Here is a 144,179-nt window from a genome sequence, read left to right as displayed (position 1 = left end):
ATACTTTGTTAATTGTTTATTAAGTTAAATAATTTTCTGACGATAGTTTGTATTTAAAAATATTTGTGTATATAAACTATTCATGTTGATGTAAACTTGATAAATGTAAGAAACAACGTAAGAAATAGGTGTTGCGTAAAAGCCAGTGTGCTTTTGTTTGAAACGAAAGTGGCTCTGGGGACTGGGGGAGTGGAAAAGGTGGCAAACGCGAATTGGCGCGCTACCTAGAGCAAGTGCAGGAAGTCAGTCACACAGTGTGTAGGCAGCAGTAATTGAGGCAGCACCCTTGTGGACCAAGAGAAGCTTTGCCTGCAAATTTACACAAAATTGCTTCAGATGAAGACTGTAAGCGGCTTACGGCATACCTGCGAGTTGTTGGGCTACTGTATGTAAAATTGAATGAAGCCAAGAAGAGAAATTGTGCCCACACACCAAGGTAATTGCAGGCTGTAGTGTAGGTAGTGTAGCCATCATAACTGTTCGCCACACCCAAGTCTACAGCCACCAGATAAGATTTTTTTGTATTTTACTTTTGTACAGCGCGAACCATTAATTGAAACTGTGTATATAGGGTTCCTTCCTGGTGTTTGATTAATCCGAGTATCCTGTTTTAAATCCTTATGAAATGCTAAGTTAATATGAAAAGGAACAATGAGAAAATTTTCTTAACTACTGCAAAGTGTTATAATAAAAGCCAAGTTACTAGAATCTGTTAAATGACTACACAGGGCTAGTTCAAAGAGTAAAAGCTTTTGTAAGTGAATTCCAGTAAGAAAGAGGTTTTCTCGAAGTGAAAAGCTTAGTATAAAAAGTGTGTACTTAAGTATCTAAGTATTTTAGTGTTTAAGTTTGTTGATGATGGAAAGTGCTTTTCTGAATGTCCCCATGGTCAAATTCTTTTTTTAGCTTCCTTGAAGTTATCTACTGGGCTTTTTCTCTTTTAAAAACGTAATATATAAGGGTATAGTGCAACATTGTTAACGTGGAGTAATATTTATTTGAAGAAGCAACTCAAAGAGTAGCAAAAAAATAGGCAAAATTCATACTTCTGTTTTTCTAATACTTCACTGTTTCATTGCCTGGATAGGCTGGAGACCGTTAGTACATATTTTAATCCAATAAATGAACTTGGAATTGAGTTGTCCTAGCTTAAATATAATGCTATTCATACTGAATTTCTTTCTAACCACTGGGTAAAATCTCAGGAAAAGAATTGAATAGTCTGATTTACTTATCCATTAGACAGAACACATGGTCAAATCCTGTACTAAGGGTAACTCTGTTGATTAGCTTTTCCTATTAACAAGACTATCCTCGCATAGTGTACTTTACTTGGAAACAACATAGAGACATGGTTTTCTGTTATTTAGGTAAAAGTATGCTAAATTACAATAGTAGTGGTAGGATTGTACACTCTTCTCTGATGAGACTCGAATCAGTCTTCACCCTGACAATAGTGATATTCGTCTGTGGAGGCAACAAGGACAACGTTTACAGCCAGAATGTGTCGTTGACTGCCACCCTTATCAAGGTAGTCATGTCATGTTTTGGGTGGAATCATGTGTGTTCGCAGGACACCGATTACGGCGAAATGTGGTAAGATGACCGGTGTGTGGTATAGGGTTTACATCCTTGCACGGGTCATGGCTCCATTTAGTGAATACATTGAAGTGAGATTCGTGCTGATGAATGAAAGTGCACGCCTCCACGGCCACAATCTTGTGTACACCTTCCTAATGGAGCACAGAATGAATTGGATGGTGTGGCATCCACATTCTCCAGACCTCAACTGCATTGAGCTGTTTGCAATTACCCTGTCACAGTGAGACCTCACAGGACATCATAGAGACCACTGTGGAAGAATGTGAGAATATTAAAAGGCTTAGCTGTACAATTTGATAAGGAGTATGCAAACCACATTTAAGAGTGTCAGCAATTATGAGGGTCGCCAATTGGTTCAAAAAAATGTCTTATGCAAAACGGCAGTGAAATGAAACTTTGCAGTGGAACGTTTTGTAAGGTTTTGTTTTTATTACTTGTTTTTTTTTGTTTGTGTGCATCAAGTGTAAATGTGTTTATTTGTGTATTATTATGACTGTGCCTGACAGAACAAAATCAGTTTTGTATCCTATTACTTCCAATATTGGCAATAAAACAGTATCCAACAAATATTTTCCCACTGTATGTGTTATGACGTTACTATCGCATGTCGCTAAGCGATATTGATTCATTTTTGTCACAATTTCGTGGTTAATTTTACTTAGTGTACTGGGCACATTCGCTAGGAGGAAAACTATGAATTTTTCTTACTGGGAGGGTATTTTCCTGGTGTGGTCTCTTTGCCCTTTTCGTTGGCAGGAGACAGTCAGTGAATCTCCTGAATTTAACAATTAATGATTTTTTGCCACCTTATTAGGTCTTCCTGTAACAACCTTTACTTTCATCCCTATTACTGGCGTTCAGCAAAATCTTTTCCATTCATAATTTTGTCTCTAAGTTTTTCAGTTGTTCCTGGAATTGAGTTTCTCATATCGCTTAAACATTTCCCCTCCCACCCACCAGTTTTAACTGTAACGTATCGACGACTTAGCTCATTACCTTCTTCTTTTTGTTCAGCGCCTTCATGTAACAAATCATTTTTGATTTCCTTGAATTTCATTTCTTTTGTCTTTGTCTCATTTTAACAAATTAATACACATGCCAGACCTTCATTACTTGTACCATCCTTTAACATATGTTGGTTAAAAACAATTAGTTACCCATTTTTGTTTAGTCCATTTCTAATTTTTTCCCGTCGGTTTACACATAATGCTGTACTGATTCTTCCAAGTTTTTTTCAGAATTTTTCCCTAACATCATTCCCATAGTAAATCTACAATACTCTTTAAACTCTTTCTCCTATGGCTTCTAAGCCTATATGGGCACTGCTCATAGTGTAGTCTACAGATAAAGAAACACTAAATACTGGGTAATACAAAGGGCGTTCAAAAAGTTTTGCATAGCCATCTCTAATTTTTTTTTACTTTTTGCAGGAGGAGAATGAAATTTTTGCGAACACACTTGCAACATTTAGCTATAAGTCTGTATAAAAACGTATTTTATTTACAGGTGAGCCATAATAGATGTCAGGTTGCGACAACGGTCGGTGATGGAGTTCAAGACCGGCGATGACTCTGCCACATCGATTCACAGTAATCATGGGGAGGACACAGTGGATCGCAGCAGTATCCAGCGGTGCTTGCAGAGGTTTAAAGAAGGTGATTTCTTGCTGCTGCACAATCCACGATGCAGTAGATCATCGACGGCAGTGAGTGATGTAAATAAGGAGACCATTGATCAAATCATTCAAAAGACAGATGTGTGACGACACGACAGCTTGCTGAAATGACTCGTTTGTCATTGGCTAGTGTAGTATCACTGGTACAGTCACTAGGGTGCAGAAAAATATGTGTACGTTGGGTGCCTAGATTATTGACTAGAGAAATGGAAACGATGAGGAAGAACGTGTGCAAGGTTCTCGTGAAGACCTTTACTGAAGAGTGGAAACAGTGTTTTGACGCAGGATGAAACATGGTTGTTTTTGTCCGATCTTGAGAGCAAACCCAATCCATGGAGTGGCGTCATTTGGGTTCCCCTCGGAAGAAGAAACAGACTTTCATGAACGGCAGGCCTACAGCTGATAGCTGCCTTCTTATGTTATCTGTGTGATGTCATTTTCATTGACTTTTTGGAACCTGGTTCCACAATTAATTGAAACCGTTACAGTTTGTCACTGGACGAGCTGCGACGTGCCATCAAGACCCACAGACCACAGCTTCAGGGTCAGCTCATCACACTACATCATGACAATGCCAAACCCCTTACAGCCTTTATGATGCAGGAGAAAATCAGGAAAATGGGTTGGAAAATTGTTCCTCATCCTTTCTACTGTCTGGACTTGGCTCATCTGATTTTTACCTCTTTGGTCGTCTGAAGGCCCACCTGTGTGATACAACATTTGATAGTGAGAAAGACCTTATTTCCTGTGTCAAGTGATGGTGTAAACTTCAATCCCCAGAATTTTACCCAAGTTCAGTTACATCATGGAAAGAACGTTGGGCCAGATGTGTCATAGCTGATGGAGGCTACACTGAGTAGGCTCTATGTATAGCTAAATGTTCCACGTATATTCACAAAAAATTTCATTCTCCTTCTACAAAGAATAAAAAAAAATTAGATAACTGTGCAAAACTTTTTGAATGCCCTTTGTAATTGTTTATTTTCTTGATTGCTTGAAAATACCCATTTAATCAACAGAAAACTGTCAAACATTAGAATAAAGGATAAATGGGGAAACACAACTCACTATTTCTAGCTCATGCTTCCCTTATCTACATATACAGCCACTTCTCTCAAATCTGCATAGTTCTTATTTCCATATCCTTTATTAATTAGTGGTTGGTCAACACTGGTACATAATAACTGATTTTCAGGTATGATTTCGTCAATAATCCTCATTTCCCTAACTTCATCACTACAATAATCAATAGTTAACTTAATTAATTCGTCTTCGTTTATCTCAACAAAAGCTTAATTATAAACATCAGGTTCCTTGTTACCTTTATTTCGTTCCTCCCTTTATACCTGATGTTCAGGATCATGTATTTCATTATTTACAACCGCTAAATTGAATCTTATTTCATCAAACAGTTCCCCCATTTCCGGAGCAACATATTATTTATTTTCATTTTTGTTATTTTATACTTCACTCTCATCCCAGTTACAAAAATTTGGAATAGCATCAATACCCAAATCAGGATTTCTACACTCTTTTGTCATTATTTTTTAATGTATCAGTAGCCATCATTGTATTACGAAACATTTCACCACAATTCAACCTTTTCATATGGTGTTTTGTACCTGATTCCTATGCTTTTAACTCCTTTGTATATTCTAAGAAAAGGCATTGGCCCTTTCATTATTTAATTTATGTGCCCCAGATGTGTGAATCCTCAGTGGAGCTCACTGAAGTTTCCCAACTGGTTTCCCCTATTAGCCTGTCTTTCATTTATTGTCATCCTATTTTCTCATTCCATCCTCTATATCTATTATTATTAGCTCTTTCTAATTTCTTTCTCTTCCATTTCCATTAAAATGTATTCTTATTTCACCATTCTGATAATCATTTCCACGATTTCCATATTATCTTCTCCCAGAATTACCTTATTAAAACCCAAATTCCATTTCTAATGCTGAAAACTTCCCCCATTGAAATTTTCACTATTTGCTCTTCCAAAACCCTGTGTAGTATAACATACTTCAAAAACTGATCTGTGGAATCATTCAAAAAACATTTCTCAGAGTGATCAAATGCTACCAATTGGCCAAAGTTTAGGTTTGTCTGTGGCAGTGCTACTACTTCAAGAAACTTTTCAACAAAATTGTTAACTTTGTTGGGTATGATAGAAAATTTATCTTTACAATGTTGCAAAAAATCAACAGGATGGAAGTTATAACAGGGAAAACTTTTAACTGTTAACTTGGACCACATAATACTACTGTTCGCACATGAATTTCTAGACACAATGTTTTCTTGAATTAGTTAAATTTTTTATCTAACACATTATCATTGGCTACAGTCCTTTCTTCTTCCTTCAGTTTTATATTTAATTAAATAACTTTTCCCTCTGTTTCAGTACTTGTGTTAGACAATTTTTCTTCTGCACTTTTTGTACAGTCGGGTATTTATCAAAAATTTTTCCTTGCTTACAACTTTCTGTAATAAATTCGTTCTGAAAGACAATAACTCTGTCTGAAATCCATACCGTTTAAGCCAGTCTAAAACAGAATTTTTATTTCTGAAGGGTGTCTGTTGAATTGCTGACTGATTTCATGTTTAAAAATTTTTGGTGGATTACTGTTAACTGTCAATTTAGTTTCTACAAGTCCACTATTCTTTTTTATTTGATTCCAGCTCAGAGTTCAAGACATCATTACTAGCTTTCAGCTGTTTACCTGTTTGAATAAAGTCTTCTCCAATGAACTTGCCCAGTTTGGACTCTTCACCTTGTCTTGTATAAATATAATCTGCTTCACTAAATGAATCTTCACTTTTCGTCATTTTTACTGATGTAATTACCCAATTGCTGCAAAATAAGGCGATTTTATAGTTATTGTCCCTGTCTCTGTTTTCATAGCAGACTTGAGCTTGGAGTTGTTTTTTTTCACTTTCATTTACCAGCAGGATTCCTCAGACAATTTAATCCACAAAGTATCTTCTCCTCCAGAGTTATATCCAGTACCTTATTTTCTTCCATGATCTTCAAAAATATTATTTTTAGAGGATAATTTACTTCTGACAAACATAGTCACCATAAGTATTCCAATCTATTGTTTCTTATTTCCCAGCTAGAAATCACACTTAGAATATACCCCTTGTATTTACTATTAAGGTTTCAATCGTGAATTTCTAGTGAACATCTCCATTTTTATAAAATAAAATTATAAACAGTCGACCAGTTGGGGCCCATAGGACAGCAATCAATCACTCTGACCACTCAGCTATCGGGGCGGACATGGTATCAGAAACTGTTGATGACATAGGAATCCTATCATCTTGGTTTGTTACAGAACATAATGAACTATCATCAACCAAATAATCTCTTAGACTGGAACCAAGTTCTCTCTGTAAATAATTGTAAGTAAAATGCCCTACCTGTTACTAGAAGAATGCCACAAGTTTCTGTCCTGGGCCTTTTCTTTTCCTTATATAAATGAATGATCTGCCTGGTTCTTTGCCCTAAAAACAGTAATATATGCTGATGTTACAATCATCATAAAGTCTGACCCTAATATCAAAAAGTCAGTATAAATTTGAATACTTGATAAACCACGAAATAATGTAGATAGAGAGGTAAACATTGATACACATGCTTGGAATGACATGGGATTTTATTAGAACCACCCCATATTGCTAGAAGCGTGAAAGATCTCTTGCGCACGTCATTTGGTGATGATCATGTGCACAGCGGCCACTTTCGTCATGCTTGGCCTCCCAGGTCCCCAGACCTCAGTGCGTGCAATTATTGGCTTTGGGATTACGTGAAGTCGCAAGTGTATCATGATCAAGCGACATCTCTAGGGATGCTGAAAGGCAACATCAGACGCCAATGCCTCACAATAACTCCTGACATGCTTTACAGTGTAGTCCTTGACTACAGCTATTGTTGAGGTATGATGGTGGACATATTGAGCATTTCCTGTAAAGAACTTCATCTTTGCTTTGTCTTACTTTGTTCTGCTAATTATTGCTATTCTGATCAGATGAAATGCCATCTGCCAGACATTATTTGAACTTTTGTATTTTTTTGGTTCAAATAAAATCCCATGTCATACCAAGCATGTGTGTGAATTTGTACCTCTCTATATACATTATTCCGTGATTTATTCAGTTTTCAAATTTATACTGACTTTTTAATCACCTGGTAGATGATGTAAAAAGGAAAACCCTGGCAATGGTTGACGTCTACACATGGCTACCAAAAATGAAATAATATTAAATGAAAACAAAATTGAAAAATATACTTGAATCTCCACAAACTGAGTGAAAAAGTAAGACAGTGTGAATCTGACAGACTACTAGGAATTCATTTGAAATGGGATACACACACAGGCCAATTGTGATTTACTTACCATGAATATGAAAATCCTGTGTTGGTAAGGAACAGCTTCAGTCTTCATATTACACTTTCTTCCTATCTCACTTGATTTATGCGAGTATCCTATGGGACAGGTCTTCTGGGGTGAAGTCAGTGTGTAGGTGGTTAAAAAAACAGTGGAAAGAGTTCCAGGCACTCCAAGCAGAGAGTTGTGACGGGCAAATTTCAAATAATTAAAAAAATTAACCGTACCTTCCATCTGTATTAAAGCCACTCCTCCCCCTCCCCCCTCCCCAAAAAAGGCAGAGACTTCAGCTTAACAGAAGTTCTACTTGGTACAAGGAACAAAAATAATACAGACTAACTGTATTAGATTAAGTAATACCTAAAATATTTTCAAACTTCTGGCAGAGAGCTGTATAATAAACTACCCCACCAGTAAGAGACCTACTTCACATTTCCTTTGAGTCATGTGTAGAGAACTTCCTAATCGACAGATGTGTTAATGAAGTAGAATTATTGTATAATAGCAAGGTATACTAAGCCAAACTTATATTTTAATGGAAACAAACAAACACACACACACGCACACACACACACACACACAATTATAGAAGGTGTTTATAAATGAATATCGAGTTTTTAACACTTTACAATATTTATTACATTAAACTTACAGTTATAAATGATATGTCAAATGAAAGAGCAACTGAAACAGATTTACCAAGCACCTTATAAATGTTCAATGTGACTGCTTTTTGTGCCGTATCCCGGCGGAAAGTTTATGGGCCTTTCTTTTTTGGTGAACCTTCTGTAACTGGCACTTCTTAGCTTGATACACTAGAGCAATGGCTCTTCCCTCAGTTGGAAGAAGATGAGCCAGAGAACTTCATTTTCCAGCCAGATGGTGCACCACCTCACTGGCATAGCGAAGTACGCGATTGGTTGAACTTCACTGTACCCAAGCGCTGGATAGGCCGCAAGGGGCCCAATGACAGGGCTTGCTTTGCACTGCCTCCACGTTCACCCAAACTAACGTCATACGGTTTTTTTCCTTTGGAGCTTCATCAAGGATCGTGTGTATGTGCCTGCGCTACCACCAGACCTCCCTAAATTGAGAAATCGGATTGAAGGAGCTGTTGCTACAATCACTGAAGACACACTTATCTACATTTAGGAAGAACTTTGCTATAGACTTGATGTGTGCCATGTCACAAATGGTGCTTACATTGAACATTTATAAGGTTCTTGGTAAAACTGTTTGAGTTGCTCTTTCATTTGACATATTTATAACTATAAGTTTAATATAATAAATATTATAAAGCGTTAAACCCCGGTTCATTTATAAACGCCCTCTATAATGTTGTTGTTGTGGTCTTCAGTCCAGAGACTGGTTTGATGCTGCTCACCATGCCTCTTCATCTCTGAATAACTATTGCAACCTACATCCTTCTGAATCTGCTTAGTACATTCATCTCTTGGTCTCCCTCTACAATTTCTATTCCCTATGCTTCCCTCCAATACTATATTAGTGATCCCTTGATGCCTCACCATGTGTCCTACCAACTGATCCCTTCTTGTAGTCAAGTAGTACCACAAATTCCTCTTCTTTTCAGTTCTGTTCAGTACCCCCTTATTAGTCATGTCATCGACCCATCTAATCCCTAGCATTCTTCTGTAGCATCACACTTCAAAAGCATCTGTTTTTCTTCGTGTCTAAACTGTTTATCGTCCATGTTTCACTTCCATATAAGGCTACACTCCACTTTCAGAAAGGATTTCCTGACACTTGAATTTATACTCGATGATGACAAATTTTTCTTCATCAGAAGTGCATTCCTCGCCATAGCCACAACCAACATCAGTCATTTTGCTACCCAAATAGCAGAACTCATCTACTACTCTGAGTATCTTATTTTCTAATCTAATTCCCTCAGCATCACCTGATTTAATTCGACTACATTGCATTATCCTCGTTTCGGTTTTGTTGATGTTCATCTCATATCCTCCTTTTAACAGACAGTCCACACCGTTTAGCTGTTCTTCAAGGTCCTTTGCTGTCTCTGACAGAACTACAATGTCATCAACAAATCGCAGTTTTTTATTTCTTCCCCATGGATTTTAATTTCTGCCCCAAATTTTTCTATTGTTTCCCTTACTGCTTGCTCAATATACAGATATAATAACATCCGGGATACACTACAACCCTGTCTCGCTCCTTTCCCAACCACTGCTTCCCTTTCATGCCCCTCGACTCTTATAACTGCCGTCGTTTTCTGTCCAAATTGTAAATAGCCTTTCGCTCCCCTATTTTACCCCTACCACCTTCAGAATTTGAAAGAGAGTCTTCCAGTCAACATTGTCAAAAACTTTCTCTAAGTAATGGTAGAAACGTAGGTTTGCCTTTCCTTAATTTATCTTCTACGATACGTCTTAGGGTCAGTATTGCCTCACGTGTTCCAGCATTTCTATGGAATCTAAACTGATCTTCCTCGGGGTCGGCTTCTACCAGTTTTTCCATTTGTCTGTAAAAAATTCTTGTCAGTATTTTGCAGCTGTGGTTTATTAAACTGATAGTTCGGTAATTTTTGCACCTGTCAACACCCGCTTTCTTTGGAATTGGAATTATTATATCATTCTTGAAGTCTGAGGGTATTTCGCCTGTCTCGTACGTAATGCTCACTAGATGTAAGAGTTCTTTCAGGGCTGGATGTTGCAAGGCTATCAGTAGTTCTGATGCAATATTGTCTACTCTCGGGGCCTTGCTTCGACTTAGGTCTTTCAGTGCTCTGTCAAAAGCTTCAGACAGTGTTGTATCTCCCATCTCTACGTCCTCTTCAATTTCCATAATATTGCCCTGAAGTACATCGCCCTTGTATAGACACTCTATATACTTCTTTCACCTTCCTGCTTTTCCTTCTTTGCTTAGGACTGCTTTTCCATCTGAGCTCTTGACATACATACCTTTTCTCTAAAGGTTTCATTAATTTCCTGTAGGCAGTATCTATATTTCCCCCAGGGATAAATGCTTCTACATCCTTACATTTCTCCTCTAGCCATCCGTGCTTAGCCATTTTGCACATCCTGTTTTTTATTTTCTCCTCTCATCAATTAAATTCAATATCTCTTCTTTCGCCCAAGGATTTCTACTAGCCCTCATCTTTTTACCTACTTGATCCCCTGCTGCCTTCACTATTTAATCTCTCAAACCTGCCCATTCTTCTTCTACTGTATTTCTTTCCTCTGTTCTTGTCAATCGTTCCCTAATGCTCTCTCTGAAAGTCTCTACAACCTCTGGTTCTCTCAGTTTATCTGGGTCCTACCTCCTTAAATTCCTACCTCTTTGCAGTTTCTTCAGTTTTAATCTACAGTTCGTAACCATTAAATGCGGGCAGACTCCATATCTGCTCCTGGAAGTCTCTTACAATTTAAAACCCGGTTCCTAAACCTCTGTCTTACCATTAAATACTAAAGAGCCAAAGAAACTGGTACACCTGCATAATATCTGTAGGAGTCCCGCGAGCACGCGGAAGTTCCGCAACACAACGTGGCATAGACTCGATTAATGTCTGAAGTAGTGCTAGAGTGAATTGACATCATTAATCCTGCAGGGCTGTCCATAAATTCGTAAGAGTACGAGGGAGTCGAGATCTCTTCTGAACAACACATTGCAAGGCATCCCAGATATGCACAATAATCGTGTCTGGTGGCCAGTGGTAGTATTTCAATTCAGAAGAGTGTTCCTGTAGCTACTCTGTAGAAATTCTGGACGTGTGGGACGTCGCACTGTCCTGCTAGGATTGCCGAAGTCCGTCGGAATGCACAGTTGACATGAATGGATGCCAGTGACCAGATAGGACGTTTACGTACATGTCACCTGTCAGAGTCGTTTCTAGACGTAAGAGGCTGCGTCCCATATACACCAGCAGCACACGCCTCTCACCATTACAGAGCCTCCACCAGCTTGAACAGTTCCCTGCTGACATGCAGGGTCCATGAATTCATGAGATTGTCTCCATACCTGTACAGGTCCAGCAACTCGACACAATTTGAAACGAGGCTCGTCCGACCAGGCAACATGTTTCCAGTCCAATGTCGGTGTTCACAGGCCCAGGCGAGATGTAAATCTTCGTGTCAAGCGGTCATTAAGGGTACACAAGTGAGCTTCGGCTCCGAAAGCCAATTTCGATGATGTGTAAGTAGGCTGTTTACATTTTCTTATTGGTAACGCCACGTAGCGCTCCGTATGAAAAATCACTGGCTGTGCCGTGTGCAGTCTGTGGCTGGTGTGCATTGTTGTCTGCCATTGTAGTGTTGGGCAGCGGCAGCTGGATGCTAACAGCGCGTAGCGTTACGCAGTTGGAGGTGAGCCGCCAGCAGTGGTGGACGTGGGGAGAGATGGCGGAGTTTTGAAATTTGTAAGAATTGGTGTCATGAACTGATATATATATTATGACTATAAAGGTAAATACATTGTTTGTTCTCTATTCAAATCTTTCGTTTGCTAACTGTGCCTATCAGTAGTTAGTGACTTCCGTAGTTTGAATCTTTTAGTTAGCTGGCAGTAGTGGCGCTCGCTGCATTGCAGTAGTTCGAGTAACCAAGATTTTTGTGAGGTAAGTGATATGTGAAACGTATAGGTTAATGTTAGTCAGGGCCATTCTCTTGTAGGGATTATTGAAAGTCAGATTGTGTTGCGCTAAAAACTATTGTGTGTCAGTTTAAGCACAGTCGTGTATAATTGTTCAAAGGGGACGTTTCATATGTCGACCCTTAGCCGAGGATACCTCACTGGAATCTTCTGACTTTTTCCTTGAATTTGTGTAATAAGTGTAGACTTTGTTTATTGCTAGCGCATAATTGTAGAGAGAATCTCCTTTGTAGTTCTAGTCTTCCATTGTTGTACAGTAAAACAGTTGTGGCATGCAAGTAGATTTGCACCAAGTATTTCGCAGCTGCGCTTGCAATTAACTAGATATTATTTTCAGTGCTATGTTAATGTGTTCTCTTATTTTTGCTCTTCAAATTGTGTTTTCCTGTGTTGTCGTGTGAAATATTGTGACAATAATGGCGTGTGAAAAACGTAATACTAGGCTCCAAAGTAAACTGCGAAATGACAGTGAAGACGAAAGCAGTATGTTAGCGCCACCTTGTAATGAATTAACTAATGTTCAAAGTAGTAATTTGGTAATAGTGCAGAGGGAAATGGAGCGGGCTGCAAATAATGGTGTAGACAGTGAAACAGTGAACAGGGAAGCATTATCGATCGATCGGTCGGCAACAGCTCGCGTCAGGAATCCGAAACGACAGGACACAATCTAGGAAATACTGTACATTCAGGTTTTGCGTCCTCACCGTTTTCTCAAATAAGTCAAGACACATTTTCTGCTTGTCAAAATGTGAATGTTGCCGGTGCAAATGCACTGCCGAAAAGCATAGAGGAACAGATTCCAGACACTAATACATTATTATTGCAATGCAGCAAATGAAACAAAATCAGAGACAAACACAGCAACAGTTAGACACAATGGAACAAAATCTTCAAAAGTTAGACACCACACTTGAACAAACACGTGAAGATTTAACTAATGAGTTACATAACATCGAATCGAAATGTCAAAAAGTCTGCAATGACGTAAAAACACAAATTTGTGAGCATTTCCAACCTATTTTTTCGCGGCATGAAAATGCATTACAGAATCACGAAGCAGCCATAAAAGAACTCAAACTATTGTTCATGAAAATAATGAGACCTTGCAAGCTAAAACTGACTCAGTTGCATCTACCGATTCGGTTACGCAACTTGCAAAAACTCAAGAAAACTTAAAGGACACAGTAGATACTCTGAAAATTGGTTCAGAAAAACACACAGAGGAAATAATTTCACTATCGGATAAAGTAGCCAAACTTTCAGATCAGTTCACTAACTTATCTACAAAGGTAGATGATGATCTGAATGACACAAAACCTGTAGGCTTCACTGACGCTGAAGAGTATGAACAAATTAGAAAATTCAAACAGAATCAAAATCAAATCAACACACAGTACAAAAGAGAAATGCAGGAAGTACAAGATCAGTTGGCTCAAGTAATACAAGAATTACATATTTAAGAGGACATTCGCGCCCCAGTACGGGAAGAGGGACATAGCAATACAGAACAACCACAAAATAATAACACAGGACATTTCGGAAATCATGAAAGAAATTGGCAAGGTACACTGAATTCTGAGATGGAACCGCCGAAACGATCTAACAATGACCGACGTACGACTCGCCGACATGATGATTTTGACTATAAGATGTTCATTACTACAAGTAAATTCAAAACATTTAAGAAATCTGGCAACGACATTCATCCACAAGCGTGGCTTCATCAATTCTCTCATTGTTTTCCTCCCAACTGGTCATTAGAACACAGATTAGAATTTATGTGTGGCTACTTGGAGGATGAACCAGCTCTAAGAATGCGATCGGTCATTCACGATTGCCACAGTGAAGGAGAATTTTATCATGCCTTCCTCTCAGCATATTGGTCTCAAGCTACACAAGACCAAGTAAAACATGGCATCATAATGATGAAACATTTCGAACAATCTGAATTTTCCAGTCTTGTGAAATATTTTGAAAACATGTTGCACAAGAATCAGTACCTGTCAAACCCATACAGCCCCTCAGAACTCATCTACATTTGCTTAATCAAATTACCGGAACATTTACGGCATATTATTTTGGCAGGACGTTGCAAAGACGACATTGAAGCTTTTCAGGGGCTCTCACAAGAATTAGAAATTGACACTGACAATCGCGGAACGCGAAAACAGGAACACAACAATTACAGGTCACATTCGTCGCAATTCCGCGATGAAAGAAATAATAACTGGACACGACAAGGCTATTCTCACAATACAAATCGTGACCAAAACGGACACCACCCGTATGACAACCGTTGGCAGAGTAGTAATAATTACAGGGAAAGATCACCTCTCCGCGGTAGTGACTATCACAGAGACAATCAGAGAAACAAACAATATGGGAACCAAAATAATTACTATCAAGGGAGACAGAATAACTTTAGACGCAACGGTCCAGGGCGCGGTTACGATTCAGGGAGATATTCTCCACCACGTGACCGACAAGAAAGAAACTATGGAATCTACCGACATGACGACAGACGATATGATCGTAACGACAGACCTGAATTGCAGCAGAACTGGCGGGATTCAAACAGAGCAGGGTCCTCTCGACAAGGTGAATTTGTAGAAGTTAGGTCTCCTAATCCCAATAACGACGTGCGACAACAAAGAGACAGGCAGTGACTCGCACCGCAGGCAGCCACGTGCGCCGGCTGGCTCAGAGAAAAATAACATAAGCTAACCTTGAGCAAAATTCCAGTGTTCCTTACCGACGTAACCACATGATAATTGCGTTGAGACTGAAACTCTGCGCACTAGGAATAGTAAAAGATTGCACCACATTTTACATGTAAAACCGTTTATTGAAATATAATCTGCTTTTTAACTTTGTCTTTGCCATAAAATTTTTCACTTCACGCTACTAGAACAATTTGTCACACTGAGAAACTGTTAACATGCAACAATGTTTTGAAGTTAACTATCCAGTCTAGAACCTAGGGAACATTTTTAAACAGTAATTACCACTGCATTGTGATAGTGAACAGAGGACACAGTGTTACTGTGTGTGTACATTCTTTCTTGATAGTTGCACGATTACTAACGACAAAGGCTTACATACTTAGAACATATACTGGTAATGAGATTTTAATGCAACATTTTGGTTTACTTGCAAAGACATTCCTTATTTCAAGCACTTTTTGTGACGTTAAAGATGACATAGTATTTGGTTTATTTGACAGCTACACGATTTTATCAAGACGCTACTAATGAGTGATAATTTACGATGTTGCTTTTGCGGTGTTTCTGTTTTATATCTGCACAGTTTTTCTGAATTCTTCTGGAAAGGAAAACATGTTCTAGTAGTGACTTTTGTGGTATAGCTACAATGAGACAGCCTTTTCTGTAGCACAACAATACGTTACAGTACAGTACTTACTTCATCACAGCAATAAGCGTAGTAACTACGATATCTATACGCAAAGCATTTCACTTTTGTTTATCATGAGGTAAGTACATTGACTTCTGCAGAACTTAGCTTTCGGAGGACGATAACTACGACACTTCCACAGAGATTATCTTACAACAAGACGCACAGTTTAGCACTACAGTACACGTATTTGAGTGATTAATTTTGTACTTAAAACATTTATTTTTAAAGATATATGAAGTACAATGATACAAAGGTTTTCCGTGATACATTTCATTCCATTGCTGTAATCTGTAACACCTAAGGATATAATTACATTAATCCTCAGGGGGGTACACGCTTACTTTGTGTATCATGTGTTTAGCAAGCACAAGCAGCCTTAGCTAGTATGGTATTTGCTTATACAATTTCACACATCGGTACCATATTTCTCTAACACAGAATTACACAGCTATCTGATTATTTGATAGAGAAACAAACATCTTTTTACTACTACAGTGACACATGTTTACACAATTACGCGGGTGGATAACTTCACACTTATGAAATTGTATTTTATCTGTACTTTGTGAACTGTTCATACTTTTTCAGAACCATTGTGATACTATGAGAGCTTTGAATGATGTATTTGGTATGGAATCATGATTTTTAAAGTACGTTTGAGGCAGATGACACTTTCGACATGATCAGAGAACTTTTTTAGGTTTCGAAATTATTGGAAGAAGCTACGACGATTTTGAGATTTGGCTGAGGTTTTATGATGTTATGATGACGATGTGTATTACGCTGTTGCGGTATGTTTATGATCAATAAGCTGATGCTATATGAATTATTTGATTATGCTACGTATCTGTTATGATGAAATATTAAAGAAGTGTCGACGAATAAGGTAAGGAATAATGAGTAGTGGTTAGGGACTCTGGTTTGTGAAAAAGGATGTTGGAAACCAAGAATCGTACTTTAAGCTTTATGAAATGTATGTAAATGCGTGAATGTATTACAATGCCGACGAAAATTTTTTGGACACTATTATATTTATAGGATTTTATTTTCTACACATTTGTAACGCAAATTATTGACCTGTGAAATTTTTTATATGAGACTGCCACTGTAGCGGAAACTGGTGTCGTAAATATTTCGGTAAGAAAGTTAAGTGACCACCTGCACGTAATGCGTCGAGGGCACCCAGCTGGGCGACAGTCAACTGGAAACAAGCCATTAGTGTGTGCCTTTCTGAGGCACAGGTGGAGAAAAAAATAAAGAGGCCATTATCCTCGCTATTGACATTCCTTTGTAGAAAGCATCGCAAAAACGACACTCTCATTACTTGGAAAGATATTTTCTTACATTTGCATACCTGACAATGACAAGCGTCTTTCTACGAGAGTTGAGAGAATTTGTACTAACTTATGAAATGTCACATGACTATTGAATGATATTTTTATGCTTTGCCTTTCATAGTTGCTTGTTTCATTTGATATCTGTTTTCCAGCTGTGTTACCGCATTGGTTTTATAAAATAAAATTAAATGCATTTGCTAATGTGAAAACTTTCTGTCAACAGACATGTTAAATAATAATTTTATGATCCACATTCTTTACAAAAAAGGAGCACTTGGAAAGGAAAGAACAATAAGAAGAGACTAGTAACAGTAACCGCATATATAATTTTCTTTTCCAGTACTTGGTAATTTTTTTAGAATTAGTTTTTGTAGTGCACCACTTTAATTTCATAGACATTAAGATGTGAATATACATTTCCCTTATCTGCATTGTTGTCTTTAGTGTACTATTTTTTTCTGCTTGTGGGTTTGTCGTGTTTAGATATAATTTGTTACATTTACTGCTGCTTGCTTTGCCAATTTCCATTGTTTTTTTGTTATTGCTGTTTGTATTAATTGTTTTGTGCTGATGCATTGCCTCGTCTCTTAGTTTAGCATCTGAGCTCAGTAGCTTTAAGTTAGCTTAAGATAGGGTAGGTTATAAAACAGAACGAGTTGTGATGAATTGGAAGAAATGCATTGAGAAGCTATAAGAAATGATTTGGCCAAAACAAAAAAGTAGTGTACAGTGGATAAAAACTATTTTTGAAAGAGGATGTGAACAAAATACAGAAAGCATGCTTGGATAGGATATTTTCGGTGGAAACAAATGTTGAGATATGACGAAAGATCTACAGAATGAAGTTTTGGGTTGGACTGCAGCACCAATGTTACACTGAAAACAAACCCTGTCCTTTCCTTCTGTTATCCCACTATGTGTTTGTGTACCCTTGTGTATTTATGTTCTACCGGTCTTTATATGTTTATCTGATAAGACTTTTGTTGCAGAATTTTTCTAATACTAAGCTACATTCACTATGATGAGGAATACTGTTATCCTCAAATATAATTTGCATTAATAACATGTTATTTACTTTGTAAAGATGTTTACACATTATTTATTCTGTTTTGTTCTAATGCTCATGTGTGAAGTTGATGTTTCAAAAGTTATTCTGATCTTTTATGTATGTACTTGGGTCGTACATTTTTTTAACACTGATGTATTTGCTATTTCGATTCTTTTGTAAAGCCTGTATTACTGCAAATGTTATCTGTACTATTATGTTCTTTAATGATATATTTTGTACCTTTGTTATTGTATTCTTATGTTATAAAGTTGTAATTGACACCAGTTCATCAAATTAAGTAACTTGTAAATTACATTTCACTGCACACATTTCTGTTGGTCATAGTATATGCACAATATGTGAGAAGTAGGGACTGATAGTGTTTGCAAGTGTGTTGATAATTCAGCAAGGGACTGGTTAACAGCACTGTCTTTCCGTTGGAAGGACAACACTAGTTCTCCAAGACTGCATGGAAATCCACTACTTCCGTGTGCATTTTCTTTTATTGCTCAGTCTTTGAGAAAAACACTACTATTTTACTGTGATGAATGATAAGGACTGTCTATATGGACTGTGAGAAAATTTTAGCTTTTGACCAGCATTGTATCAATAAGTGTGTGCATTTGATTTCTTTGCTATTGTAATCATAATTATGAAAAAAAATTTCAAATCTGTATTGGCCACTGCCCAAAACAATTTGTAAATTTTTTTGTGGGGAGCATGGTGGCTATGTAAGTAGGCTGTTTACATTTTCTTGTTGGTAACGCCACGTAGCGCTCTGTATGAAAAATCACTGGCTGTGCCGTGTGCAGTCTGTGGCTGGTTTGCATTGTTGTCTGCTATTGTAGTGTTGGGCAGCGGCAGCTGGATGCTAACAGCTCGTAGCGTTGTGCAGTTGGAGGTGAGCCGCCAGCAGTGGTGGACGTGGGGAGAGAGATGGCAGAGTTTTGAAATTTGTAAGAATTGGTGTCATGAACTGATATATATATTATGACTATAAAGGTAAATACATTGTTTGTTCTCTATTAAAATCTTTCATTTGCTAACTGTGCCTATCAGTAGTTAGTGACTTCCATAGTTTGAATCTTTTAGTTAGCTGGCAGTAGTGGCGCTCGCTGTATTGCAGTAGTTCGAGTAACGAAGATTTTTGTGAGGTAAGTGATTTGTGAAACATGTAGGTTAATGTTAGTCAGGGCCATTCTCTTGTAGGGTTATTGAAAGTCAGATTGCGTTGCTCTAAAAACTATTGTGTGTCAGTTTAAGCACAGTCGTGTATAATTTAACTAAGGGGACATTTCAGATGTTTCGTGGAATGGTTCACACGTTCACACTTTTTAACGGCGGAGCATTGAAATCTGGAGCAATTTGCGAAAGAGCTGCACTTCTGTCATGCCGAAAGATTCTCTTCAGTCGTCGTTGGTCCTGCTCTTGCAGAATCTTTCTTCGGGCGCAGTGACGTCGGAGATTTGATGTTTTACAGGATTCCTGATGTTCACGATACACTCGTGAAATTGTCGTACAGTAAAATCACAACATCATCGCTACCTCAGAGATGCTGTGTCTCATCACTTGTGCGCCACCTGTAACACCACGTTCAAATTCACTTTAATCTTGATTACTTGCCATTGAAGCAGCAGTAACAGATATAACAACAGCACCAGACACTTGCTACCTTATATAGGCATTGGTGACCGCAACAACGTATTCTGCCTGCTTACATTTTTCTGTATCTGAATACGCTTGCCCATACCAGTTTCTTTGGCTCTTCAGTGTATAATCGATCTGAAAACTAACAGAATCTCCAGGCCTCTTCCACATATACAACCTTATTTCACGATTCTTAAACCAAGTGTTAGTTATGCTTAAGTTATTCTCTGTGCAAAGTTCTACCAGGCAGCTTATATATATAAACTTGTAATATGAAATTTTATTATTGCATACATACCAAAACAAGTATCATTTACGAGAGTAGTGGTTCATTAATAAATATGAAATATGTAAGTAGGTATGTCTCCTAACATGTCAGTCATACTTATAAAACCATTAGTACTCACAACAACATTGATTGCATGGAAGTGCTTGAAGACGGATGAATGGATATGGATGTCGATATACATATGGATGAACTCAAGAACAGCTGTCTCTGTATGATGTGGCTTCCCAGTAATCATGCTCGCAGGCTGTGATGCCTTTTCTCTATTTTTATTATAATACAGGTTTTTTGATCAGGTTGTTGAAACTCAAATGCAGAGATATTCGCTTTTAGTTCAACACTTACTTTTTGATTCCATCTCAAACAAAACTGTGTTTCAATTACATGTTCATGTACTTGTTTAAAGTAATTTATGAATGAAATTTATTTGCATATTTTAGGGTCAGAATAGTTCATTTGTATTTACACAAAACTACAGTAAAGAACCTCTGTAGCAATTTAATTAAAGCAAACAAGTAATATTTCCAGTCAGGAGTAAGAGGACTACCTGCTGTGTTCCTCTTTAAATTTCCTGGTATTCTGCAGCGATAAGCAAATGCGAGTTTACACCAGTTTAAAGTTCTCGTAAACTGAGTTGCATGAGTTGGGTCGGAAAAACAGAGATGAAATTCTATGCTATTTCTACTGATAATTAATAATTTTAAGAATAATAATTACGATGGAAATTTGCTGGCGCCGCTCAAGAGGTGCAACAATAATGAGTTCTCGCTGGAGCCTTTGTGTCAGCTAATTTTCGCACAGCGACGCACACTCCTGGCAGTCAGCCTTATGATTTTTCGTATACACAAAAAATTTGTAACATATAATATTGGACCAGCTTGCTCTTAAATGTCTTGCCTCACCGAAGTATTACAGATACTGTTAATGCAGATACGTGAGTAATCCCAGAAGTTAGGTCTCCTACTGTGGCGTCGCAACTAGTGCACAATCGCCCATTTGTCTATTGAAAGCTTTACTTCAGATTATGTGGGCTGCAATGTAAGCCAGCAGAGTATTATACGGTCAATAACGGACGAGTTGTGTCCTGCAAACTGACGTCACGACCATCTGTTGCAGCTGCGCGTGTGAAACCAGTGGGGTAGTGCTGGCAGGCCACTTACATTATACGAAACTAAAAATATTAATAACTTACAAAGGAATAACCTGAGGAACGTCATATTTGATGTACTTCCTTCTGTTGTGAAAACAAACAACATGTCAAAGTCTGAGATCAAAAATAGTTGTATTTTGGAAGTTAGTAAAATTCCATAAAAAACGGAATTTTCCGACAGTCAAGAATATAAATAAATACAGTGATGTAACAGTTCACCTTCAGTGACTATGTACGATGATCTGATAACACTTTCAGTGTTCATATATAAATTTGGGAAGTTTTTAGTTTCAGAAAACCTCTGTGACTTTTCTATAATAATGTTGTCAAGAATTCTAAGTAAATATGTGTATTGTGTGTCAGGGTGCGTGTGAATGAGAATGCATGCGTGCAAGTATGTGGGACGTTCGGCATTATTAAAAATCATTCATGTAATTCTCTACAGGAACTGGCAAGTGTTCCAACTCCGTAACGTGGGAACGAATCCACTAGTGGTTCCCCTACTAGTGAATGTCGGATGTCCAAGTATGTATGCTTATGTATAAGACAGCCAGAACATTCGCGACTACATAATAAAGTTCCAAATATAGAGTAAAGCTTATAGTTCATTTTGTGTTGTTTATTTAATTAGAGAGTTTTGTGTTACTTAATTTGATGACGTCAATGAGCCTAGAGAAGTGGTTGGTGCTTGCTAGATTTTGCCGCGCCCTAGAAGTGAGTTCTCATTGGGTGTAAGTGCTGACAGCCAATGAGAAGCGAGACGGTTGGTCGCCTAGCGAGGAGATATAGTTTTGGGTAGTGGGAGAGTGAGAAGGGGAGTCGCGAGCTAGCTTTAATTGGAGGCGGTTATGCTGGATGTGACTTTTCTCATTATGTGTAAGGTGAAGTCTTGGGATGACTTCCGCGTTATGGTCCAGTGTTAATGGTATCTGGTAGTGACCAGAAACTTTAGGGTGTTGTGATAATTCGTTCCGACGAAAATCGCGTGTGAACTTTGAATTATATACCGTGGTGGTACTGAGTATATTCTTACTGAGTATTTTACGGCGAGCATAAACTTTTAACTAAAGACAAGCACTGAATATCGTGTGCAGAAGTAATTGGTCGATCATTGACTGTGTGACAAGTAATTGGTTTCGGAATCTGGGAAGGTAAAAGTTCTGGCTGTTTTAGGTATGGTGATAACTGTGAGCAGAAACTTTAGTAATTTTCGTAAATGTGGGCTGATGATCTTGCTTAACGGCAATAAAGATCTATTGAAGGTTTAAATTTGAACTTCATTTTTAAAGTACGAGTGACATCCCCTTTCCGAATCATTTCTTTAAAGTAAATAGAAAATTTTCAGCAAATTTTACTTACAGCGCCCTCCAGCGTGTGGCTATGAGGTTACAGTTTCCTCAACACTGCTTTTCTGTGATCTCGTAAGTAGTTGCAGTCAGAAGTTTTACTTGCGAAGATCTACCGATGTAAAGAGGTAGGTGAACAAATTGCATTGTAGGAGCAACGAATAATCCGCCGCAAATGGTGCATCGCACGCACGCACGTAAAAAATCCGTCGCACTATTTTTTTTATAAGTACAGAACTGTTTGTGTGGCAGTTGGTCACACTGTTATGAAGAGTGCTTCAAGCGCTGTGTGTAAACACGCGCACGCCGCGCTGAGGCGCTCAGTCTTGGCTGGGCAGCCGCTGAGAATGGAGTTCCCGTAGGCTGTTGTCGCCAAGTGCGAATTGTGCGCAGTTATTCGGTTTCTGAACGCAAAGGGCACTGCGCCGGTTGAAATCCATCGCCAATTGACGGAAGTGTATGGTGAGTCGTGCATGGATGTCAAAAATGTTCGTAAGTGGTGTAGAGTTTGCAGCTGGTCGGACCGAAATTCACGACGAACAAAGAAGCGGAAGACCGTCAATTTCTGAGGAGACAGTGTTGAAGGTTGAGCAAAGCATGCGTGAAGATCGGCTGATCACCCTGGATGATTTCTGCACGTTGGTTCCTGAGGTTTCCCGAAGCACCGCTCACAGAATTTTACCGGAAACATTGAACTACCGGAAGGTGTGCGCAAGATGGGTGCCACGGATGCTGACTGAGGACCACATGCGGCAACGAGTTGATGCTTCTCGCGTATTTCTTCACCGCCTTGCGACCGAACAGGACTACTTACTGGACTGACGAAACCTGGGCATACCACTTTACACCTGAGGCCAAGCAATAATTACGCCAGTTCATAACTTTCTGAACAGCATGGCAACAAGCTGGTATGACATGGGCAGACAAAAACTGCCACAGCGTCTACAAAAATGCATCGACAGAAATGGTGATTATGTCGAAAAACAGCTAAATGTTCTAGCTGTAAACTGATGTAAACCATTGTAGAAATAAACAGGTCTATGTACTTATATAAAAAGGAGACCTTACTTTTGGGATTACCCTCGTAGATTAGTTGAAATAAGGAAATAGTAAATGAAGTTAACTTTGTACTATAACAGTTAATGTCTTTCACATTATTAATGAACTAAACAGAAATACACATCATGTCTGTTATGGACGGGGAAAGATGTACAATACAAGATGTACAGTGAAACATCCGACAGGTACTTCAACACATGTAAGAAAATTAATGTTCATCTTTTCTCGCTAGTTCCACAGACTTGACCGATGCTAGCTGCAATCTTTGCCGTAAACTACTTATGTGGATGAAACTATATAAATAAATGGAAAAAATAAAACACATACTGTAATATTAGTTATTTTCGCCTCACAAACATTAATATACGCTCAATAGTAAACGCCTGATGGCCTAAAGTTATCGAACAATTGTAAAGTAAAAGAAATGAACCATCGCATAGCAGCGACAGAGTCTATTATTCTTTATCTTTGCCGTTCTTGCGTGGTGCCTGTAAATCTCCATGTACATGTATCAATTAATGGTATAACGGTATAACAATGAATTCTGTTGTTTCAAGACAAATGAGGCATTTGACGCCTCACCCTTTTACTGTTTGCGTTCTATGAAAGGCAGTGGCGGACTTGCTGCGTTCCGCAACTGTATTTTATATTTTATCTGAAAATATTAAGTGAATATGCTAATGGTTATTTTTTTTCAATCAGAAAACGTGTAGTTTATTGTAACTGATTACGAACAGGCAGCATCAAGAAGACATTTTGACTGTTACGTATTAAGTATTTAACCACAATGGTCATCTATTGCAATTTAATACGAAAAGGTATGTAGCATTAAAAAAAGTGTGTTACAGATAAGTGTGCTTATTTTAGTAAATTAACCTTGATGATTTCCATCTAGTCATTCACTCAATTGATAATTATTTTGTATTAGTTCATCACCAGAAATTACGATCACGCTGATGGGCCGAACGCAGCATGAGGCAGAAGGAAAGTTATCGTTTTCCTATTATTTCTGAGCCAATTTTTTTAATTGTGTAGTGTTGCATTTCTTTTAAAGTCCATAAATCTTCTGGTCCCTTAGTGTTGTTCCGGGTATGACCACATGCGAGTATAAATATGCACAGAAATTATAATGTTTCTCTTGTTCAGGTATTTAAACGCTCAATGTATGTGTGTAATCAATCCCTGATTCTGTTGCCAAGTGGCCCACCAAAATATCCACATTTTCCATATTAAAAAAAAAAAATAAATGAAATAACAATTCTTTTTCTTCTCCCCCCCCCCCCCCCCCCCCCCTCAAGAGCAACGCTACAATACCCACAGTCCACAAAAGATACACCTACATTTAACAAAATCCAAAGAAATTCTGATCGTACATAAAGGCTGTTATACTCTGTTCATCGTAAGAATAAAGCTGATGGGAACAAATACAAACGCAATGATTGGTCAGAAGCTGTAACACATGCACATTCGTGTTGTTACACTCTTGAAAGTACGTTTTACTTATGTATTAGATGTCTTAATATTAAGCTTCGTTAAATGAAACTTTCAGATATTCTAATGTAATAACAGACGTCAACGTTTTTCTTAATCTCGCTTTAGCTACATAGTAATTATTTCAAAAATCGTGTACAGCAAGTCTCTGTAGTGCTGTGCTCTGATTTTCGCGCTGTTAATACGCAATATGAAAATGGCTGAGGCTGCTTCCTGCTCCATAGTGAGACACCCGTGAGGAACACGGTTGAAAAGTGCATGAGAAACAGGCTGTTGTTTGTGTGTTTACTACATGTACAGGAAAAATAGGCTTTGAAGTTTTCCGAGGCACTGTATTGATAGTGTTGACTCACAAATACGCGTTAGACGCATAGCAGACTCGGTTGCGTAAGAAACTGACAACCTAATGCAATTCATGGATCACTGGTTCAGGTCTCGCCTTAGTCATTTTTTTCATTCTGTTTGAAATACCACATACCGTAATTGTAAAATTCACCATTTTCATGAATAATGCACGTCTTCTTGTTTCTAATTACACATTGCACACGAAGTTCCTGTTTTCATTTCAGATATAAATTCTTAGTTATTGGTATTTCGTGGAAGATCGATAATAAATGGTGCTTAAATTACGAGAACATAATTTAATTTTTAATGCAAAAAGTAAAAACCAAGTACTCTTTATTTGGACTATGTCAATTGTTTTAAGCCACAGATGTAGTCTTATACTAACAAGAGTGATAAGTGTCGTAGAAACATAAAAAACAATAAATTTCACAGCATCGAGGGCACCATACAAAAGCTGCATTTTTACATTTGCCACTTAACACTGCAATATGAACGAAGCAGAACTGATGTGCAACCAAGTTAAGGGATTTCATCCGAGAAATTACAAAGCTGCCAGACATACTGGAACTAACGCACACAGCTTTTTCACATGTCACTGCCGCATTTGGCAGGATACAGAAAGGCACGTCATAAAAGAAAAGTAGAAAATGCGGCGCCTGGGTGGCTTCGTGGATTCTGTTGTCGACCGACTCGTTATCAACATAACAGATGACAGTTCCAGAACTGATATATATTTCTCTGATTTGGATGAGGAAGGAGCTAAGAGATTACCAGACGACTGACTTTAATTACTACTTTCAGTGGCTTCAGTATTTACCAGTACAGTGAAATGCCTGCATCATGCTTTTGCATCACACATAGCCGCCTAGAGAAATTGTTATGCTTTTAAGTTAGGAATTTTCACCACTCTTGTATTAATTAGAATATTGTCAGGTGAGAACGAGAGCATTTTATGCTTTCCGACTGGTCACCTAAGAAGCATGCGGTAGTGTTGGAGTTCTGTCGAATATTATTTCATTCTCTTTAAAAATTGAATGACATTCTAAGCTATATTGTCTTTGCTCGTCCATTTTTACGTCTGAACTGCAACTGTTCACACCATTGCACGTAGTGCATTTGTCTCGTGGTTTCTGCATTCTGAATTTGAATTTGGTTCGCTATGTGTTTATTTTGCCTTGTCATGGTTTCCGTAATTTGTTGTAATAATTCTGCCAGATTGGTGGGTCCTATTCCGTTTTCTTCCGACATCCTACGCTCTGTGTTTTCGCCCAAGTGTTGGTTCTCAACCGATTGCATTGACCTCTGCTGTGACACGTTTCTGCTCGCATTCCTTGTACTCTGTGGTGAGGGAGCTCCAATCAGAGCTTGTACTATGGGTTCTACGTATTCAAGACGCAAGTTAGAATCCTCATCGATTGCCTCACTACTTTCCTGCTCCTCTGTTGTACGCTGACTTACGTTTTCTATGCCTTGAAGTACATTATCCTCGTTATGGTGCGTTATCTGTCCTATTTTTCGCGACACTGCATCGTCTGTTGTACTGTCCTCTATTCTCTGTCCATTTTCATGCTGGGTCTCTACCTCCATTCGGTCAAGGTCTCGATCTGCCATTGCTAATCTTTCCGAATCCCTTATTTTCTGTATTAAAAGCAATTCACTCGCCCTACTTTGCGTCAACATGCGCTCATACGATCTCACGCGTTTCATAAACTTTTTGTTCACACGACTTGACACTACCAAGATGCATTGGAGAGAAAAGTTAATTCTAACAATTTTCAAAATTCATAACTTAATTATGCTATTGCTTCTGCTAGACTCATTTCTATTTTATACTTTTACTATCTATCGCTGCAACTACTGTTTTCGACTATGTATAACTTAAGAAAAAAAAGTTTACTACGAAAAATTTTCAGCAGGATATTTTTCTGACCTAGTTAGGCATGTAGTCGTTCTTCAATCATGGTATTTTACCATCCTGGCAGGGTCTCCATTTTCTAAACATTCATGATGGTGTCTGTTTGTTCTATATCGTGTCTCCTTACCACTTTCGCCCAACAATGCTCTGAGCGTGTTTTTTAGGGAATTGACTAGTTTGAACCTGGGACCTGTTGCTGGTAAGGAGACGCCAGACCACACATGACATGTAGAATTCTGAAGAGTTCAGTGAGACTAGCGATGATATAACCAAATACTCAGCGTCAGCTCCACTGCACTCCCTGTAAAAGAATCTTAATACTAACTAAATATAGTGGAAAGGGTTCAAGGCTTTCCTATTTTCAGTCAGCTGGTAAAATAACGTCGAAAAAGCAGTTAAGTTTACCATTGGAAATTTTATTCTACTCACAAAACATCGTTTATAAATTGCACTATTGATAAAAGGAAATGTTTTAATACAGGATGGTAAAAACCAACTGCATTCAACAAAAATGTGAACGAATATTCCCTGAATGGGTTTCCAAGTTCTACAATCGATCGAAGGATGACCTATGCCATATCACATCTATAATCTAGGTTTAATTTAAGTTTCACAAAAGAGAAAACTATCAAAATGGTCTACAGTGACCCTCAATTATCTTTAATTACTTATCTAACTTGTCGTAAATTACAGTGGCTGATGTGGCTTCTCAATAACTATATAAAAGAAAAATCATCGCGTTTCAGATCTGTTCTTCAAGTGGCAAATGTGAACACCATGAGTTTTAATTAACGATCGACACTAGTATTACGCAAAAAAGGGGGTGTAACAGATGACAGTTCTGCAGTTCTGAGTGAAGCCTTATGCGCTCAAAAATGCGGCATCGAGTGCGTTCATTACCTTGTCGGTGTTTAGGCAGCGTCAGGGCAGTGGTGGGCAGCACAGCTCCGCTCACCTCGCCATCTCGGAAGCAACTCTCTCCTAACTTCTCCTTACTATAATTTACCGAAGTTGGTTTAAAAAAACTATCTGGCTGTGTTTTCATCTGACCAATCAGGGTCTCAATGTTAACCTTAAGCTCCGCCTACAAAAATTCTGTCTATCCAATGAGAAACGTTATACTTTTCGTGGTGGGGCAATGTTTTTAAAGTTTGCAGCGTAACAGAGACGCAAAAAAGTCTCACGCTAAAACCTGCAGCCGGTGTTGTCCTTTTAGTGTTATCGTAAGACCTATACTGTTCTTCTGGAGGGCTCTATCTTTTAACATGGGCTGGGGGGTGGTCCTAATGTAACAGACACGCAAAAAAGTCTCACGCTAAAATGTGCGGGTGGTAGTCTTAGCGGTAGGCTAGCGACGTGGGTGTCCAATCCGTCCCTTATCGTAGGGCCTTCTAGCTTAACACGGTTCTGGTCTCGGCTTCTGTTCTCGTTTCTTCCCTTGGAACTGCGTCGCTCTCACGATGGGAAGGTACGACATGCATTTAGGCATTCTTGTGTTAGTCTGTGGTATTCCAATTACTCACTCGTTACTCGTATTACTTTGGTTAATTTAATGTCACGATTTATTCTGAGCTATGTGACATACTACTAGATTTGCTTATTATGTCAGGGTTTTCATGGAAGGTGTTGGATTTGCCTAACACCTTACAACATGTGTCAACACGCTCTGTGCTATTCTGCCTTCAGGGGTAGACAGGTGACGCCTGGAGATGCATCGAATATGAGATTGGCGTGAACGCGCTTTGGAATGCTAAGACAGTATAACCGTGACTGTATAGAGGGATGCCACTTTCACCAGTGTTCGACGACGCTGGCTCGGGGACTGTGACGGAGCACGCATGCTCGAGCTGCAGCTGCCTCACTTCGCAGGGGTTGTGGTGTGCGCGGCCCTAAATGGATGTCTGTGAGTGCTTTGACAGTTAATGGCCGCGTCGACTGTATGTGCGATCGCGTCATCATCGGTGTCTAGCAGAAAACATCATACGACGCAAAAACATATGACACCTCGTTTCCCTTGCGAATAGAGCCTGGCGGCGTCCTAGGACATTAACTAGATATCTGTCTTCAGCTGACTGCAGTCTGATTAAAAAGAATTACACCAGGCGCGTTTCGCTTTCATTTACAAAGAATTTTCTACGGTTATTTTGTAAATTGGATACACACGTTTGTACATTTTTTTGTCCATTATCTCTCTCTCTCTCTCTCCCTCTCTCTCTCTCTCTCTCACTCACACACACACACACACACATACACACACACACACACACACACACACACACACACACACACACACACAATCGTTTCATAGGTTTGCCACACTCACAACGTGAACGAAAACAAACGAATAGCCAAAAACACTGTGACAGTGAAGAGTGAAAAACAGTTAACAAAGTCAGTTGTAAATAGTGCAGCACAAGAAATGACACAGAATGCCAAAAAACTGCCAAGTACAGATGTGCAATAAAGGCAGTCGACACTAAACACTGCTAGTAAAAGGTTAAGGAGCAGGTTATGTAAAGAAACACCGTCAGTAGCCTGCAGACGAACTTTATAAAGAAAACGCTGTTTTTGACCTCAAGCAGTAAAAAATGTACAAACGTGTGTTTCCAATTTACAGAATAACCACAGAAGATGCTTTGTAAATAAAAACGCGTCTGATGTAATTCTTTTTAATCAGATTGCAGTCAGCTCAAGACAGATAACCTGCAGTAACAGATGTTAACGACTGCTGCGGAGGATGGCCATGCAAACAACTTGCACTTGTTTGAGTGCTTCCTCTTTTGGCAAGTAATGCACTTCGGCATTACTTGGAGAACTCTTCTCCACAATCTGGGAAAACAGTAGAATAGCCTCGTGATGACTGGGTGTTGTGTGATGTCCTTAGGTTAGTTAGGTTTAAGTAGTTCTAAGTTCTAGGGGACTGATGACCATAGATGTTAAGTCCCATAGTGCTCAGAGCCAACAGTAGTGTATATTTATCTTACTGGTGCATTTAGAAACCCCATACTGACCCCATATATTGTGGTTGTACAAAATTCGTATGTCAATGAAACAAGACTCTCTTGTATATAGTATAGAAATTCTTCAAATTCTCGTCGTTCTTTTCAAACAGTTTTGACCTCTACCTCTTGCAAACTCGCACATCTTTACATAATATGGTTGTTGTATCTTGTCCTGCATAAGCAGAACCCTAGTTTCAGAATTCTGCTCTGATAATTCACAAGGTCCTTAGGTAACCTTGACAAGGCATCTGCGATTACATTTTGCTCACCCTTGACGTATACAATCTCAAAACTGAGCTCCTGCAAGTACTTGCACCATCTGCCTTATCTTCGATGTAGTAATTTGTGTGTCAACACAAAAGAAAGTGAAACTTCCTGGCAGATTAAAACTGTGTGCCCGACCGAGACTCGAACTCGGGACCTTTGCCTTTCGCGGGCAAGTGCTCTACCAACTGAGCTACCGAAGCACGACTCACGACCGCTACTCACAGCTTTACTTCTGCCAGTACCTCGTCTCCTACCTTCCAAACTTTACAGAAGCTCTCCTGCGAAACTTGCAGAACTAGCACTCCTGAAAGAAAGGATATTGCGGAGACATGGCTTAGCCAGCGCACACTCCGCTGCAGAGTGAAAATCTCATTCTGGCCACAAAAGAAAGTGTTTGATGGTCACAGTAGATTTTGGAGTGCTTGCCCCACAAGTGGTACTCAAATTTTATAAATGTCTATATAATCCCGAGAGCCTTGAACTCTGTCACGCAACATGACTACTCGGGTTCAGAAACTGTTCGACTAGAAAAACTGATTTTCTTAGGTGTCCATTCCCAATCATCTTCCGTGATACGAAATAAGCATGCTCCTAATCCTGTGACGATGCATCTGCACATAAACAAATATCCTGTGATACATCAGGGTGGTGTAGTATGTTTGCATGTAGTAATGTTTCCTTTATGTTGTTCCTGTCTGCATCACACTGATTGGTCCATATCCACGGATTCTTTTTCCTCAAAAGATTCAGCAATGGGTCACTATTCAACGATCTAGAATGAATTCCCTAAAAAATGAAACGAAACCCAAATATGCCTTGAGTTGTATTTTATTCTGTGGCAGTGGGATATGTCTGATCACATCAAGTTTTCCTGGATCAGGCGAGATAATATGACACAGGAATTTGAACTTTTCTTTTCCAAACTCTGACTTTGTTACATTATCTGTGAGCCCATATTCTGCAAAATCAGTATAATACCTGTGCCAAAAGCCTCACGTGTTCTTTCCCTGTCGGAGTAGCTATTAACAGCTCATCAATGTAGAGAGTGACTGTGCTGACGAATTCTGGTTCCATAACTTTGTTCAATACGAAAATGAAAACACCCACACTCATGTTCACGGCAAATGTCAAAACACCGCATTCCTATCTCGTGCTCCCACACACAAAGGCTGTGCACTTCCTATTATCTTCATGTAATGTTATTTGCCAATATGACGCTTTTCAATCAGTTACAATGTGGTATTTAAGATCGTGAGATTTCAATAACTGTTCTTCAAGGCTGTCAACGCGTGTCCTGAAAGCAATAATGAATTTTTATATTTTGGGCGTTAGCACGTGCCTGACGCTACCATCTGGCTTTGTGACAGCTAAAATAGGACTACAATATGGAGAATAGGATTGTACGATCTTCTAATTCTCATCCCTTCAATTTCTTTTCTCACAGCTTCTCTTTTTGCCGAAGGAATTGGATGTGGAGAAAAGCAGAATACCTCGTATGGGTATTTTGTATTCATAACACTTTATTACCTCGGGGCGTCTTCTAAATACTGGTACATACTGAAGTATTACTTCTTGTACTCCACCTACTGATCCTCTGACAAACAAGTAGATCCCCATTCCTTGGTTCAGACAGTCTCTTCATGTCTCCTTGGACAGCTGCTGACCATTTTGTGTATCAAGAAACAGTGAATTTGGATGTGACAATTGTACTCTAAATCAGCACTTGGTTTGAGTGTATTTACAGTCGTGCTGCTTTTAATTAAATTTATCGATAATGTCTGTTTATTGATTATAAAGAAACATTTTCCTTGGCCTATGTCTGTCTGTACGTCGTATTGTCTAAAGATATCCATTCTAATAAAACAGTTCACTGCAAGTTTTGGCTTACCAGAAAAATATACTGTAGAGAAAAATTGCTGATGGTAGTAGGTATTAATACCCGAAATTTAACTCCCTTTGACTTGTTCCACACTGCATGCAGTCAGAATTCTATAATTCTGCAGCGGAAAAGTTGGTATATAACATCGTCTATGCAGCTCTTTAAACAGACCTTGAGATACTACATTTGTCGGTGTCCATCATGTGGGTCACATATCCCAGCATTAATTACAGCATTCACTGACTCTTTGTCTAAATTGTTTACACCTTTCTGACACAGTTATTCTTTCACATGTTGGAGCCTTGGTCATATCTGAGACAATAATTTGGAAAAAACTGCATGGCCCCACCGCCTTTATTTGTCTGCAAATGGGGGCTTATTGTGACCTTTTGAGGTCGGGGGGTTAGCCTATTCATTGTGGGTAACTTCAGCTATTTGCGCATTGCGCGTTTGACTTCACCAGTCCGTGTCCCGCATTGCCCTGGAATTAAATTCTCTTTTTGCCCTGGAATTAAATTCTCTTTGACCTTTGCCCCCACTGAATACATAATTTTTATTGCATTGATCGTAATTGACGGGTGGAAGACTACCAGATGGTCTATTTGCAGTCGGTTCCTGCCAGTTACTGTCCTATTATTGCCACCAGCTGGGTGTGCAATATGAACTTGTTGGCCATAGCCACTCTGTTCGGTATAAGCCAGTCTATTGTAATTCTGTCTGTACTTATTGTTTTCCCCATTATCATAATTATTTTTCGTATTATTGTTGTCGCATGGGGCATACAGCTGCCAACCGTGTTGGTATTGGCACAGTTGCCATTCTGCTGTCAACTATTTTGCAGAGACGCACAATGAGTTTTGATGTTCTGTGATTGCAACGCCCCTCTTCATATATTAACTCAATCGAGTCGGGTGCGGGTAAGAATACTCTATATCATTTTCAGGTCTAGTGATCAGTTTTTCCCTGATATGGGTGGGCAGGCGACTTTTCACTATTTTCAATACATCCATGTGGGCAACTGGGTTTGCCCAATGCCTTGTTTTGTTTAAGTGTCTTTCGAAATACTTCCCCAGTCCCCCACGTTTACTACTGATTGGCGATGGGTTGGAAACCTCTCGAAATAGCCTCTCTTGGACTGCTGTCGACCAATATTTGCCCAAAAAAGCCCGTTCAAATTGCTCATAGGTATGGCACCTCACAGACATATCTGTTGCCCACAATGAAACATCGCTCTGTGTGTACCCCACAACGAACTGGATCCTCTGTGCTTCTGTCCATTTGCGCGGTGACAAGTTTCGAAAAGCTCTGATAAACGCTAAGGGGTTCGTTCTCTTACCCTCTGCCGAAAAACTCGGAAATTGACTATGACGAAGTAGACCCTCGTCTCCTATTACAGTAAACAAACATGCTGTATTGTCTGTTGCCGCCGTGACATTGTTCAGATGCACATGGTTATACTCTGCATTTGTTTGCGCGGCTGGTATTGACATTGGTAGTGCCTGTTGCATTTTGTAGTTCCTTTGTTCTCCATCAGAAGGGCTGGTAGCAAATGGTTGATAAGTACTTTCCCTATCTATTCTGCCCGACTGCACTTGATTTCCTGTTATTGGCGTCTCTTTTCTGACATTAATTAGACTGCTCTACAACTTCTCTTCCGCTGTGCCTTTAAGCCTCTCTGAGTCCGTCCTAACGATCAATTTATTTTCCCTTTTCTTTACCATCTCTTCAACTGCTTCAACATTGGTCTTATGCTTTTGTACGATTTTCTGTGGACTGGTCATACCCTTATCTAGTAATCCTGCTTTGGCTCTGTCCATTAAATTCTTTATCTCCTTTTCGATGTTTTTCTCTTGTGCTCTCTTTGCGAACTTAGTGCCTAAATCTAAATGACGCAATTTTACCGACAGCTCTTGTACTTCTTATGGCAAATATTTACGTAAAGATTCCAATTCATTATCAATACCTGTCATGGTTACTAAATTTTTGAAAATTTGCGACTGAGCCTCTTGCACCTGATTCTCGAAGTCACCAATGATCCTTCGCTTACCTGGCATTTCCTATTGGGCCTTGTCTATAGATGACACTTTTTGATATATGTTGCTTATCTCCTGAGAAAAATCAGTGCATAATTCCGCGTTTAATTTCTTAGCCATATCTGCAAGTTTGTATGCTAAAACATTAGAAAGGTCAGTGCGTAAATTTTGACTTGAATTATCGAATCTCCATGATAGGACATTCTTAAAACCATCGAATGTCTGCTTTTGTTCATTTTTAAAATCAAGAACTTTTTATCAAATTTTTCGATCTGTTGTGCATAAAAGTTATTAAATAAATTCTTCATTAGATCAATGATGCCTTTATACATGTCGTTATTGCATGCATTAGCATCTTGTTCCGTCACATTTGACTTGGAGAAATTGAAATTTACTGATTCTGAACTACCATGTCCTTCACTGGCTTCATGTGAAGGAATATTTCTCGGTGAGATTTAGGAATTAGTCACATCTACCGTCAGCATGGCATCGTCAAGAGGTAAGATATTATTGCCATCACCATAAACTGCATGTGTGTAATACAAGGTGTGAATGGAAAGTTTTAAGAATGGGCTTGTAACTGTACAATATTGGTACTTACATGCTACTGTGATGCATTTCTTTCAAAATAGTCCCATTCTGACTGAACACCCCGACTCCAACGGTGTTTCCACTTTTGGAATCATTTCTGGAATTTTTTTTGAATTTGGTCAAAAATTCAACGATGGAGAAGTCGCGATTAGCTGGAGCATTGTCATGGTGTAGCACCCAACTCCTGTCTTTCCACAATGTAGGCCCTTTCTTTTGCATCTTTTCGTGCAAACACTCAAGGACATATTTATAGTATTCCTGGTCAATTGTCTGTCCTTCAGGGGTAAATTCTTGATGCACAACCCCAGTAGAATCGAAAATAATCACCAACATTGACTTCCCATTTGACCGACTTTGCCGTGCTTTTTTCGGTCATGGTGAACCTGGAGTCTTCCACTGCGAATACTTCTCTTTGATTTAAGGATCATATCCATATACCCACGATTCGTTACCTACAATTACCCTATTTAACAAATCTGGGTCATTTTAGTCTAATTAATCAGTAATTGGCACACTTCAAGCCGACATTGTCTCTGGTCACTTGACAACACTTTTGGAATGAACTTGGCGGACACTTGACGTATGTTCAGATCTTCAGTTAAAATTGACTGAACTGCAGAGAAACTCATCAGCCATCTCCCTAAGTGTAAGTCTACGATCAGAGCGCACTGTCGCGAACTTTCGCAACATTTTCATTCGTTTTAGAGGTGGAAGGGCGGCTGGACTGTGATCCATCTTCAAATGATGCATGGCCATTTTTTAAATCTGTTCGACTAGACGAAAACATTTTACTGGCTCATAAAATTATCTTCAAAAGCTGTTTTTAATAGTTCATAAGTCTCAGAAGCTGATTTTCCGGTTTTAAAACAAGATTTCACACAAACTTTTTGCTCCGTTTTTACATCTGTTTTACGCAGACAGAATCCGGCAACAAGCCCTAACAGACCCGCACACAACCAGCTGCCATAATGAACTGAATAAAGGAAACGCAGTATCCTGTCAGAGGGCATTCAAGGACAAGACAATGACTCATTCCCCACCCTCCGTGTACTTGCTCACCAAAGCAGTAAGCAGTAGCGACTCCATTCTTAAAACCTTCCAATCACACCTCATATTCCCGTCTCTTTATTTGTTATTTATTTATTTATTGTTCCGTGGGACCAAATTAAGGAGAAGTCTCCATGGTCATGGAACGAGTCAATACATGAAATTATAACACGATATTAGAAACAGATAAAATGAAATATAAAAAGAAACGTATTCAGGTGACAAGTCGTCAGTTTAAATAAAGAAAATCAACAATGTAACACTGGAATTTGCTTAATTTTTTAGGTCTTCCAGGAGCTCCTCGACAGAATAGAAGCAGTTAGCCATGAGGAAACTCTTCAGTTTAGACTTAAAAGAGTTTGGGCTACTGCTACGATTTTTGAGTTCTTGTGGTAGCTTATTGAAAATGGATGCAGCAGAATACTGCACTCCTTTCTGCACAACAGTCACGGAAGTGCATTCCACATGCAGATTGGATTTCTGCCTAGTATTAACTGAGTGAAAGTTGCTAACTCTTAGGAAAAGGCTAAAATTGCTAACAACGAATGACATTAAAGAAAATATATACTGTGAGGGCAATGTCAGAATTCCCAGACTATTGAATAAGGGTCGACAAGAGGTTCTTGAACTTACACCACATATAGCTCGAACAGCCCGTTTTTGAGCCAAAAATACCCTTTTTGAATGAGAAGAATTACCCCAAAAAATAATACCACACGACATAAGCATATGAAAATATGCGAAGTAGACTACTTTTCGTGTTGAAGTGTCACTTATTTCAGATGCTGTTCTAATGGTAAATAAAGCAGTATTTAATTTCTGAACAAGATCCTGGACATGGGCTTTCCACAACAGCTTACTATCTATCAGAACGCCTAGGAACTTGAACTGTTCCGTCTCGCTTATAATATGCCCATTCTGCCTGATCAAAATTTCGGTTCTTGTTGAATTATGAGTTATAAACTGTAAAAACTGAGTCTTAATGTGATTTAGCATCAAATTATTTTCCACAAGCCACGAACTTATTTAATGAACTACATCATTTGAAACTGTTTCAGTATTACACACAAGATATTTCACTGTCAAACTGGTGTCATCAGCAAACAGAAATATTTTTGAATCACCTGTAATACTAGAAGGCGTATCATTTATATAAATAAGAAACAGCAGTGGCCCCAGCACTGACCCTTGGGGAACGCCCCACTTAACAGTGCCCCATTGGGACTGAACATCACAACCACTCTCAACATTGCGGAAAATTACCTTCTGGTTTCTGTTCTTAAAGTAAGAGGTGAATCAATTGTAAGCTTCTCCCCTTACTCCATAATGGTTCAACTTCTGCAGTAATATTTTGTGGTCAACACAGTCAAAAGCCTTCGTTAAATCAAAGAAAACACCTAGCGTTGGCAACCTTTTATTTAATCCTTACAAAACCTCACAGAGAAAAGAGAATATAGCATTTTCAGTTGTTAAACCATTTCTAAAACCAAACTGAACATTTGACAGCAAATTATGTGAATTTAAATGCTCCAGTAACCTTGTATATACAACCTTCTCGATAACTTTAGCAAACGCCGATGGCATAGAAATAGGTCTAAAATTGTCAACATTACCAATGTCTCCCTTTTTATAAAGTGGCTTCACTTCCAAGTACTTTAATTGGTCAGGAAACTGACCACTCCTAAAGGAAAAGTTACAGATATGGCTAAGTACTGGGCTAACATACATAGAACAATACTTCAGTATTCTGCTAGATACCCCGTCATATCCATGAGAGTTCTTGGTCTTTAGTGATTTAATTATTAACTCAATCTCCCTCTTGTCAGTATCATGGAGGAGCATTTCAGGTAACAGTCTCGGAACACTTTTTTCTAAGAGCACTATATGATTCCCTGTTGGGACTAGGTTTCTATTTAGTTCACCTGCTACATTCAGAAAGTGATTATTAAATGTGTTGTTGTTGTGGTCTTCAGTCATGAGACTGGTTTGATGCAGCTCTCCATGCTACTCTATCCTGTGCAAGCTTCTTCATCTCCCAGTACCTACTGCAACCTACATCCTTCTGAATCTGCTTAGTGTACTCATCTCTCGGTCTCCCTCTACGAATTTTACCCTCCACACTGCCCTCCAATGCTATATTTGTGATCCCTTGATGCCTCAAAACATGTCCTACCAACCGATCCCTTCTTCTAGTCAAGTTGTGCCACAAACTTCTCTTCTCCCCAATCCTATTCAATACCTCCTCATTAGTTACGTGATCTATCCACCTTATCTTCAGTATTCTTCTGTAGCACCACATTTCGAAAGCTTCTATTCTCTTCTTGTCCAAACTAGTTATCGTCCATGTTTCACTTCCATACATGGCTACACTCCAAACAAATACTTTCTGAAATGACTTCCTGACACTTAAATCTATATTCGATGTTAACAAATTTCTCTTCTTCAGAAACGCTTTCCTTGCCATTGCCAGTCTACATTTTATATCCTCTCTACTTCAACCATCATCAGTTATTTTACTTCCTAAATAGCAAAACTCCTTTACTACTTTAAGTGTCTCATTTCCTAATCTAATTCCCTCAGCATCACCCGATTTAATTGGACTACATTCCATTATCCTCGTTTTGCTTTTGTTGATGTTCATCTTATATCCTCCTTTCAAGACACTGTCCATTCCGTTCAACTGCTCTTCCAAGTCCTTTGCCGTCTCTGACAGAATTACAATGTCATCGGCGAACCTCAAAGTTTTTACTTCGTCTCCATGAATTTTAATACCTACTCCAAATTTTTCTTTTGTTTCCTTTACTGCTTGCTCAATATACAGATTGAATAACATCGGGGAGAGGCTACAACCCTGTCTCACTCCTTTCCCAACCACTGCTTCCCTTTCATGCCCCTCGACTCTTATGACTGCCATCTGGTTTCTGTACAAATTGTAAATAGCCTTTCGCTCCCTGTATTTTACCCCTGCCATCTTTAGAATTTGAAAAAGAGTATTCCAGTCAACATTGTCAAAAGCTTTCTCTAAGTCTACAAATGCTAGAAACGTAGGTTTACCTTTTCTTAACCTTTCTTCTAAGATAAGTCGTAAGGTCAGTATTGCCTCACGTGTTCCAACATTTCGACGGAATCCAAACTGATCCTCCCCGAGGTCCGCATCTACCAGTTTTTCCATCCGTCTGTAAAGAATTCGCGTTAGTATTTTGCAGCTGTGACTTATTAAACTGATAGTTCGATAATTTTCACATCTGTCAGCACCTGCTTTCTTTGGGATTGGAATTATTATATTCTTCTTGAAGTCTGAGGGTATTTGGCCTGTCTCATACATCTTGCTCACCAGCTGGTAGAGTTTTGTCATGACTGGCTCTCCCAAGGCCGTCAGTAGTTCTAATGGAATGTTGTCTACTCCGGGGGCCTTGTTCCGACTCAGGTCTTTCAGTGCTCTGTCAAACTCTTCACGCAATATCGTATCACCCATTTCGTCTTCATCTACATCCTCTTCCATTTCCATAATATTGTCCTCAAGTACATCACCCTTGTATAAACCTTCTATATACTCCTTCCACCTTTCTGCCTTCCCTTCTTTGCTTAGAACTAAGTTGCCATCTGAGCTCTTGATATTCATACACGTGGTTCTCTTCTCTCCAAAGGTCTCTTTAATTTTCCTGTAGGCAGTATCTATCTTACCCCTAGTGAGATAAGCTTCTACATCCTTACATTTGTCCTCTAGCCATCCCTGTTTAGCCATTTTGCACTTCCTGTCGATCTCATTTTTGAGACGTTTGTATTCCTTTTTGCCTGCTTCATTTACTGCATTTTTATATTTTCTCCTTTCATCAATTAAATTCAATATTTCTTCTGTTACCAAGGATTTCTAGCAGCCCTCGTCTTTTTACCTACTTTATCCTCTGCTGCCTTCACTACTTCATCCCTCAGAGCTACCCATTCTTCTTCTACTGTATTTCTTTCCCCTATTCCTGTCAATTGTTCCCTTATGCTCTCCCTGAAACTCTGTACAACCTCTGGTTCTTTCAGTTTATCCAGGTCCCATTTCCTTAATTTCCCACATTTTTGCAGTTTCTTCAGTTTTAATCTACAGGTCATAACCAATAGATTGTGGTCAGAGTCCACATCTGCCCCTGGAAATGTCCTACAACTTAAAACCTGGTTCCTAAATCTCTGTCTTACCATTATATAATCTATCTGATACCTTTTAGTATCTCCAGGGTTCTTCCACGTATACAACCTTCTTTCATGATTCTTAAACCAAGTGTTACCTATGACTAAGTTGTGCTCTGTACAAAATTCTACTAGGCGGCTTCCTCTTTCATTTCTTAGCCCCAATCCATATTCACCTACTATGTTTCCTTCTCTCCCTTTTCTTATACTCGAATTCCAGTCACCCATTACTATTAAATTTTCGTCTCCCTTCACTATCTGAATAATTTCTTTTATTTCATCGTACATTTCTTCAATTTCTTCGTCATCTGCAGAGCTAGTTGGCATATAAACTTGTACTATTGTAGTAGGTGTGGGCTTCGTATCTATCTTGGCCACAATAATGTGTTCACTATGCTGTTTGTAGTAGCTTACCCGCATTCCTATTTTCCTATTCATTATTAAACCTACTCCTGCATTACCCCTATTTGATTTTGTGTTTATAACCCTGTAATCACCTGACCAGAAGTCTTGTTCCTCCTGCCACCGAACTTCACTAATTCCCACTATATCTAACTTTAACCTATCCATTTCCCTTTTTAAATTTTCTAACCTACCTGCCCTATTAAGGGATCTGACATTCCACGCTCCGATCCGTAGAACGCCAGTTTTCATTCTCCTGATAACGACATCCTCCTGAGTAGTCCCCGCCCGGAGATCCGAATGGGGGACTATTTTACCTCTGGAATATTTTACCCAAGAGGATGCCATCATCATTTAATCATACAGTAAAACTGCATGTCCTTGGGAAAAATTACGGCTGTAGTTTCCCCTTGCTTTCAGCCGTTCGCAGTACCAGCACAGCAACGCCGTTTTGGTTAATGTTGCAAGGCCAGATCAGTCAATCATCCAGACTGTTGCCCCCGCAACTACTGAAAAGGCTGCTGCCCCTCTTCAGGAACCACACGTTTGTTTGGCCTCTCAACAGATACCCCTCCGTTGTGGTTGCACCTACGGTACGGCCATCTGTATCGCTGAGGCACGCAAGCCTCCCCACCAACGGCAAGGTCCATGGTTCATGGGGGGGGGGGGGGGGGATTATTAAATACTGTACATATATGCGACTTATCAGTAACACGGACATTCCCACTATGCACTGATTCTATATCCTCGACCTGTCTCTGCAGACTAGCCACTTCCTTTACGACTGATCATATGGTTTTAATTTTATCCTGAGACTTAGCTATTCTATCTGCGTACCACATACTTTTTGCCTTCCTAATAACATTTTTAAGCACCTTACAATACTGTTTGTAATGGGCTGCTGCATTTAGATTTTGACTGTTTCTAACGTTTTAATATAATTGCCACGGAATGTGTCGACGGCGACAGGGGGTTGCACTGAGGCTGCAAACGTGGACTTCCTTGTCTGAGAGGGGGTGCGTGGTGTGGGGGCAACGCTTGGCAATACTGTACTCGTATGCGGGCCTTGTGTGTATAAACATCTCACCCGGGCCACCTTGCCAGCCACAGGAAGAGGGCCCGAACTCTTTCGAAGGCAAACCGAACTATTGGATCTTCGAACAAAGAGGTGATCAGGTGTAGCTGCGAGCGAACTACTGTATTTCCTGTGCGTTGTGTTAGTTATTTTAGCGTGTGCTACAGTGAATTTTGAGACTCAAGTGACAAGTGAATACGTGAAATAATGAATCAGGTAATATCATTGCTCTCTGAACCCTTCAGTTCACGGACATTTGAAGAAAAGTTAGATATCAAGAGGCTAGGTAGGCCAACTCCTGCTTTAATAATTCCGCAAACCGTTAAAACGAAAAGACTGAATTGTACAACAAGCATGAATGGCTGTGTGGTTGTGACACGAAAAATGCCTTATTTTGTTTTCCTTGTTTATTATTTGGAGGAGACATTCAACACTCCTATGACAAATTAGAAAACACGAACATTCTTCAGTCCATGTAAATAACATTTTGAATATGGCAAGTCTGGGCAATGTAAATGTAGCTACCCAATTAGACAGTGGATACAGAAGGTCCTTGGCGGTACACAACCGAAAAGTTACCGATAATAGGTACATAGTTAATCTAGTTACTATCTGTATTCGTTTCTGTGGTGCGTTGGAACTTGCCCTTAGAGGACATGATGAGACTGAGTCATCTTCCAGTCCTGGTGTTTCTCGTTCCTTGATTAATTTTAGTGCAGAATTAGACTCTGTACTAAAATCTCATTTAGAGAAAGCTACATTTTTCAAAGGAACCTCAAAAACCATCCAGAATGAACTCCTCCAGTGCATGCTTCAAGTCTGCCAAGAGGAAATTAGAAAGGAAATTAAGGGTCCTGAGATTTGGTCATAATAGCTGACGTAGTGACTTAGCCTGTGTTTTCCAGATGGTTATAGTATATAGGTACATCATTAACGGAAAACCAGTTGAAAGATTTCAGGACTTAATAGCACCAGAAAAGCATGATGCCCAGTCTTTGGCAACGTCCGTCATCGAACAGATAAATAATCATTTGGGAAACTGTCCACATAAGCTAATATCGCAAACATATGATGGTGCAGCAGTCATGAGTGGTTCGTCACGTGGCGTGCAGGCTCTTGATAAGGAAAAGTTTCCCAATGATTCATACATTCGTTGCTATGCCCACCAGTTGAATCTCATTATGCTTAAAGCATTAATAAAAATGTGCGAATATTCTTCACGAAACTTCAGGGACTTTGCAGCTTCTTTTCAGCATTTCTTCAAAGAATAGCAGTTCTCGACGAAATAGTACGAAAACGACTGCCACGTTCAGTGCCTAACCGTTGGAATTTTCAGTCAAGGAGTGTCAATAACGTTTTCGAATATGGGGAAGATATCACTTGCATCAATAATATGGGCCAGGGGTAAAAACTGTGCAGTGAGAACATGATCCTGCAAGCCTGTGGCTTAGTAACAATTTTGAAGGATGAAAAGTTCATTTTTTGGCTTTCATTTTCTCATAAAATCATGATCCATGTGGATATTTTGTATAACCAGCTACAAAAAAAGGGATAGTGACCCAACATACGCACAAAATCAGCTGACAGCTTTTGAGCGTGAAATTGCAATCATTAGGGAAGGAGTGAGTGAAAATTCAACAGGTTTACACGAATACCATAAAAGAGGGAGAACTGAACATGCCGCAGCGATGAGTAATCTCCTGCGGGCGGCAGATGTCATAAGTTACAAGGCAAAAGAAAGATTCAAGTTCACTGGACACCTAGTTGCAGCCTCTCTCTTTCTACCAGAGAAATTCGCTACTTACTCTTCCAGTTTTCCAGAAACTTCTTTCGGAGCTACTATTGAATGCTACTCTTTTTTGGAAGCAAAGAAACTTCGAACAGAACTCTCTGTTATTTATGGAAGAGAGGAGTTCAAGAGCATGTGTGGAGCCTTGAGCTTTCTGGATTACATAACAGACAACAATATTTGTGATATCCTGAGCGAATATGTGAAGCTCCTGAAAGCGATAATTACAATTCCAATGACCACATCAGAAGCAGAACGTTGTTTTTCTTCGCTGAAACGCATCAAAACCTTCTTGCGGAATACTATGGACCAAGAAAGACTATCAGCACTCACGATGCTCTCTATTGAATGAGAATGACCACATCAGAAGCAGAACGTTGTTTTTCTTCGCCGAAACGCATCAAAACCTTCTTGCGGAATACTCTATTGAACGAGACCTCGTTTTAGGAATTGTAGACTTCAATCAAAGAGTAACTGAACGATTTGCAAATATGAAGGAAAGAAGAATAGAGTTCCTGTACAAGTAATCACCACCACATCCAAATTCAGAGATAAACTCGAGCGGCGTTCGCATCAGTCCTTCTGAAAAAGGTTAGTAAGGCATGCCTACCACTTTTTGGGTACACAGAGCTGCAGTTGATTTTAATTCCTTTTATTCTTCAAAAGTAATACTTTTTCCTGTTTACACCTTTTGGTTTTATTATGAGTAGATGCAAGAGTGACACGAGCGAGCGGTCTGTTTATATCAGGCGTTACAAAAACATGAGCAGGGTACTGATTTTCTCTCTTTTGTTGATGTTTTCCTTCGTGAGCAAAGTGCACCACCATCTTCTTTGGTCACGAGCCGCCACTGATTTTGTGACTAATTGTTCCTTTTGCTAGAGAAAAGTGCTTCCATCTTAAGTAACAGTTGTGTAAAATCTGATAAATGATATGCAATTTAATGCCACTCACACGACTTTACAGACAACATTTCTACACAACGTCAAGTGCAGATTTCTTTAGCAGAATGACAATTAGCCGAGATAATCATTTTTGAGATCAAACTAATTGTTACGCTGACAATAGATAACTGGACTGACATTGTTTTTGATCTACCTGAAATATCTTTTATAAGTAATTAAAGTCACGAAATACTATAAACCGGTTCCGCCACAATTGGCATCGATAGTAGCGGCTGCCACGCACCACGCTTATGTGCAATTCAAGTATCTATCTCATTTCTGAGAAACTTGTAAGTTTAAAAAGCGTATCAACGAAACGTAGTCACCTACTTTGTTGTGATTCTCACCATAAAAATGGTTCAAATGGCTCTGAGCACTATAGGACTTAACTTCTAAGGTCATCAGTTCCCTAGAACTTTTTTTTTTTTTTTTTGTCATCAGTCTACTGACTGGTTTGATGGGGCCCGCCACGAATTCCTTTCCTGTGCTAACCTCTTCATCTCAGAGTAGCACTTGCAACCTATGTCCTCAATTATTTGCTTGACGTATTCCAATCTCTGTCTTCCTCTACAGTTTTTGCCCTCTACAGCTCCCTCTAGTACCATGGAAGTCATTCCCTCATGTCTTAGCAGATGTCCTATCATCCTGTCCCTTCTCCTTATCAGTGTTTTCCACATATTCCTTTCCTCTCTGATTCTGCGTAGAACCTCCTCATTCCTTACCTTATCAGTCCACCTAATTTTCAACATTCGTCTATAGCACCACATCTCAAATGCTTCGATTCTCTTCTGTTCCGGATTTCCCACAGTCCATGTTTCACTACCATACAATGCTGTACTCCAGACGTACATCCTCAGAAATTTCTTCCTCAAATTAAGGCCGGTATTTGTTATTAGTAGACTTCTCTTGGCCAGAAATGCCTTTTTTGCCATAGCGAGTCTGCTTTTGATGTCCTCCTTGCTCTGTCCGTCATTGGTTATTTTACTGCCCAGGTAGCAGAATTCCTTAACTTTATTGACTTCGTGACCATCAATCCTGATGTTAAGTTTCTCGCTGTTCTCATTTCTACTACTTCTCATTACCTTCGTCTTTCTCCGATTTACTCTTACATCATACTGTGTACTCATTAGACTGTTCATTCCGTTCAACAGATCATTTAATTCTTCTTCACTTTCACTCAGGATAGCAATTTCATCAGCGAATCGTATCATTGATATCCTTTCACCTTGTATTTTAATTCCACTCCTGAACCTTTCTTTTATTTCCATCATTGCTTCCTCGATGTACAGATTGAAGAGTAGGGGCGAAAGGCTATTGCATTCTCTTATACCCTTCTTAATACGAACACTTCGTTCTTGATCGTCCACTCTTATTATTCCCTCTTGGTTGTTGTACATATTGTATATGACCCGTCTCTCCCTATAGCTTACCCCTACTTTTTTCAGAATCTCGAACAGCTTGCACCATTTTATATTGTCGAATGCTTTTTCCAGGTCGACAAATCCTATGAACGTGTCTTGATTTTTCTTTAGCCTTGCTTCCATTATTAGCCGTACCGTCAGAATTGCCTCTCTCGTGCCTTTACTTTTCCTAAAGCCAAACTGATCGTCACCTAGCGCATTCTCAATTTTCTTTTCCATTCTTTTGTATATTATTCTTGTAAGCAGCTTCGATGTATGAGCTGTTAAGCTGATTGTGCGATAATTCTCGAACTAGTCAGCTCTTGCCGTCTTCGGAATTGTGTGGATGATGCTTTTCCGAAAGTCAGATGGTATGTTGCCAGTAGTTATAGAATTTAGAACTACTTAAACCTAACTAACCTAAGCACAGCACACACATCCATGCCCGAGGCAGGATTCGAACCTGCGACGTAGCGGTCACGCGGTTCCAGACTGTAGCGCTTAGAACCGCTCGGGCACAACGGCCGGCCTCACTATAAAAATGTGCTTTGACAATTTGCTGGCTTTTGTTAACGCTTGCCATTAGCAGCGACAATTTTCATTTGCATTATTGTTTATCAGTAAAGAGACTAATGACAATCAGACAGCACATGCAGTTTTTATTCTAAACTCACATTGTTTCGCGGTACTAAAGTAGTCTTAATAATACTGAATTCCTGCAACACAGTTTAAACCTTACTGGCGATTTCTTATCCAAAGCAGCTTTAGAAAGGAAGTTTTGTAGCTCACTTAAACAGTGTGCCCAATTTTGAAAGTAAAATTGATTCGCGTTTTACGAATCCGGATTGATGTCAGTTTCCTGCTTACCACGAGCAGTCACCTCAACAACTTCTTTTATCCGTACATGTTTCCAGGACCATAATTCCACATACCCCCCATGAACCGTGGACCTTGCCGTTGGTGGGGAGGCTTGCGTGCCTCAGCGATACAGATGGCCGTACCGTAGGTGCAACCACAACGGAGGGGTATCTGTTGAGAGGCCAGACAAACGTGTGGTTCCTGAAGAGGGGCAGCAGCCTTTTCAGTAGTTGCAGGGGCAACAGTCTGGATGATTGACTGATCTGGCCTTGCAACATTAACCAAAACGGGCTTGCTGTGCTGGTACTGCGAACGGCTGAAAGCAAGGGGAAACTACAGCCGTAATTCTTCCCGAGGACATGCAGCTTTACTGTATGATTAAATGATGATGGCATCCTCTTGGGTAAAATATTCCGGAGGTAAAATAGTCCCCCATTCGGATCTCCGGGCGGGGACTACTCAGGAGGATGTCGTTATCAGGAGAAAGAAAACTGGCGTTCTACGGATCGGAGCGTGGAATGTCAGATCCCTTAATAGGGCAGGTAGGTTAGAAAATTTAAAAAGGGAAATGGATAGGTTAAAGTTAGATATAGTGGGAATTAGTGAAGTTCGGTGGCAGGAGGAACAAGACTTCTGGTCAGGTGATTACAGGGTTATAAACACAAAATCAAATAGGGGTAATGCAGGAGTAGGTTTAATAATGAATAGGAAAATAGGAATGCGGGTAAGCTACTACAAACAGCATAGTGAACACATTATTGTGGCCAAGATAGATACGAAGCCCACACCTACTACAGTAGTACAAGTTTATATGCCAACTAGCTCTGCAGATGACGAAGAAATTGAAGAAATGTACGATGAAATAAAAGAAATTATTCAGATAGTGAAGGGAGACGAAAATTTAATAGTAATGGGTGACTGGAATTCGAGTGTAGGAAAAGGGAGAGAAGGAAACATAGTAGGTGAATATGGATTGGGGCTAAGAAATGAAAGAGGAAGCCGCCTAGTAGAATTTTGTACAGAGCACAACTTAGTCATAGGTAACACTTGGTTTAAGAATCATGAAAGAAGGTTGTATACGTGGAAGAACCCTGGAGATACTAAAAGGTATCAGATAGATTATATAATGGTAAGACAGAGATTTAGGAACCAGGTTTTAAGTTGTAAGACATTTCCAGGGGCAGATGTGGACTCTGACCACAATCTATTGGTTATGACCTGTAGATTAAAACTGAAGAAACTGCAAAAATGTGGGAAATTAAGGAGATGGGACCTGGATAAACTGAAAGAACCAGAGGTTGTACAGAGTTTCAGGGAGAGCATAAGGGAACAATTGACAGGAATAGGGGAAAGAAATACAGTAGAAGAAGAATGGGTAGCTCTGAGGGATGAAGTAGTGAAGGCAGCAGAGGATAAAGTAGGTAAAAAGACAAGGGCTGCTAGAAATCCTTGGCTAACAGAAGAAATATTGAATTTAATTGATGAAAGGAGAAAATATAAAAATGCAGTAAATGAAGCAGGCAAAAAGGAATACAAACGTCTCAAAAATGAGATCGAGGGGAAGTGCAAAATGGCTAAACAGGGATGGCTAGAGGATAAATGTAAGGATGTAGAGGCTTACCTCACTAGGGGTAAGATAGATACTGCCTACAGGAAAATTAAAGAGACCTTTGGAGAGAAGAGAACCACGTGTATGAATATCAAGAGCTCAGATGGCAACTTAGTTCTAAGCAAAGAAGGGAAGGCAGAAAGGTGGAAGGAGTATATAGAAGGTTTATACAAGGGTGATGTACTTGAGGACAATATTATGGAAATGGAAGAGGATGTAGATGAAGACGAAATGGGTGATACGATATTGCGTGAAGAGTTTGACAGAGCACTGAAAGACCTGAGTCGGAACAAGGCCCCCGGAGTAGACAACATTCCATTAGAACTACTGACGGCCTTGGGAGAGCCAGTCATGACAAAACTCTACCAGCTGGTGAGCAAGATGTATGAGACAGGCCAAATACCCTCAGACTTCAAGAAGAATATAATAATTCCAATCCCAAAGAAAGCAGGTGCTGACAGATGTGAAAATTATCGAACTATCAGTTTAATAAGTCACAGCTGCAAAATACTAACGCGAATTCTTTACAGACGGATGGAAAAACTGGTAGATGCGGACCTCGGGGAGGATCAGTTTGGATTCCGTCGAAATGTTGGAACACGTGAGGCAATACTGACCTTACGACTTATCTTAGAAGAAAGGTTAAGAAAAGGTAAACCTACGTTTCTAGCATTTGTAGACTTAGAGAAAGCTTTTGACAATGTTGACTGGAATACTCTTTTTCAAATTCTAAAGATGGCAGGGGTAAAATACAGGGAGCGAAAGGCTATTTACAATTTGTACAGAAACCAGATGGCAGTCATAAGAGTCGAGGGGCATGAAAGGGAAGCAGTGGTTGGGAAAGGAGTGAGACAGGGTTGTAGCCTCTCCCCGATGTTATTCAATCTGTATATTGAGCAAGCAGTAAAGGAAACAAAAGAAAAATTTGGAGTAGGTATTAAAATTCATGGAGACGAAGTAAAAACTTTGAGGTTCGCCGATGACATTGTAATTCTGTCAGAGACGGCAAAGGACTTGGAAGAGCAGTTGAACGGAATGGACAGTGTCTTGAAAGGAGGATATAAGATGAACATCAACAAAAGCAAAACGAGGATAATGGAATGTAGTCCAATTAAATCGGGTGATGCTGAGGGAATTAGATTAGGAAATGAGACACTTAAAGTAGTAAAGGAGTTTTGCTATTTAGGAAGTAAAATAACTGATGATGGTTGAAGTAGAGAGGATATAAAATGTAGACTGGCAATGGCAAGGAAAGCGTTTCTGAAGAAGAGAAATTTGTTAACATCGAATATAGATTTAAGTGTCAGGAAGTCATTTCAGAAAGTATTTGTTTGGAGTGTAGCCATGTATGGAAGTGAAACATGGACGATAACTAGTTTGGACAAGAAGAGAATAGAAGCTTTCGAAATGTGGTGCTACAGAAGAATACTGAAGATAAGGTGGATAGATCACGTAACTAATGAGGAGGTATTGAATAGGATTGGGGAGAAGAGAAGTTTGTGGCACAACTTGACTAGAAGAAGGGATCGGTTGGTAGGACATGTTTTGAGGCATCAAGGGATCACAAATATAGCATTGGAGGGCAGTGTGGAGGGTAAAATTCGTAGAGGGAGACCGAGAGATGAGTACACTAAGCAGATTCAGAAGGATGTAGGTTGCAGTAGGTACTGGGAGATGAAGAAGCTTGCACAGGATAGAGTAGCATGGAGAGCTGCATCAAACCAGTCTCAGGACTGAAGACCACAACAACAACAACAACAACAACTTCCACATATCAAAGGGTCCCCATCCCTTACGATCGTCATTTTATGTCGTAGGGGCATGAACACACCATTGATACTAGTTACAATGTCTGTATTTATACAGCGTCTCTATCTGCACATTACAATGTCCTTTCAGACATGCAAGCATACAAAATATTTCACACTCAGACAAAAACTACATAAACATTGGTATAGTGTAGAACTTGCTCTAATAATAGATTCATGAAGCTAATTAGATTATATCACAAAGTCTGTCAGTTGTTTCTGATTCTCCACTCCACTGCAATACATTATTAAATGCCCAATACATTAATAAATGCCTCTGCACCTCCAAGTTGTGACGACAGTCTTTGTGTTATTTGCAGAGTCAGTTCGTTGAAAGGAATGTTACATAAGAATATAGAGCTACTCGTAAGCTTCTGTAGTTCGATAGGAAAGTCTCGAGAAAATTATATGATGTTGTGCTACAAGTTAAAATTCAACTCTAGGTTAATTAAGAAAACTGGTGGCCACTAAGTTTGTGCAGCCATCGGCAATAAACACTGGATTCTGACCAATCTGTCTGCATAGTCCCCTGCAGTCAGAAACGTGTAGTGTTAGGCATTTAAGATAATAAGAATTGTAACACTTATCCTGTGAAAAATTACTCGTAGTTTCGGGAGAAGTTACCTATTTTTTAGTAGTTGTGGGATATATTTTGGAGGAATTTGTTTTGTAAACTCTTTCATTACCGTCAACTGTAGATCCCAAAACGGCAAAAGCGGTCAAGGTAGTTTACAATTTTACATTTTGCGAGCACTAAATCAATCACCTCCTTGTCCTAAGGGCGAATGTAATCGATATGTGCTTTCACCGTCTGCCACCAACAAGCGCCACGAGTTGCAGACACGAAGCTAGCCGAGTGCAACCGATCGGCACACCCGTTCGGCACCAAGATTTTCTTATCCCGGACAAGAGTCAGTATTGGCAACTCTGGTAAAAGGAGTTTGAAAACGTCGTTGTATCTCTGATTTTATTACAGCGTTTTGTAAACGACAATAGTGTTTGCTACATATTTCGATTGTGGTAACTGCTAAGTATTAATTCGACAATATTTAAAGGTCAGTGTTTTTGCACAAAGTACGTGAAATAGATAACCATAACTCTCACTAGTGCATTGTTAGAGTTAGAATTTTAGTGTCCATGTCCTATTGGAAACTCATTTGGGATATATAGCTACAGTCAAGTTCAATAAGGCCACTTAGTATTATCTTTTTACAGCTTTCCGAAGTTACTTATTTCCTGCCGTCAAGTGCAATTTTTCCTTTGAAAAATCGTGGTATTTCCTTGCTTCATGTTCATTTGCATGTCTCCATCCCATATTTTGATGATCCTGGACGAAAGAAACTGTATAAAATGGAAATGTAGCACTGCAGTACTTTCCCGCCCAACTTGAAGGCGGCTACACACGTAACTTCTAGGGATACATGCGCAAGCTTGTACGCTCATTAGTTTATCAGAAAATGTCAGTCAGACAAAGATGCGCTTGCCTTGGCAACTTTTTCTGCCTGTGTTAGGAGAACTACAAAAGCTAAAACGTGACTGTGAAGTAAAGAGTGGCTAAAGAAACGAAAATATTATTTCCATATTAACTATTCGTTGTAGACACCCAATGGAAACTGCCTCATAGTATTGTTGATTTTCATCTCTTTTTCTCCATGTCATACTGTATTCTTTGAGTTGATCTACAATACAGTACAGCGTTTGTACAGAATGTAATTTAACAAGATCTAATAAAAATTCAATCAAACCAGGTCACTGACAAGTGCTCGCACAAGCCTCTCCATTCCTGGTACACACGGTCAAGCATACACACGCTTGGAAGGTTGCACAAGCATGTGTAATCGAAATGCGATCAAGCATCAATGTGCTTGCACAGGTTTATCCTGCACACTCTCAAGCAAACTTGGGAAAGCATTCTTGCGCAAGCGTTATTGTCAAGCATGGGGGGCGCCATAGGTGATACTTCGGGATGATCATCGAAATACGAGAAGGAGACATGCAAAAGAACAAGGACCAAAGAAATACCATGATTTTCCGGGGGTAAAATTGCACTTGACAGTTAGAAATAATCGACTTTGAAAAACTGTAGAAAGATATGGATCTCCAGAAAATACTAATTGCACTTGCACTTGACAGTTAGAAATAAGCAACTTTGAAAAACTGTGGAAAGATATGGAGCTCCAGGAAATACTAACAACAAAGATGGAAATTATGGCCGACCTGCTCTGAGCCTTACCAAGACACTTTTCACACCTGTGTATCATGCACTGGTAGGAACTGATGTCACACACTAGCAGCTTCATTGCACCTTTGTAATCCAGACCAGAACCCTTTATAGCAGCAAACATCAGCTTAGCATTTTGATGGGTCTCACATACACAAACATTGTGTGTGCCCCTTGCACTTACAGGCACAACCCATTTTGGCCGAAGATTGAAAAATATGATAAACCTACTTTGATATTGGGATACTTTTCCTTGAATTCTACACATAGTTTTGATATATTGCATAGCAACAGTCTTCTTTTGCATCTGTTCACGTACATTTTCCATTTTGACTGTTACATAGTCTTTTTTTCCAGGCATTATTTGGCTGTAGTCAAGGGCAAGAATAGTTACTTTTAACTGGCGTGTGGATATGGCACATTTTTCTTTCAAATCATGCACAATTTTGTCCAAATCAGAGCATGTCTGGCATGATTTCTGTTCCTTTGGAGCAGATAGTTCTTCCTCCTCCACCATTAGTCAGCTATTCTGTGTTTAAAATTCCATTTGAGCTTCTTGTAGCTTTCTTCTACCATAGCTGGGCCTGTCTCTTTTCCCAACTTTGTGTGTCTTCATGGGAGACAAACCAAGAGCAGTCACTGAAGTATTTAATTGCTCACCCACTGTGGTTGTAGGTGTCTGATACTCATCGTCAGTGTCATGTAAATTATCAGAATATTCTTCATTTTTTAGCAGTGTATCACATCTGGAACATAACTTTTGTCCTGGTTTCATGATAAGTTCCATGCACTGATTCACTTTCAATACTGATTTTACATCACTTTCTCTAAGGCTAAACTTCACTGTCTTCTTATGAATCCGAAATGGACCAAAACAACTTCTTTGTAGGAAAGAATACTTATCCAGAAACACTGTCAAATGATGATAACAAACACTAAAGTTTCCTGGAACTGTACTTCTTGTGTCCACAGGGTGTATCCCCTATCTCCATAGCAACAAAACATGGCCCGATTCATCCAGATCTTACAGTACAAAGCAAATGCCACATTTTAATCCATATGTTATTTTATGACATTCAGATGTTTGTGCTCTACCAATACTGCAACTTGTCTGAACAAAAGCACCACTAGTACACTCTTCTGCCTCCATACTGACTTTGCACAACAGTACTGACCAGTCTGAAATAGAATCTTAAAAAACTTGAGTAACCTGTAATTGTTGCTTGTTTCCTTTGTTGTTCATGCCTAACAATGACTCATTCTGTCCCTGAAAACAACCATTGCTTAACTTTCTGTTGCCTAATGGTTCCCAACAATTGCTGCAGCTTTATCTGAAGCAAGCTGTCTGCATCATCAGCATTACTTGCTTAATCATGTTAAAAGAGACGTAACCAAATACATCTCTGTCAAATTTTATTCTACACAAATGCCTTTGGCCACATATTATATTATGTTCTACTTATGCGGTGTTTAAAATTTGGCTTGGATATTACTTGTCCCTTTTGTGCTACCACACTTCGAAAATCCTTGTTTTTCAGGTAATTTTTCAAATTTTTGTATTTTCGTGTGCATGTAACTCTGTTTGTGTGACTGATATGGGCAAGATAAGTTCTGTGTGTGTGTAGGCCACATTAAGCTTACCAAAAAAAATTTATACCCTTTTGAATGAATTATATTTCTCATAGAGGGCACCTACAATATGTACCTTTTAACATATTACATTTTTTAATCACATCATGGAATTTTTTATTTTCTCTCAGAAATATGTTGTTGGTGCTTTGATTCATAGAGTGTGTTCTCTAAGTGGATGTTACTGGGTTGTAAAACTTTCACTGGACTGTGTGGAATAGTTCCAAAGTTATTAAGACCTGAAGTTGAGTCTGAAGATAGATTGCCAGATGCAGTTTGCAATTTCCGGGTCATGCCACCTTCTTTCACAAGCCATAATTCTACCAAGCGAGGTGGTGTAGTGGTTAGACACTGGACACGCATTCGAGAGGACGATGGTTCAATCCCACATCCGGCCATCCTGATTTTGGTTTTCCTTGATTTCCGTAAATCGCTCCAGGCAAATGCCGGGATGGTTCCTTTCAAAAGGGCACAGCCGACTTCCTTCCCCATCCTTCCCTAATCCGATGAGACCGATGACCTCGCTGTCTGGTCTCCTTCCCCAAAACAACCAATCAATTATGTCTGCCATAATTCTGTAACTAATTGGCAGAGGAAATCAAAATTTTGTAGATAAGTGTTCCACACTTGGTAGCATTGGTGTGCTAAATTTAATCCAAATCTGAGACTATCTTTCTCAAATTGGTTGAATTGACATGGAATGACCCAGATGTTGTTTTAAAATATTTTAATAAAATTACCATCAAAGCACCCAGTAAATACATTATTGTGTCCCAAATATTGTGAATATTGTTGTTTACTCAGAACATTTTGTTTACTCGAAACATTAAAAGACTAAACAACAAAGTTGAGATTTGTTGCTTCCTGTCTTAGGTATACCCACTGTGAGGGGGGAGGGGGTTAACATGGGACAGCATCAAAAATTTATTTTACTCAGTTCTGAAGTTCAAAATAGCACTTCTTTAATGTCAGTCAGCAGTACTTTGAGCAAATGTAATATAGGTGAAAGTAGTAGTTCAATTCATGAACAACTATAAAATTTTCTGTTAGCTTTCAGAAATTTTAAAGTGCCTCCTGTGCACCCAGTCAATGGTAGTTTTTCTTTTCTCAGTTTCTATCATTTTTTGAGTTGGTCATAAACTGAAAGAAGGAACCGAAGTACTGTCCTATTCAGTTAATTGGTTTACAAAAGAGGGAAATAAATATTTCGCCTTTAAGTTTCAGTGCTAGTATGATCACTGAGCTACTGAATAGATTTTAGGTCATTTACTGACTAGATCACACCAAAAAGAGTACTTTAAAAGTTTTGACACATGTTATTTGTAAATTTGTTTGTTGTATTTTCCTACTAGTACTTCTGTTATTACCTAGCGTACATTGGGTGCTGTCTCTATTGCTTGTGTTTATTGTTTATGTTATGTGGTTCTGGATATTACGAGTCACAGATCGCTAATAACACACTTTTGCAGTCAGATGAACATTTATTTACACACTGAACGAGGTGAATATAATATGGCTGTACAAACATAGTGCGCAGAGAAATAGACAAAAGTAAAGTCAAAGATCATCAGGTCCAAAGACATGGCACTTCACGCCAGAGGCACTAAGCAGCCCCTGCCCCGCCTCCACCCCCCCCCCCCCCCCAGCACTGGGGAGCACAGTGGGGCAAACCTAGGTCACTGACCTTGCCGGGCTGGTATGGCATGGGCGGTGCATTGCTGGAAGATGACAACTGAGGGTGTGGTGTATCAGCCACGCAATGTGAAGGATCCTGCAAAGTGAGAACATGTGTGTCCTTGCTGGGTCGGAGTGACGTGGGTGGGGCGACGGCGACAGACAACAACGGAAGGTGTGGCGTGGCAGCCGTGCAATGCGAGGGATCCCGCAGAGTGAGAACATGAGCATCCTGCTGATTCAACTGCAATGGCATGGAACTGGCAGCAGGGGAAGGGAAGCTTCACATAGGAGTGATGCAGAGTGAAGACACAGCAGAAGCAGATGACAGTTCCAAAAGAAGCGGCTCTGCAGACAGGCTGTGTACAGTACTCTATGCGTGAGCCCATTCAGCAGAGGCAGCAGTAATGCGGGAGTGTAACTCCTTGTTATGTGTGTGGAGCCCGTCGATCTGTGTGTGGACATCTGATAAATCGGAGAGACTTGCAGAAATACCTTTGAGCAGAGATGCAAATGTGGAAAGCATAGCCAAGGAGGCAGATATCAGAGTCGTGCTGAACTCGTTTGAGCACAGAATGGTAGAATCAGATGCGTGGTGGGACGTTACGGCCTGCAGGTCAGGCAAAAGTTCGTAATGGTGTAGAAAGTCCAATCCAATCACAGGTTCATCCACATCGGCGATGTGGAAGGTCCAAGGAAAAGTTGCGACCGGTGATAGGTGTAGCGACGTCTTTATAGAGCCGAGGACCGCGATAGGGGAGAGATTTGAGTCGATCAAAACAAGGTTAGCAGGAGAAAGCATGTTGCCCACTTGCTTGGCTGGATGTAACGCTGACGTCAGCGCTGGTGTTGATGAGAAAGTCCATGACATGGAGGTGTTGCACTGCTAGAGCAAGCGGTGTGGCATCAGAAAGTAGGTGGCGTGGACAATTGTGGCAGGATGTGGCGCCTAAATGTGCCCGCTGGAATCCTTTGCATATGCACAAGTTGTGAGCGAAGTTCCCATGGGCCGCATGGTACCAGCATAGCAGGTAAGCTCGGAGAGAAGGCGGTGCAGAGTGGGCGGGGGACACAGCTGACTGCTCGGGCTGCTGTTCGGATGAGGTCGGCTGCTGTTGGGAGGCCGCAGGCAGTACCTCTTGTAGGCTGCCAGGAGGCAACTCCTGGCAGGTAGCAGAGCCGCTGAGGAGCATTCGGTGGCCCCTACTGGCAGGGTGCAGAGCCGAAGGTGCAGGTGTGCCTACTGAAGGTGAAGGTGAAGGTGATGTTGTCTGTGACATTCGGTGTTGGTGACATATGATTGTGTATGCGCGATCGGCCAGGCATAAGTGAACCTCAAGAGGGTTGGCGACATGAGATAGCAGGTGAAGTTGTAGGTCTGATGGCAGTTTGACCATACACAAAGTCCAAAGTGCTGCGTCTGGTAGTGTTTGATCATCAATTAATGCATGAAGGTGCTCCCAGAGTTGCAAAGGTGTGCGGTCCTCGAGGTGCTCATCATGGATGATGTGGTGGATAGCTTCTGCTGGTGGGTGAGGAAGGCGTTCGATGAGCAATTTTTTCACCGATAAATACTTGGGCGAGGTGGGCAGTGAGAGGAGCAGATCACTGATGAGGTCTGGGTGAACGTGGAGGTGACTCACCATGCAGACGAAAGATGTGTCATCATCTGAAATCCCGTGGATATCCAGTAGATGATCCACCAATGCAAACCAAGTCTTAGGGTTGTCCTTTTGAAACACAGGCAGCTTAGGAAACATGCCGGGTAACACATGTTGATGCAGCACTGGGAGGCGAAGATGTGTGTGAGCAGTGTAGGAAGCCCCCGATGCCGGGAGTGCAGTAGTGGTGGATGAAGTGTTGCTCGAGGTCTGCGTGGGCGGGCAGCTGCAAGCAGCACATGATGTGAAGTGAGCCAGTGCAACCAATGGCATGGTGTGTCCAAACTGCAGGCCTGGAGGAAGATATGGTGCAGGAGTAATGGCCGGTGCTGTTGCAACAGCGAGATGCGCTAAAGAAGGGGCTGAACTAGAAACTGGCATGGAAGAAACGGCCGTTGCCATTACGAGAGCGGGCGGAAGGTGATCATGTTGTAGCCACGGAGCAGTGGTCAAAGAAAACGGCGTGGTTGCAGTGATCGGAGTCACTGAGATAGCATGACGGAAGGGGGTGCAATGATGTCGGGCATATAAGTATGTGCAACCCCGTGCGCATGGCGCATGGACATTCGAGTTACAGTTCTTGAACGTCGCCGGCACATCAGGCCAGACTGAAGGCGACTGGTTAGCTGAGGGGTGAAACACAATGTCCTTCACTCGATTATTGTTCATAATGTCACTAAGCACTGTCCATGTAGCAGCCGTTGCTGTTTAGTAGCATTCAACGGTGTATATGTTGGGCCAGTTACAGTTAAATGGCCGCCGGCATGACTTTAAACCAAATGTACATTAGGAACACTAGAAAAAATGCAAGCACAGCTAATAGGGTGTGAGGCACTGGCATAAAACGACGCTAGTAGATACATTGTTCCGAAGACAATGTGGACCGGCACACAAAGTCCGTTAATGATGAAAAGAAGCACAAAATCATTCCTGAACACACAACAATGATGTCGGGGTCAACACTGGATATTACGATTCGTAGGTCGGTAATAACATACTTTTGCAGCCAAATGAACGTTTGTTTACACACTGAACAAGGCAAATACAATATGGCTGTATGAACATAGCATGCAGAGAGATAGACAAAGTCAAGTCACAGATCATTGGGTCCAAAGACATGGCGCTTCCCACCAGAGTGCCACATGGTTTTTCTTATTACTGTGTATTTTTATTTTCTCAAATTATGGTACCATTTGTGTAAACTTACTATATTTTTTGTGCATAGTCAAATGAACATAGCAATTGTGGTGATACAAATAATTATTGAACTTATCACTGATATATGTTAAACACTATTCTTTCTTCCTTTCTGTTACTCTCCCCCGTAACAGTTTTCCATCGACTCTTCCAATCTACTGATCCAATTTTTAAACTTGACAGTTGGTTATCATTAGTGCCTCATATGCCCCTTTAGAATTGTGGCTTGGATAACAAAAGAGCATTGATACTGCTAGTGTCACATGTACTCTTCAATATTTTTATAATTGAAGTTATTGGGTTTTGTACAAAGACTAACTGATATTTTTAAACATTTCACTCCAGGTGTATGTTATTTAGGATAGTTTGTGCACTGTTAATTAACCAAGAATGAAAGTTTAGTAAACATAGGATTATTGTTCATCGATCAGGAGGAAACTGCGTGTACGGAATGATGCATGAAGGTGTATATATGTATATATCATATGAATTGTGTGAAGAGCGATGGGTGTAAATGGACTGTAATATCACACTAAAGATAGCAGTGGATTGGAAAGGTCAGAATGATAGACAAATGTGTACTTTATTGAGGACTGTGTGTGTTATCTGGTGGGCAGCAGTGGAATATGCTGGCTCAGGAAACAAAGGAACAAAGCAAGAGAGACAAAATCTAATGTGCAGGAAGACTGTAGTATGGAAAGGAAATAACCATCCTGGTTAACATTGAAAACAGTCCTAGGTTGCACAATGTTCTTTATTAGTTCAAATGTAACGCTTTTCACCTGGGTAAGTCATTATCAGGTTATCTTGCACAATGTCTGTCATCAGTTGTAGCAGCATAGAATAAGAGCACACTCGTAAACTGTAAGCCTGACCCCTAATCAAAGTGCCATACACTCACACGATGTATACACAGTAATGCTTTACTAATTATGAGTGATGATTGATGATTCACATCACAAGAGAGAACCTCATGATGCCCTACCTGGGTGAAATGCATCATTTCTTAACCAATAAAGAACATTTTGCAACTGAGGACTGTTTTCAATATTAATCACAATATGAGGTTGCTGTACCATCGTGTCACAATGAATTGCAATGAATTTTGGTTATTCTGACACCTTTTTGTTTGGGATAGTTGCACCCACGCACAATTTTGTGAAACCTGTAATGCTTGTGGACGAACAGATGTTTCTGCTTCCATTCCTCTTGCCTTTATTTGGTAATCTGCTTTGAACTGCTATTAGTTGGGACACTTCTATTGAGGCCAGGACACATTGTGACATTGTGGGAAACATATGTCTTGAGTTTGTGTAATAGTGATTGCATGGGCTTATCTGGTTGTACTCGATAAAAATGGAAAGACTTCAGTACTCCGTTACATAAGTAATGTGGAGAGATGTAGAATATATAGCAGTTACATACAAACAAGAATGGAAAGTACAGAAACTGCTATTGGGTTTTATGAGTGGTTCAGCTGATTCAGGGAGTGAGAGCTCCAAATTAACAGGTCATAGGAGTATTCCACACCAAGTAAGTGATGTATGTTTGACATACAGGCATCACAAAACTTTTTGCGTGACAGAATTTGGCTTTGTCTTTTTTTTAAATAGAGTCTTCTCATTTGAGACATCCTGACTGTTAAAATTAAAGAAACACACCTGCAGGGCTCCACACAAGGAGGCCATCTAAACCAGGTGTTTCCTTTCTGCTAGCATACCATATGAAACCAAGCCCACTGCATGAAATTTTCAACACCAAAACGTAGAAAATTCAAAGAGAAATCCAAACAGTCTAGACAGTAAGCATATCTAGCTCTCAGTACTAGAAGAGATCAGACAGAAGCACATGTAAACAACCAGTTATTTAAGCCCAACCCCCCCTCCCAACCAATGGGCAAGCCCAAGTGACACACCTAAGGCAACTGTGTTGGATGCCTTCTAAGCTCATCAAGTGGCACTGCTTAGAGGCTGTTGAAGTACTCTGTTTATGATGACATGGGTTTGTCTGTTGGGGGTAGCAGACAGAGGTTCAACACTGATCCTCTCATCTTGGGTCCATCATGAATGGTTCAGTTAGCAAGAATGGTCCCCACAAAAGACAGACGACCAGTTTTCAGTCATAGGCCAGCTCACAGTTTTTGTGTGTCAGGTAGTTCCACTATAGTACCCAGTGAAGATTTCATTCAGCAGACAGACATTACTGTGACTGTTAATAACAGATAGAAACAAAGTGTGATGCACCAATGTGATTTGATCTTCCAATATTTTTTAGATTATGTCATACTAAGCACTGATTTGTCACACGTTTTATGACGTAGTAATGGTCAGTATATGTATTTGCAATTTTGGCTGCTGTTTATCACTGACAAAAATGATTAATGGTGGTGAGTGTCAGGAAAGGTTCATTTTATTGAACTGCTTTATTATTTTCTCTGTGTCTTGTATAGCATCCATGGAAAAAAAGGTGTTATTACTTCCTGAATGAATGATTCGTGGAGTTCATTAGCTATTTGCATGTTCTAGGGGTTGTGACTCGTAATCCGTTGCAGTGTTGTGTAGTGTAAATCAGTTTACATACATAATACTTGGTATGTTGAAAAATGGAACATGCTGACCATTTACATGCTTGTTTTGACATTGAGCTGTACATTGGGTGGATTTTAAATAGAGCCCATCCTTCCACTTTGATAGGCAATGAAAATAAAAGATGAAGAACAAGGACCTTCCAGTTCTATTAACCTCATATGACACAAACTGGAAGATTTTGCCTCAATATTCAGATCACCAAGTATAGTTAGGTCACTGGGATCACAACATCCCACTACTCTACTAAATATGTCTATGAAGCTAACTACATCAGCATTTGGTGGATGATAAATCCCAATAACGTTATATTTTCTTATGACCTCTCTACACTCTTTGGTGTGGACTTCAATGTCTGTCACTTCAATCAAGCCTTCTTTGTTGTACTGGTCTAGATAGTTTATTTTCTTGTACTCGAGATTCTCACTAATGTATACTGCCACACCACCACCTTTATGTTCTCCTCAAGATTAATTTATGCTGTTTGTGCATGTCATACTCTGTTGTGGCAGAAGATTAATACATGGCACTGAGATTTAAGAGTAACTAGTAAAGAATTTTAAAGTTGTGTTTTGGCAATTTCAGGTCAGCAGCCTTGCTTAATATGCAACAGCCACAGGGAAGCCTACCAAACAACCTGAGATCTTTGTTGGAGTCAGGACTGGGTGCTGACGTCTTGGTGGTGGCTGCGGATGGCCACCTGGCTGCCCACAGCTCGATACTGGTGGCTCGCAGCCCAGTGTTCGGTGCGTTACTCCGCCGGATGAAACGGATGATCTCGATCCGTGACATGCCTGTGGACGTGGTGCGGCAACTACTGACCTTCATGTACACGGATGAGGTGCCACACCTGCAGAGTGTGGCACCCCAGCTGCTGACACTTGCGGACAGATTCGAGCTGCCAGTGCTGAAGGAGAAGTGCGAGCAACATCTGATTGAGAACTTACGTGTGGAGAACACGCCACTGTACTGCGTGCTCGCCCGGCGGCACTCGTGTCCGCTGCTCCATAGTGCAGCCATTGACTACTTTGCGAGGCACGCTCATCAAGTGGTGTGCTCACAGGGATGGATCGAGGAGCTGAGGAAGGACCCTAAGCTGCTGGCAGAGATACCCCACCTAGTGGCCAACCACGCTGTTTCGATAGCCAGGTTTGTGTGACTTAGGCTTCTGCCCACTGTGTTTGTGCCTGGTTATAATTTATGCCCTGAAGGCTGTTGTGAACCTGCTGCACGAAAATTACTTGCAGTTTGTATGGGTGATGCAGATGTTACACTTCTTTTCAATATGAGGCGCAAAGCGAAAATGTTGCTGATCTTCATTTTTATGGTAGATATTGTAACAACTGCGCTCATGTTTTAACAAATGTAAGGTACACATTAGGTTTGAGTTAGGTGCAAGAGTAATTTCATATATTTATGACTCATCTCGCAAGACACTGTACTTACCCTGCTATCTGTTAATTTGGATTAGTTTTTGTAGGTCTCACACCCCTGAATCAGCTGATCCACTCATTAAAACCAATAGCAGTTTCTATACCGTCCTATCTTGTTTTTATGTAACAGCTGTCATATTGCCATCAAACGCAAGTTTATTAATTGTGTAGTTATATTTCAGTTTATTGAGGATAGGGAAGAAACATTTTCAGCAGTCCACATTAAATTTACAACAGTTTGAATTCCATTTTAAACTGCTCACAGTAAAATTTGTAGCTGGCTGGTGTGAACGTGCGGTTCTAGGCGCTTCAGTCTGTAACCGTGTGACTGCTACAGTCGCAGGTTCGAATCCTGCCTTGGGCATGGATGTGTGTGATGTCCTTAGGTTAGTTAGCTTTAAGTAGTTCTAAGTTCTAGGGGACTGATGACCACAGATGGTAAGTCCCATATTGTTCAGAGCCAGTAAAATTTGTAAATGGGAAACAAGCATCAACCTCAGTGTACTTATGTACTTTAAGGAGAGGGAAATACATGTTAGAATATGGCAGTATTGTTTCCTTTACCAGGATACATATTAGCTGGCTGTTTTTCAAGGATTTCCCTGCATGGTGGGGTAGTGGCTATGTACGTAAAAAACAGCATTCCATTTGCATCCATAGACATATCATGGCACTGCACTGAACAGGTATTTGACTGTTGTGCAGATTCAGTTGAATTTAATGAAACTAAACTTCTAATTGTTCTTGTTCACAGGTCCCCTAACTCTGACTTCAGAGAATTTTTGCTCAAGCTAGAGATGGTTCTTTATTCACTTTGTAGGAAGTACTGGAAATTAGTTATATGTGGTGTCTTGAATATAAATGTTGTATATGATGGTGCATGATCTGAGGCAGATTGTGTTTTTTCAAAGTAGGGTGCAGGGGAACAGCAGCACAGCCATAGATATTATTTTTATTCATTCATCGTTACTAGATGAGCATTCTGTTAGTAAAAGGGTGAATGGCCTTTCAGACCACGATGCACAAATTTTAACACTAAAAGGCTTTTGTACTCAAACAATTGTCACATATAATTACAAACTATGTAGGAAATTAATCCAACAAACAGAAGGAACAAGAGTGGCAGGATGTTTATAGTGCTGATAACACAGATGATAAATATAATGCTTTGCCTAACACATTTCTCATGCTCTTTGAGAGTTGCTTCCTAATAGAATTTTCTAAATGGGATACTAGCAGTAATAGGCAGCCTGGGTGACTGACTAGTGGGATAACGATATCATGTAGAACAAAGCGGGAATTATATCAAAATGTTTGAAGTAGTCACAATCAAGCTACAGTAGCACATTGCAAGCAGTATTGTAAGATGCTTAAAGTGTTATTAGGACGCCAAAGAGTATGTGGTATGCAAATATAATAGTTAATTCCCAGGATACAATTAAAACATTTGCTCAGTTGTAAGGAAGTGTCTGGCCAGCAGCACAAGGTCGACGATATGAAGTCAGTTCGTAGTAAAAATATTTCTGTTACTGATAAATGAGATATATGTACAGTATTTAACAATAATTTTCTGAGCATTGTTGGTGAATTAAATAAAGAATTAGTTTCTACAGGGAATCATATAACTTCCTTGCCAAATGCCTTTCCGAAATTGACCTCTGAAATACTCCTCTGTGATACAGACAAGGGGAAGATTGAGTCAATAATTAAATCACTGAAGACTAAGGATTCCCATGGATATGATGGAGTGCATAGCAGAATATGCTGCACATTTAGCCCTGTATTTAGCCATATTTGTAAATTTTCCTTTAGGCATGGTCAGTTTCCTGAATGAGTAAAGTACTCAGTAGTAAAGCCGCTTTATAAAAATGGAGAAAGGAATAATGTAAACAATTTTAGACCTATTTCTATGCTATCAGTGTTTGCTAAAGTTATTGAAATGGCAGTGTACATAAGGATAATTGATCATTTTATATTGCACAATTTGCTGTCAAATGTACAGTTCAGCTTTAGAAGTCGTCTAAGATGGGTTAAACAAAAGGTTTCGAACACTAGGCATATTTTTTGATTTAACTAAGGTGTTTGATTGTGTTGATCATATAATACTGCTCAAGAAGTTGGACCATTACAGAATACGGAGAGTAGCTCACGATTGGTTTACCTCTTGCTTTAGCAACAGACAGCAAAAGGTCATTATTCACAATGCTGAGAATGGCTGTGAAGTGGAGTCTAAATGGGGTATGGTCAAGTGGGGGCACCCCAGGGATCTGTGTTGGGGCCACTCCTCTTCCTTATTTATACAAAGGATATGCCCTCTAGTATTATTGGTAACTATAAAATATTTCTGTTTGCTGATGGCACTAGCTTCGTAGTAAAGGATGTTGTGTGCAACATTGGCTTGGTTTAAAAAAGTGCTGTTCATGATCTAAGTTCATGGCTTGTAGAGAATAAACTAACATTAAATCACAGTAAGACTCTGTTTTTACTGTTTCTGACACACAATTCAACAAAACCTGAAGTTTTAATTTCACGGAATGGGCGTATGATTAGTGAAAATAAACAGTTCAGATTTCTAGGTGTTCAGATAGATAGTAAACTGTCATTGAAAGCCTACATACAGGATCTTGTTGAAAGACTTAATTCTGCCATTTTTACTGTTTGAAAGGTATCTGAAGTGAGTGATCATTCAACATGAAAATTAGTCTACTTTGCTTATTTTCATTAGCTTATATTGTATGGTATTATATTTTGGGGTAACTCTTCCCATTCTAAAAGGATATTTTTGGTTCAAATGGGCGGTTCGGGCAATAAGTGGTGTAAGTTCATGAAACTCTCGTCAATCCCTGTTCATGAGTCTGGGTATTTTGAGATTGGCTTCTCAATATATATATATATATATGCCTTACTGTCATTTCTTGTTAACAATATTAGCATATTCCCAAGATAAAGCAACTTTCATTCAGTTAATACTCAGCAGGAATCAAACCTGCATTTGGATTGGACTTCCTTAACTGTTGTGCAGAAAGGTGTGCTGGATCCATTTTCAGTAAGATACCAATCGAATTCAAAAATCTTAGCAGTAATCCATGCACTTTCAAATCGAAAGTGGAGAGTTCCCTCATGGGTCACTCCTTCTATTCTGTCGAGAAGTTCCTTGAAAAATTAAGCTGATTCTTGTTGTATTGTTGATTGCGCTTACTTAAACTTATGGATCGACTTTTTTGGATTCATAAACTTTTTTTTATCTGTTATTACTTTTATGCTGTAATTTCATGTACTGACACATTTCATGACCTTGGAGATTTGCTCCTCAGTTTGGTACTATGGAACTAAATAAGGAAATAAATAGAGAATGTTAATTGCAATCTTGTGCCACCAACAAAATGTTCCCTTGTAACCAAATCAATACATTTTCCAAATCAGTGCAAATACTTCTCACTTGTCATTTGTTCCTCCAAAATCACATGTTATATGAGGGTGTCAACTGTCATGCAGCACCACACAGTGAAAGAGAAACTTGTAAATTTGTTTGCAGTGCACCATGCGGTTTGATGATCGTTGTTACATAGTCTGTATTACTGATTGCAAGCCATGTGAATGTGTCTTGATAAGTAAATAATAGAAGTGAGAAAAACATTCAAAAGACAGCATTTGTCCATATGAACGCATCTGCTGCAAATGACCATTCTGTGTCCCAGATTCCTCATGGGACAGCTTGTGTATGTGTCCCATGTAAGTCTGATATTCCTGATATGTCTGACTGTATACTGACACACTCGAACTTATTTTACTAAATTATATTTTGTGTACTTAACAATTGCCCAAGTGCAGAGTCAAACAGTGGAAAGTCCAGGATGGAATAATGACAATGTTATGAAAAGGATAGATTGTTACTCACCATATAGCACAGATGTTGAGTCACAGACAGGCACAACAAAAACAGTTGTAAACACGCAAGGTTTTTGCCAGACGGCCACCCCCTGAAACACACACACTCTCTCTCTCTCTCTCTCTCTCTCTCTCTCTCTCTCGCACACACACACACACACACACACACACACACACACACAAACTCAGCTCACACACACATGACCACAGTCTCTGGCTGCTGAGGGCAGACTTTGAGCAATGGCACATGATGGTAGAAGCAATCTGGGTGGCTGTGGGTAAGAATTCTGGGGCGGGGAGGGGAAATGGGAGAGACAGCATGTATGGGTGTGATATGGTAATGTGGTGTATGCAGGGATGAGGTGGAGAGAGGGTAGGGAAGCTAGGTGCAGTAGAGAGGTTAGGAGATTGTAGATTAGGGGAGGGGGGGCATAAAAGGAGAAAATTAAAAAGACTGTGGGTGCACTTGTGGAATAGAAGGCTGCGGAGTGGCAAAGGGGAAGGGGATAGGTAGGTGAAGGACAGGGTGACTAAGGAAGGCTGACGTCAGGAGCGTTACAGGAATGTAGGATATGTTCCATGGAGAGTTCCCACCTGCACATTTCAGAGAATCTGATTTTTGTATGAAGGACTCATATTGCACAGGCTGTGAAGCATTCATTAAAGTGGAGAAAGTTGTATTGGTCAGCCTGCCCAGCAACTAGCTAGTCCAGCTATTTCTTGGCCACAGTTTGTTGGTGGACATTCCTGTGGACAGACAGTTTGTGAGCTGTCATGCACACATAGAATGGAATGAAGCACAGTGGTTTCAGCACACATGACTGGTTTCACATCATTTCAAGGCGTGACAAGGGATAAGTCAAAACTCTGGCAGACAATGTGATTCATGTGCTTCAGTGCTGGATGGTAATGAGTCATGAGAGGAATTCCCTTCTGTGGCTGGACAATGGGACTTATATAGATGGTGGGTGACTAGAGAGACAAGGCATGGGAGATCAGTTTCTGTAAAAGGTTGGGAGGGCAATTACAGTCTGTGAAGGCCTCAGTGAGATCCTTAGTGTATTTTGAGGGGCTGCTTGTCTGTACAGATGCAGTGGACAAAACTGCTTCACTCCATTTCAGTTTTCTACATCTCTCATTGTCTTTCCCACGTATTTTTCACCGCCCACCTCTGTTCAGTACAATGCACTTAGCTTTTCACTCTTATTAACTCATGCATGATGTTTTAGTAGTAATCTCTGTCTTGCATATTACCCTGTCTTCCACCTTTAAGCTCTCAGATTTTCAAATCTCAAACGATGCAGTCTCCAACAATCAGTCTTTCCTTCTCATCCCTACGGTAAGTCTCCCTTGGGTGACTTTCCCAAAATGTACCCCTTTTCCTAGACCTTTTCAGTCCTTTTCCTTCACCCTTGTTCCTTCCCCTTCAACCCTTCTGCCTGAAGAAGGAGCCACTGGCTCCAAAAGCTTGCCAATTGCAACAGTATTTTATGTGTGTGTTCTGCTGCTACTTGATGAGTACTCAATTAAATAATTTTATCAGTAATTGATTGTTTTAATTGTTATAAAACTAGAAAGGGAACACTAATACAGTCTGTAGGGTTTCAGAATATGGTGGTAATCTTCTTAATACATATAGACTGCCCCCCCCCCCCAAACATAATCAGCTTGCTGCTTCCATGAAAGTTGATCATGTATGCATAAACCTAAGAATTTACAATCTATACAAGTTTTTGGTAGAGTCTGATCAGCCACAGTGTTTTGGCTGTTTGGACCACTTGGTTTAAAATGAATAATATTGGTTTTTATGTGTTTACTTTTAGGTTGTCTCTTTCAAAGTGAGTTCTTGCCTTTTCAATACATTTATGTATTTCTTTAACTAGGTGGGGCTCACTGTCTGCATAACAGACACCAGATGTATTGTCTGCATGCATAGTGATCTATTTCTTATTGTCAAGAGAACTTGGGAAATCATTTACATAGCATATAAATAGGACTGGACCTGAAATGGAGTCCTGAGGAACACCAAAATTTATATCACTTATATTGAACCTTCTCCTCTCCAGGCTGAAAGTTGAGATTAGGGCAATGGGTCTGTAGTTCTGTACATCCTTTATTTCCCTCTTTTTGTGTACTGATATCATAATTATTCACAGTTAATTGTACAGTATTAATTTTGGTTTCCGATTTTTTTATTTTTTTGTTTTTACAATTGACCAGCAAGTCTTTGAAGCACTGAACCTCATGTCTGTTGGCTGATTCCTTCTGATTTTAATCTCCTGACTTCTTTGTGGTACTTATATTTGTACTGCTTGTAGAGTTCTTTATGTAACTCTTGAGTTAGTCAGTCTGAGTAAGTTATACATGTTTTACTTTTTTTTCAGATCTTTTGTTTTAAAATCTAATGGTACAGGGTTTGATTTTGAAGGCTGATTTTTCTGGATACTCACTTTTTTTGATGGCATGGCTCCATTTAAGTGCTCAGTTAGAATTTCTATGAACATATTCCATTTATTGTTGACCCCAATGGTAGTTATAACTGATTCCCATGATTTCTGGCTTAAAACTATATGTTAGTGTAGCAATGACTATTGAAATCAACAGACTAAAAGTAGGGTAAATTATAATGTCAGTGATTTTTGTTTTTGGATTCTAGTGCAAGCCATTTATGAGAAATTGTGTTTTAAAAAGTTTCCACGCCAACACTTGTTTGTACCATTGAACCTGTGGGAGTTTGGGTGCTTATCGTTATAAATAACAACCTGTTGATCCACTTGTTTAGACAATGAGCACATTTATTGTCACACTTCAGATATACGTCATTACACATTGAAAGTATAACATAGACAGAACATAATGGCTGCCTAGGCCCAAAGAGTGTTTTACGCACCAGAGATGTTATGGCACATCAGTGTTGCCACAGAGCCCCCCCCCCTCCCCCCCTGCAGTGCGGAGCACGAGGCTCTGGTTGTGTGGGGGGAGGGTGCAGGTGTCGCGCCATCTTCGTCTTGAGTGGGAACTGGGCAGGGCAGGGCAGGGGTTCGAGCCCTTTTGGATGGAAAAATGTAATTACGGTGCCACACCAGTGGGAGTATGTGGCGATGGTTCATGAGGTGACAGAGGGGGTGGGGGAATAGAGGGAGACACGGGGTACAACACGTACAGTGTCCTCGTGGCGTCAATGAAAGATTGAATGAGGGAAGGATCTAAGGACTGGGGGTCGATGAGAAGTGGAGAACGGAAAGTTGGAAGGTGTCATCGTCGGCGGAGTGCAGGTCGTGGGGGCGTGGATGACTAAGAGAGAATCATTTGTGGTAGTTACACAGACGTCAAACGGTGAAAAGTGTGAGACGTCGATGGAGATGGTAGTGGGTTGTTGAATGTCGGGTGAGAAGTGTGTGATGGGCGTAGGAAGACAGGGTGGGGTGAAAGGCGTGGACCCCGGACTCGGCCCAGTGAGGGTTCCCGGTGTTGGGGAAGGGGGCGTGGCCGGCGTGTCGTCCCTTGAGGAGGTGGTGGTGTGGAGGTCGTCGTCCGTCGTGGTTGGTAGCGTCAGGTCGTTGGAGGTGTTGTCGTCTGCAGTGACCCATGCCGGCTTGAGTCAAGACACTGACACTGTTGAGGGTTTGCCTTTGATACAGATGTCGAATGTATTTGACGAGTGCCTAAGTACCCTGTAAGGGCCTGTGTATGGGGGTTGCAGGGGGCGTGCACTGTATCATCCCTAAGCATCACAGCTTCACACGTGGCTAACTACTGGTGCACGAATGTTTTAGGCGGAGTGTGTACTTTTGGAGTGGGTGCTCTCTGCACTCGTAATATCTGTCGTATGTTCTCAATTAGCACAGGGTATTTGATAGTATCTTGGAGCAGTGAAGGCTCGAGAAACTCAGCTGTTAGGGTCAATGGCTCGCCATAGAGCAGTTTGGCCACCGAGCACTGCAGGTCAACTTTGTATACAGAGCGGAGGCCTAGCAGTACCCATGGGAGGGTGTGTAACCACTGTTCCTCGGGGCACATTAGCACTGTCTTTAATGTGCAGTTGCATCGTCCCACTAAGCCATTTGATTGGGGGTGGTAGGCTGTTGTGCGAATGCGGCCAACACCAAAGAGCTTGCACAGTTTTGTGAAGAGGACAGCCTCAAATTGACGGCCTTGGTCTTATTGGTTTCAGGGCAGCCAAAATGTGCGACCGATGTGGAGAGGACAGCATTGGCGACTGTTTCGCCCAAAATATCGGCTAGAGTGGTTGCCCTGACCCATCTAGTTGTTCTGAAGTATTGGTAAACATCCACCTGGGGAAGGGGGCCGAGAATGTGGTGGAGTCTGCCAGAAGGAGAGTGGAAGACGCCTGAGGGGGGCGTGCAGTTGTGTCCGACTTTGGACCACTGGCACGAAATACAAGTGCGTCACCAGTTGCGACAGTCTTTGCAAAGTGAAGGCCATACAAAATGCTCAGCAATGATGCGCATAGTTGTGAGAATGCTCAGGTGGGCGAGATTGTGCAGTGGGTCAAACACCGAGTGACGCAAAGAGGAATGGACGAGGGGACGTGGCATGCCAGTGGAAGTGTCACACCATAGCTTCAAGCGTGTCTCGGGGATCGTCTTGTGCACCAGGCGCAGAGAGTAATTATTGTCAGATAAAAGGCTCGTCAAGGAGTCATCATTTGTTTGCTCTCGAGCAAGAGCATCAAAGTCGATTGAGGAAGATATGCCCGAGATCTGGGAGAAATAATAAGCGGCTATGTTGTCGGCTCACCGAATGTATTGTACATTACTTGTCTATTGTGAAATGAGGTCAAAAAAACTGAACCTCCTAGGAGGTGGGTTGGCTGTAGGATTTGTGAGTGCTTGGGTGAGAGGTTTGTGGTCTGTTAAGATGGTGAGAGTGCATCCCTCAACATCTTTGTGGAAATATCTAATGGCTTTGTAAACGGTTAAGAGCTCTCTGTCGAAAGTGGACCTTTTGCACTGAGAGAGAGAAAGTTTTTTTGAAAAGAACTTAAAAGGTTGCACCACCTCTCCTCTGTGTTGTTGAAGTACTGCGCCAATAGATATTTTGCTAGCATCTGTGGTTAGCAAAAGTGTTGCATCCGGGTGTAGATGGGCAAGCGTGATGGCTTCTGTGAGTGCAGTTTTGAATTTCTTTAAAGACACATGCATGACCTCTGTCCATGACACGTGCCTGTCGCCTGATGCTTGTGGCCTGCGCAGTGCGTCTGTGAGGAGGACCTGTAGTCTGGCGGCTCTTGGAATGTGGCGGCAGAAAAAATTGATCATTCCTAAGAACCGGTGGAGTTCATGGTATGTTTCTGGTATCGGCAGCTGTTTTTTCTTGTGTGGGCTGGATACCATAGGCTGAAACTGTGTGTCCCAGAAAATTAACAGATCCTGTCACAGTTTGCATTTGTCTTTGTTGACAATCACACCATGGGATTGTAATGTGTCAAACAGCGTCCGGATGCGAAACTCGTGTTCCTCTGGAGAGGAAGAAAAGATCAAAATGTCATCCAGGTATGCGCTGCAGAACGGTAGGGGTCGTAACACTGTATCTAAGAACCTCTGCCATGTTTGGGCAATGTTTTTCAATCCGTAAAGCATGTAAACGTATTCGAAGAGGCTGAAGGGTGTGGTGATGGTGGTTTTACGGATATCTTGTTCGTACATTGGTATTTGGTGATATGCTTTCTCACAGTCTGTTGTTGTTGTTGTGGTCTTCAGTCCTCGGACTGGTTTGATGCATCTCTCCATGCTACTCTATCCTGTGCAAGCTTCTTCATATTCCAGTACCTACTGCAGCCTACATCCTTCTGAATCTGCTTAGTGTATTCACCTTCTGGTCTCCCTCTACGATTTTTACCCTCCACACTGCATTCCAGTACTAAATTGGTGATCCCTCGATGTCTTAGAACATGTCCTACCCACTGATCCCTTCTTCTAGTCAAGTTGTGTCACAAGCTCCTCTTCTCCCCAATTCTATTCAATACCTCCTCATTAGTTATGTGATCTACCCATCAATCTTCAACATTCTTCTGTAGCACCACATTTCGAAAGCTTCTATTCTCTTCTTGTCTAAACTATTTATCATCCAGATTTCACTTCCATACATGGCTACACTCCATACAAATACGTTCATAAACGACTTCCTGACATTTAAATCTATACTCGATGTTAACAAATTTTTCTTCCTCAGAAATGCTTTCCTTGCCATTGCCAGTTCACATTTTATACCCTCTCTACTTTGACCATCATCAGTTATTTTGCTCCCCAAATAGCAAAACTCCTTTACTACTTCAAGTGTCTCATTTCCTAACCTAATTCCTTCAGCATCACCCAATTTAATTCGACTACATTCCATTATCCTTGTTTTGCTTTTGTTGATGTTCATCTTATACCCTCCTTTGAAGACACTGTCCATTCCGTTCAACTGCTCTTCCAAGTCCTTTGCTGTCTCTGACAGAATTACAATGTCATCGGCAAACCTCAAAGTTTTTATTTCTTCTCCATGGATAGGCTACAACCCTGTCTCACTCCCTTCCCAACCACTGCTTCCCTTTCATGTCCCTCGACTCTTATAACTGCCATCTGCTTTCTGTACAAATTGTAAATAGCCTTTCGCTCCCTAGATTTTACCCCTGCCACCTTCTGAATTTGAAAGAGAGTATTCCAATCAACATTGTCAAAAGCTATCACTAAGTCTACAAATGTTAGAAATGTAGGTTTGCCTTTCCTTAATCTAGCTTCTAAGATAAGTCATAGGGTCAGTATTGCTCACGTGTTCCAACATTTCTACGGAATCCAAACTGATCTTCCCCGAGGTCAGCTTCTATCATTTTTTCCATTCATCTGTAAAGAATTCACATTAGTATTTTGCAGCTGTGACTTATTAAAGTGATAGTTCAGAAATTTTCACATCTGTCAGCACCTGCTTTCTTTGGGATTGAAATTATTATATTCTTCTTGAAGTCTGAGGGTATTTCACCTGTCTCATACATCTTGCTCACCAGCTGGTAGAGTTTTGTCAGGACTGGCTCTCCCAAGGCTGTCAGTAGTTCTAATGGAATGTTGTATACTCCGGGCGCCTTGTTTCTACTTAGGTCTTTCAGTGCTCTGTCAAACTCTTCACGCAGTATCATATCTCCCACTTCATCTTCATCTACATCCTCTTCCATTTCCATAATATTGTTCTTAAGTACATCGCCCTTGTATAGACCGTCGATATACTGCTTCCACCTTTCTGCTTTCCCTTCTTTGCTTAGAACTGGGTTTCCATCAAAGTTCTTGATATGCATGCAAGTGGTTCTCCTTTCTCCAAAGGTCTCCTTAATTTTCCTTTAGGCGCTATCTATCTTACCCCTAGTGAGATAAGCCTCTACATCCTTACATTTGTCCTCTAGCCATACCTGCTTAGCCATTCTGTCGATATCATTTTTGAATCGTTTGTATTCCTTTTTGCCTGCTTCATTTACTGCATTTTTATATTTTCTCCTTTCATCAATTAAATTCAATATTTCTTCTGTTACCCAAGGGTTTCTACTAGCCCTCGTCTTTTTACCTATTTCATCCTCTGCCGCCTTAACTATTTCATCCCTCAAAGCTACCCATCCTTCTTCTAGTGTAGTTCTTTCTCCCATTCCTGTCAATTGTTCCCATATGCTCTCCCTGAAACTCTATACAACCTCTGGTTCTTTCAGTTTATCCAGGTCCCATCTCCTTAAATTCCCACCTTTTTGTAGTTTCTTCAGTTTTAATCTACAGTTCATAACCAATAGATTGTGGTCAGAGTCCACATCTGCTCCTGGAAATGTCTTACAATTTAAAACCTGGTTCCTAAATCTCTGTCTTACCATTATACAATATATCTGATACCTTTTAGTATCTACCACACTGAAAATTTTAGCACCTGCCAACTGAGAAGCGAAGTCCTGAATGTTCGGTACTGGATGATTGTCCATGATTGTGCGGTCATTGAGATGCCTATAGTCGCCACAGGGTCTGTAGGAACCATCCTTCTTAGGTGTGAGATGAATCGGTGACGACCAGTCACTGGAGGATGGGTGTACAATGCCTGCTTTTAATAGGTCCAAGATGATTGCTTTCGCCGCTTTGAGTTCGTGTGGATTCAGGCGCTGTGGTCGGTGTCTGACCGGAGGGTCCTCAGTCGTATTGAGTTTGTGACATGCGCCGCTCGTGATTGATAACATGCTACGCGTGCGGGTTGCATCGTTAGCGTTTGAACACTCGTGCAATGAGTCAATGATTTGAGTGCATGCTGGTTTGTGCGAAGAGCAAATACCTCGAAGTGAGGCGAGTTCGGATTTTGTACTCTGTAATGTCTGTTTGGTACGCTCGATAAGGTAGGTGAGCTTGGCCTGCGTTTGCTTAAGTTCACTGTGGCCGTGAGGGCGATAGTCTTTAGCGAAGGTTGGTGGACTGATGTACTTCGCGGAATGTCTACCGAAAATTTGTGGTGTCGCAGAAAGTCAGTGCCTAAGACCGGACAAGTCACCTGTGCTACATGAAAAGTCCATGAAAACTTCAAGTCTTTTGACAGTTTGAGTGTTAAAGGCGCACTGTACCTAACACTTTTATATGAGAGTTATTAGCCGCGTAGGACAGTCTGGGCAAGGAAGTAAACACGGTAGGTGCAAGAGCTTGGGGTATTACACTCGTATCAGCACCACTGTCAATGAAGAATTTAGTTCCTGAGATGAGGTCAAGAGTGAATCGACAACCGTCGGCGCTTACCGTGTTAGATACTGTTGCGGCTGTAAGGTGTCTTTTTTCCTGTGTGCGAGATGCTGCGCCTATGGCGCCTCACAAGCTGTGTTTCCCACCGCACAAGGGCTGTAACATTTCCTGGCCGTGTCGCAGAAGTTGGTGTGGAACCAACACAGCAGCCAGGCTGCGTTATGCGGGGGTGATGTAGAGCTCCTGGTGTCGGCTGTGTCCGTTGTGGAGTGCTGCAGTGCAGTGCCGGTTGTCATGGCGTATGTTGTGGAGGCTGTATCTGGTTCCCCGTGATGGCGGGCAGATATCACCACTGTCTTCACGTGAGTGCTGAGGAACCGAGCTCGCCCGAATCCTGGAGGGGGAAGGAGGGGTGGCATGCTGTTGAGATTGCTACCTCTACTCTTCATGCTGTGTGCTCGCCTGTTAATAATCCTGAAAGCTCAATCCGCGACCGAAAGCTTCTCATCCAAGGTGCTGTTGGTGAGTGCCAGGAGCTGTAGTTGTAATGCTTTCGGCATTTTGATGAGCCACATCGACCGTAATGCTGTATCGGTAGCAAATACACAGGTGTGAGGGCCCGGAGTCATCCCCATAGTCCCAATGGGGTGAGGTCGTGCAGGTGTTCCTTGTGAATAATATGAAGAATAATCTCATCTGGAGCTCAAGAAAGTCTTTCACAAATGAGTCTTTTTGCATTCGTATATTTCGGGATCGATCAGAATGTCGCTAATCAAATCCAAATGGTCATGCAAATGTCCCACCAAACACACGAAGTGTGATTCTTCTGAGTCAATGCCTGTGGCGGCAAATATAGAGTCGACTAAAGGGAACCATGAGTTGGGCTGCGTTTTTGCAAAAGTCGGCAGTTTAGGTAGCTTAGTTGGGTGTGTAAGAGCCACAGGTGTGGGAGCAGTCAATATGGCGTGGCGTCTGCTGGGGGGGAAGGGGGAGGTTGCGTAAACTGTTACACCCCTCGGATCGGTCGTTATTGCTGTCTGATGCCTATGATGTCTAGCAAAAATGGGTGAAGTACTAGGAGAGGTCACATTCACTATACACTGTTTAGTTCAATCAGAAAATTGAGGCTGTGTGTAGCCAGGTGCGGAACTGATTAGTGGTGCGGACAATGTAGCAGCCGTGTAGTGGCACTGCTCCGAAAGTTGGTGCAAAGTTCTGAGAGGGGTTGTGCACCCCTGAGCGTGTGACTTTAGTGGTGGAAAATCCGGATCTCTTTTCACACTTTGTCCTGTATGTTCGAAAGAACGATCATGAGGCAAGATGGCGGGCGGTATGTACGTGTTGTCTGTGAGTGTTGTGGTACTGCAATCCACTCGCAGGTCGGAGGGCCTCAAAATGTTCGATGTATAGAGTCCACGCGTAGTGCAGGTGGGTGGCATGGTCGGATTCTGACCGTAGAAATTGTATGGCGGTACACCTTGTTACATAGGCCACTTGACGATACAGATTGTTATTGTTATTGAACTCGAGTAGAACATGGGAAGAGCGTCACAAACTGTCATCGGGGTCACCAATGTGGGAGTTTTGGGTCCTTATCATTATAAATAACAACCCGTTGATCCACTTGTTAAAACAATGAGCACATTTATTGTCACACATCAGATATACGTCATTACACATCGAAAGTATCACATAAACAGAACATAATGGCCGCCTTGGCCCAAAAAGTTTTTTGCATGCCAGAGATGTTATGGCACGTCAATGTTGCCACAAACCTATGTAGGTCCCAGGTACAAATTTGTTATGTTTGCTTACAGTGTACTTGTTTGTTCCTTGAGTGAATTGTGACTTGTTAGTCCAAGCATATGTCCATGTTGTAAATTTTATAACAGACATCTGCTCATGTGACAACAATAGGTGTTAATTTTAACCCTCTTCTGTCATCACATGTTTCATTGTGTTATGTTGTCCAAGAATTGCACTACCACTTTCATATAACTGGCTGAAGAGGTGATGGTTGACATCTATTGGGGTATCTAGCCACATACACTGTACAAGAGTACCCCAATAGATGTCAGAAGAGGGTTAAAATTAACCTTCTGGCAGGCACACCTATTGTTGCCATATGAGCAAGTGTCTGTTGTAAAATTTACAACATGGACATATGTCAATAAAAACAAGCCTGTGCTGAACAAACTATTATATTTATTGAAGAAAGCAGTTCATATTTACTGTCTTCAGCATTTATAACAAGATCTTTTGCTCTTTTCGTTTGTTTAATAACAATTTAGCCAGTTATTCTGACATATGTTCATTTTCATAACAGGTTTCACAGACAGTTTGCTTCTTAGTGTGCTGTTTACAAGTGGACTTATTACATCTATCACATTTAATTGATGTGCATGAATTTTTTTGATGTCCACGAAAGATACACACAGACCCTGCATTTTCCCACTGAGGTTCACAGTGATGATCTTCAGAAGTTGATGTTTCAGCATGAAATATGGTAAGATGGGCTGGCAGCAATTTGAGTTGAGTTCTAGATATGAGTTGTTCTTTCATTAGACCTGCTAACTTCTTGAGATAAAAATGTCTTTGTGATGTTATCTCTGACTTTGTGAAGGAAAACAGTATTTGTGAATTAATTCCAGAAATTAAAAAAAAAGAAAAAAAAAGAAAAAAGAAAACCATAGCCAGTGCCTATCTCCTTGTGATTGGTGAAACTGTGGCAGACAGATGTCTTGATTTATCCAAAGCTTTTGACATCATTGACCATAATGCCCTACTGCAGAAGCTGGACCAATTAGGAATTAGAGGTATACCCAGCGAGTAGCTCAGGACATACCTATGTAGATGCAAACTGGTGGTTGAAGTGCAATATTACAAAATCTGCTACTGCTATTCAGGATATGAAAATGTGAAATACAGGGTCCCTCAAGGATCAGTATGAGGACATATTCCGTTTCTCCTCTATGTCAATAACCTTATATATAACAAGTATTGCCAAACTACGCTCCAGTTTGCAGACAGTAAAAGCCTCCTTATTAGTGGGAAAACAGAAGAAAAACTAAAAGACTGCTATCCAAACAATGAACAGCATAGAACAGTGGTTCAGCTATAACAACCTAATTATAAACGAAGAAAAGACAGTAGCACTGAACTTCTACAGTCTAAAAGGAAGGCACCACCAAGATATACAAATAGAACTAAGGGATAGAGTTCTTGAAAGTGTTGACAGCACAAAATTTCTGGGACTCTACCTCCAGAACAGCACAAAATGGGAGGTACACATTGAATACCTGCAAAGAAAATTAAGCAAAACCTGCTACATGATGAGGATCTTAAAGAGTTGTTGCAGAAAAGCCAGCCTGTTAAATGTATATTACTCCTATGTGCATTCTGTAATAAAAAATGGCATAAACTTCTGGGGCAATGCAAGAACAATTATTAAACTTTTCAGGATGCAAAAGAGAATATTAAGAATTATTGAAGGAGTAAAAGATAGGAAGTCATGCACTCATTTTCAAAAAAAAGTCTATTCTTCCTCATCCTTGTATTTTTATTTATGAAATGTCAGTTTTCTTAAAACAATATATTGATAGACACCCAGATACCTTATTACAAATGAAGATATACATTCATACAATACAAGAGAAAACTCTGATCTTCATATGGAGCAGGTGAGAACATCATTGTGCCAAAATGGCACTCTGCATATTGGGATAAAAATTTACAGTAATCTGCATAACCATATTAAATCATTAAATCAACTCCATAGTTTTAAGGCTGAACTAAAGGCATATTTAATTGATCATTACTTTTACATTTAAAAACCAAACAACAAAAATAAATATGCATTATGAATATTCTACTTGGTATGTTGTCTCCAATGTTTATTGTTTATATGATTCTTTGCTAAATTACTTAAATATCTAGTCCATAGGAAAGCAATACAAACTGTATTTTATGTTGTGAAGACTCAACTATATCCAGTATCCTTGTATATATTCTATACATGTAGAATTGGAAAGTACTAAAATAAAGAAATAAAATAAACTGAGTAACAGCAAACATTTTATCCACAACATCAACTACACCTTTTGTCACATTGTAGTCAGTTACGATTCACGTTTGTGTGTTTCATCATCAACTATGGCTGTGTCATGCATAGTCGATAAAAGTATGACAGCGTGGTATTTATGAGGAACCTATGAAACTAAGGTGTTATCCTGCTGAAATCTAAACATTGCACTTCCAATTTTTTATGTTTCATTTGGGAGAAATTCTGCAGGAATTTCATATCTATTCTTCGTTGTTGTATCAATGCAAGTGATTTTCTTCTGCAGCAAACATTTAGAATGTAGATAGTTTGTGTACCAATTGTCAGTTGTGAGGTTCCTGTTGGACTTTTGTTTGGGCACCACAGGTATTTTCAGCATGTCTTTAGGAGCACTAGATAACCGATATGGACCTTCCAGTTGCATGCCACAGTAAACTTCACACAGTTCAAACATTTTTATCCCATATTTAGCTGGTTTGTTGCGTATGTACTGAATCCATCCACAACATCCTCAGAAGCATGCAGCAATTCATTTTTTTGTGGTGAATTCACTCAGACTGTAATAACTTTGACAGTTAGCAACAAAAGCAACAAATACTGTATGGAATGAAGCCAACTTATCAGATTTTCAGTGTCATCAAACCACATACAGCAAGGAAGAAACAGAAACCCTTTGTAACTCATAACAGTCCTATCAGTTACATTCCTGCTCCATCTGTCACCCAGAGTTCCAGTACATTGGCATGGTAGTCTTTTCTTGTACCAGTCAAAAATAAGAATCCCAAACACAGCCATTATTTCATGTCTTGGTGTCACTTTACTATATCTTTTGTGTGAGAATTAATGTGTGTCTCCCTGTCTATTTATATATGTATATATGTATTTGCATAGTTTATAATTTCATCAGTAATGTCAAGGTCAGTTATTTTCAGAAAAGCCCAACCTCATCAATCAAGTTCATCACATTTCTCTTTGGATCTGATAAAATTTCCATAATGTTTTTTCTCTTCATCTTTGATGTTTTTGTTTTTACTCTTAGTTTTTGACATTTTAATACAGTTGCTTTTACACCAACACATAACTTTGTCTTTTCTAATAACGGGCTGTATTCATTATGCTTCAAATCGACTTCACTTTTCTCCAGGTCTGAAAAGTCAGGATAGAATTAATCATCACTTTCTTCGAGTAGTTCACGAATTTCCTTATCCGATACATCCTTTTAACTGAAATAAAACATTAAAATAAAGGAAGTGAATAAATCAATTCAGATGTTCATATAACCAAATTAATATTTAATGTGCATTTATACAAAATTTTAAAAACTGAATAACTATAGTTAACTTTTTCTTACTTTTACATACTGACTGCTGGAACAAACCTAGAAGCTGTCATGCCAGCAGCCACATATTGTACTTTTTACAACATTCAACACTTCATTGCTTACAATTCAGAAAACAAACTGAGAAAGCTATCCAAATGAACTGAAGCCACCTTAGCACTGCCAAGAAAATGTTGAGAACGGAATACATGGCAGTGTGGTGCAATAGCTCAACATTAAGGCATCGATCAGGCACAAAAATTGCTGCTGTTGTACATTTTACAACAGTCCGCACACTCAAGGGTTAACGTTCTTTCTGCTGTTGCAGTTAATCTGCACATTAGCACCCACGCAATCACACGAGTTAAGTGGCACGAGTCAGGCAAGTGCCCTGTGCATTCTCCATTGACACAGATTCCATCCCTATCACATCTCTCTCCATCAAGAGCTGCATGGAATCGATTACGGAATCATGTTAACTTCTGTATGTGGGTATTACAACAGGATACTCCAGATGTATCATGTATTTTCTCTACTGATGAAGCCACATTTAACTATCAAGAAGAGGTAAACCACCAAAACAAGCATTGTTAGTCTGTTGACAGTCCCTATTGATGCCATCCAGAACATGAGCACCCATGTAGTGTAAATGTATGGTGTGTGATGCCTCCTAACAGACCTCCTTCCACAGATGCGAGAAGACGTTGCTGTGCTGACTAGGAGGAGCCTGTGGTACCATCATGATGGCTGTCTAACCCATAGTGCATGAAGTACTATAGCTTGTCTTCAGTAACTGTTTCCAAATCGTTGGATTGGATGCAGGGAACCTGTACTTTGGCCGTCCTGAACGCTGAAAGACACCGTCTACAAGGACAAACCAATTACACCCAATGATATGCAATGACGTATTACTACATCCTGCACAGACATCTCCACTGAAATGCTGGCATGTGTTCAGCAGTCATTCCATGTCAGAGTGGAAATGTGGTTTACCACTGCTGGTGGTAATTTTGAACGCAACCTGTGATGGCCACTTGTCTCATTACTGATTAGAATTTACATAACTAGTGTGTGCACTTGAGCTGTTCTTTAGTGTGTATTATACCAGTGTCAGTGTGGGAACTTCTCAAAATACGCATCTCATAAACAACTCTCACTAGAATCCATCAACAAACACGACTGACATTCTAGTTTACCCTACTTTTAGTCTGTTAATATCAATGGGCATTGTTCCATTTAAAAAAGTGTGTGTTTTCACAAAAAAAAAACACTTTCTAAGTATTACTACAATCTGTTAACTGCCTATCAATATGAGCCTTTGACTACCATTCTGTGAAAACTGCATATCAGTATCACTTTTCATTTCCTCAATATTTGGTGCAAGTTTTAGGTGATTCTCTATGTATACAGACATGCGAATATACACATGCATTAACTAAGGAGAGGATAGAACAGGGTGGACAAGGATGGCATTGGTCACAGTGAAGAAGCAAATAGACATTTGCCTGAAGTGATTTAAGAAAACCACAGAAAACATAAATGAAGATTTCTGGATACATCACAAACCTCCATTCTCCTAAATTTGACGTCAGTGTCCTAACAAATGCACTGCCTCAGTCAATTACACCTAATGTATAGTTCTTTTAAGTTTGTGCGTACTTGAAACAAGGTACTGTAGTAGCATGGGAGAGAGAGAGAGAGAGAGAGAGAGAGAGAGAGAGAGAGAGAGAGAGAAACATTTAGTTTTTTTCCATTGAGATCTCTTATAATAGTTGTATAATTATGAAACAGAGCTATTTCTGCTTGTTGGGTATATGGTGCCTCCTCCACTTGAATGGTCCCCCTAAAAATTGTTGTCAGTTTTTATGGTTTGTTCAGAACATGAACTGCCCTTTCCAAAACCGTCTTGATATTCAACTAAATTACTCTCCAGTGTTGTTTTTTTTCTGTTTAGCACAGTCTGGGAAAATATGTTGCAAAAAAATTCCTGTGTTGTTGTTAACATTTTGTTTATTGCCTTTCTTGTGTAGTTGATATATGTACTCTCCTGGAAGCTTTCTCTTTTCTTTTTCTTTTCTTTATTTTTTCAAGTATTCTCAAAGATTAATTTTAGTCAGTTTTCTATTTTTGGTGGAAACCATTTCAAAAGTTCTGCTGTAATAGGCTCCTTCATTAGCTTTATAACATTTTGAAAACTTCTTCAATTCCAGTGATAGTTGGGGAATAAATCTTCATCTAGGTTTTCATGGGTGTTTGAGTAATTGAGCTTATGGATTGGTTCTGGACAATTAAGGAGCTGATCAAAATATTTTGCAAATATTTTGAAATGTTTAGTGCTATGTAAGCCAAATTGGTGAGCCTTGACCAATGCCTCTATGTTGTTAGATTTACATTTGAAGTACATTTACCTAACTCTTTTTAATTTCATGTTCTCCTTCAAACATCTACTGGAAGGGCCTCTTTAGCAGATCATTTACAGAAAACACTTTCATACTGTTTCTTTGTGCACTCACTTGTTTTACCAGCTTCTAGCCTACAGTCTGTTGACTGAAAAGGATAGTACTCATAACTAAATCATATATATTATGTTTAGATGTATAAGCTGAACTGTTGTTTTCAAATTTCATAATTAATAATTTAACACTGAGAGGAAGAAAAGAAAATGAAAATGGAAAAGAAGCTTTTTATCAATAGGAATCGAACCTAGGTCTGCTAATTATCAGTCCACACTTTCGACCACTTGACCACAGTGTATTCATTACAATGGGGCTTTAAAAACCCCTCATACTCTACGCTTGCATAATACACTACATGCAATTTCAAATAAAAATACTGAGCAGGTGTTGCGAGCAACATAACACTCAGTGCCGGAAGGGATGATGTGACATCAGAACCTGTGCAGTAGGAAACAGACAGTTGCATTGCTTCCCTGAGTTGATCATAGCAGGGCTGACTGTCATTTCAGCATTCAGCTTTAGTTTGTAGCTTTTGCAAAGAGGGCGCTGGAAAACACATTTTATTTGTATATCAGCTTACATTTGAAGAAAAACAGTGTAATTTTAGTGCCATTTACGGGTCACATTTGAAGTGAAATGGCATAATTTTAGTGCAATATTTAGGGTGCGCTGTGCACATTCTCATTTGACAACCAGCACCACTGGTGGAATGTGAGGAACATTGGGTGCTATGTTCATGGCTGTTGTGTTTACTGCCTTCAAAAAGACATCTTGCCTTGTAACTACATTTTATGAGTTTTTTTATGTTTTGCTGTGAGTCAGTGTTTTGAATTTAATAATTCTTTTATGACCTTTTGTTTGACTATCTGATCTCCGTTACATAGTGGTATGACTTTTATTTAACTTAATCCACATTTTCTCTAGTGTAAATTATGATAATTTCCTTATTTTCATCAACATCCTTAAGTGTACAGTCAAACAATGGAAAATCCATGATGGAATGTAACAATATTACGAGAAGGAAAATTGGTACTGACCATATAGTGGAGATGCTGTGTCGCAGAGAGGCATAACAAAAAGATTTTCACACTTAAAGCATTCGGCCAATGGCCTTCGTCTATTGTTGGCCAGAAGCTTTAAGTGTGAAAATCTTTTTTGGTGAAGACCACTGGCCTCGCACGCGGGGTGCAAGCAGAGCTCTCTATTTGCAGCATCGTTCCCAGAGTGGATCAGGGTCATTTGGTTTGGAGCCGAGTGGAGGGTCTCAACCAGAGGCTTCGTCGACTTTGTGACGGTTGCCTGCAGATTTCTAGACTTGCGCTATTGGGTGGGGAATTGTAGGACGCCCCTAGATAGGCCAGGGGTGCACTACACAAAGGAAGTGGCTACTTGGGTAGCAGAGTACTTGTGGCGTGCAAATGGTTTTTTTTTTAGGCTAGGCAGTAGTGCGAAGTGTCCTGATGAACACTCACCAGTCAATGTGCAGGCAGGGAAATCAGGACGCAGTCAGTGTAAAGACACTTCAGCTATCAAGATATTGGCAGTAAATTTTCAGAGTGTTCGGAACAAAGTTCCTGAATTTACTGCCCTCCAGGATGCGTGTGGCGTACAAATTATTCTCGGGACTGAGACCTGGCTGAACCCTGAGATAGGAAGTTTTGAAATATTTAGTGAGGGTTGGAACGTGTATCGTAAAGACAGATTAGACACCGTAGGAGGTGGTGTCTTCATTGCAGTTGACAGAATTATTGTCTACTGAGGTCGAAGTAGAGTGTGAGCGTGAAGTTATCTGGACACGTTTAACAGGGCTAGGAGAAATAAAGTTAATTGTTGGGTGTTATTAGCGGCCACCATTTTCCACCGTGACAGTTCTATACTCATTCAAAGGGAGTCTACACTCTGTATCGCAGAAGTACCCGGATCATGCTATATTAGTTGGGGGCGATTTCAGCTTACCTAGTATAGACTGGGATGTCTATGGACTCATTACAAGTGGTACAGACAAGCTGTCATGTGAATTACTTTTGAACACATTATCCCAAAACTGTCTTGAGTGGCTAAATTGACAGCCAACGTGTAATGGAAATATTTTAGCTCTGGTAGCCACGAACAGATCAGATCTCACCGACGGTGTCAGTGTTGAGACAGGGATTTGTGATCATGATGTTGTCATTGCAACTATGGTTACGAAAGTTAAAAAGTTGCTCAAGAAGGCAAGGAGGGTATTCTTACTAGAAAGAGCAGAAAAGCAGTTGTTAGCATCCCACTTCGTAAATGAATTGACTTCATTTACCTCCGGTACAATGGACATGGAAGAATTATGGGCACATTTTAACACATTGTAAATCAGGCACTGGACAAGTATGTGCCAAAAAAGTAGGTTATGGACGGAAAAGACCCACCGTGATTTAGCAGAGCAATTCGGAGAATGCTCTGAAAGCAAAGACAGTTGCACTTGCGGTACAAGAAAGATCGGGAGAATGAGGACAGGCAAAAGTTAGTAGAGATTCGTGTTGCTGTAAAAAGAGTGATGTGCGGAGCATACAACCACTACCACCGTCATACCATAGCAAAAGATCTTGCTGAAAACACAAGAAAATTCTGGTCTTACATAAAGTCAGTAAGCGGGTCGAAGGCTTCCATCCAGTCACTCACTGATCATTCTTGCCTGGCAATGGAAGACAGCAAAACAAAAGCTTAAATTTTAAATTTAGCATTTGAGAAATCTTTCACGCAGGAGCATCATACAAACATACTGCTGTTTGAGTCTCGTACAGATTCCCGTATGGAGGACATAGTGATTGACATCCCTGGGGTTGTGAAGCAGCTGAATGGGTTGAAAATAAATAAATCGCCAGGTCCTGATGGGATTCCAATTCGGTTTTACAGAGAGTACTCTACTGCATTGGCTCCTTACTTAGCTTGCATGTATTATGAATCTCTTGCCTAACATAAAGTCCTGAGCGACTGAAAAAAAGTGCAGGTGACTCCTGTATATAAGAAGGGTAGAAGGACGGGTCCTCAAAATTACAGACCAATATCCTTTACATTGGTTTGTTGCAGGATTCTCGAACATATTCTCAGTTCGAATATAATGAATTTCCTTGAGAGAGAGAAGTTGCTGTCCAGGTATCAGCATGGCTTTAGAAAGCATCGCTCCTGCGAAACGCAACTTGCCCTTTTTTCACATGATATCTTGTGAACCATGGATGAAGGGTATCAGACGGATGCCATATTCCTTGACTTCCGGAAAGTGTTTGACTTGGTGCCCCTCTGCGAACTCCTAACTAAGGTACGAGCATATGGGATTGGTTCCCAAATATGTGAGTGGCTCGAAGACTTCTTAAGTAAATGAACCCAGTACGTTATCTTCAATGGTGAGTGTTCATCAGAGGTGAGGGTATCATCTGGAATGCCCCAGGGAAGTGTGGTAGGTCCGTTATTGTTTTCTATCTACATAAATGATCTTTTGGATAGGGTGGATAGCATTGTGTGGCTGTTTGCTGATGATGCTGTGGTGTACGGGAAGGTGTTGTTGAGGGACTGTAGGAGGATACAAGATGACTTGGACAGGATTTGTGATTGGTGTAAAGAATGGCAGCTAACTCTAAATATAGATAAATGTAAATTAATGCAGATGAATAGGAAAAAGAATCCTGTAATATTTGAATACTCCATTTGTAGTGTAGCGCTTGACACTGTCACGTCGATTAAATATTTGGGCGTAACATTGCAGAGGGATATGAAGTGGGACAGGCATGTAATGGCAGTTGTGGGAAAGGTGGATAGTCGTCTTTGGTTCATTGGTAGAATTTTGGGAAGATGTGGTTATCTGTAAAGGAGACTGCTTATAAAACACTAATAAGGCCTATTCTTGAGTACTGTTCGAGCATTTGGGATCCCTATCAGGTCAGATTGAGGGAGTACATAGAAGCGATTCAGAGGCGGGCTGCTAGATTTGTTATTGGTAGGTTTGATCATCATGCGAGCATTATGGAAATGCTTCAGGAACTCGGGTGGGAGTCTTTAGAGGACAGGAGGTGTTCTTTTCGTGAATTGCTACTGAGGAAATTTAGAGAACCAGCCTTTGAGGCTGACTGCAGTACAATTTTACTGCCGCCAACTTATATTTCACGGAAAGACCACAAAGATAAGATAAGAGAGATTAGGGCTCGTACAGAGGCATATAGACAGTCATTTTTCCCTCGTTCTGTTTGGGAGTGGAACAGGGAGAGAAGATGCTAGTTGTGGTACGAGGTACCCTCTGCCATGCACCGTATGGTTGATTGCGGAGTATGTATGTAGATGTAGATGCCTATCTGCGACTCAGCATCTCCACTATATGATGAGTAGCAACTTCCCTTCTCATAATATTCTTAAGTGTACAGTCTTGGGCATAAAACGTGGCCACTGCAGAGACTAAGTGGGAGTTGTTCACTTAAGGTGACCAATAAAACCAGCTGTCTCTCATAAAACTAAGTCCAGCCATATGCCCAATATGACAACACTGCAGGATGCAGAAGTGTATGGAGGAAGTGCTGTCATTCTTTGCAGTGCATTTTAGAGCTCCATATGCTCATTGTCTAGTAGTAAACATTGCACAGCATAGATATAAAGCTGCGAGTTGGAGACTCCCCCCCCCCCCCCCCCCCCCAGTGTCTTATTTTTTTTAATCGTATTTCTTGTATCTGCTGAAGTTCTGCCTGATAAATCCTCAAAGATAATTTGCTTCACTGTCTAGCACACCAGTAATAGTAAAAACTTCTAGAAACAGTTCCGCCAAATAGCCCACTGCCAATCAAGATCAGAACAGTTCACACTCGAGAGTTTCGTTACCCTACAGCAACCACCAAACGCTACTGGTCATATGCCACCTGCTGCTTGATGCCAGGTGATGAGGTGAATGTGGCACATACTACAAATGTTTCATCAACCATCATTATCTTATTTGCAGTACGAGTATTTATCTTGCAGTTGTTCAAGAGTTATAAAATAGTCACAAGTGCAAAAGATCTACATTTGTGACAATTATTCATTATGGGTTTAATAGAGGGATGAAGGCAACAGAGGCAGCCCAGAACCTTTGTATTGTGTATGGGGTGAGTGCTTTTGGAAAACATGTCTGTAAAGGGGTTTCTTGCTTTGCAAAAGATCATTCTGGCATGAATGATTTTCCACATTCAGGCAGTCTCAATAACAGGGGCATGTGGTGAACAGCAACAATTTAAACGTGCAACATTTGATTTCAATAGACAAAGCTCAGAAGTCTGGAATAGAAGTACTGGATGCTCTAACTCAAAGCAACAAAAGTCAAAGGGATGAGTATTGCTGCAATTTTGCTTGAACATCATTAGTTTGCTGATTGAAAATTCCTCTGCATTATTGTTATTGGTGAAGTGTTATGGTGGTGCCTTTATGTCAACTTCTTAAGATGAAATTAATGGCTGAGTGGTAACAAAAGACATATGCTTGTGCAAAGGGAGTTTGAATGTAATATTTTGCTCATGTTTAATTCCATGGGAGTGATTTTGCCCCATGACAGTGATGTAATCTGGACAAAAAGGAGGTCAAGAAAGGTCATAAGATCATCTAATGCTTAGACTAATACTTGTACATGCCTGTGTTAGAGTGGAATGTGTGTCGTTATAGTTAAGTTCAGCCTACATGACTATTTATAAAGCACTGATGATAGCTGCACCAGATGAGGGCCTGCAAGCAACCTGTCTGCATGCTTAACACACCTGGAGTTGTGGTTTGGGGTGCAATTTCATATGACAGCAGGAGCACTCTTCTTCATTATCCCATGCACCTTGACTGCTAATTTGTACATCAGTCTCATGATTCAAGCTATTGTCCCGAGCATGGTATCCCGGGTTCGATTCCCGGCGGGGTCAGGGATTTTCACCTGCCTCGAGATGACTGGGTGTTTGTGTTGTCCTCATCATTTCATCATCATTCATGACAGTGGCAAGTTTGATCTGGGCAAAGGTTGGGCTTTTGTACGGGCACTGATAACCGCGCAGTTGAGTGCCCCACAAACCAAACATCATCATCATCGACCTATTGTGCTTCCGTTCATAAACAGCATTCCAGTGGATGTTTACCAACAGGATAACCCCCACCCATATTCCACTGTTGCAACCCAACTTTCTCTAGAGAGTGCCAATGAGACAGGTGCTTTTTTTTTTAAATTAGGTTAAGCAGATTGACTGGTATTTCCTTTCATATGTTAGGAGTTTTTGGTTCCATTCTTCCATAACATGGGACAGCAAGTAAACATAGACCATTTCGAAGTCCATTATTGGTAAGCAGCATTTCATTTGCATTAGTACAATGAATGATCTAATAGTGTTATCCGTTATTTTACATCAGACAGAAATTAATCATCAACAGACTATTCTCTCACATTATCTAAAACAGTCTGACAGTGCTCACATAATTTACTGATTCCATGACTGTAGAATTCTACTGGATCTGAGTTAAAGATGTTGTCAAACCAGGTTTGAAATGAATTTTTGTCCAGAAAGGTGTTTTCTTGATGGTTTATTTATAAGGAGGAAGAATGGTAAAAATCTTAGGGTAAAAGATTAGAAGAATAAGTGGGAGATGACTTTTAAAACAAACTCATGGATAGTTTTGTTTGTGAAATCACAGAGAGCATTATCTTATAGTAATAACAGGTGTTGCAGTTTTGTATGTTGTTTTATTGTACGGCAACCAAAAGGTGTGTTAGTTGTTGGCAACAAATACCAGCTGGGGATGGGTTCATAGTGCACAAAATCCTTTTAGAGCCACCAGAAGCAAAATATTATGTTCAGACTGCCTTTTGCTTGAATATACATCTTTTGTTAGGGTTTAGACATTACTTTCTTCTTCAGAAGCTAACATCAAGGCATCATAACAGTAACAATACTGAATAGGAATTTTCAATGAGCAAACTGATGACATTCAAACAAAAATGCAGCAATGTTCATCCCTTTGACTCATGTTGCTTTGAGTCAGAGCATCCAGTGCTCCTACTCCAGACTCCTGAACCTTGGCTATTAAATGCAAATGTCAAATAACATTTAAATGGTCACGGATCACCACATATGTCTGTTATTGAGACTGCCTGAAGGTGGAAAATTATTCATGCCAGAATGGTCTTTCTTGAAACAAGAAAACCCTTATCTTACATATTTCCCAAATGCATTCACCCCAAATGCAACACAAAGGTTCCAGGCTACCTTGTTGCAGTCATCCCTCCATTAAATCCTTAACACATAATGTGTGTCTGATGTAGATCTTTTTGCACTTGTGATTCTATTTTACAACTCTTGAACGATCCAATATCTAACTACAGGATAAATATTAGAGCTGCAAAGAAGAAAATGATGGTTGATAAAACACATGTATCGCTGTGCTGTATTTGCCTTGTTGGACAGCTTCTTGCATCAGGTGGTTGGTGGCATATAGCCAGCAGCCTATGGTTGTTGTAGGGCAACTCTCAAACATTAACTATTCTGATCTTGATGTAGCCATGAGCTCGTCAGTGGAATTGTTTCTAGAAGTTTTTGCTGTTACTGGTGTGTTAGACAGTGAAGAAATTATATTTGAGGAACTAGCAGATAGAACTGTAGTAGACATGAGGAATGTGATTTAAAAAAATAAGGCATTGAGGGATCTTGAACTTGTGATTCCTATCTATGTTGCATAATGCTTACCATCAGACCATGAATGGATAGAGCTCTGTAATGGCTCATGAACAATGACAGCATTTCCTCTTTTCAATTCTGCATCCTGCAGTGTTGCCAGATTGTGCATATGACTTGACTTGGAATTCTGAGGGTGGCCAGTTGTATTGGCCACCTTAAGTGAATGACTCAAACACAGTCTCTGCAGTGGCCAGCTGGGTTTTATGTCTAAGACTGTACATAAAAGTTCTAAAAAATCTTGACTTTGGTCAACAATTATGTACAGGAAAGTAAACACTTCACAAGTAGGATAAAACAATCAGAAAGTTAGAGTCCCATTGTTGACTTGTGCCATGATAGTAAAGGGTACTTCAAGAAGAAGAAAGTTAGTGTTAACCTTATATTGTGCCATCTGCTAGGTGTGAGATCTGCATTGCATACTTATGATTTGTTGCATGATGTGCACTTGTGAAGTTGATACATGGATGCACTGAGAGGCTGTCTATATGCATTCCATGCCCTTCTGCACGGGTAAAAGCAAAGCATGTGGTCTAGCCCAGTGGTAGAGAAGGATGAGAACTCAGTTTTGGGAAACATACGTAAATATCTTTGTGAAGTCAGTGTGACTTTATGGCATCATAGTTAATCACCACTGTTTGATATTTAGTTGCGATGAAGGCAAATGTCATGCAGGAGTGATATGTTGCCCTGTGAAAGGAAACCAATCACTACCACAAAACAACAAATCAGAGAATCTTGTTGCATGTAGGCTCTGAAGTGGAAGTGTGGTCCCTCCACATATACTGATGATGGCAGAGGGACAAAGTGGACTTGACTTTCCTCAGTACGAAAATAGGTACACTGCTGATACAACTAATAAACATTGCTGGGGGGACACAAAGCAACCAGGGCAATGTTATCATACCAGGAAATGTTATCATGACATTTTATAGGGCCATTACCAATGTAGAAGGTACCCATCATCAATATGATTGCACCTCGCAGGTGGCTGATGGCCCTTTCATGAGTTCATGCATGGCGCATATGGGGCCCCAAGCTATTGCGACCCATTTTTCATTCCTGGGCAGTATTTCCTTCCATGTGTTCTTTCCTCCCTGTCCCTCCTCCCCTGCCCCCTCCTTCCTCTCTGTGTTGTTACATATGTCAACATGGCTATCCATCTGGTTTCTTGTATTCCTTCTGGCTTTTGTTCATCTTGCCTTTTCTTTTTCGCCTTTCCATTTTGGCATGTTTCATCCACCTTTGGGTTTTGACTTCCACCTTCAAGTTTTCTCTCTGTAAAGTGAGCCATTTGGGGATGAACTCCCCTCCTAGCATCTACGGTGTGGATACCTCTTCCCCCCTCCTTCCCCTCTTCCCTCACTGCTGTAATCCTCTCATTACCCTGCTAGTTCACCAGCATGTGTAACCAGTCCATGTGCTGGGACTGTTATGTATCCATCTGGTTGAGCCCCCTGACAACACAGGGGTCACACTTCTGATAACATAGATGTTGCCTCCCTGTGCATGTGCAGGAGTGATTGCTTATCATTCTGGAGCATCGGAACTCCTAGCAATGGTCATCGTGCCAGATGGCCCTTGCTATCGCTGGGTGGTGCCCATGGGGATAGCCTGTGATTGGAGTGAGCGGTGTCGGGATGCATGGTTTGTGTCTGAAACACATTAAGCTCCAAAAACTGGCTGTCCTTGTACAGCCATCTCTTCAGTTGACAATGGATCATTTAATACTGCTTCTTATGACCTATGGTCCTGCAGATTTCCCTTACCTGACTACACCCTGGAAGGAGGGCCAGGCTTGATGGCTTGGGGTTAAACACTTTTCCTGCTTCCTGGTCTGCACTAGATTGATGGGAGCACTTGCACCACCATGAAGTTATCATTTGTTATGGAAAATATCAAAGAAAAGTTTGGTGGAGTCTCTCATTAAGACTGGTCACGTTTGTTGCTGATCAGAACTACTTCTGCTGACAAATCTGCAGCCCTTTGGCTTTTGACCATCTTGGCAACATCTCAGAGTCTGTTACTCATCACCAGTCTTTCAATATGGTTCAGGGAGTCATTTTTCATAGAGACCCCACCTTTTAAAATGATGTACTCCGGGCCAATCTGGAAAGAGGGGACATTTAATTTGTTCGGCATGTTCAGCAAGGTTGAAGGGACAGTTGCACTGATACTGGCCTCTTTATTCAGGCATTCATGGGAGATGCCCTCCCAGAGAAGGTCAAGGTTATGTTTTTTTGGTTTGACATGAAGCCATAAATCCTGCCACCCATGAGGTGATTTTGGTGTTCGCATTTCAGGCATGTGTGTTCCTGCTGTATGAAGGACCTTCTATGTGGTGAATGTAGATACCCACTCCCTGAGGGGAGTCTCTGAGTTCAACTGCCCTAGTGTGTTAATTATCATGACAGACACTCTCCACACTTGCCATATTGCCCGGCTTATAAGAAAGAAAGGGAGATACAGGAGTATAAGACCCCTGATCGTTTATCCTACACTGAGGGTCATGTCATCTTCACCCTATGTTGATGACATCTGTTATGTCCTTTCCTCTCCTTCCTCCTCCTTATTCCAGTCCCAGCCACCTCCTCTCTCCTCCTTCCCTGCAATTCCCTCACCCTCTCCTCCAAGTGCAGCTCCCCTGCCCCAGCCTGAGAAGGGTCTCCCTTCTTTGGCACCCACCAGGGTGCAGCTCCCTCCTGGAACCTCCCTCCCCCCCTCTTGGCACCTTCCAGACCAGAGGCAGTCCCAGGATAAGGCCCCGCAGGTGCCACAGAGGTGCCATCTCACCCCATGCATCCTGAATCTGACCTCTTATTCAGGGATTTCACCCAATCCTCACTGGTGACACGGATGGTGACTTGACAGCCTGATTGGCTCCAGCTCCCCCCCCCCCCCCCCCCCCCCCCAATTTGGATCCTTGGTCTGTGCTTATTCAGTGAAACTGTAATGGATGCTACCATTGCTTACAAGAGTTGCAATCCCTTATTTCCTTTTATTCAGCGGCTTGTGTCGTTCTCCAGGAATTTCATTTTATTGATGCTCACTCATCGACCCTTGTTGGATTACAAGCATTCAGTTGGACTGGGTCAGTCTTTTTAGGGCTTATGGTGGTTTGTATGGATGATGATCATGTGGGGATTCAAGTTCCTTGGGGGAGCAGAGCCATTGTCACCACCATCCCTGATCCCTGTTGTGCCTTGCAACATCTTAAGCATCACCTGTCTTTCCCTGGACGTAATATCTTTAAATGTCTTCACGCCATAGCCTGTTACTTAACCAAACAGAGCAAATGGGTGTGTTGGGAATGCTTTGTCTCCCCCCTAGATTCTTCTGTCCCTTCGTCACAGGGGTTTGCTATGCTCTACACCCTCCAAGGTTGTCAGTGTCAGTCATCCATTGTGGGACTTGCCCTTCCAGATGGCCTTTGTGCTGATGCATCATTTCTCATGGATCTCCTCTCAACCCGTTTTGAAATGGCATCAGCAATGGCTTCCTATCCAGCCACCTACCTCCTCTGAAAACAGTGGACTGAAACTTTCCATTTATGTTTTGTTCCTTGTCAGGCAGAATCCTACAGTTAACCTTTTACTGAACAGAAACTACTTCTGGCCTTCTCTTCTTCCCACAATTCAGTCCCTGGCCCTGGATCCATCCATAACCAATTGCTTCAACTCCTCTATCCTCCATGACAACAATATCTCCTCCAGAGTGTTTAACTGTATTTGGCTCCAAGATATTTTCCCCTCTCAGTGAAGAGGCAGTATTGTGGTTCCTCTCTTTGAAGCCCGACAAGGATCCATTATCCCTTGATAGTTACCGACCATTGAGTTTGACCAATGACCCCTGCAAGTTATTTGAACAGATGGTGGTTTGTTGGCTTGTGATGGTGCTCAGCCTGCTTTCTTTCTTCTTTTGTTGTCCTCGGTGTCGATGTATTAGCTGAAAAAACAGGGGGTGGATGTACACTACTGTCTTCTGTAAATGATGTAGCTGACAGATGTTCAGTTGCATTTCAACGTCTTTACTTTCACTTTTCACAATCTCCCCCCCCCCCCCCCCCCCCAATAACACACAGTTATATATGGCCAGTGCACTATTGTTCTAACTTTCCATAAGCCTCATTAATAGGTTGCAGGCGAACATCCACATACTGCTACAATGGTTAGCTGTTGAATATCTATGAGCAGTAAAACCATAACCACATAATACACAGTTCTTTTGGAATGATCAGGTACATATGGCACTGACACTGTCATTGCTTTAATACATTGCCTATTGGTGTAGCACTTATTACACTGTTAAGTTGATGTATTGTTGTCATTCTAATCCAACACAGGTTCCGCGTCTGAAACTCGGCTGTAGACTGACTGTCTCGTGACCGAAAATCAGGCCCTTATATATCCTCACAATAATAGGTGCTGAAACTAAACATTGTACGAAGTATAATTTACAGAAATTACAATTAAAACTCATTAAATTAACTGAATACATCGAAAAATTGGTTCTTTTTAATAGTTTCTTCTGCTACAAGGGTTAAACCAAATCATTTGTTTACGCCATGAAATTAACATATATAGTTATGCAAACAATACTTTTATCAAAACTGTTAATTACTTTGGGATTAATTAAGGGCTGGCTTTGCTGTTTTCAAAGAGAGCCAAATAGATACTTTAATATTACTAGCATTTCGTCTTCCAAATGTTTATAATTAGTACGGAATTTGCATTTGTCTACTATACATCAAAAATAGAATTTAAGTTACAAAACTATTACTGATTTCACCCTATAATGAAAGTATTAACTAGGAATAGTCAAAATAAATTAGAAAACCAATTACCTACATAAAACTAAGGACAAAATTAGATCTGGTGTTATTTTCTTTAAAACTGAGGGCCAGTCTTTCCCTTTTATGAAAATGCAGATTATATTCATGTATGGTAATGGTAATTAGTTAAAACTGAAACTGAGTGAGGTGGCACAGTGGTTAGCAAACTGGACTTGCATTCAGGAGGACGACAGTTCAATCCCGCATCTGGCCATCCTGATTTAGGTTTTACGTGATTTCCCTAAATCTCTCCAGGCAAATGCCGGGATGTTTCCTTTGAAAGACCATGGCCATCATCCTTCCCCATCCTTCCCTAATCCGATGAAACCAATGACCTCACTGTCTGGTCTCCTCCCCTAAACAACTCAACCCCTAAAATTGAAAAAATGTATTTAAGGAGGCAGATGGCAAAACAAGACGGTTTTATATCATTTTACTGCTCAAAAGAAGAGTTAATGTTTTTAAGCAGGTACTATTAAACTTGTTACTGAACTAGTGTGTGTAGTATCTCTGTTTGCTAAGTCTGTGAAGAAACTCTCTTTATCAGCATCGATGATCCCAACAGTGTACGTTATTTTGTTCATGTTGCCAAGTTACTCTTATGGTGGAGAAGCAGCTGCCGACTCAGACGGTCACCTGTAAAATTCTTGAAATGTAAGAGAAAGAAAACTTTTATAGTATCTTCTCGAATTGGAATGCTGCCATTTGCATTTGGTCATTTGACGATTGTGGGTGAGTGAAATGAGTTCTTTTTATCAGAGAAAACTTTCTCTATGCTTTGACCATGTAATAGAAGCAGGTTGTACTGCATACATCAACCACCAAATGTTTGAAGTCCTGTACAAGGTTGTAGTGCATAATAGTTCCTCACAGAATCCTTTGATAAAAATTAAATACTCACAATTTCCTTTAAAGTGCAACAGACTGTATTCTGTCCGTTACTAAACTCCACATTAACATTACATACTGCTTGTGAATCGCAAAAACACAAATTATATAATACGGTAGCTAACAATGACTGTTTCATTGTACACACTTCCTACATGTCCTCTCATTATAGTGTCTCTTAACAAAGTCCAGTCACATTCCGATTTTCTTACTTTTCTTTTCTCACCATGGAGCACCACGATGTCAAATAGTAAATGTTTCGCTCGTGCAGACGAAACGCACCACCTCGTGATATATATTCACCTTAATCGAAAACAATAGGAAGGTCACTGAACCAATCAGTTCCTTCAGCCAGCACGGGCCAAGGGAAATTTCATGGCCCACCTGTGGGAGCGAAATCGTATTTAAAACTTTTTGTGAACCCACTCTGTACTGGCTGTATGCAACTATCTTTACTCCAGGTTGGACTATGTTTACCAAACACTGTTGACAGTAGATGATTGGTAGGGCCATGGCCTTTTTAGATTTCAGACCTCCACATCTGGGCAAAGCCTCCATGGGAAACCATGGAAAACCAGGTATGGGGTCAGCCAACTAGGTTTCCGAATCCCATTTTGCATTTTAGTAGTTTTAACTGAAATTTCTCAATTTAAAATACCATCTTCTTGTTCAGTTTTTTCACAATTAGGTATTGCAGAGAAGCTGGATGATGTTGGTCGATTTTGCAGGGAAGCTGGGTTCTGCAGGGCAGGCTGGTCTCAAATGCTGACTCTCTCCCCCATGACTGCTGCCGGGGTGTGTAGTCAATGTATTGGGATCCAGTTGTCTCTCGTGGTGGACCAGGTGGTTACGGGCTTGCATCGGGATAAGGAATGGGATGTGGTGGACATGAAACAGAATGACCAGTCTGAGCCTTCTGACCCCTTTCTCTGAATTTCTTCTTGGCCCTGAAATTGTTAGTAGATTGGCATGCTAACATGTTTCTGCACTGACATGATAGATTCGGATTGTGTTTTTCTTTGTTCATTTCTCGCATTTAGAACACTTTTGTTAAATGTCACTGTATTTATATCCTATTTTCATCAAATTATACCATGGATCAGTCTCAACACGATATGAATTCTCACAATGTCCCTAATTATGCTGCATTGTTTGTACCCTATTAACAGTCAAAGGTGGCCATGGGCACACACAATTACACTGCATTTATAGTTCAATAATTTCATACATAATTTAATCGGTCATATATTCCCTTATTTACAATGTCACATTACTTTGCTTGCTTCACTGGAAGTCCATTTGCTCAAGTAATACAAACATTTAACCACTAATACATGGCAATTTCTCACTAGCATCTGAATGTAGCATAACTCAGCTCAGCCACTGTTAGTTTACCTTTTACATGACACTGAAAATTTGGTTGTATAGCAAACGTCCACCTAATTGTAGCCACAAGATGACATGCACACCCCATGCTCTTCTGGACTTTGTTGTCTAGTATCCCCAGAAAAATTATTCTGCCTTAGCATACTTCTCAGACAAGTGCATGAAGTTCACTGTCTAAGAGCTACTTGGAATCATTTCCTGTCAAAATAATTGCTTGCAGAAAGTACTGGCACTATCACTCATAAACTACATTACTCTTTAAACTTAATCGAGAACATGAACACATACAAAGTTAAAATTCGTTCTGGAAGTAAACACAAAAATTATTCATATCACATAAAAGTATACAATCAGCTTCAGATCTCCTTCTGTGGTTCTGCTGAAAACAAGCATCAATACACTTACTTTTCTAACTAAACCTACCCATACCTAAAAACTCAATGAAATAAAATCTCCTTAATATGTACAAGGGATTGGAGTAATTCTAATTTTCACTTCACATTGTACTTTTTAATATCATGATGAGGATAGTACCTTCACCTTTCCAATCACTGGGTAGGCCAACAGATATGCCCCAGGATGTGGAATCTTTGTTTCAAATGGTCCAACAAATAACAATTTCCATTTCTTATTCCTCTTCTTCAATACAGATGCCTGCAGAGAGCTCACAACAACACTCTATCCCATAAAGCGAAAGTTTGTACTTTCTTTAACTTATTGTCATATTTTACCTTGCTCTTTCTGGCCATTTCAGTCATGTTTACTAAAACCAATTTAATCTTTTCTTCCCAGGTGGGCTTATCCTGTGACTTCTTTGATAGACTGTTCACCCTCTCATTCCTTTCTTCCTTTTGAAACATCAATTCCTCTGGTTTAGGTACAACTAACAGTGGACTGCAATGTGGACTGACCCATGGTTCTATCAGGTCCCAGATTATCATCCTGTTCTTCACTCAGTGATTTCTTCTATCTACATGGGATTGGATATGATTTATTACAATACATCTCATGAGGAAACACCTCCAAATGGCACATAACTCCCTTAATAATTCCTGACCTTTCTTCCAAAACCTGGATATGTTTCTCCATAAGATCTACCAACTGATCATTTTGTTCATTTTCCAATCCATCTTTTCTTCCACTTGTTCTGCTATCCCAAGTTTCTTGCTTTCCCTTATCTGTTCTGTACGTTACATCTCCTTCTTTTCTAACGAGCTTAATAGCATGCCCAGGACAGTAATTTACAATGCTCCTTTCTTCCATGATCAGATCAACTTTTGCCATTTACCCATTATCACAAAACTGATTTTACCAGACGAGAAGTCTATTTTTAAGTCCTTCCCCCTTTTGGTCTCTAATCCGATGATACAATCTTCTATTAATTTTTGAATTACTAGGAACACGCATCTTATTGCTGTGTTTCCTATTCTTACATCTAGTAGAGTTTGTATCCAGACTGGTTGCGAGCGGGTACCTTAGGCTCCAATGATCTTACAGTTTCGGATTGTCAACATTGGTAACTCTGTCTTCTGGGATAACCATTTAAATAAATTGTTGGAGATCGCATTTATCAAGGCTCCGTTACCCAAGATTACTCTGATAGGTAGGTCTAATATTTTGGCATGGATCACTGATATTGGCACTTCATTAGAAATGTGTTCTCCAATATTTATGTCTTCTGTTAACTCCTCAATTATCCTCATTCCACCATTGTATCTAAAACAGTTTAAAGGTGATTGCTTGTCCCACATTACTCTTTTATCGACCGAACCTCTGGGGCATAATCCGGTCGGATTCAGTTTAAATTTTGTGGTCTAGCTGGTCAGTTGTTGTCATTGGTTGCTTAGACTATGACCAGTGGTTATTCTCGCCAGGCTTGATTATTTGTTGGCCATGGCCTCACCTCATATATGGTTTGATTACTCTGTCTTTCATTTCTACTGTCATTATACGCAGGATTGTATCTCCTTTAAAATCGCCTCTGTCAGTTTCTGCTCGGTTCATAATTTCTTCCATTATTCTGCTGTTCCATGGAGTTTGCTCCATTGTTGTAACCATTATTCATATTGGTTCGATGCAAATTATCCATTTGTCTTCTATTCATTCTTCTATTATTACTGTTATCATGTATCTGCCTATTTTCCATTTGACAGGATTTATTGTAATTATTTCTTCCTCTTTGTTCCTCCTGTAGCAAGTTTCTCTTCCATGACAGATCTGGTATAATCACTCACAGGTGACATATTTCCATACATGTTTGTTTGGGCTTGTATATGGGTACTACTTCTGACCCCCATAATTATACATAGAGCATTACATTTTGACTAAAGTTCAGTCTTGATCACACCATTTATGTCTCAATGACCTAGGTAACCAGTTTCGGTTATTTTTACATAACCATCATCAGACCTGTGGATTAATTTTAGGAAATACTAGAAACCAATCTTTAATTAAAATGAAAATGTCTAATGATGTCAAAATTTTTTTAACAAGATAAAATAAAATTAATTATACCCATGGCTTCCTTAGGATGGTAGGCGGAGCTCTCCTCAGCTGTTATGAAGTCAACTGATGGTTATGAGTGCTGAGCACGAGCTTAAATATGCAGAGGCTCCGCCTACTTCCTGTCACACTACTTCACAACTGCCAATCAGCGTTCATAATATGACGCGATTGTCAAAGTATAAAAATAGGAAGTACACTAATAACTTAAATTGATTCATTTAAAATGTCTGATTAACAGATAATTAGTATGTGTACAGCTTATTTATATTTTAGATAAAAATGGTAAACTATGATGTGTGATAGTTGTGCCCTCTATGGGCACCTTAATACTATTACAGTGTCAGTTACATCAAAGATGTGAAAGTCCTTGGAGTTGTGATATATATCGATTATACCGAGTCGCCTACATCACAACTTCATCTTTGTTGGATGTTGCAGAATCATCTTACTTTAACTGTAGTTTTCATAGCAATATTCTTTATAGCAGTAGGGTAGCAGCCAAGAGTACGTTCCGCATTATGTATGTCTGAATAACTGATGAGACCGCTGATTAAATTTTTTTAGAACTCATCGATTTAATAGTTTTTATAATAATCAATGTCAATTTAATAAAATTTTTATATGTTGTACAGCACATTTTACATACATAGCTTTTGCCATGGGTATAACTAATCTTATATTTTAAAACAAAAGAGTAGGTGCTTTTATTATAAAATTTCGTCAAAAAGGTCATAAAAATATTTTTCGCGAAAATCTAATTGTTCATTGAGCAGCATTGATGATTTGGTTTTCAAATGAGCATATATCTCGATTTCTTCTAAGATATTCATAAGTAAGCCTTTATTTGCATAATGAAGAACTTGTAAATTCTGCTCTACTGTCCTCTCAGCATGATTATTGAATGCTATATGATGGCCGAATACAGACTTTGTTCGTGCGGTACCCGACGTATGTTCTTTGTACCTTACTGCAAAATTTCGACCTGTTTGGCCAATGTATATTTTCTCACAGTCTCTACATTGGATCTTGTACGCTCCTGATCTGGTAAATTTTCCATTATCTTTACTTACGGTGTGTCGTAATTTTTGTTGTAAAGTATTGTCAGTTGTAAATGCTATTGTTATTCCAGAATTTTTGAATAAATTAGTAATTCTATCTGATATTTTTTTATCCAGATGACAAAGATATCATCAATGAATCTGAACCAGGTTTAGGATTCTGGGTGTTTAGGAAGGATTCCTCTAGATGGCCCATGAATAGGTTGGCATAGGATGGTGCCATGCAGGTGCCCATAGCCATACTCTAGATTCGTTTGTAGGTAATGCCTTCAAAGGAGAAGTAATTATGGGTGAGGGTATAGTTGGTCATGGCAACTAGAAAGGAGTTTGTTGGTTTGGAATTCATCGAGCATTGGGAAAGGTAGTGTTCAATAGTGGTAAGGCCATGGGCATTAGGGATGTTAGTGTAAAGGGAGGTGGCATCAGTAGTGATGAGCAGGGCACCGTGTCGTAAAGGAACAGGAATTGTGGAGAGCTGTAAAAACCTATTCTCAATAACCCCTCCATTAGGTTGACATATGAGCAACCATGTGGCACACCAATGAAACCTAACTCTTCTCAATGTGACAAAGCTCTGATTAGGGCATTTTGAAAAGAAGGCAATAAGATGGGCTTTGCTGAGCCTTATTACTGTCACACGTAAAAGTTCTGATATGTTTTTCATATAGGAGGGTAGGTTCTGGATAATAGGTTGAAGGTTTTGGCCTATTAGAGCAGAGATTCTGTCAATGGGGCCACAGTAACCAGCCACAATGGGGCCTCCTTGGTGATTGGGTTCATGGACTTCAGGAAGCATGTAGAAGGTAGAAGTGCATGGAGTGGTAGGGGTGACCAGAGAGAAAGACAACAAGAAGAGGTTCCGGGAATGGGGTCATTGTGGCAAGGTTTGTAAGTGGATGTATCTGACAGCTGGTGGAGTCCTTCTGCCAGGTAATTGTTGGAGTTTAAAACAACAGTGGTGGAACTTTTGTCCTCAGGTAGGCGTGTAAGGTAAGGATCAGTTTTTAGATGGTACACTGTGGTTCTTTCTGTGGATGTAGGGTTGGTTTGCATGTTGAGTGATTTGGGGAATGATGATGACGATGCAAGGTTCAAGGTTAAGAAATTCTGGAAAGTTAACGGGGGGTGATTTGGGGTCAGTGAGGGTAGATCACGGCTGGATGGAAGAGTGAACTATGCCAGGCAGGGTTCAACATTTGTCTTGGGTTGAGTTTGATTGGTAGGGTTGAGGGCCAAAAAGTGTTTCCACTGTAGGTAAGAGAGAAGATCTTTAACAAGTTCTGCATGATTAAATTTGGAAGTGTGGCAAAAGGTGATGCATTTGAAAAGGACTGATATTTCTGCGAGGGCTAACACATCTGGAGGAAAGGTTTATGACTGTTTCGGGTCTGCTTAGGTTCTGGATTGTGTGTGATGTTTTTGGGAGGGAATTTTGGAGGGTGTGTTAAATGTAATAGGTTTGCGAGACAGGATTTGTCAGCTATGAGGGGATGTGGGGGAGGTTTGTAGGTTGTTGTAGAGGTGGTGGACAGTGGTACACCAAGTCTGGAGTAGGAAGTGAGCAGGGTGGAGAGCTTTTTGAGGTGGTGTTACACATGTTGCTCTAATTCCTGGAGGGCAAGAATTTCAATGTGTGTTTTGGGTTCCAGGAATTTGGGATTACATAGGAGGAGAATCCTCCCCCATGAACCATGGACCTTGCCATTGGTGGGGAGGCTTGTGTGCCTCAGCAATACAGATAGCCACACTGTAGGTGCAACCAAAACAGAGGAGTATCTGTTAAGAGGCCAGACAAATGTGTGGTTCATGAAGACGGGCAGCAGCCTTTTCAGTAGTTGTAGGGGCAACAGTTTGGATGATTGACTGATCTGGTCTTGTAACACTAACCAAAATGGTATTGCTGTCCTGGTACTGCAAATGGCTGAAAGCAAGGGGGAACTACAGCCGCAATTTTTCCAGAGGGCATGCAGCTTTACTGTATGGGTAAATGATGATGACGTCCTCTTGGGTAAAATATTCCAGAGGTAAAATAGTCCCCCATTCGGATCTCCGGACGGGAACTACTGAGGAGAAATAAAACTGGCATTCTACTGATTGGAGCGTGGAATGGTGGATCCCTTAATCAGGCAGGTGGATTAGAAAATTTAAAAAGGGAAATGGATAGGTTAAAGTGAGATATAGTGGGATTTAGTGAAGTTTGGTGGCAGGAGGAACAAGACTTTTGGTCAGGTGAGTACAGGTCTATAAATACAAAATTAAATAGGGGTAATGCAGGAGTAGGTTTAATAATGAACAAAAAAATAAGAGTACGGGTGAGCTACTACAAACAGCATCATGAATGCATTATTGTGGACAAGATAGACATGAAGCACACACCCACCTCAGTAGTACAAGTTTATATGCCAACTAGCTCCACAGATGATGAAGAGATTGATGAAATGTATGATCAATAAATGAAATTATTCAGATAGAGAAGGGAGATAAAAATTTAATAGTCATGGGTGACTGGAATTTGATAATAGGAAAAGAAAGAGAAGGAAACATAACAGGTGAATATGGAATGGGAATAAGGAATGAAAGAGGAAGCCACCTGGTAGAATTTTGTACAGAGCATAACTTAATCATAGCTAACAGTCGGTTCAAGAATCCTGAAAGAGTGTTGTATACATGGAAGAGGCCTGGAGATACTGGAAGGTTTCAGAATTTCCAGGGGTAGATGTGGACTCTCACCACAATCTTTTGGATATGAACTGTAGATTAAAACTGAAGAAACTGCAAGAAGGTGGGAATTTAAGGAGATGGGACCTGGATAAATTGACAGAACCAAAGGTTGTAAAGAGTTTCAGAGAGAGCATTAGGGAACAATTGGCATGAATGGGGGAAAGAAATACAGTAGATGAAGAATGGGTAGCTGTGAAAGATGAAATAGTGAAGGCAGCAGAGGATCAAGTAGGTAAAAAGAGAAGGCTTAGTAGAAATCCTTGGGTAACAGAAGAAATATTAAATTGAATTGAGGAAAGGAGAAAATATAAAAATGCAGTAAATGAAGTAGGCAAAAAAAAAAAATACAAACATCTCAAAAATGAGAGTGCCGGGAAGCGCAAAATGGCAAAGCAGGGATTGTGAGAGCAAATGTAAGGATGTAGAGGCATATAGCACTAGGGGTAAGATAGATACTGCCTACAGGAAAATTAAAGAGACCTTTGGAGAAAAGAGAACCACTTGTATTAATAAGAAGAGCTCAGATGGATACCCAGTTCTAAGCAAAGAAGTGAAAGCAGAAAGTGGGAAGGAGTATATAGAGGGTCTATACAAGGATGATGTACTTGAGGACAGTATTGTGGAAATGGAAGAGCATGTAGATGAAGATGAAATGGGAGATATGATACTGCATGAAGAGTTTGACAGAGTGCTGAAAGATCTAAGCTGAAACAGGGCCCCGGGAATAGACAATATTCCATCAGAATTACTGATAGCCTTGGGACAGCCAGCCCTGAGGGAACTCTTCCATCTGGTGAGCAAGATGTACAAGGAAGGCGAAATACCCTCAGGCTTCAAGAATAATACAATAATTCCAACTCCAAAGAAAGCAAGTGTTGACAGATTTGAAAATTACCGAACTATCAGTTCAGTAAGTCACAGCTGCAAAAAACTAACACAAATTCTTTACAGACAAATGGAAAACCTGGTAGAAGCCAACCTCAGGGAAGATCAGTTTTGATTCTTTAGAAATGCTGGAACACTTGTGGCAGTACTGACCCTATGACTTATCTTAGAAGATAGATTAAGGAAAGGCAAACCTACATTTCTAGCATTTGTAGACTTAGAGAAAGCTTTGGACAATGTTGACTGGAATACTGTCTTTCAAATTCTGAAGGTGGCAGGGGTAAAATACAGGGAGCAAAAGGCTATTTGTAACTGGTACAGAAATCAGCTGACAGTTATAAGAGTCGAGGGGCATGAAAGGGAAGCAGTGGTTGGGAAGGGAGTGAGACAGGGTTGTAGCCTATCCTCAATGTTATTCAATCTGTATACTGAGCAAGCAGTAAAGGAAACAAGAGAAAAATTCAGAGTAGGAATTAAAACCCATGGAGAAGCAATAAAAACTTTGATGTTCACCGATGACATTGTAATTCTGTCAGAGACAGCAAAGGACCTGGAAGAGCAGTTGAACGGAATGGACAGTGTCTTGAAAGGAGGATATAAGATGAAACAACAACAAAAGCAAAACGAGGATAATGGAATGTAGTCGAATTAAATTGGGTGATGCTGAGGGAATTACATTAGGAAATGAGACACTTAAAGTAGTAAAGAAGTTTTGCTACAGAGTGAGCAAAATAACTGATGATGGTTGAAATAGAGGGGATATAAAATGTAGATTGACAATGGCAAGGAAAGCATTTCTGAAGAAGAGAAATTTGTTAACATTGAGTATAAATTTAAATGTCAGGAAGTCACATCTGAAAGTATTTGTGTGGAGTGTAGCCATGTATGGAAGTGAAACATGGATGATAAATAGTTTAGACAAGAAGCGAATTGAAGCTTTCAAAATGTTGCGCTACAGAAGAATGCTGAAGATTAGATGGGTAGATCACATAACTAATGAGGAAGTATTGAATAGAATTGAGGGGAAGACAAAATTTGTGGAACAACATGACTAAAAGAAGGGATCGGTTGCTAGAACATGTTCTGAGGTATCAAGTGATCACCAATTTAGTATTGGAATGCAGTGTGGAGGGTAAAAATCATAGAGGGAGACCAAGAGATGAATACACTAAGCAGATTCAGAAAGATGTAGGTTGCAGTAGGTATTGGGAGATGAAGAAGCTTGCACAGGATAGAGTAGCATGGAGAGCTGCATCAAACCAATCCCTGGACTGAAGGCAACAACAACAACAACAATAGCAGGAGAATTTAAGAGGGAAGGTTCTGCAAGGAGTTTTGGGCTTGGTTGATGTGGTTTTTCAGGACCATGTTGGTAATGGCTAAGTATTGGCGGAATTTGAATAGATGGAGGTAATTTTGGAAGGAGAGGTGGTAGCCAGAGATGGTAATTTGATGGCAAGGGCACTTGGGGGGATTCCATGAGCCAGGCGACAATGGAAGAACGGTATGTGGGACTGGGTTTTGGCTGGGAATAAGGAAACTTTTCTGTATTGATGCAGATGGAAGGAGCAAGAATCTATGGTGGTGGAAAATATTCGAAAAATTATGTAAATAACATAGTATTACATCCGAGAAACTTCACAAAAATACACCCAAATACATGGGAAAAATCATGAGATAGATGCAACAGATTTAAAAGGTGGAAACAAGAAGAAATCTGAGGGCGTCGACAATAGTGAAAGACAAAAACTCACTTGAATTGGTGTGAAGTCACAATGAGCTCAAGGAAAAGATATCAATAATAAAAAAATATATTGCTGTGGATAGCAGGTCTGAGAGTGGATAAGTGTGAAGAAGGGGGACAGCAGATGTGACTGGATGAGGTGGAATTAGTGGGTGAGAACTGGGATAGAATGAAGAAAGAGTGGTGGGTGGGGAGGGGTTTGTAGGATGAGATACAAAATCAAGTAGCACCCTTTTACTTTTCTCCTGTTCCACACTACCCCTTCCCCCCCTCTCAGTTTAACCTCCCAACTATACTTAGCCTAGCTGCCCTATCCCCACCCATCATGCACTACTGCTGCTCGCAGTGTGGCTTCAGTTAGCAGAGATTGCAGTCATGTGTGTGAGATGCTTTGTGTGTGTGTGTGTGTGTGTGTGTGTGTGTGTGTGTGTGTGTGTGTGTTTGTTTGTTTGTCATATTTTTGATGAAGGCCTTGCTGGGAGAAAGCTTATTTGTGATAGTCGTCTTGTTGTGGCTGTCTGCGTCTCAGCATCTCTGCTATATAGTGAGTAGCAACTTTCCTTTTCATAATATTGTCACATTCCATCCTCGATTTTCAGTTGTTAAACTGAGGTGTTTGTATGAGTTGACTGATTCCAGCTGTGACACACTGATGTTAAAGTCATAGGTTACTATATTTTTTGTTTTGTTTTGTTGAGTGCACAATTTTACATTTCTGAACATGTAATACTAGTTGCCAGTCTTTGTACCACTTTGAAATCTTATCAAGTTATGGCTGAGTATTTAGCTTCTTTCACACAGTACTTGATTATAGATAACTGCATTATCTGCAAAAGTCTGAGGTTGCTACTGATATTGTCTGCAAGGTTATTAATATACAACATGAACAAACAAGTGTCCCAACACACTTCCCTGGGCAGACCTGAAATTACCTCTACCTCTGATGACTCTCCATCCAAGATAACGTGCTGCATCCTTCGTACCAAAAAGTCCTCAATCTAGTCACAAATTTCACTTGATACCTAATTTGATCAAAATTTTGACAGTAAGAGTAGGTTTGGTAATGAGTCAAATGCTTTTAGGAGATCAAGAAATACTGTGTCTACCTGACTACCTTGATCCAAAGTTTTCAGTATAAGCCCAGAATATGTTCTAAGATTCTGTAACAAATCTATGTCAAAATATTTGACAGTAGTTTTCTGGATCACTGATATTACCCATCTTGTAGGTGGTTGTTGCCTGTGCTTTCTTTCAACTACTGGGAATGCCCCCTTTTTTTCCAATGGATCTACAATAGATTATAGTTCGAGGAGGTGCTAACTCAGCCACAAATTAAATAAAGAATCTGATAGGGATTCCATCAGGCCCTGACGCTTTGTTCAGTTTTAAAAATTTCAGTTTCTCAACATTACTGACACTAATGCTGATTTCATTCATCTTTCAGTGGTACGAGGATTAAAATGGGGGTAATTCTCCTACATTTTCCTTTGTAAAAAGGGGCATTTGATACCTGAGTTAAGGATTTCAGCTTTTTCTTTGCTACCATCAATTTCAGTTCCTGTCTCATTGGGTAAGGACTTCAGTGACACTAACAGCCTTAAAACATGACCCGAATTTCTTTGGGTTTTGTGAAAGATCATTTGACAATATTAAGCTGTGATGGTCACTGAAGGCTTCACGCATTGCTCTCTTGACAGCCAAACATGTTTCATTCAGCTTCTCTCTATCTTTTGACCACCTATTATGATGTAGTCTCTGTTTCTTTAGAAGTTTCCTTACAGTGACTGTATTCGATGGAAAGTCCTTCCCATTATGAACTCTTATAATGGGTAAATATCTATCCAGTGGATGCTCAGCTATTCTTTTAAACTTGAGCCATAGTTCCTCTACAATGTGTTGCCCTGTGCAGAAAGTTTGAAATTCCTCATTGATGTACAACACTACTGATTTTTTATCCGGTTTACTGAACACAGATGCCTTTCTGTTCACTTTAGTTGTCTTTTGTACTTTGGTAATCATTGTTACCACACCCGTGTCATGATCTATTTGTTGCCATTAGATCCAATATAGTTTTGTCATCAGTGGAGTTCATAACTTTCTGTTCTGGGTAGTTTTTACAGAAGGCATTTAGTAATGTTTCACAGAATGTCTTATCACACCGACCACTGACGTAACTGTAATTTTCCCTATTGACTATTTGATGATTAAAGTCTCTGCTGTTGATTTCAGTATGACTGGGGAACTTACCTACAAGTGAACGGAAGTTTTCAGTTACACCAGGAGATGCATCTGGCAGATGATAGAAGGATCAAATTATCATTTTATGCCAACTCCTGATACTGGGTCTTGCCCAAGCAGTCTCACTTGTAGCTTCAACTTCTATGTCAGCGTATTTGAGTTTTCTTGTCTACTGCGACAAATACACCACCTTCATTTCCCATTAACCTATTCTTTTGACATACATTTAAATTTTTTTCAAAAAATTCACTACTATCAATTTATGGTTTCAACCAGCATTCTGTATCTAGTACTGTGCAAGATTCACAGCTTTTCAGGAGCGTTTCAGACTCTGCCACTCTGTTGGAATTATTTGGCAGTTAACCACTAGGACCTTAATATTCTCATCTGTGTGAGGCTTGTCAAAATGCATCTAGGAAGACAGTTTAGAAACTGATAATGATTTATTTAATGTGACTGATATATATACAGAGCATAACTACATTCTTGACTCACAGTTGCTTAAGATGCCAGCCTCACACACAAAAGTTTTATTTGTATGGTACACACATTTCAGAATAAAAGAATGAGCCAATAAATTGAGTTCTGATACAATTTTTTCAAACTTTAAAGGGGTTACTAATTAGTGGAAGTGTCCTGACTAAAATACACACTTGTCCAGGGACTAAGCAGTTTTGAGGCATGCTGGACATTATTCTGAAGATATAAAATGTAGTTAAAAATATACACTCCTGGAAATGGAAAAAAGAACACATTGACACCGGTGTGTCAGACCCACCATACTTGCTCCGGACACTGCGAGAGGGCTGTACATGCAATGATCACACGCACTGCACAGCGGACACACCAGGAACCGCAGTGTTGGCCGTCGAATGGCGCTAACTGCGCAGCATTTGTGCACCGCCGCCGTCAGTGTCAGCCAGTTTGCCATGGCATACGGAGCTCCATCGCAGTCTTTAACACTGGTAGCATGCCGTGACAGCGTGGACGTGAACCGTATGTGCAGTTGGCGGACTTTGAGCGAGGGCGTATAGTGGGCATGCGGGAGGCCAGGTGGACGTACCGCCGAATTGCTCAACACATGGGGCGTGAGGTCTCCACAGTACATCGATATTGTCGCCAGTGGTCGGCGGAAGGTGCACGTGCTCGTCGACCTGGGACCGGACCGCAGCGACGCATGGATGCACGCCAAGACCGTAGGATCCAACGCAGTGCCGTAGGGGACCGCACCGCCACTTCCCAGCAAATTAGGGACACTGTTGCTCCTGGGGTATCGGCGAGGACCATTCGCAACCGTCTCCATGAAGCTGGGCAACGGTCCCGCACACCATTAGGCCGTCTTCCACTCACGCCCCAACATCGTGCAGCCCGCCTCGAGTGGTGTCGCGACAGGCGTGAATGGAGGGACGAATGGAGACGTGTCGTCTTCAGCGATGAGAGTTGGTTCTGCCTTGGTGCCAATGATGGTCGTATGCTTGTATGGTGCCGTGCAGGTGAGCGCCACAATCAGGACTGCATACGACCGAGGCACACAGGTCCATCACCCGGCATCATGGTGTGGGGAGCGATCTCCTACACTGGCCGTACACCTCTGGTGACGTCGAGGGGACACTGAATAGTGCACGGTACATCCAAACCGTCATCGAACCCATCATTCTACCATTCCTAGACTGGCAACGGAACTTGCTGTTCCAACAGGACAATGCATGTCCGCATGTATCCCGTGCCACCCAATGTGCTCTAGAAGGTGTAAGTCAACTACCCTGGCCAGCAAGATCTCCGGATCTGTCCCCCATTGAGCATGTTTGGGACTGGATGAAGTGTCGTCTCACGCGGTCTGCACGTCCAGCACGAACACTGGTCCAACTGAGGCGCCAGGTGGAAATGGCATGGCAAGCCGCTCCACAGGACTGCATCCAGCATATCTACCATCGTTTACATGGGAGAATAGCAGCCTGCATTGCTGCGAAAGGTGGATATACACTGCACTAGTGCCGACATTGTGCATGCTCTGTTGCCTGTGTCTATGTGCCTGTGGTTCTGTCAGTGTGATCATGTGATGTATCTGACCCCAGGAATGTGTCAATAAAGTTTCCCCTTCCTGGGACAATGAATTCACGGTGTTCTTATTTCAATTTCCAGGAGTGTAGATGTGAGAAACCTTCAAAATGATAGTAGCTGTTTATCTGTCACAGTATCAGTTTAGTAATTTTTATAAATGTGTTGTTTAATGGTAACATGTTTCTAATGGGTGGTATGTGATTTTTTTTCCAGTTCTATGGAGGAAATGAGGACGTGGATGGGCTATGGGATTCAAGTGGACAAGGAGAAGATTTCTGCTTGAGAGGAGGAAATGTGACTTTGTAAATGTGTCAAGAGAAGCACATGTGTTTTGTCATGGTCTATGTGAGTGTAGCCTAAACAGTTGTTGGCCCCACTACTGAACAAACAAGGCTCTTGATGGTATATAGAAGTATCGTAATAATATCTTTTCCACTAACATTGCATGTTCTTAAACATTTATGGTGTAATGTAAAGATTTCAGGTTTTACTAGAATACAGAGACAAAAACTTAATTGCAATTCAAGAGGCATAAAAATTAAGTTCAACAAGTTGCTGTTCAGCTTTATTAAAAGTTAAATTACTGAGACAAATATAGGATTACATGGAGCTGAAAAATTTTCTTTTCACTTAAGTTGTGCCAAAATTATTACAATGACTGAAGAACTTCATTTAAACAGTGTGTAGTGTAGTGTAGTGTAGTAAATGCATTAATTTTCAGGGACTTGTGAATAAAATTTAATTCCAAAGTTTTCTTCAGTTTTTTACAGCATCATCATGTTAAAACCAGTGATAATGCTTGCCAAGAAATCAGAAAAGAGAAAATTTAAAATATAAATGTTTTCCTTATCAATATCTTTTAAAAGATACATTTTGTCCAAACATGCATTGAGCATTGTCACCTGTCAACTAAACATTGGTAACATAACGTGGTAGATTGCCATTCAGCTACTTATGGACAGGACATTTCTGCATGGCTACTGTGGCTTAACCAATAGTCTGTCCACCCCAACTGACTCATCATTGAGATGTGTCATCATACAAAAATTGTGGAAATGCAAAAGGAATTGAAATACAAGGTGCATCTGAAAAGGTTGGTGAATGATCTTAGAAAATAAACGAAACAAGAGATACAAACAAAACATCTTTACTCACCTTCAAATTAATCACAATCAGCTACAACACACTTGTAATATCGGTTGTAAAGCTGTTGAAAACTGTCGGCAAACCCTTTTTGTGGAAGCACTAGAAGTACCATGGTTGTGCATTGTTGGACATCCACATCATCAGAGGAGATGAGACCTGGCGCTACCAATATGATGCAGAGACCAAATGATAGTCAATGGCATGGCGCTCATCATTGTACCTGCTTCCCAAGGAAAGTCAGCTGACAAAATCCAAGATTAAACCATTGTTGATCGACTTTTTCAACTGCAAGGACTTGCTGTATCATTAATTTCAACCCAAGGGAGGCAGGGAAGAGGATGAAAATGATGCCACTGACTATTGCTTGGTCCATGGATCCTATTGGTTGCACCATGTTTCATCTCCTGTAATGATGCGGTTGTCCAACAGCACGTGATGACAGTGGGTTGAGTGATTGCACTAGAAGCATTGGATAAAAGTTTCAAAAGCTTCACAGTCAATGTTAGAAGTGTGTTGTCTCTCGCAGTGAGTAGTTTTAAGTGCCAGTATATGTATTTTGTTTGTTAGCTCTTGTTTCCTTCATTTTCTGAGACCATTCACTGAAATTTTCAGATGCACCTTGTTTGTCAATCTTATATGTAAATTGAAGGTGGAGAGGAGAAAAAAGGTAAGGAAATGGAGAGGATCACTGCTGTCAGCTGCATTGGGACATTATGCAGAATCAGTGTGGATGAGTGAAAATGTGTACTGGACTGGGATTAGAACTTGGGATCTCATGCTTACTAGTCAGGTATGGTAACCACTGCATGACACAGTGTTATCACAGCTGCATGGACTGTCTCGGCACATGTCACTCCCGATCCACACTCCCATCAAGCACCTGCCTATTTCCTCCATGTTCGATCTGAGATTCCCACAGGAGGTCAGATGTATTTGTTCACCCGCACTGAAGAATGTGCATCCACTGCCCAGCTGGATCTGTCAAATTATATGAATGCGTACTGCGTGTTCGTTTGACCATGTCCAAAAGGACAGACACCACACATCCATATAATGTCAGTCTTATTTTACAGGTGAGTAATGGTCGTTGAACATTTAACCCTGCAAAAATGCGTTGAAGACGTTACATCAGTGGGTTTGTCCAGCATTCAGTGGTGCCTAACTTTAAATATCATTTAACAGAAATATGTCAGAATTATTAGATGGAAGTATAAGGAAGATTATTCTTAATTATTTTATAGAATCTGCATACAAATATACAAGATGAAATAAATGAAAGTGTACATGAGCTGATTAAACTGTTACAGAATACCTGACAGATAAGTTTCCAGAAAGTTTCCTCAGCACAACTTGAGTAACAAAATATAAATAAATTATAACCACAAATTAAGTGCTATTACTATGCCTGTTTTCACCAGTATCTATTTATTGCACCTAAAGTTGTGCATTGTAGTCCAAATTTACAACAGACTTGTTTTTAGTTGTATCTGTACCATCAGTTTCCTGCACTGATGGAAGGAAAAGCACAGCCTTGTTTCTTTTCATCTGGCATGAGGGAAGACAGAAGTCATCTTGAAATCTGAAAAACAGTTTCCATTTTCGTGCGATCCGTTTAGCAAAAATTTCTTTTATGTTCTTTTTCAGAGTCCCTATGAAAGTTAGCCCATTTTTTAGAAGATACGCTGCTAAAGGATAACTACTATAATTGTTATATTACTGTGAGTGCCCTTGATTGGTTCAGCTGATACCTTCCTAATATCTGTTGGCTGGTTAGATGCAAGATATATTACAGCATTCTCTCTCCTACAGTATACTTCAAAATTACAAGTGTAAAATGTCTTGCTATTGCACAATGCACACAACTTCAAACCATACTTGGTACACTTGTTGGGAATGTGCTGCTCAAAACCACAACATCTGCAAAATGGAATAAGCTTTATGTCTGTGGTTGTAAATTGGCCTGGGCTATAGTTATTTCTTCAGTTGTTCAAAAATATAGAGTGGAGGTTACAGATGGTAGCAAGTTTGACAATTGCAAGTCATTCTTTCCTCATTGATTTATCATCAAACATCAGTGACAGGAGCAAAAGGAGGAAGTGCAAGTAGGTAAATGCTGCCCTTATAACAATTCTGTGTTTATCATTTCTTCTGTTTCTGTTTGTACCACTGGTTGACAATGCCATTAATCCCATAAAACTTCAATTTACATGGGATAATACACAAGTATTGGAAGGTATTATACACTATGTGATCAAAAGTACCAGGACATCTAGCTGAAAATGACTTAAAAGTTCATGGCGCCCTATGTTGGTAATTCTGGAATTCAGTCTGGTGTTGACTGACTCTTAACCTTGATGACAGCTTCCACTCTTGCGGGGATATGTTCAGTCAGGTGCTGGAAGGTTTCTTGGGAAATGGCAGCCCATTCTTGATGGAGTACTGCGCTGAGGAGAGGTATCAATGTCGGTTGGTGAGGCCTGGCATGAAGTCGGCACTCCAAACCATCTCAAAGAAGTTCTATAGTATTCCGGTCAGGACTCAGAGCAGTCCATTACAGGGATGTTATTGTCATGTAGCCACTCCACCACAGGCCGTGCATTATGAACAGTTTCTCGGTCGTGTTGAAAAATGCAGTCACCATCCCCGAATTGCTCTTCAACAATGGGAAGCAAGAAGGTGCTTAAAACATCAATGTAGGCTTGTGCTGTGATAGTGCCACAAAAAACAACAAGGGGTGCAAACCCCTCCATGAATAACACAACTACACTGTAACACCACCACCTCTGAATTTTACTGTTGGCACTACACACGCTGGCAGATGACATTCACTGGCCATTTGCCACACCCACACCCTGCCATTGGATCACTGCATTGTGTACCATGATTTGTCACTCCACTGTTCAGTCTTCCAATGTTTACGCTCCTTACACCAAGTGAGGCATCGTTTGGCATTTACCGGTGTGATGTGTGGCTTGTGAGCAGCCGCTCGACCATGAAATTCAAGTTTTCTCACCTCCCGCCTAACTGTCATAGTACTTGCAGTGGATCCTGATGCAGTTTGGAATTCCTATGTGCCGATCTGCATAGATGTCTGCCTATTACACATTACGACCCTCTACAACTGTTGGTGGTCTCTGTCAGTCAACAGTCAAGGTTGGCATTTATGCTTTTGTGCTGTATGTCTCTCTTCACTTTTCCACTTCACTATCACATTAGAAACAATGGAGCTAGAGATGTTTAGGAGTGTGGAAATTTTGCTTACAGGCATATGACACAAGTGGCTCCCAATCACCTGACCACATTCGAAGTCGGTGAGTTCCACGGAGTGCCCTATTCTGCTCTCTAACAATGTATAATGACTTCTGAGGTCACTGATATGGAGTACCTGGCCATAGATGGGAGCACAATGCACCTAAAATGAAAAACATGTTTTTGGTGGTGTCCGAATACTTTTGATCACATAGTGTACTTGAATGTGTGTGCAGCCATGTTGGTTGTTTCCAGTGTGGGTTTCCTGTCCCACACCCACATCAACAGCTTTGAGAAATAATGATGGCGGCATGGTTCCCAATAGCTGTGCAGATATATCAAAATTTTATGTATGATAATAATATGGCTTGGCAAAGCCCATCTTATTGACTGCTTTTCAAAATTCAGTGCACAGAGCTTGGTCACAGCTAAGAAGAGGTTAGGTCTCATTGGTGTGCCACATGTCCATTGCTCATATGTGTTACAAATGGAAGAGGCATTGATAGTAGGTTATGTCAAATTTCATCCAGGAAGACAGTTCAAAAACTGATTGTGATTTATTTAATGTGACTGATGTATAGACAGAGCATGAATAAGCGTTCTTGATTCACGGTTGGTGAAGGTACCAGTAGTCTCATGTATGGTACATGTGTTTCAACGTGGAAGAACAAAGATATAATAATACAGCAGTAAAAGACCTTCAAAGGGAGCAAAGCTTTACATTTGTCATTACCAGTTTAGTAATTTTATAAATATTTTGTTTGATGGTAACATGTTCCTAAATGTTGCTATATTATTGGATGATATTTTTGTTCAGTGTGGATGAATTGCAGACATTGCTGGCCAGTGGGATTTGGATGGATGAAGAGATGATCTATGCTTGAGGTAGAAAATGGGACTTTGAAAAGATGACATCAGAAGTAGACTTGTAGCATGTTTTGTTATGGTCTCGGTGAATGTTCCTAAATGATTATTGGTCCCAATACTGGATGGACAAGACTCTTGTCAGTATCTTGAACTGCTGTGATAATCTCTTCCACTCACATTACTTGCGTTACATGTATAACTTTTTAGAGTCCAAGGGTTACTCCAATATAATGGCAAATATTTGGTCGCAGTTCAGGTGATGTAAAAAAAAGTTTTAATAGATGCTGTTGATTTTTACTAAAAGTTGAACAGCTGCAATAAATATTGGAATTTTTCTATTCAGGCAATTAGTGCCAAAATATTTTACGATGACTGAGAAACTTCATTAAAACAGTTTTTGTATAAACACATTGTAATGTAATAAATGCATAAATTTTCAAGCACTCATTACTGATTTAATTCCAAAGTTTACCATGGTTCTTCCTAATATCTTTATGTTGAAACCAGTGATAAAAGTTGACCACAGCAAATAAGCAAAGAAAAATTTGAAATAGAAATTTTTCCATGTGTTAATGTCCCAAAAAAATACATTTTGTGTCAACTGTGAATACTATATCCCTTGAGCATTGTCACCTGTCAATTTAACAGTTGTAACTTGCCATGGTAGGTTACAATTCAGCTGCTACCTATATACAGAGCATTTCTGCGTGGCTACTGTAGCCACTAGTTGCCAGTCCATCCCAGTTGACTCATCCTTGAGATGTGTTGTATGAATACACAAGGAATTGAAAAGTGTAAGTTAACAAGTAAGTAATGGTTGTTGAACATTGCTGAAGGCAGTTAACAGAGTGGGCACATGCGACATTCAGTTCTGCTAACTTTAAATACCATTTAACAAGAAAATTTTAGCCGGCCGGAGTGGCCTTGTGGTTCTAGGCGCTACAGTCTGGAACCAGGTGACTGCTACGGTCGCAGGTTCGAATCCTGAAATAAATGAAAATGTACAGTGACAAATTAAAATTATTTCCAAAGATCTGACAGTGAAATTTCCAGGAAGTTTTCTCAATGTTACTCTAATGACAAATAATAAATAAATTGTAACCATAGATTATAGTGCTCTCATCGACCTTTATTAAAGCATGTTTTATAAAAATACACAATCAATCGAAACAGAAATACAATATTACAATATAGTCATTATAAAGAACAAGATAACCGATTTTTTTTTTTTTAAGGAGAGGGAGAAAGAAAATGTTAAACACATATCGAGAATCACAAATTTTGTTTCTCTGCAAAAGTCTGCAATCGTTAACGTGTAAAAATGTTGTGGCAATGTTGTTTGCGAACTAATCACTTGAAACCATTGCAAGTCGTAGTACTTACATTATTATTATTATTTAGTGCCACAAATATGGCACCACTCGCACCTTTCAACAACCTCTTCATTACTTTTGGGAGCTGTAAGGTGACAGAAGTCCTTTGATATAACCCTTGGTAGAATAGTGTGTTGAGCCTTTTCTTTCAAAAGGCACCCTATTAGAGACCATGCTTGTAAGGTATGTTCTTCATCTGATTTTTTTTTCTGGATTGTTTGCAAAGAATAATGCTTGGGGGCTTATACCAGCAATACCCAGATAATGGAAAAACAAGGCCAATATCCATCTTCTTATTGTCCTTTGTGCGGAGTAGGATGTACACATGTAATTAACAGTGTCTACTTCACCTTTGATTGCAATTGTAGTCCAAATTTTCAACAGACTTACATGTAGTCATGTTTATTCCATCAGTTTCATGCATTCATGGTAAGAAACACACAACATTGTTTCCTTTTGTTTGGAATGAAACAAGACAGAAGTCATCATGAAATCCGAAAAGACAGTTTCCATTTTCTTGTGACCTGTTCGGCAAATATTTCGTTCTTGTTTGTGCATGTGTCTTTTTATATCCAGTGTCCTAATGAAGGTTAGCCTGTTTCCCAGAAGATGCCTTGTTAAAGGAATAACTACTATAACAGATACCTGTACTTATATATCAGTTAGTGCCCTTGATGGGTTCAGATAATACCTTCACAATTTCCTAGTTTGATGCAAGATATTCTCCAGGTTTCTCTTTTGCAGAGTGCACTTCAAAATTATAAGTGTAAAATGTCTTACTGTCAGACAGTGCGTACAGCTTCAAACCGTACTTGACAGGCTTATTGGGTACGTATCGCATGAAACTAAAACATCTGCAAAATGGAACAAGCTTTTTGTGTGTGATTGTAAAGTGCTCTTGGCTGTAGTTACTTCTGCGGTTGTTCAAAAATGCAGAGTGGTGGTTGCAGATAGCATCAAGTTTGATAATTGCAAGTCATTCTTTTCTCGCTGAATTGTTGTAAAATGTGAGCAAGAATAGAAAGAGCATGTAGCTAAATGCTGCCCGTATAATAAACATTCTTGCTCCATTTGACATCCAAAGCTCTAATACATTTGTGTGTCCTCTTGCAACATTGACTTATACTACCATTTCTTTGGTATGCAATGCCATCTGCATAGTTGTCCACTTTACAGATCAATCACAGCCAAGGTATGATAGTGTGACAAATGAAATTTGGCTCCTGACTAAACCATCAAAGCATATATAGCATCATTGATGTTGCAGTAATTTAATTATTGGAAGAAAACTAAATTGGCGATATTGTATGCTACCACACTCCCGCCACAGGCTCAATTGAAAGAAAAAAACCAATATACTTTTTCCTTCAGTATAAAATTTATAACAGATATTTAGTAAATATCAGTTAATCTGATATAGGGCACTTATTAAATTAGGAGTGGGTGCATAAAGATAATGAAGAAGGAAGGGAGATCCTTATAGGAAGGAATGAACAACAAATTTATTCATGGACAGCTGCGACATTTCTGTGCCAGTCCATTGGTCTTTATATGTAGAATAATTACATAACAAATTGAAATAATAATAATAAATCTTCAAAATAATTTGCTAATCAGCAGTGATGTCTTGTCAAGAAAAGACTGGCTGGTGACTGGTGGGAAGGGTGGAAGCATGTTAATAGTTCCAATTCAGAAATTCCAAGATGGAATGTAACAATACTATGAGAAGGAAAATTGCTACTCACCATATAGTGGAGATACTGAGTCGCAGATAGGTACAACGGCAACAGAAAGACTCTCACAAGTAAAGCTTTGTGCCATTAAGGCCTTCGTCAAGGCAGTGCGGATTCAGTTGCCTGAGACTGCAGTCATGTGTGGTGTGTGAGTTGCATTTCTATGAGTTTGTGTGTGTGTGTGTGTGTGTGTGTGTGTGTGTGTGTGTGTGTGTGTGTGTGTGTGTGTCTGTCTGTCTGTCTGTCTGTCTGTCTAGTGTTGATGAAGGTCTTAATGACCGAAAGATTTAATTGTGTTAATCTCTTTGTTGTGCCTATCTGGGACTCAGCATCTCTGCTATATGGTGAGTAGTGACTTTCCTGCTCATAATATTGTAAAATTCAAACAATGGAAATTCCAGGATGGAATGTAACAATATTAGAGAACGAAATTTGCTACTCCCCATATAGTAGAGATGCCAAGTCATGATAGGCACAACAAAAAGATTTACACAATTACAGCGTTCAGCCATTGTGAAATTCAGTATTTGGTAGAGGATGTCCTAGCAAGTTTTTGTAAAAAAATTATGTGATGTGTTCATAGGATTTGTTTATCTAGAGTAAGCATTTGGCAATGTTAAATGGTGCAAAATGTTGGAAAGTTTGAGAAAAACATGAGTGAGCTATGGGAAAACAGGTAAAATACAATGTGTACAGGGACCAAGACAGAATAATTAGAAGGAAGACAAATATAGTGAAAAGGATGTAAGATAGAAATGCACTCTTTCAGCCCTACTGTTCTATTCATATGTCAAAGAAGCAATGAAGGAAATAAAAAGAAAGTTAAAGAGTTGGATAAAAATTCGAGATGAAAGGATATTGCTGATAGGATTTGCTCATGACATTGCTGTCTTCAGTGAAGGGGAAGACCTATTATAGGATCTGTTGAATGGAATGGACATTCTAGTGAGTACCAAATATGGATTGAGAATAAACGGAAGAAAGAGGAAAGTAATGTGGAGTAACAGAAATGAGATTAACAATAGTTTAATAACCAAAATTTATGACCATGAAGTAGGCAAAAATAAGGAATTCTGCTACTGTAAGAGCAAAATAATTCTTGGAAGATGAAACAAGGAAAATTATATAAGGGAGCCTACAATGGCATTCATGGCCAAAAAGTGTGCTAATACAGAACATATGGCTCGATTGGAGGAAGAAACTTCTGAGAATGTACATCTGGATCACAGAATTATATGGTAGTGAATCATGGACTGTGGGTACAATGAAAAGAAGAGAACTAAAGCGTTTGAAATGTTGTACTAAAATTTGTTGGACTGATAAGGAATGAGGATGTTCCTTGCAGAATCAGTGAAGAAAGGTATAAATGAAAAACACTGACAAGAAGAAGGAACTAGGTGTTATAGAATGAGAGGATAACCTCCATGGTATTAGATGGAACTGTAGATGGTAAAACTGAAGGGGAAGACAAAGATTGGAATACATTTATGAATAATTGAGAATGTAGAATGCAAGTGCTTCTCTGAGTTGAGGAAGTTGACACGAGAGAAATTTTATGACAAAAAAATAGGTTCTGTGAGCAGTATTTTAGCTCCACAGAGGCAAGCTGTTTTGTGTAATGTCCATTATCAAGTGCACATTAAACATGTGTTTTACGTGGCAGATTTTATTATGTTATCTAGCGTGGGAGCTAACGGGCATTAGTTACATTTGTTGCTTACACTAGTCCATATGAATTTGGCATATTACAGTCAGACTGACTAATTAAAGTAATGTGTTCAATTGCAGGTTTTGCAATCAGTAAAATTAAAATATAAAAAAGGCAGATTAAAGTTCAGTATCTTGTTCAACAAGGTACTCATTATAAAGGAAACACAAACTTGGGTTGGGAAGAAAACAGTGTGTATCTTTTTCAAAGGAGTCATCGTGAAAGTACATCATACTAGCTTTGTGCCACATAAAGTACCCATTTTGGGCCATAACTGCACTGATCAGCCAGAACATTATGACCACTGACCTACTATCAGTATAAGAGTGTCCAGGTGGTAGCAGTGTCACCTGGTGAGGAATGACATGATCTGTCCGTTATCTTCCAGGGGAACAGCTCCTTGACTCATGTACTGCAAGGCAGATACAAGCTGGTGGCAGCTTCATTATGCTTTTGGAATGTTCACATGGGCAACCATGGGTCCAGTGGAGCTTGTGCAAGGCAAGGAGTATTGTGCACTGGTTGCAGATTCCACATACCCTTCATGACAATGATGTTTTCAATAGCAGTGGCATTTTTCAACAAGATAACACACCATGCCACAAGGCCAGGAGTATGATGGAGTGGTTTGAGTTTGAGGAACACAGTGGTGAGTTCCAATTCATGTGCTGCCCCCCACCCCTCTCGCCCAGCGTGCCAGATCTGAACCTGACTGAACGCACCTAGGATGTGATTAAACACGGCGTCAGAGCTCATCTTCCCCGTCCCCAGAATTTATGGGAATTAGGTGACTTGTGTGTGCAGATGTGGTACCATCTCCTTCCAGTGACCCATCAAGGCTCCATTGCTTCCATCTTATGATGTGTTGATGCTGTTATCTGTGCCAAAGGTGGACACACTGCCTATTAGGAAGGTGGTCATAATGTTCTGGCTGATCAGTGTATAATGATAGCAATTTAGTCTTTACAAAATGACTTAAACTTCTTTTTGAACTGGATAAAGCAAGAAAGTAACCTCTTTCCACTAAAAAATAACTTCTAGAATCAGTAATGTGCTCATTGTATAAGGATGAATCAAATCAAAACAAGAGAGATGGGAAAAAATCTAAGTAAACTGTTTATTATTTCAAAAGAAATTACCAGAACTGTTAATATTGGGTAGGTACATAAATTTGTAGCGTTTTTTGGTAAGTTTAATAAGCACAAAAAGATATGCATAACAGAGATTTTAGTCATCAATAATTTATTCTTCTTCACTATGTAAAACAGATTGCCAAAGCTGGGATAATTTTTCAATTTAATGACCACACAAATCGTATGAAGAAATTGTTCAGCCATGCTTGGAGCACATTTTTATCCAGAGAGGAAGTTCCTTAAAGGTTATTCGAAAAGAGTGGCAAGGGTGAAAATCTGGGGGTGTAAGATCAGATGAATCAAGTGGGCGAGGAATGAATTTCCAACCCAACTCTTGTATAGTTTTTTGTCACTAGCAGAAAGCTGGCAGGCATTATCGTGGAGTAGCTTCAATTCAGCAGTCTTCCTGGTCAGTGTTCTTGGTTTGCATCTGCAAGACATCTCAATTGTTGACAGCAAATGTCAGCAGTGATGGTTAAACCTTGGGGAAGCAATTTGTAGTACACCACATCACTGCTGTTCCAACAGGTGGATATCATTATCTTTTGTGGCATTGCTCAGATCTTTGTATGTGGGGTTGCTCCTTTGTTTGGCCTCTACCATTCCTCTTGCTTCATTATGGCACCATAAATACATTATGTACTGTCACCAGTAATAATACGGGATAGGCAGGATAGGACTCATCAGTGTTGTTCATGAGCCAATTGATGATGCCATACATGGTGCAAATGTTTCTCGCTACCTCTGCTGTGCTATCACCCCTCTATTGAATTCAAACAGAAGAATATGTCAGAAATGTTCCTGTTTCTCCACTTGGCATTCAATTTTCAAGCATCCACAGCTTCATTCACCATTTCCAAATAACAAAATGTATACTCAAATGGCAACAGTGAACTACAAATTTAAAAAAAATGACAATCAATAAATAAACCCACAGCCACTGGAATACCAATGTACAAAACAAAAATGCTATGAACTTATGCACCAATCGGATACATTTATTGCACTGTGAGACAAAACAGTCAGTGCTTTCGTGGAAAAATGTTTTCGGTTGCATAAGGAATTACAATTGTACCCAGCAGTTCAGGACTCCCAAAACATGGAAATAGCTTGGGGAGAGACTGGGTCTATATGCAGGATGTGCAATGACTTTTGAGCAAAACTTATGCAGTGTCCATCCACATGTTGTCAGCATAGTTTCAGATGTGGCGCAGAAGTTTTGCTGGGAAGCCATTAGACACCTTCCATACGGTTCTGATTTCTCCTCACGTGATTTCCATATTTTTAGAGTCTTGAAGAAAGTCATCTGCAGGTGCTGATTCGCTCAGATGAAGATGTGCATGCATGGGTACTGTCATGGTTCCAAAGGTAACTGCAAACATTTTTCCATGAAGGCACGACCACCCTGTCTCACAGTGGGATACTTGTATGGATAGTTGTGGGGAAACTCTTGAAATAATAAACAGTTTACTTACATTTTCATCTGTCTTTCTTTCATTTGACTGCCCCTTGTATTAATTTTAATCTCTGAGTTGTGTTTCAGGATGTTAGTTATTTTGAGATGAACAAAATACAGAGGTGCTTTATCACATTTTCATTACCATGTGTTACATGTCCAAAGTGTTGGGGTCCTTCAGTTTGTTGCTTTCACACTGTGTGTGAGATGGGAGGTGGTGGCAGTTGTCCACATGGCTGCTGCCTGGCTGGATGATAACTCGTGGAATTCCTAGAAGACATTGGCATCTAACAACAGGCATGGCAGTAGTGTTCCAATGAGGATGATCTTGCTAGGGGTAAGATAGATACTGCCTACAGGAAAATTAAAGAGACCTTTGGAGAAAAGAGAACTACTTGTATGAATATCAAGAGCTCAGATGGAAACCCAGTTTTAAGCAAAGAAGGGAAAGCAGAAAGGTGGAAGGAGTATATAGAGGGACAATATAAGGGCGATGTACTTGAGGACAATATTATGGAAATGGAAGAGGATGCAGATGATGATCAAATGGGAGATATGATACACTTCAAGAAAAATATAATAATTCTAATCCCAAAGAAAGCAGGTGTTGACAGATGTGAAAATTACAAAACTATCAGTTTAATAAGTCACGGGTGCAAAATACTAACACAAATTCTTTACAGATGAATGGAAAAACTGGTAGAAGCCAACCTCACGGAAGATCAATTTAGATTCCGTAGAAATGTTGGAACATGTGAGGTAATACTGACCCTATGACTCTTAGAAGAAAGATTAAGGAAAGGCGAACCTATGCTTTTATCATTTGCAGACTTAGAGAAAGTTTTTGACAAAGTTGACTGTAACACTCTCTTTCAAATTCTGAAGGTGGCAGGAGTAAAATACAGGGAGCGAAAGGCTATTTACAATTTGTACAAAAACCAGATGGCAGTTATAAGGGTCAAGGGGCATAAAAGGGAAGGGAGTGATACAGGGTTGTAGCTTATCCCCAATGTTATTCAATCTGTAAATTGGGTAAGCACTAAAGGAAACAAAAGAAAAATTCGGAGTAGGAATTAAAACTTTGAGGTTCATAGACGACATTGTAATTCTGTCAGAGACAGCAAAGTACTTGGAAGAGTAGTTGAACGGAATGGAGAGAGTCTTTAAAGGAGGATATAAGATGAACAACAACAAAAACAAAACGAGTATAATGGAATGTAGTCGGAATTAAGTCGGGTGATGCTGAGGAAATTAGATTAGGAAATGAGACACTTAAAGTAGTAAAGGAGTTTTGCTATTTGGAGAGCAAAATAACTGATGATGGTCGAAGTAGGGAGGATATAAAATGTAGACTGGCAATGGCAAGGAAAGCGTTTCTGAAGAAGAGAAATTTGTTAAGATTGAGCATAGATTTAAGTGTCAGGAAGTCATTTCTGAAAGTATTTGTATGGACTGTAGCCATGTATGGAAGTGAAACATGGGCGATAAGTTGTTTGGACAAGAAGAGAATAGAAGCTTTTATGATGTGGTGCTACAGAAGAATGCTGAAGATTAGATGTGTATATCACATAACTAATGAGGAGGTACTGAATAGAATTGGGGAGAAGAGAAATTTGTGGCACTACTTGACTAGAAGAAGGTATTGGTTGGTAGGACATGTTCTGAGCCATCAAGGGATCACCAATTTAGTATTAGAGGGCAGTGTGGAGGGTAAAAATCATAGAGGGAGAGAATACACTAAGCAGATTCAGAAGGATGTAGGTTGCAGTAGGTACTGGGAGATGAGGAAGCTTGCACCAGATAGTGTAGCATGGAGAGCAGCATCAAACCAGTCTCTGGACTGAAGACCACAACAACAATGGTATCTCATTTTCACACCAACAACCTGACCCTCCCCCCCTCCCTCTTGTGTTTGATTTGTTGCGGCATACCACGATCTCGTCTCCTGCGTTAACCTCTTCATAATAGAGTAGCATTTAATCAAAAGCCTTGATTATTTGTTGGATATTTTCTAGTAACAGGTTTCTCCTTCATTTTTTACCCTCTAAAGCTCCCTCTGCTGCCATAAAGAATGACATTTCATGGTATTGCGAGGGAGTATGTAATGTCAGTCAACTTCTATACATGGTGAATTCAGGTCACAGCAATGTATTGGCTGTAAATTGCACATTGAAGTTCATAAATTTTTATTTCTTTCTCACAATTGAGGCATTGAGATCAAAAAGGAGACTTGTCATTATTTTATTGGTAGAATACTGGGGAAGTGAACTCAGTCTATGAAGGAGATTGCTTACAAATCACTTGTGTGGCTGGTTCTAGAATATTGCTCAAGTGTTTGGGACCTGTACCAAATAGGACTTACAGGGGATATTGTACATATACAAAGAAGGGCAGCATGAGTGGTCACAGGTTTGTGTTATTAGGAAAGTGTCAGAGATACTGAACCGGCAGACTCTTGTACATAGATGTAAACTATTCGGAGAAAGGGTATTAATGAAGCTTCAAGAACCAGCTTTAAATGATGAGCCTAGGAATATACTGCAATGCCCCTACATATCACTCACATAAAGATTGTGAGAATAAGATTAGAATAATTACAGCGCACAAAAAGACATTAAAACAGTCATTCTTCCAGAGCTCCATATGTGTATGGAATGGGAAGAAACCATAATAACTGGTACAATGGGACATATCCTCTGCCATGCACTTTACAGAGGTTTGCAGAGTATAGATGTAGATTCTCTGATGTCTTAACATGTGTCCTATCATTGTGTCCCTTCTTCCACTCACAGTTTTCCACATATTACTCACTGATTCTGCACATAATGTATTCTGTTACCTGTGAGGTGGTGGTAGCAGAGCTAGGATTATCTGATCACTCAGGTCAAATCATTACTATAAAAGTGGCTCCAGAAGAAACAAAGAAAAGGCATATTTACAGACGAATTTTTTCTAAACAAAATAGATATGAGTTTGCCAAACAGATAGCAGGACTAACATGGGACTCAGTATACTCAGATGTAGATGCAAATGAAAAATTCAAAAATTTCATGACATTGTTTAAATTAAATTTTGAAGAAACATTTCCCAAAGTGTTATGTCCATTGTCAACAACAGGAAAAAACAAGTGGGTCACAAAAGGCATCAAAAAATCGTCTGAAACACTAAAGTACCTGAGCTCCATTAAACACAGCCAAACTAATCCTGCTTTCTCACTCTTTTATAAAAGATACAGGAAAACATATAGGAAAATATTGCTTGCAGCAAAGAGAGCTCATAACTCCAAACTGGTGCTCTCTGCTGAAAACAAAAATAAGGCAGTATGGAAAATTGTAAAGCAGGAAACTGGTACCAGGAAAGTGAATCTGTCAAACCTGAAAATCAAAGAGGAAGGGACTGTAATAAAAGACCCAATATATTTGGCAAACTATATAAATGATTATTTTAGTAGCATAGGAAAAAAATTACAGGAAAATTTTTTAACAGCCCCTCAGGTCAAAAAGCCAAATAATGGTGTATCACACTCGATGGTGTTACTCCCTACAACACAGGAAGAAGTCTACAAAGCAGTCAGCAAACTGAAAAACAAAAACTCAGCTGGTCTGGATGAAGTCCCCATTTTTATAATTAAGGACTGTATCAAGAGCCTACTTCCACCTTTAGTTGATATTATAAATCAATCTTTCAAGCAGGGCTACTTTCCAGACTATTTAAAATATGCTAAATTACTACCTCTCTTCAAAAAAGGTGATGCAGGAAAAATTGAAAATTATAGGCCAATTTCTCTACTCTCATGCTTTGCAAAAATATTAGAAACTATTATGAAAGATAGGTTAATGAATTATTTAAATAAATACAACTTACTGTCTGTTGACCAGTTTGGATTTCGATCAGGGAAAAGCACAGAATCAGCAACGGTACACCTCACAAATCACATTCTATAAGCGTTAGATAAAGGGAACTACACAACAGGTATATTTCTTGATCTAACTAAAGCGTTTGATACAGTAGACCACAACATATTGTTAAATACGTTAGATGAACTGGGAATAAGGGGACTTGTGAAAAAGTGGTTCCAGTCATATCTAAAAAATAGAAGACAGATAACTGAAATCTCACATATTTCAAGTCGCTCAAACTATATTGTAAAGTATACTTCAGACCCAAATTATGTAAATATAGGTATCCCACAGGATAGTGTCCTTGGCCCAATACTATTCCTCATTTACATAAATGACTTCCCACAGAGCATCAAGCATGGACAAACAATATTGTTTACAGATGACTCAAATGTACTAATCAATGACAAATCACCAGATGCACTGAAAGAAAAAGCCGAACAAACACTAAACAGTGTATGTGAGTGGGCATCCAATAATAAACTAACACTAAATTTAAAAAAAACAAATGCCGTAAACTTCTATGTCTGCAAAAAACCACACTATAACAACTTTAAGTTAAACGATGAAACTATAGAATGTGTAGACTACACAAAATTTCTTGGTATGCATGTTGATAATCAGTTAAAGTGGGAGGAACATATTAAAATACTTAGTAACAGAATCGCTACAGCATGCTATGCTCTCAGAATTCTGACTGCAGTGTGTGATACTACATGTGTCAGATCTGTATATTTTTCTTATATCCACTCTGTTATTACCTATGGAATAATATGTTGGGGAGTCAACAGTAAAAATATTCAAATAGTTTTCAAATTACAGAAAAGAGCAATTCGTATAATAACCAAGAATGGCAGTAGGGCTCACTGCCTTGAACTTTTCCAAAAGCTGGAAATCCTAACTGTCCCCTGTGAATACATTTTTCAAAGTATTATGTATGTAAAGAAAAATATTGACTGCTATGTTAAAAATTCTTTAGTACACAGCTATGGAACCAGAAACCAATACAATCTGCATCTAGAGAGAAAAAATAAAGTTAAAACGCAGCAGAGCTTGTTGTACAATGCTGTTAAATTGTATAATAAATTACCCCAAAATATAAAAGATATTGACACAATTGGACAGTTCAAAACAAAACTAAAAAAAATTTTATTAAATAAAAGTTATTATGCAGTAACGGACTATCTGAATTAAAACATGTAGTGAAATTAAAGTAGCCTGCATTGTAATACATGAGGAAATAATTAAAATATGAAATCCAAAATTTTACAGTACTATAAGAAAATTACATAAGGATATAAAACTAATGTAACATACTTTAAAAATTTGTGTAAATATTAATTTTATGTGCATAATTTGTAGGTATATTGTATTGTATATGATTTTGCTGACGAAATCCACACAATGTAAATTGTTACATGGATTAATAAAGAAATCAAATCAAATCAAATCAGTTGACATAAATTTCACATTCTTGTATAACACATCTGAAATACTTTGATTCTCTTCTTTTTGGGTTTTTGTACTGTGCATAAGTCTTTTCCATATACTGCTCTGCTCCAGATTTGTGTTGTTAGAAATTTGATTCCTGCACGGCTTACGTTTCTGTTTTCCTTTCTTTTCATTAAACTTCTGTATTTTCTTCTTTCATCAATCAATTGAATTATTTTTTCTGTTATTCAAAGTTTCTTCACAGTTACCTTCATATTTGTTTTCCAACCACTGCAAATGGACATTAGGGGATATCTATTCCTCTTCACCTGAACTGCTTACTGTGGTATTAGATATCGTAGTATTTACTGCTTTGAAGAACTTCAAATGCACATCATCATTTTTCAGCACTTCAGTATCATACTTCTTTACTCATTGATTCTTCCTAATGATTCTCTTAAACATCAACCAAGCCTTCTTCATTGTGGAATTTTGATCTTGGTCTAAATGTGCACCTGGCTATGCTTTGCAATACAATATTTGATTTCAGAATCTCTCTCACCACCTGTAATCCTGCTGGTTTATTGTTATGTTCTAGGCCATTTCCTCCTCTTCTGATTCTTGACAGTGTATTTGCAATGACTAGCTGATATTCTTGTACACCTAAGAGTGTTCCTCTTCTCTGATCCTTAGTACTGAGCCTGTATTCTCCTGTAACTGTGCCTTTTATTCCTGCTCCTAGTATAGCATTCCAGTCCCCTATGTTTATTAGATTTTTATAGCCTTTTACATACTGAGTTACCCCTCCAGAGCTTTCATATACTCGGTCTCCATGTTCTGCATGTGTTGTCAGCTTGTATATATGAAATATTGTTGTTGGTTCCAATTTTATGTTGATGTTGATGAGGATAATTATTTCACTGAACTGTTCAGTGACTCACTATTTGTACTTTATTCACCTACCAGACATCTTTGTCTTACTTCTTCTTGTGTTTTGATAAATTCCACCCCAGTCATGTTCTTACTTTAGATTGGGCAGTTCCAGTCCTTTACACCATCAATCAAATTCTTTATGAGATTTTGTTGTTTCTTAGTAATGCCTTATTTTCCCATGCTAATACCCACCCACTTGCCATGTAATGTTCCTTCTTAAATTTAATACAATCCAGAGATATGCTTAATTTGCCGATGTCTTTCTCAGAATATGAAAACTTTGTGTTCTGTTGACTCCTGATGTTTACTGCTTTGAGGCAGAAGTGGTCATATTGGAGGCACCCAAAACAGAATTATGCATTGAGAAGCTTTCTTTTCTTGTCTTCGGGCTTCCTTTTCAAAAGTCACATCCTTATATAAAAGGAAGAAGGAAGGTGAGTCCTTGCAGCTTATATTCATGAGGCACATAAAAAGAATAATTCACTTTGGGAAAATGTAACATTATGTGGCAGAATGACTCATCAGTACTTACCTTCAGGAAATGAAGTTGTTAGTACTGCCAACAGACACATTGAAATTAGAATGGCTGTTCTATCTTTTGGAGCTATTAGTTCCACCTACGGAAATGAAACAGAGATTATATATGGGGAAGGGAAACCGATCTGAAGTGAGGACCATTAGATTTGAGTGAACATCTACTCTCCCTTTCTGAATTTCCCCAATGAAAACCTCTTTCCCTCCTGAGGAACAGACTCACAGTTCTGAATGCTCAGTTAGTGGTTTGCACTTTTGTATGTGATTCTAAACTACTGAGAAGAACACCTGCCCAGAGTAAAAAAGTATTTGTTTACAGTGAGGAAGTCTTCCAAACTACATTCAGCAATCTGAAGTTCATTTGTAATTATGAAAAGGACAGATCACTGCTCACTGTAAAGATGACATATTGAGTTGCAGACAAGCACAACAAAAGGACTAGTCCACATTAAGCTTTCAGGCAGTGCCTACTTCAGAAAAGAAAACACACAAACACACACATTCACACAATCAGTTACATCTCACACACAAACGACCACTATCTTTGGCCAGACTGCAACTTTTACATTGAACAAAAGCAGCAGTTGCAAGTGAGGCAATAAAGGGGGAGGGTTAGCCAAGTATGTGTGGGGGGAGAGAAGAGTTCTGTCTGTTGGAGCGTGCACAGAGACTAGTAGGTGGTAGGAGGACAATGCTACATGGTGGGGAGGGGAAGGGTCGGTGCGGAAAATTGAGGGGGGGGGGGGGGGGGGTGAGGGGAAAACACTGTTCAGTGCATTGGCAGGGAGTGGTCGACAATGAGGGTGATGGGTGGAGATTAAGGACAGAGAGTGTGGAAATTTTTGGGTGGAGGGTGTGGTACAGTAGGTTGTCATTCCCTGCGACCGGAATAATTTCGGGAGTGGAGAAGGTGCTGTAAGGAGAACTCAAAACTGCACAGTTCAGAAAAGCTGGTGGAGAGGTGAGGATCCAGATTGACCAAATGGCAAATGATTTAATTCAAGAGTTGTGTTTACAGAGCTCTAGCTCAGTAACTTTATGTAATCCAAAATATTTTTAGATTTAGGGTAAATCAGTCTATATGCACTTTGGTGCAGATTTTTCTTTACTTGAAAGGGATCCATGTAAATACCACAAAATTTATTTCAGAAGTCATTAATTTAGATTTTTTTGTAAGTCTTAACTAAGACTAAATTTCTCACATTAAACTGTGTTATTGTATGTTTTTCACAATCTCTTTTTTTTTCTTTATTAAACTTGTTTTTCATGATTTCTAACAATTTCCTCTTATTCCTGTGTGAAAACAGGCTATTCAGTATTTTCAGAAATGAGATTGGCAGGTCTTTAAAACTTTCACTGCTTGAGAAGGCACCAATGAAAAACAAATGAACTTAGGACAGTGAAACTGTGGAAACATTTAAAAGAACATGTGGAAGAGAAATAATGAATGAGTCATTAAAAGAAACACATTTTGATTTCCAAATGAGAGGGTAATAATTATTAACTGCATACCATTGTTTACTTTCCAGGTTACAAATGTTGCTCAATGTAATGATCATCTACATCCATGACAGCCTGCAACTGCACTGGAGATACCAATTTGCGACACTTTTCGAATGGTAGAATGTTCAGCTGTCATAACGCAGCTCATGCAGTGCTTGAAGATCACAGATTGCATCCAGCATTCTCAGCCATGGGAACAGTAATTTCTTCTACAATTTGTGGCACAATTGGCAGCCAGCCTCTTTGAGGGGCAGTTCCCAAATTTCCATTCAATTAGAAATTCTGAATCATGTTCTTCGACCCCTGCGTGGAAAGAGAGCCTTTCTGTGTTTCTTTATGCACCAGTATTCATGAAGAGCAGCAGCATAGATACTTTTCTTTTGATAAAACACCTTTAGGGGTGAAGCATGTTCACTTTGTCCGTATCCATGCCGACAGTCTGCAACTTTAATGTACTGTGATGCTTGTGTTTCAAACCTATGTCGCTATACTAGTACCAGCTCAAGTTATGAAAGTTTAATTGTAACTGTTTTTTACTTAATTTCAAATGGTGAAAATCCTGTAGAGGTAGGTATGTTGTAAGCTGTTCATTATATTTTCAAAATAGTAGACATATTATGTTTATGTCACTGTAACTACTAAGACAGCTAAACATGTGACATTTCAACTGATTTGCTGTGGTCCTGTTCAGGGTGGTTCACTGTTAACTGCCCTGAAGAGGACCACAGCAAGTTTGTCAAAATGTCAGCAATTTAGCTGTTTTCTTACAATGATGAGATCCAACATCCAAAATTATTTTATCCAAAATGATAATGGCTATGGAAGCCTATGAACTTACACTCTATCCAGTTAACATGGTCCCCATACATCGTTGAGCTGGATTGCTTGAAGGGTGATAAACAAAGTCTTTTCATAGTTCAGATGTAAACTGAGACCCATTGTCAGGAAGTATTACTTTTGGAATACCAAAATTAGTGAAATAATTACCTGTAATTTTATAAACAATCTGTTTGCTTAAGTTTTTTATTTGGCAAGACTGATTGCTAGATTTTACTCTTTGGCATCTATCAGAAGTAAGAAGTTTCTTTTTTACTCTTCTACCGATGTTATAAAAATATGGTTTTTTTTTTTGTATGTTTTGGATACACTTTGTTGTACCATGACATTCAAATTTTTAATGTACATTTTTAATTAAATTGCCAATGTTTTATTCAGACTAGCATAATGACCAGTCATTCAGATCTGATCTAGGTCTTCTAAGCAAAATTCCTTTATGTACCTTGTAATATTGCTCAACCTTTTCTTTCCCCTTTTTCCCTAAATAACTCGTTAACTAATTTCCATTTCTCATCATGATTTTGGTTTCTCTTAATACCATAGAAATACCCAAAATTTCTTTGTCTTTTGCTCCTTTTTAAGTACATAATTTTGAATTCCCTTTCACCTTCCCTGCTATCCACCCTCCCCTTTCTCAGGTAATCCTGAAGGAGCATCAGCATGAACACTATTCTTCCCTTGAATGTATTAAATATCATAGTCAACTTTTGCAGAAATAAGGCCTATCTAGCTATTAGACTGTGGTAACATATTTCTCTAAGTAACATCATGCTTTTCAACCAGAATAAGCAATTACTTTATAACAAAAAAGCTATTTTCGAAAATTATTAAATGCCCAATGTATTGACAGGACATCCTTTTCAGTTGCTGTACAAGATTCTTCATGTTTTTGCAATACCCTGCTTGTAGACACTATGGACGTATATTCTGTTTATCCCTGTATTTCGTTTTCCTTAAATAAATGTGCAGCTACCCCAGTATCACTGCTGTCTGTCATAATACGAGGGCTATCCACAAAGTACATTACGTTTTGGAATTAAAAATAAATAAAGTATTGGAATTTTTTTTAATTATATACAGATGAAAGCCACACTTAAATACTACTTTTCTACATAGTTACCATTTAAATTACGGCACTTATCGTAGTGATGGACGAGCTTGGAAGTTCCTTCGTCGTAGAATTCGGCCGCCTGCACCTTCAACCACGTGGTTACCTATTCTTGAAGCTGTGCGTCGTCATCAAAACGCTGCATAGCCAACCACTTCTTCATTGCTGGGAATAAGTGGAAATCGCGCGGTGCCAGGTCGGAACTGTATGGCGGATGAGGAAACAACTCCCACTATTTATTTTATTTATTCGTGTCAGAAGCACTTACAATATATAAAATAATGTACAATATTTACATGTTTTTTGTAGATACATTTACAAGATAATTATTTACACTTTTGCTGCCCAGAAGTTAGCGACCTCTATTGCATTTGGCGTTGCATGTAGCAGGTCTTCTGTTGTGCATGTTGCTGGACATTGGGTACCCTGGAGCAGGTGGAAGGTCGTCTGCGTTGCTCCACACTCGCAGAGTGGCGGCTCCTCTAGGAAACCCCATTTGGTCAGATTGCTCTTATATTTCGTGACACCCGAGTGTAGTCTGTTGAGGGATCTCCATGTACTCCAACACTCTGTGTAACCGGGTGGTAGTCTTTCGCTTGGTGTAATCCATCCCACAGTACTGGGAAGCCTTGCACGCCATAGTTCGATTTGGCATTGCTGTGGTGCCCCAACGAGAGCCTCGGTAGATCTGAGGAAGCTCTTTCTGGATTTTAGTCGTGGGTTTGCTGGCTGATAGCCATATAGGGGGTGAGCTGCAGAAGTTGCTGATTTTTCCTTCTCGCTTTTTGCTGCTACCTCCCGGCGGATATCAGGTGGTGCAACTCCCGCGAGGCTGTACAGTTTATCCAGAGGAGTAGGCTTCAGGCACCCAGTGATGATACGACAAGTATCATTAAGAGCAACATCTACTGTTTTGGCATGGCAAGAATTGAACCACACTGGGCTTGCGTATTCTCCGGCAGAGTAACACAACGCAAGGGAAGAGGTTCTCACAGTGTTGGTGTGTGCTCCCCACGTTGTGCCTGTTAGCTTTCTGATGATATTGTTCCTGGCTGCCACTTTTTGCTTGGTATTTAGGCAGTGCCTCTTGTATGTTAATGCACGGTCAAGGGTGACCCCTAGGTATTTGGGATACGTACAGTGTTCTAGTGATGTTTCTTCCCAGGTGATTTTGAGGGCTCTAGCTGCCTGTCTGTTTTTAAGATGGAAAGTGCAAGTCTGTGTTTTACCAAGATTTGGTCTCAACTGGTTTTCCCTGTTGTAAGCTGACAGTTCTCTCAATGATTTGGACAGATTCTCTTCAACAGTTTCAAAGCAGCGGGCTTGGGCGGTGATAGCACAATCATCTGCATAGATGAAGCTCTGTGTTCCTTCAGGTAGTGGTTGATCATTTGTGTAGATGTTAAACAAAGCTGGAGCAAGCACACTTCCCTGGGGTAATCCGTTTTTCTGTGATCTCCATCTGCTTCTCTTGCCCTGGAATTCAACAAAAAATCTTCTGTTTTCAAGGAGATTCCTTATGAAACAGGTTAGCTGGTAGTCTCTAGTGGCATTGTACAGCTTCATTAGAAGTCTTCTATGATTAACTGTGTCATAAGCTGCTGTTAGATCTATAAATACAGCTCCTGTGATCTCTTCCCTTTCAAAACCATCTTCAATGTGCTGTGTTAGTTTCAACACTTGAGATGTGCAGCTCCTTCCCTGTCTAAATCCAGCCTGCTGTGAGATGTATATTGTCTCTAGCTTCTCCATTAGTCAGTGTACTATGAGTCTTTCAAGGAGTTTATACAGATGACATAGGAGAGATATAGGGCGGTAGCTTTTAGGATCATTTTGGTCTTTGCCTGGCTTGCGGATAGCTACAACTTTGGCTTTCCTCCAGATTTTAGGAATCTTGCAGGACTGGACACAGTTGTTCATTAGGTCTCTCAGCCATGCTTTTGTTATTGACCCAAAGTTCTTTATCTGCTCAACTCTTATATCATCAAGGCCTGCCGCTTTCCCATTTTTGCATTTACTCAGAGCGAGATCCACCTCAGTCTGGGTAAATGGTTGAAGCAGAGTATTGGTTTCTTGGTCAGGTCGTCTCTCAAATGTCTTCTTACCAGGCCTGGCTGAATAAGGTGGTTTCCCATTTTGTACGAGTTGGTGTGCAATTTGATCAGCTCGTACATTCGCATGCATATTTGCCTGTGAAGGGTCATTATTCAAGCATTTTAGAAGCCTCCAGGCCTCTTGACTATTTCTACTCATATCACAGTCTTCCATCAGTTTCTCCCACTGTCTTCTCTTTGCCTCGGAGATTGAGGAGAGGACAGACCTAGCTATTTGGGAGGTTTCCTCACTGAATGGGTTTTCAGGGTATTGGGTATAATACTCCTCGAGCAGTGTAGCTGTTTCTGAAGCTACGCCCTGCAGGTAGTTTGTCTTGCAACCTCTTGGGATACATGCTTGCGAGCAGAATTTAACAAGCTCAACAAAGTGTTCATACTCTTCAGGCACAGGCTTAATTGTTTGAACTTTATTGTCCAGCATTTTAGAAAGTTTTGGCCAATCTGCCTTCTTAAAATTATAACTTCATCTAAAACCAATTTCACGGGGTCTTACGATGGGAAGAAATCGGCACATTATTGGTCTATGTTGTGTGTTAGGTATGGGATGACACACTGATTTGTGGCACTGTTGCGCTGCATTTTCACTCACAAATAAGAGGTCAGGGTTGTACCCTCGTTGCCACCTTCCACTGTCAAAGGATGGAAGAAGTTTACTATCATGAATGAGGGAGAGGGAGTTAGTTTCCGCCCAAGGTATAACGGCTTCTCCATTTTCATCTTCTCGGGTGTATCCCCAGGTATGGCTGTGGTTATTAAAATCCCCTATTACCACAGATATCTTCCGTGAGCCAAAGTTTTTAGGAGGAACAAAGGAGAATTTTTCGGAAGGAGGCTTGTACACTGATGTTATCACACAGTTGCTGAGTTCCAAGCTGATGATCTCAATGTCATTGTCATGTGTGCAATAGGCACTCAAGACTTGGATTTCAGGCTTGTCGAAAATAGCACTTCCATATTTAGCATGAGGTATTTCTGCAGCTAGCTGCAAACCAGGTATTTTCGGTTGTCTTTGCTGGGTATCTCTGTGAGTTTCTTGTATGCACAGTACATCACACTTCTGTTCACGGCATAGTTCTTGAAGCAGCTGTTGCTTAGATCGTGACATGCCTTCAATATTTACTGAAATAACTGTCAGAACAGGTTCTAAAAGAACCGTTTGTTTAAACTATCTTGTTTGGACTCATAAGTGCTTCTGGAACGCTGATGTTCAGTTCAGTACCTATTTCAGATACCTATGCAGGGGCACCACGTGCAGGAATCAGCTTCACCCCCAACTCCCACTTAAAAGATTCGAGAACTTCACGAGTGGCATTTGCCGTGTGGGCCCGGGCGTTGTCGTGAATCAGCAAAATCTTTGAGCCCAACTTTCACCTGTGCTTGTTTTGTATTGCTCTTCTGACGTTGTGCAGAGTTTGACAATACCTTTGAGAATTTATTGTAGTGCCTCTTTCCAGGAAATCCACAAAAATCACACCTTTTCTGTCCCAAAAGACAGTCGCCATCACCTTCCTTGCCGACATTGTCTGCATGCATTTCTTGGGTTTTGGGGGGGAATTTGTGTGCCCCCACTGCATTGACTGCAATTTTGTCTTGCAGTTCACATGCTTAACCCATGTTTCATCACCAGTAACGATGTGATCGAGTAATGAGTCGCCATCTTTCTCGTAAGCATACAAAACAATGCTGCAGCCATTCGCTGATTTTTGTGAATCTCTGTCAAGATGTTTGGAATCCATCTTGCACAAAAATTGTGGTAACCAAGCTTTTCGGTAATGATTTCGTGCAACAAACTTCGTGAAATTTGTGGAAAACTCATAGAGAGTTCCGTTATTGTGAAATTACGGTTTTCACGGACCACGGCATTGACTTTTTCGACAAGTTCGGCAGTCACTATGCTGGGTCTTCCACTTCACTCTTTGTCGTGAACGTTACTTTGGGCATTTTTAAATGTTATGACCCATTGACGCACTTCACCTTCAGTGATTATGTTGTCCCCATACACTTCACAAAGCGGCCAATAGATTTCTATTGCTGTACAGTTTTTTGCAGTCAGAAACCTTATTACAGCACGCACTTCACACTTCATGGCATTTTCAATTAACGCTGACATTTCAAACTGTCACAGTAACTCAACTGAGTACAGCACAAACCTCTCACTAGCACGGCAGGATGCCGACTCAGCCAAGATGGCTGCACTAGCTCCGCCCCTAATTGACACAAACGAAAACGTAATGTACTTTGTGGACAGCCCTCGTACAAAAAGAAAGACATATATCTAGTATAGATAAGATTTGACTTTGACGCAGTTGCTTTTTTATTTGGTCAAATGCATCCTGACATTCTTGATTCCAGTCCCAAACACATTTTTCTTCTATAAGTTACAAAGACAAGTGGCATATAAAGCTTGGTTACTGTTGAATTTCGTATAGGATCCTGTTCATCTACAACATTATTTTAATTGGGTATTATTATTTGGAACTGGAAATTTTACAGTAGCTTCAATTTGGTCTCTATCTGGTAAAATTATGTTTTCATAATAATTTGTCCAAAATTTTAATTTACTTACTCCGAATTTGCATTTTACCAATTTCAGTGTCATTCTCCTCTTCCTTAATATAAGAAAAACTTCCCTCAATAATTCAAAATGGCCATCCCATGTTTTTTGGTTATTAAGATATCATCTACAAAGATAGTAATTTGGTCAGAAATTTCACTTGATACCCAATATGATCATACTTTTGACAGTAAGCATAGGTGTGGTACTGAGTCAAATTCTTTTGGGAAATCAATAATTACTTGCATCTACATGCCAACCTTGATTCAAAGCTTTCAGTATGTCATGTGAGAAAAGTGTGAGGCAGGATTCACATGATCAATGTTTTAGGAATCTGTGCTGGTGGCATTGAGTTGAGGATGTCAGACTGGTGTATGCGGAGTGTGCGCTGATATGAAACTTTCCTGGCAGAGTAAAACTGTGTCCTACACCAAGACTTGAACTCGGGACATTTGCCTTCTGTGGGCAAGTGCTGTATTAACTGAGCTACCCAACCATGACTCGCGACCCATCCTGGCAGCTTTAATTCCACCAGTACCTTGTTTCCTACCTTCCAGACTTCACAGAAGCTCTCCTGCGAACCTTGGAGCACTAGCACTACTGAAAGAAAGGATATTGGGGAGACATGGGTTAGCCATTGGCGGAATTAAAGCTGTGAGAATGGGTCGTGACTCATACTTGGGTCGCTCTGTTGGTAGAGCAAAGGTCCCAAGTTCGAATCTCGGTCCATCACACAGTTTTAATCTGTCAGGAAAGTTTCATATCAGCGAACGCTCTGCTGCAGAATGAAAATTTCATTCTGGATAGACCGAGTGAGGTGGTGCAGTGGTTAGCACACTGGACTCGGATTCAGGAGGAAGACGGTTCAATCCTGTGTCTGGCTATCCTGATTTAGGTTTTCTGTGATTTCCCTAAATCACTCCAGGCAAACACTGGGATGGTTCCTTTGAAAGAGCATGGCCGACTTCCTTCCCCATCCATCCCCAATCCGAAGAGACCGATGACCTCACTGTTTGGTCTCTTCCTCTAAACAACCCAACCCAACTCATTCTGGATATCTCACTATGTTTGAGCTCAGAATGCATTCTATATAACAAATCAATGTTATCGGATGATAGTTTTGTGGATCACTTATTCTATGCTTCTTATAGTCAGATGTGAGTTGGGCTTTTTCCCCGGGATTGGGTACAGTTTTTCGTTCAGGGATCTATGCTAGATTATACACTCCTGGAAATTGAAATAAGAACACCATGAATTCACTGTCGCAGGAAGGGGAAACTTTATTGACACATTCCTGGGGTCAGATACATCACATGATCACACTGACAGAACCACAGGCATATAGACACAGGCAACAGAACATGCACAATGTCGGCACTAGTACAGTGTATATTCACCTTTCGCAGCAATGCAGGGTGCTATTCTCCCATGGAGACGATCGTAGAGATGCTGGATGTAGTCCTGTGGAATGGCTTGCCATGCCATTTCCACCTGGCGCCTCAGTTGGACCAGCGTTCGTGCTGGACGTGCAGACCGCGTGAGACGACACTTCATCCAGTCCCAAACATGCTCAATGGGGGCCAGATCCGGAGATCTTGCTGGCCAGGGTAGTTGACTTACACCTTCTAGAGCACGTTGAGTGGCACGGGATACATGCGGACGTGCATTGTCCTGTTGGAACAGCAAGTTCCCTTGCCGGTCTAGGAATGGTAGAACGATGGGTTCGATGACGGTTTGGATGTACCGTGCACTATTCAGTGTCCCCTCGACGATCACCAGAGGTGTACGGCCAGTGTAGGAGATCGCTCCCCACACCATGATGCCTCGGTCGTATGCAGTCCTGATTGTGGCGCTCACCTGCACGGCGCCAAACACGCATACGACCATCATTGGCACCAAGGCAGAAGCGACTCTCATCACTGAAGACGCCACGTCTCCATTCGTCCCTCTATTCACGCCTGTCGCGACACCACTGGAGGCGGGCTGCACGATGTTGGGGCGTAAGCGGAAGACGGCCTAACGGTGTGCGGGACCGTAGCCCAGCGTCATGGAGACGGTTGTGAATGGTCCTCGCCGATACCCCAGGAGCAACAGTGTCCCTAATTTGCTGGGAAGTGGTGGTGCGGTCCCCTACGGCACTGCGTAGGATCCTACGGTCTTGGCGTGCATCCGTGCGTCGCTGCGGTCCGGTCCCAGGTCGACAGGCACGTGCACCTTCCGCCGAACACTGGCGACAACATCGATGTACTGTGGAGACCTCATGCCCCACGTGTTGAGCAATTCGGCGTTACGTCCACCCGGCCTACCGCATGCCCACTATACGCCCTCGCTCAAAGTCCGTCAACTGCACATACGGTTCACGTCCACGCTGTCGCGGCATGCTACCAGTGTTAAAGACTGCGATGGAGCTCCGTATGCCACGGCAAACTGGCTGACACTGACGGCGGCGGTGCACAAATGCTGCGCAGCTAGCGCCATTCGACGGCCAACACCGCGGTTCCTGGTGTGTCCGCTGTGCCGTGCGTGTGATCATTGCTTGTACAGCCCTCTCGCAGTGTCCGGAGCAAGTATGGTGGGGCTGACACACCGGTGTCAATGTGTTCTTTTTTCCATTTCCATGAGTGTAGTTAGAAGAGGGGCTAAGTCAGCTGCAAATTCGGTACAGTGTCTGACAGGAATTTCATTTGGCCCTGTCAGTGTAGAAAAGAAATTTCAGTGGCAAGTGACTACACTCTCATACAGTAATCTCAAAGCTTTTGTTATTTACTCAGAAATGGAAAAAATGCTAAGCAAACAAAGCATCAGAAACAGAAAGACAAATAAAAATGGTCTATGTGCTGCGTTCTTAAGCCAAGGTAGTTTTTGCACAAAAATTTACCTTGTGTGTTGTAGTGTGAACTCAACAATGGGTGTAATTATTTGAGGTTTAACTTAGAAACATGTATTTATCTTTTGACACTCGTAACTCCTAGCACAATGTGAAAAAAAACCTTGTATGAGAAGAGCAATTTCTCCATATGAGTTGCTGATGATGCATATGTATATTAGAGATGAAATTAACAACTTGGGCAATAAAATCAAATCAATATGGAATGTTGTTAGAAGAGAAATAGGAACAGTAACCACTGGGGTAGGTAATGTTACTATTAAAGAGAATGATACTATATTAACAAATAGTGTACAAGTAGCTAATGTATTTAACAGCCATTTCGTAAGTGTAGGTAAAAAACTGGTGAGAACAGTTCAAAAGAAAAAGCCAAGCAGTACATGAAAGAGTCAGTTTTGAGGAATCTTTGTCAGATTAATTTTCATCTAACAACCTCTTGTGAAATATGGGAAATCATTAAATCTTTGAAATATAAATTTTCTGTTGGAGTAGATGACATCTCTAACAAGATTTATTTTTTAAATAAATCTATTTATTTATTTATCCATCCTTAAACAATATACATTGTATGGATGTCATCAGTGAATGTTCAAATTATGGTGTGAAGTCTAAATATTTTCTTAACAAATGCCATTTACATTGTTTAATAAACATAGGTATATTGATGCAGAACTAAAATACATACAAACAAAACGCTGCATACATATTACACAAATGAAAAAAGATAGTTTATATTGTTTAAATAAGTATACTAGGTGTGTTGATATGGAACTAGCAGACATAATTACATAGGCATAAATACATAACACATGAATGAAAAAAAAATGATGTCATGTGTAACTTATGTTAGGTGTTACTAACAAGTCTTTGGTTTTCATTTGGAGGCAATGACTCAGCCTTGTGTTGTCATCATGGTTAATGTTATTCAAGCTATAATTGTCAAGATTTTTTCTGATCTACATTATGGTCTGAAAAATAAACTCGCAAGAAACCGTCAAAATGCCCAGGTTTTTAAATAATTTTTTGCAGTGAGCCCATTTATTACATTTTGTCATTATTCTTACAGCTCTCTTTTGTAATCTGAAAACTGTTTGTAGATTCAGGGTTCTATTTCCCCAAAAGATTACTCCATAGCTAAGGATGGTATGCACATGGCCAAAGTAAACTGATCTTATACAGATTTCACTGATTATTGATGCAAGAACTGTAAGTGCTAAGCATTCTGTGGAGACCCTATTAGCGATAATTGTGACATGTTCATTCCATTTTAGTTGGCTGTCAATGTTCAGAAAAGCATTAGTAACGCTGTCTATTTTTGCTGTGTTAATGTTAATATCTCCACATAGCAGTATGTTACTTTTAGTGTTTGATGCCTGTTCTAGAATCTGTATTAGTTTTGCACAGAATGTATCAAAATCACCACTAGGAGAATGACATACACATAATATGACAAACCTTTTGAGATGATAGCTCTGTTGCGGACACTTGAAAGTGTTTTTCTTCACCAAGAGTGACAATGTCACTTCTTACCTTATATTGGAGTTCATTCTTAATATAAATACATGACCCTCCCCCTTTAATTGAAACTCTACAGTAAGAAGATGCTAGTATACAGTGCTTCCCATTTATCTTGATCGCCCTAAATAACTGTTTGTCCAGATGCAAATTACAAAATGTTTCAAGCAAATGTTTTTTAGCTGTCAGGGGGACATCAGTCAGCATGATTGCCTTCATTGTGGCTTTGTTTTTTACAAAGATAGGAGCAGCAGTATGACTTTTTTAAATGGCACCCTGTATTTTTTATTTGGTTATTCATTTCCTCTCGTAAAGACCTATTAAAAATGTATCGCAGTGTACCATTCACTGAAACACCTCATTATTAATTACATAACACAACATTGACTTTGAGCCTGGGATCACAAACTCATCCACTTGCTGGAGTTGTCAGAAAACAAATGAAAACCAAGTAAAAACATAACAAAAAATTGACTTTGACTCTCCTGTACCATTGCCCAGGAGTAGAACATTCATATATGCAAAGTGGTGACCCTGGACACGGATACACTGGTGTACTCGTTGGATGAAAAAAATTATTTACTGCTTCCAGTGTTGCCTGCTGAAGAGAATTACAGGCAAGCATGATGCGTTCCTGCATGTCCTCTGGAGTTGTTGGAATATTGCGATAGACAACATCTTTAATGCATCACCATAGAAAAAAATCCAGAGGATCTAAATCAGGAGACCTAGCAGGGCAAGTAACTGTAACTCCTTGACCAATCCATCTGACAGGATACCTTCGGTTCAGAACACGATGAGCACTCAAGGCATTATGTGCTGGGCATCCATCGTGTTGAAACCACATAAGCATTCTGGTTCTTAGCGGCACTTCATCCAGAAGAGAAGGAAGAATTCATCTCAGGAAGTTGGCATACACTGTACCATTTAGACTACCACTGATGAAATAAGGGCTAATAAATGTAGTACCAAGCATCCCACACCAGACGTTAACTCTCCATTGACATTGATGTTCCACCTGTCTAAGCCATCATGTGTTGTTGCTGGACCAATAATGCTCATTCCTTGTTATCTATCTGTCCTTTGTTTGAGAAGGAACACTCATTGGTAAATGGAACATCGGAGAAGAAATTCGGGTTGGCGAGGATTTGCTGCTGTGCCCACTGATAG

General features: G+C 40.0%; 1 protein-coding gene across 1 annotated transcript; it reads left to right on the top strand.

The window, feature by feature from the left end:
* Window positions 1-51,055: 51,055 nt before the first annotated feature.
* On the top strand, window positions 51,056-112,077 carry LOC126335049 (speckle-type POZ protein B-like). Its single transcript, XM_049997922.1, has 3 exons — window positions 51,056-51,261; window positions 61,759-62,322; window positions 111,243-112,077. The coding sequence occupies exons 2-3, from the start codon at window positions 61,778-61,780 to the stop codon at window positions 111,310-111,312; spliced, it is 615 nt and encodes a 204-aa protein (XP_049853879.1). The 5' UTR covers window positions 51,056-51,261; window positions 61,759-61,777; the 3' UTR covers window positions 111,313-112,077.
* Window positions 112,078-144,179: the final 32,102 nt, after the last annotated feature.

Source organism: Schistocerca gregaria, chromosome 2, assembly GCF_023897955.1.
Source record: "Schistocerca gregaria isolate iqSchGreg1 chromosome 2, iqSchGreg1.2, whole genome shotgun sequence".
NCBI lineage: Eukaryota > Metazoa > Arthropoda > Insecta > Orthoptera > Acrididae > Schistocerca > Schistocerca gregaria.
This window is presented reverse-complemented; position numbering and strand designations above follow the sequence as displayed.

What these genes read in the sequence shown, in the direction of transcription:
- LOC126335049 (XM_049997922.1), top strand. Translation starts at nt 61,778, where the DNA reads ATGCAACAGCCACAGGGAAGCCTACCAAACAACCTGAGATCTTTGTTG. An exon ending in CACGCTGTTTCGATAGCCAG is followed by an intron (nt 62,323 to 111,242) that starts GTTTGTGTGACT and finishes TTTTTTTTCCAG; the next exon opens with TTCTATGGAGGAAATGAGGA.